The sequence below is a fragment of the Strix aluco genome, chromosome 2, assembly GCF_031877795.1.
Source record: "Strix aluco isolate bStrAlu1 chromosome 2, bStrAlu1.hap1, whole genome shotgun sequence".
Lineage (NCBI taxonomy): Eukaryota > Metazoa > Chordata > Aves > Strigiformes > Strigidae > Strix > Strix aluco.
The window spans coordinates 5,074,230-5,218,408 of record NC_133932.1 but is presented as its reverse complement, the minus strand read 5'-3'; the positions used below and the strand labels follow the sequence as shown (position 1 = coordinate 5,218,408).

At 44.7% G+C, this 144,179-nt stretch overlaps 3 protein-coding genes across 5 annotated transcripts; all 3 read right to left on the bottom strand.

The window, feature by feature from the left end:
• Positions 1–23,447: 23,447 nt before the first annotated feature.
• Positions 23,448–41,904, bottom strand: MAB21L3 (mab-21 like 3). Of its 3 annotated transcripts, none has more exons than XM_074816790.1 (8): positions 41,844–41,904; positions 38,508–38,685; positions 36,498–36,638; positions 34,323–34,394; positions 31,454–31,745; positions 28,423–28,604; positions 27,464–27,658; positions 23,448–24,633 (listed from the first exon to the last, which is right to left on the bottom strand). In XM_074816790.1, the coding sequence occupies exons 2-8, from the start codon at positions 38,553–38,555 to the stop codon at positions 24,400–24,402; spliced, it is 1,164 nt and encodes a 387-aa protein (XP_074672891.1). In that variant the 5' UTR covers positions 38,556–38,685; positions 41,844–41,904; the 3' UTR covers positions 23,448–24,399. The 3 variants fall into 3 exon arrangements, with proteins under 3 accessions (XP_074672891.1, XP_074672892.1, XP_074672890.1); XM_074816791.1 differs by lacking the exon at positions 41,844–41,904 and adding an exon at positions 38,840–38,878; XM_074816789.1 differs by lacking the exon at positions 41,844–41,904 and having other exon boundaries at positions 38,508–38,944.
• Positions 41,905–51,282: 9,378 nt separating this feature from the next.
• SLC22A15 (solute carrier family 22 member 15) lies at positions 51,283–93,665 on the bottom strand. The gene is made up of 12 exons (XM_074808732.1): positions 93,386–93,665; positions 80,050–80,262; positions 76,780–76,912; positions 75,596–75,760; positions 74,475–74,604; positions 72,550–72,765; positions 71,091–71,231; positions 70,232–70,317; positions 68,068–68,188; positions 67,048–67,120; positions 63,568–63,756; positions 51,283–60,487 (listed from the first exon to the last, which is right to left on the bottom strand). The coding sequence occupies exons 1-12, from the start codon at positions 93,470–93,472 to the stop codon at positions 60,401–60,403; spliced, it is 1,641 nt and encodes a 546-aa protein (XP_074664833.1). The 5' UTR covers positions 93,473–93,665; the 3' UTR covers positions 51,283–60,400.
• A 14,518-nt stretch (positions 93,666–108,183) lies between these two features.
• LOC141920006 (endogenous retrovirus group V member 2 Env polyprotein-like) lies at positions 108,184–109,613 on the bottom strand. The gene is given in 3 exon segments (XM_074816693.1): positions 108,184–108,761; positions 108,764–109,327; positions 109,448–109,613. Coding segments are annotated over 3 exon segments (1,308 nt in total).
• Positions 109,614–144,179: the final 34,566 nt, after the last annotated feature.

Genomic DNA, 144,179 nt, shown 5'->3' with positions numbered 1-144,179 from the left:
TTGTAAACTCTTCTCTCTGTATTTATCTAACTTTGCTATTTTTGGATTTGCCATAGCTGTCTGCGCTGATGATGGGTGTGCAGAGGGGAGAGCGTCTGCGCTGCTTGGCTGGTATTTTTGGCCGGTGCATCAGTCGTTACTGGGAGCTTGGGTATTGCAGGACGATGCAGGAGTCCCAATCCCCTCATCCCTCTGCCTCCTCTTCCTCCTTGGAGAGCAGTGCTGCCCTGCACGCGTGCCCGCAGTGGCCCAGCGGTCCCCAGCCAAGATGGCCAGCGCAGATGCTGCCAGGAGTGCCGGGGGCTGGAGGAGAGGGGACAAGGAGGCCGGGATGGATGGCACAGCCGGCTGCAGTGGCACTGTCTGGACATCTCCCCACCCCAGCTCTCTCGTGGCTGCAGGAAGGCTCACTGGCAGCTGAAGGTGGTCTGCACAGTTTTGTCTCCCAGGGGCATGGCAGGACTGCGATGGTCCATAGGAGAAGGCCGTTTCCTCCTCTGCTCTTCCCAAAGCTGCCCCGGTGACTCCCAGCCAGCCAGCTCCAGCGTGGGAAAGAGCAGCACTGGACAAACACATCCACTGTGCACAGAAAGGAAAGGTCTTCATCAACCCACAGCCCTCCACAGGGAGGTGTGGGTGTGCACATACTCTGTGTATACAAGTGCGTGTATGTACCTTAATACCCTACAGCTTACAAGACACTCATAATAATTTTTATTTTCTTGTCTTGCCAGGCCTTTGCAAAACAGCTCCAGCTGTGGTTAACCCAGGCTGCCCTATGCTGTGCCCAGAGGTGGGCTGTGTGGGGGAGAAAGGAGCTGGTGGGAATGTCACCTCCACCCTTCATTTGCAACCAGGATGCCCCAGCAACACACAAACAAATTCCCCTGTATCCCCTAAATAGCATCAGTGCGTGTTTGCAGCTGAGATCAGGGGTGAACCCCAGCACCAGGCAGCGATTCACTCCTGTCCCCTGCAGGCAGCGATGCCACAACAAGGAGCGTCCACCACAGCTCTCCCGTGCTGTCGACAGAGAGGTTTGTCCTACCCCAACCAAAGTCCTGGTCAGAGCCACCGTGCATCTACCAGTCACACTCAAAGCTCTTCCTGATTTCTTGAAGGCTTGTGGGAGCAATTTTTTTCAGATCCAGAGTTTTGATTAGGGCTTGTCTTCCAGTAGCCAGGAGGTCACAGTGTCTGGATAGATCACAACCTGAACATCTGCATCCTATTACACAGCACGGTGATTATTTTTCGACATTCCCCACATCTTCTAGCAGTGACAGTAGTGATTAAAGCCTGGAGTGGATTCCTGAGTAGCATTTCAACTTCCTTTACTTTCACATCCTGACCGTAAACAGGAGAAGAGGGCTTTCCTTGGGCACTAGGTCAGGAAGCCCGTGTGCCTTATGGCGATACCGATGCACTGATGAAAGCCCGGAGATGTCAACTGGTACAAAGCAGCTGAACAAACCTGCCAAAGGGTGCCAACAATAGCAGGATGTCACTGCAGCTTGCAGGGAGGATGTTTCCATTCACTGATTTGGCTCCTGTGCCAAAAGCCGTCCACTGGTCCAAGGAATAAAGCCATTGTCTCCAGGAAGTGACCACAAGCAGACCTTGGTGGCTCAGAGCGAGCAGTGGGGATTTGGTTTCCCATCCACAGTGCCAGAGCAGTAAGAGGAGGAGGAGGTGTGTGAGGTGAGCTCTGAGCAGCCTCATCCGCAGCTCTCACTTGGTCTGGAGCTCCTGTTACAAGGGGGCTCCATAAACCTCCTCGTTGGAGACTGGGGCTTTATTGTTCTTCTTGGGGGGAGGGAGGGGAGATGGGTCAGGGAGATCAAAGAGCCAAGAGGAAAAGGATCAGTCAGGTCAAGGCTATAGCAAGAGGCTGAAGCTGCCAACCAAGTACTCCAGCTGGGAGCCAGCCTCAACATTTCCTGACTGAGTAAGGATTTTACTTTCTCTCCTCATTATGCAAGGAGGCATTAATGAGCCCACATTTCTGGGCTGTCGGGTTTGGGCTTATGCAGGTCAACATTCAACATTCAAAAACCTTCTTTCACCATAATTTTCACTGCAAGGTTTTGTAAGGCAGCCAAGAGCAGGAAACTGTCTATAAATGAGCATGACTGCTCCGGGTGGGCCCCGGCTCTGAAAGCAGCTGCTGTCTACGGTCTGGATCCGGCCAGCGAGGAGGGAGGAGGCCAGGCTCATCTAGCCACTCATCCCTTCCCTTGGGAAAAGGGGCCGTGGCACACGCCCCACACAGCGGCTCCGGCCACTTCCCCCTCGCCACGTGCCTCCCCAACTCTTCCCATCCTTGCCCCTCTTTACCTGCCTGGTATTCCTCTGCTTGGCTATGTCTGCCTGTCTCTTCCTAGGCATTCGCAGATGTCCTGTCCCCATGTGCCTGCCCGCACGTGCACCCACGTTTTCATGTCTCCTTCAGCCCCAGCGCATGTCTCGCTCTCAATTGCTCAGGTTGCCTAGTGGCTACATGCACATCTACGTGCATCTGGATTTTTCTGCTCAGTTCTGCTCCTGTGCCTCTCCCTACAACCACCTGCCAGCACCTGCCTGCATCTCTGCTTGCGCTTGTACATCTCCCTCCACAGGCTCTTTTTGTTGTGGTAAACAGGACAGACACGTGCACCCAAGTCAGCTGGAATCACACAGGCAGAGAGCTGAGAGGGAGGGATGGGGAGGAGGAGGAGGGGGAACGCAAAGGGGAGTGAAAGGGCTGTTGGAAAAGGCCTAAGGGACAACCCACCTTCTTGCTGCCTATGCACTCCTCTCATGGAAATGATCCTGAGATAAGCCTGCTCGTTAAGATAACAACTGGGTGCCCATGGAGCCACAAGCCACCAAGCTGGAGAAGCGCCGCAGCTCTCTTGTTCACCCTCTGAGACAAAAAAGGGCAAGGGTATCCCGAGGCTGTCACCTCTCTGGGGCTAATGGGCGTCGAGGGTGGGGGGCACAGATGTGCACCAGAGGTCAGTCAAAAGGGGAGGGCTGCAGAGGGTTGGAAAAGGTGGACACAGGGGAAAAATACTCCAATTTCAAAAAATTGTGGGGTGAGCAATTAAGGCTGTTTAAAATAGGAGTAATATTACACCCCTTCCTCGCAGAGAAAGGGGGTCTGGGACTGCATGACCTAGCTTGTAAATACCTCCACAGAGCCTTGGTTAAAACTTTGTCCCCCACATGGCAATGCTGGCCATCACGTCATGCTCCAGCTGAATTTCTGCCTGCAGTGGGGGGCTTGCTCCAGCTGAATTTCCACCTGCAGTGGGGGGCTTCCTCGCATTGCCCATGGGCATGGTGGCGTAGGGGGGAGGAGGAGGAGGGAGTTGTGGCATCGAAGGCATGGCAGGACTAAGTACCTGAAAGCACTAGCAAAGGGCAGGGGAGCTGTGGCAGCTGTGGGCAGCTTGGAGAGTGCAGGGGACCCCTCTGGGCGAAATCAGAGGATGGAGAGGCCAGGCGAGAAACCCTGGGGAAGGAGGGACTGGCGATGTTTCTGGAGATGTAGCCGGGAGGAAGGATGGAGTAGGCTGGCTCTTGCATCCTGCGTGGCACATGCCACAGAAGTGGTCAGAGCCACCCTGAGGCTCTGGCAATGCTGGCGGCGTTTGCGTGTGCAGGGAGGCCAGGCAGCGGCTGTGCCGAGGTGAGACGCAGGGCTGGGGAGAGAGGAGGAGGCATAGAGACAGGCACAGCCCTCAAAACAAGATAGAAATGAATCAGCTGTACCAGCTGATGACTAGGGGGGGTCCTGGAAGATGTCAACGTTTCTGTCTCACTTTCTGGAAAATACCCAGCCTCGTACACGTTCCCTGATGGAAAACTACTCCAGCAGAAGCCACGAACGCGGCCGCGCACCGGGCAGGCGGGTGAGCTGGTGAGACTGGCTGCAATGCCCGGCACGGGGGCTGTGCTGCCGGGCGCCGCTCAGACCCAGGGGTGCTGGACTCAGACGCAGTGCACACTGGCCACCCATGGCTTTCCAAGTGTCCCTCGTCCCCCACTCAGCTCACCCAGGAGCAGCCAGCTCATCTGCTTGGGTACCTCAAGATGCACATCCATGTCCTTGTCTGCTACATCCCACCCTCCCTGCCGGGGCGCCCACCTGCAGACCAGCCTGTGAGACCCACCGGTGCAGAGGGCAGCAGGGTTTGGTCTTTTTCCTTCAGCTGGTATGCTAATTTAAGGGGGGTTGTTTTTTTTCTCCCCCTCCTGCAGCACTCCTGATGCTCATGGGGATTCAGTAAAAGCAGCAAAACCCCATGGAGGGCCTGGCGGTGGTGCCTGGCTCCCCTCCCACCAGCGGAGACGAGCCCTGTCCCAGGCTCCTGCTCACACTGAGCACATCAGCTGGTGGGCAGCTTGGATTTTCAGCTTATTCCTCGCCTTTCCTCACATGTGATTAGAAGTTCATTTAAGAGACATTTTTAAAAATCAGTGCAGCCAAAGCTAAAGGTCAAGAGGGGGATGCCTGCAGCTGCGAGCGCTCCTGAGAGGAGCACAGCAGCACGAGGGGGCAACTTCACTGCTCATGGGGGAAAGGCTAAAAAACCCCACTTTACTACTTTTCTTTCCCTCAACCACCCATTTAACTCTCCATGCCTTCTACTTGTTTCTTGCTATCTAATTAAATTTCCTCAGATGGCTGTGTTTCAGGGCAGACGGCTGGTGCGGGGGGTGTGCAGGTCACCCAGTCCTCAGCCTGCCGCACAGAAGGAAGGAGCGTGTGTGTGTGTGTGTGTGTGTGTGTGCACCCCCATGCTCCCCGCATCCAGACTGCAGCCCTGGCTGCTTGGTAAAGTTGGACAGGGACATAGCCAAGGGCATGTTGCAATCTCCACCAGGGGTTAGGAGATAAGCAGCCCTCTCTTAATGAGGACATGATATACCTGGCAAGGCTACACCCCTTGAGGGGAACAACAGGCTCTTTCACTCTGGGTGCTGGTACAGCTGGGAGCAGTCGTGGGACAGAGGGAACCATGGACAATAAATCAGCTCAGCACCACCAGCCGTAGGAAGCTGCCAGGGGTGTGGGGCCACTCCATCAGCCCCACATCGGCTGTTGTTGGGAGACCCCAGGATGCCCCACATTGGATTCCACCAGCAATTGCAGCAGGAGAGCAAATCTGGAGGGCTACCACATTGCTAAAACTGGCTTTTTCAGGGAGGTTCAGGTGGGGATGGCAGCTCTTCAGCGCTGAGGGGAAAGCTGCATTTCTGCCTCCAGTATCTGCTGAGGCAAGCCTATCCCAGAGGGAAAGGGCAGCATTACCACACCAAGAGACCTCTGCTCGGGAGGCAAAGTACCCACTGAAAGGAGCCAAATCTTTACTGTGCTTATCTAAAGGCACTGAATTATTAAGGAGAAGAGATATCTTAAGGCTGCAGGTGGAGCAGAGAGCTTTACAGATGTCTGGTATTAAGTGTAATGGACCGCTGATGGAAAACCACCTGATTGCTGCAGAATGGTTACTCAGCTGTGGAGCAACACAAAGCAGCTGGAGTGAGTGTGGTACAGATCATCATCACCCCAGGGAACTACTGTTTTTAGTAATCCATTGCAGCCTTTGGGAGCATTACAGCGAACATGTGATGGGGTGATACCCCCCTCCCACCCTGTTGTTTGAGAATATCCACAGTCCAGCCTTTCTTTTTGCTGGATGAGCCCAAAACAGCCTTTCCCTGTCTCACCAGAGCAGGGAAACAGGCCTTGCTAGCCTACAAAGAAAAAGCCTCTCTGAGCACTAGGTAACGCCAACCAGTGATCCCTGATGTGGAGGCACGGGGGAAACACCATCACCCTGCGCTGTGCTTGCAAGGCTCGCCCGCAGCAGAGGTCCGGGTGGCTACTGCACACACAGCCTGAGGCTTAGCATCTCTGACCAGCTGGGACAGATGTCTGCAGCATTTATTCTGTAAAACTTGGGCTGTTTGTCAGCAATGAGGAAACCCTCAACTACCCTGGAACCAGACTTCTTCCCACCCTACCGCTTCCACGTGATTAAGGTCATGTAAGAGCTGGCTGTCTTTTCCAAGCCTCCTGAATTTGCCAAAATTAGGCTGGATTTGTGGCAACTGGCTTCCTGAGACCTCGGGCACTTCCTGCCTCGAATAGCAGGCCAAAACCAACACAGCAGTGCTTGCTCTCCCAAATTTTGGTATGACTCCTTTAGTCCCACACAGAGTCACAAGTTACAAGACTCATTGATTTTGAAATCTTGAAGGTCAAATATTTTGGCCTTTTCCAGGCTGCTCAAGCAGAACATTGCTATGACACTGGGTACAGGAAAATTTTGGAAGGCAATACCTCCAAGAAACATCGTCTTCTGGTTGCTAACACTGGCACGAGATGATCCTTTGCTATAAAATGGCACCCTGAGGTCAAAGGCATCTCACCTAACATTAAGCACTTGCGAGAGCTATTGCACTTACTACGGGGATCACTGAGTAATGCTTTTAGGGACTTGAAGGGTAGGAAAGGGTGTTACAGCAGGAACGAGAAAGCATTTGCTCCAAGACTTCATAATCAAATATAAGATGAACAAGAAAAATAAAAAAAACAGGGTGGAGAGGAAGCCAAGGGCTGGAGTAAAGTGTGTTGTGTACCAGACCTGCAGGGACTGAGGCTTTCTATTCCTAATTAGCGGAGTCACTTGTCTTATTTTCTGCTTTAACCACCATATTAACCTTTTAAGTATAGAAGGCTCCTCCCTGGCTATGTACACAGCCAGCCTGGCACCACCATCCATCTCAGCTACATTGCCACAGGTTGTATTTTCAGAACCACTTGATGGGTGAATTAATGGCTGCCTTTTTATTGCTAGCTCCTCAGCTTTCAGGGGGTGAAAAAAAAAAGGTAATAAAAAAAAATCATATGCAAGGCTTTCAAGTGTCACGAAGATGGCTAAAAAAAGCCAAGATTTTTTTTTTTTTTTTTAAAGGAATCTGTAGGGTTTTTATTTGCTGCTTAGTTTGAGAAATGTGAGGCTTGTAGGCTCATTTTTCACACTTTCCCCCACACACACCCCAGGCCTGGAAAGATACTTTATTATTTTTAAAATGAAAATGTGATGTTTTTCATAATTACATGGCTGCGAGCTTTGGAGCTTTACTGGAGTAAGTACTAACTGCGAGTGCTTGTCAGTGCTGCCCAGTGCAGTCACCTGCACAGAAATCTTGAGCTGTCCGTCACATTTAAGATGAAGAGCAAGGTCTCTCATCTTCTCTTTAGGGTTTTGAGAAGTAATATTTAATATGAAAACCACAGAAGTGTTTTACAAATAGTTGTGATACTGGTTTGATGTACAGAACAGTACAAATTGAGAAGGGTTGGGTTTGTGTTTTTTTTTAAATGATCACGATCAAGAGGGAAACTACTCAGATTTAAAAGTTTCCCTGGAGGTAACACAAACAAAACCTCACTGGGATGCAGAAGAAGGTCTGAGTGCAGACTAAGGGCAAGACAGCAAATGGTAAGCACATTGTTAGAGCTGGGAAGGGGGGGAAAAATTAAAAATAGGCACAACTGGCTCTTTACATCACCCCGCAGAACTGCAGCAAAGCAGCACTACAGTCAAAAATCTCCCATCCAAGCTGATATTTCTCATAGTGGAAATCCAACCCCCCCGAAGGACAGGGAGGGATTATTTTAACCTCTCATTCAGAGCCAAGTCTCCAGCCGCGCTGCAACAGGCAGCACACTGATCCGATGCCGTTACCACTGCGGCACGGCTCCAGCCCCGGCTCCCGGTCCCACCCAGCCCACGACCAGACGGATTTGACTACAGCAACGCTCCCGCTGCGGGCAGATCTGAGATGGCCCCTTGCACTTGGCATACACCCGCTCTGGCCAAAATGACTCAGCCTCACCCTGGCTTGCTGACGACGCCTGTTATTCTTCGGAAAACCAGGGTGACATGAGTCATTTGGTCACACCAGCGTGAGGTCAAATGCTTTGGGCTCCCTGCAGCTGGCTCAGCCGCCGGTGCTGCACAGACCGTCTTCACGCCGCTGGCTGCCACGAGGCCATGCTCATCCTCGGCAGCCCCCGTGCCTGCAGCTGGAAGCACCTGGCTGTGCCATGGGGACACATCTGCCTCGTGGGACAGGAGACACGCGTACCAGGGGCTCGCCAGCACGCTCACAAGAGCGCCCATCTCCCCGCCAGCAGCCAGCTGCAGCAGGGGAGCACAATTTTTACAGTGAATCCTTTGAGCAGGGGCACCTGCAGGGGCCAGGTCCCCCCACACCGTATTTCCCGCACCCCATCACCTTGCACACCAGACAGGGCTGGCGGCTGTGCTGCAAGAGCGTGCGGGAGGAGAGGGATCCCTGCTGCGGTCACCCCTTCCCAGGGGCTGCTGTAGGTTTTGGGGCTGATGGCAGGGAGGGGGATTGCTGACGGGACACGCTGCAGCCCAGGCGCCGTCCCCAGGGCTGAGTCCAGGCATGGTGGGCACCCGCAGGGAGTCACACCAACAGCTCTTTGTGCCCTGGTCACCCGTCCCACGGAGCGCTGCCTTCAGAAGGCACCTCACCCAGGGTTGGGCTGACTTACTGACACAGGGCATGCCCTTGCTCAGCAATTAATTTGGATGCAAGTAGCATTTGCATGTTAATTACTCTAAGTAACACCATGTGTGGAGTAAAGAGTGAGTGTGTTTCCCCTACTCTGAAATAACTCCATTTATAGCCAAGCTCTTTGAGGCTCAAAGCAGATATCAAAGTACTGCCTACAGTTTCCCCACAGCATCACCCCAACTTTGTTGGACTGCTGCGTGGGATCAGGGGAGCCCCAAATCAAAGCAGGAGGGCAGAAGCACTGTGCTAAATAACGCAGCCCCCCCCCCCCCCCCCCCGCCATCTACCCTCCCGTGTGGACTTTCCTTCAGGCTGGCACAGCACCACCTGCCTCCCCGAGCTGGTGAGCTGGTATCTGGGCGGGTGGGAAGGAATTTGGACCCAGTGGATCTGATTCCCAGCGCCGCCGTTAAGGAGGCACATGCCGCCATCGCAGCGCTAGCAAGCCAAAAGTCTGGCGTTAGGACTAGCGATCGCATCCAAAGTGCCTGGCTGCATCTGGACCCTGCGCTGGCTGAGGACACCTCGCTCCCGGCGAGGAGGGGCTGCGGTGCCGTGGTCTGGGTCTGGAAAAGCAGCGGGGGGGGGACAATGAGTGCCCCCCCAGCTCATCTGTGGGTTTCATAGCTCTTCTGGAGAGAAGGAACAGGAGGGAGCTGTGTAAAAGGCTGCTGAGAAATATTTAAATATTTCAGTTTCCAGCATAACTTGAGTCATTCGGAATGGAAAGTTTCCATTGCCCAATAAATCTAGCACACTCATTTAAAAGGGAGAGAAAGAAGAAAAAAAAAAAAAGACAAAGGACAACTTTTGGTGTTGGCTTGAGGAACATAACAGAGCAGTGGCGGCGCTGACACGCACCACCCACCAGCAGGTACATGATGTTCTTGGCACAGGCTGGGGCCGAGGAGGGGCACGGGGCAACAGGGCAGGCACGGGGCAATGGGTGCGTTTGCTGGCCAGGGAGAGCCTGCTCGGTCATGCTGCACAGCTAACGCAGAGGAAAATTTAGGCTTGGATCAGAGCAGGTGGGAAAAAAACGTACACCTTTGGATGAAATTAAAATGCATGAGAAGCTTTTCAGGAGGTGGGTTTTTTTTTTTTTGGTGGAGCTGCCCAAGACTGAAGCAACACTCTGCATTACCTGACCATGAGGGCAAATTCAGTCCAGGAGGGCAAATTCAGTCCAGGAGGGCAGGTTTTGTGTAGGCAATTCCCTACTGCCTTGGCAGGGATGGCTCCAGTGCTGGATTACCCTGAATCCAGGAGCCCTCTCCTTAAAGCACAGGTAGTGGGATGGAGGATCAGCTCCACCTGTCCCAGGTCCTTCTGACACTCCTCACAAGCAGAGCTTGTTCCTAACAGTATGATTTCCAGAGGACCACATTTCCACATCAGGTTTTGGGAGGAAAGAAGGAGACTATGGGCACAGAGGAAAAGGAGGTTTATGTGTGCATCAACTGCTGTGTTCAAGCAGCCCTTGGCCACCCTGATGGCTCCCAGATGCAGGACCCGGGAGGACACCTCAGGACCTTGCCGTCCACCGTTGCAGCCCCATGGCGGGTGCCCGGAGCGGGGGGTGACAGGGCTGCAGTGTACCCCAGTAGCCACCACTCTCCTGCAAACTGAGGCCCCCCGGGGGGGCTGCCCCAGAGTAGGGGTATCTCCCTCCGCATCCTTGGAGCATCCTCATAGGCCTCCCAGCTGCGAGAGCCCCCAGCGCCTGCCTGCAGCCAACAGCCTTCCCCGGCGCCTTTCTGTGCGCCACCAACTCCTCTGTCAGAAAAACCTTTTCAGAATTAAAGCCACTTTAGTGCCAGAAAGCTTCTCCCATTACCCGGCTTCCCCTCTGTACCAGCCTCCCTCCAGCAACATGGTGAGGCTCTACAGCCAGAGGAAGAGCTTACACAAGGACTGTGGGCAGGACCCTTGGCAGCACCTTCTTCCCCAACGCCAGAGAGATGTGGGGCATGAGGAAGAACACAGCTGAGGTAACCTGGAGCCCCCCCAGCTCCTTCTCCCCACTACTCATTGCTCTTCCCAGGGAAGAAGCAGGGGGATTGCACTGCGGCACTCTGGAAGCTGTGGGGCATCAGAGGGATGACCCACCTGCCCCCTCTCCAGCTCGCACGCACCACTCTACAAGTTCAGGAGAGGAGGAGAAGAGCAAGGAGGGCTCCTTCTGGAAGGTGGTGGGCAGAGCTGGAGCTGTGGGAGCTGCACACTGGCCATCACCCTGAGGCTGCTGGCAGCAGGGCCAGAGCACTCCCCTGATGGGGGAGAAATAAATACAGGGAGGTCCCCCTCCACCTGGGGATACAGCGGAAGAGCAGAACCTCCCCCCAGATATAGCATTAGGCCTGCTGGTGTTTTTGTGGAGCTGAGATGGAGGCAGGCCATGGCAGGGCTCTCACCTGAGCTGCCCAGAGCAGGTAGCAGAAATGGGGCAGCGGGCAGATAGTGACAGTCGTCGGGATACTCGTATAAGCTTCGTGCCCAGGCTAGAAAAACAATTACAGCAAATACTGCTATTTCTGGCCAGTCTGAGAAATAGCATCTTTCTAGTCACTCCTGCCCTGTTGCAGGACAACCTTTTAAACAGAGACCTGGGCAGCAGGATGTATAATGCTCTCCTCGTGACAATTTGCATTTACAGCCAGAAACTATTGAAGCTGATGAAAGCTATTTACATCCAAGGCACAGGAAGTGTTGCAGACAGAGCACTACAATTTGACAAGAGATGGCTCTATAATCACCAAGAAGGATTTAAACAAACAAACAGAAAGGAAACCATACCATTAACAATATCAAATAACAGAGAGAAAAACAACACAGCATCACTAAGAGCAGCAGCAGCAGCTTTTCTGCATCCAGGAGCAGCCGTACAGTCACAGATGACTTTCTCAGCCCAGCACATGCTAAGGAGTCAGGCCAGAGGGCTGGGAGAGCTGGGTCCAGGTCTGCCTCCAGCCCAATGCTGCATCACCGTGGGCGACTAGTCATCCTTACACCCCATGCACCAATACAAGCAAGGACAGGCCTAGAATATGTCGTGTCTCCCTCCCCCTTCCCAAAACGATGCACAGTACTACCTGTGCCAAATGGCCATGCTTGGAAGGAGAAACTACAGCTCCTCCACCTTAAAAGTCCTGCTAAATCCAGCTTGAGTCTCACCCAGTCCTTGCCAGGCTCCTGGAGGTGGGCTGATGCTCACAGCGAGTTCATGTCTTGCCTGGGCCGAGTAGAGGGTCTGAGGATGCTTTTGGGGATGTTGTGGTGACGAATTGAAGGGAAATGGAAGAAAGAAAAAGAGTGAGTCCAGGTGATTTTAATGGTCATCTTATTTCAAAGCACTGCCATGTGTTTTACACAATTGTTTCAAATGAGACTCCAGCACCTGCATTTCATTTGACCAGGGTTTTGTTATAGGGCTTTCCCAGTTTGTAAGAGCAGACCACTGGAAAAAAAAAAAATCAATAAAAGCTAAGTTTGAATTGCAGCCTCTTTGAGAGTGATGTTTAGATTGAGCTGTTGTCCAGTATATGCAGGTAACCATTATATTGTTCCCACATAACTCTGCTGTCAGCATTACAAGACTCTTTCTGGGCTGACATTAGTGCTTCTGTCTATTAAGCCCTAGACTTTGGCATGTATTACAGTTTTCCTTTATTATTGGTCTCAGACCAGATCAGTCTCTCTGTGAACTGAGAAAGGGATGTGCCTGTTCATACCTCTGAGTTTTGTGGGAGATTTCAGTGTAGGCTTAGCACAGCAAGCTTGTGGGTACCTGACCAGCCTCTCAAAGAGCTATGCCTGCAGTGCCCTGGACACAGGGTAAAACAGAAATGTGTATTAGGGGTCCCCCAGATTGCTTTTGTTGTATTTTAACTACTGAGTCCTTGCTTTCTGAGGTGTCTCCTGTTCAGAAGAACACCCCAGACCCCAGTGCCCTCCTGTTCACTAACCATGTGTTACGCAGAGCTCAAGTGAGCAGACACTGGGTTTGGATGCTAGCACGTTTTTCATAAATTACATATATTTTGGATTTAAACAGTCCCTATTTATTGAAGCATTGTTTTTTGTTTTCTTGTTTTGATTGTAGGCTGAAGGTTCAAAGAGATTCAATTTGAGAACACCAAGAGTGGCCTTTGCTGTGGTTTCCTAAATAAAAGGGGAAAGTTAAATACCATAACACAAACAGGGATGTGGTCCCCCAATCTGCATGGAAAGACTCTACTCTTGTTAAATCCTAGCAAATGAAAGCAACCAGTTGCTACAGCTTCTCTATGCTGCAATCACATTAACAGCTTTGCCCAGACTGCCTGGTGAGGTTGCTGCCACCTCCACGTCCCAACCTCCTTCGCATCCCAACCCCCTTCTCATCTCAGCTGCCCTCACATCCTGACCCCCTTCACATCCCAACCTCTGTCAGTCCACCTCGCCACGTGGCTGTTGCACACGCAGCAGGCAGAGCAGGGATCATCTCAGCTCTTTGCTCTTGTTTTGGAGTCTTTTTAACAACTCTTGAAGTACTTTTATTTGCTGGAAGGTTGGTACCCATATCTTCAGGGGTTGCTATCCCCTTTCATCCCAAGTCCATGTGTGTCATGGGGTTTGACTTCATCAGCTCTGATGTCTCACTGCTGCGCCTCAGATTCTCCTCGCTTAGTGCCTGGTGGAATGTAATTGAAGCCATTTTCAGAAAAGTTCTTACGTTGCAGCAGCTCCAGGAGGCATATTAAAGACCAGGGCCTCTCTGCATGGGGGATTTAGCAGGATCTCTGCCTTTAAGAGCCTTTAATACAAGAACAGACAGCACCTGGGTGCAGGCTACCTTATCTGACAAAGTCACCAGGGCAACGGGAGGACATTTGATGGGGTCAGTCTCCTCCTCTCAGCAGTGCGCTTTGTACCCTGCTCACAGGGGCAGCCGCCTTCGGTTCCAGCTGGGTGCCCAGGCAGAGAGAGCTTGGGCTCTGCCCCGAAGACATGTTGCCTGTGTACCTATAGAGAGGGATGGAGGAAAGTACAGCCTCAGTCAGGCTAGATTGGTACATCCATTATGTAATGTATATCGTACACATATTGCATATGATCATCATCACTTATTAAAACCTTCAGCAAGAAGGTTTTGAGATGCCTTTGCTGAGAGCAGCCTCCTTCATTGTCAGGGATGCTTTCAGGAGCGTGTGGTGCCACAGAGGGGCTGAGCAGAAAAGTCTCCAAGCGTTGCCAAAGGGCTCTGCCTCCAGAGCAGCTTCCTCAGCTCCTGGTGGGGCCAGGAGCTTGCTCAAAGTCAACGTGCTGTGCAGAGGTCCCAGGGGCAGCCCAGGACTCTGGCTGGCCTGGAGGGCACAGCAAGCATCCCCCCACCATCCTGCTGCAAGGTTAAAGAGTGTCACGGCTAGATTTATGCTTTCCCATGGTGCGAGTGCCCTTTCTCAGTTTCTGTCAGGCACCAGGAGGGGAAGACAGTCTGTTGCCATCTTTTTTTGGTGGTTAATATTGGATGCGAGTTCCCCGAAGCCATATACCGAGCATCTGGCACTGCCATCCCCTGCGTGCTGGCACTTCATCATCCCAAACCAGGAGATGTCGTTAGCAATCTGCACGGCTGTAGGACTCACGAGGGGTGGGGTGCGAGTTTCTTGTCCATCTGCTCCCACATCGAGTGCCTCCTCATCACCCCAAAAGTTGTCTTGAAAGGCTCTGGTGGCTTTCCAGCTGTTTAGATCAGGATCTCCTTCGTTACTCTGAGGGTTTGCGAGGGGTTTGTATTGTGTTAAGTTTCAGGAAGCACGACAAAACTGAAGATCTTTCTATGCCAGGCTCCTGCCCTAAAGTACTTAGTCTCTAGGGAATGGAGAACAGACAAAGGAGAAGGAAGAGGGTACAATATCTGAGCAAAAGATCAAGCTGATGAGAGAATATATTATTCATTAAGTGTATCTCCAGGACAAGTAACAAAGGGAGTGTGGGAACAGAGCTTACAATTATCTTAGGTACAGTTTTAAAAAATTGATATTCCCATTTTTATCTCCACTTTTTTTGACAGCTGTTTACTTCATTTGGGATAGGACTCAGCCTAGCCACCATTTCTGAAAGTGGGTATATTTATATGTTCCTACTGGTTTCACTGGTGATGATGGCATGTACACATGATTAGGCAAGTGCACGCACCTCCTCTGAACCTGCAGCTCCCCTGAGCCAAAGCAGTTCTCTCTACAGATTTTGTCCCCTATCTGGCTTTAACTGTCCGCTGCTTACAGGGAAAAAAACAGGACAGAGATTCCTAAGCTGCGTTATAGCAGCCAACATTTAAAAAAAAATCCTTTTGGCAGGGTTTGGGATACCTGCTGCCCGTTGCAATGCCCATGGACAGAGCTGCAGAGGTCCGAGTTTGTTTCTGAAGTTGGTGGTAGCTGGGGTCTCTCCGTGAGACCTGCCTGTTAAATGGGCTCAGGACAGAGACTGCGGCTGCTTTGACCCATGATCACATTTCTCTCCGGCAGTAGAGATGCCAGAAATTCATCTGCATGTTGCTTTCCTAACCTGCCAACTTTTCTCTTATTGCTACTCTTAATATGAGCCAAATTTGCTCAGAGGAGCTCGCAGACAACCTCCTAGCTGGTATATTCACACTGCGGGGCTCCTGTTGACTTTTGGAGGGTGTCTCCTGCCCTCAGACTGCTGAAGGACTCAAACGACACTGTGCTAAATGTACTGGAGTGGGAAGGAGCTGGGGAATAGCAGTTCAGCTCAAGGACCTGGGCCTCCAGCACAGAGATAATGAGAATTAAGTGGCTAGTGCCAAGGGCATCCCCCTCCCAGAAGTACCACGCTTCAGCGCACACGCAGCTTTGGCTTCTGGCATCATTTACACCCCCTGGGTTTTCCTTCCACGTGCAAGCCCTCAGTTCAAGCCCTCATTTGGGAAGCAGAGCAGACTGAACCAACCCGGGGAGGGGCTGGTGGCTGCAGAGCTACCCCATATTTCAAAGCGGGTGCTAGAACCCTCCCGCTCAAAACTGAGCAAGGAGCCTGCGAGAGAAATCCTCCACAGCTTGAGCCTCTGCAATTATTTTCTACCCCCCTCGTCGCCCCAAGTAGAGGCAACTCTGCATTGTCACACAAAATTAAACTTTCTCTTTATTCTCCAGTCTAATCTCTCCCTCCACAATATGATCCTGAGGTTTAATCTGATTATGATCCTTCATATCACACTATAACAAATGGTCCCAGCTGCCAAGCAGTTTAATGAGATACCATGTTGGCTATCAAATGAAAGGCAGAGGAGATACTGCAAACAAAGGCATTGCTTGCTCAGTCCCATCCCTGGGACATGATACACAGGCTGTAAGGAAACTCATACAACTAATGTCATGCCTCTCAGAGTAAAAAACATGCCTTTCTGCAAGAGTTTTGGTGGCAAACCATGCTTTATCAGTCAGGGTAGAAGATGCTGTGCAACCAGCAGCCCTGACATACAAACACGATGTTTGCTGGCCATGGGGGTCTGAATGCAAGGTAGAGAAAATGCAGTTTGTCTTTGTTCAGATGTTATTACATCTGATCTAAACATAACAGCCTGAGACATATCACATGGCAAATCGATATCGTTGTTTGTTAATCCAAATGCATTCAGACACATTTTTTTTTTCTTCCTGCCTAGATAAGACCCACCCTTCCCCCTCAGAACTGCAGCCATAACGTAATTCCCTCTCAGCAGCTAATGGCATTCATAAATTACGCTCAAGACCTATTGTTCATTTAATCCTTTTTGCTGCTATTAGCTCTGGTCACTGATCTGTTGCCTCTCCAGTCTATGGTATTTTAATGACACAGCTAGAAAACAGCCAAACTCTTCAGCTTAGTGGTAAAAAGCCAGATTTGTGTTACAAGGAGGGATGGTGTCTACCACCGATTCGAGGGGAAGAAGTGGGGGAGAAACACAGCCCAGAGCTGGCTGTCGTCTGGGGAAGGCAGAGAGGAACAGGCTGAAACAGACTCATTGATTCTGGCCTGAGCTCGGGTCTCACTGAGATGATGGATCTGTTGGCTCACAGCCTTGGGAATTCGGTTCACTTCCAAGACAAGCGGACCATGGCAAGCCTTTCAACCGGCCTAACCTGGTTTGGCAAAGGAAATAATTGACGATAGTCGCTCCTCCTTTGAAGTTGCAGTTATTTTTTAAGGGAACTTGACCCTTGGGTGTGCTTTCCTCTTCAGCATACGGAATGTGCTGCAAGGATTAGTACTATCTATGTGATGTGCCGTTACAGGAGGCACTGATGAGACCCCATCTGGAACGCTGCAAACCACCCTGGTTAATCATGCTGAGATGAATTACACTTGGAAAAGATGCAGAGCAGGACTGGAACAGAGGTTTTATCAAGAAAAAGAAACCAAAGAGTTTAGTATATCCAGTCATGCTCAGCTAAAGTCAAGGTATCTTATGATTACCCTTGTGATGGTTGCATGGACAGCAAACGCTACAGAGGGAGAACAGCAGCGTGAGTCTGTACTGGCACAAAACTGGACAACGCTGGCTGTGAACACTTTTAGACTGAAAGTTCAAAGAAAACTCCTAATCATCTGTGTGGGTCCAAAACAGCCTGCCTGCCCGAGGAGCCAGGGGCAATGTAACTACCTTTGAAACAGTTCTCTATTCATTCAGGGGAAAGGACCAGAAAGAACAGTGGGTGGATTTGGTGGCTGGTAAAATCCCTCCTAGCCCCGTGTCCTTGCCTTTTAAAAACAGGATCACAGGATTTCATCACTTGATGTTCATTTCCTAAAAAATTCTTTTTGCGAACCATTTTTTTATTTCCCTGAGCTGTGTTTTCTTTTTTCATTCGTTACTAGCTTGGAACTAGACTTTCATAAGCTCTCTTGAATTAATAAAACTCCTTCCCTGGAAAGTGTTACTTAGCCCCCTTGAGTTACTGCACATGCAACCTTGCCCCTCAGGTCCCCCAGCTGCATCAGTGACAATACCAGCACCAGAAGGGGCTATGACCTGGCCTTTGCTGCTGGGATGCAGATGGGTCTAAGGCTGCCAGCAGAAGGCTGTTTGGGTTGCTGGATAACAAATGGCACCCATCTCCTCCAAGGCAGCAGCAGCAAAAAAGCGATGGGCCAGATGCAACTGGGCCGTGGCTTAGGATCAGGCTCTGGACCACCCCACCTGTAAAGCGGTGCCCTGCCAGGCCAACGGAGGTTCGATGCATATTTCTTTGAGCTGTTGGCATGTGTAGCTGTCTGATTCCAAGAGTGGCTTCTCTAAGAAAAGAAACAAGAAGATATTTGGCTTTTTAATCCTGAAAACTTTAAGTTGCACAAGCCACAGTTGTGCAGCTGGTAATTACCACCTCCCAGGGGAGCCTGAGAAGATGCCATTCTTTTTTCTAATTACTACAAAGCCTTTCAATCTGATTAATTCTTTCCTTGATGCATTTCCTTGTAATTTCTATTTTGTGAGGATGCTAAGGGTAAATTAAAGAATCTTTCCTGTGCAAAATACGTTCTGCACTCTCCACAGGCCTGGTCTTGGTAGCGTCTGCGCATTCCTCATCACCCATCCAGGAGATGCTTTCAAAGCCAGGCCCTGATCCTGTCCTTTCTTTCAAAGGTGTTGCTTGGAGCAGAACTAACAAATACCTGTGTCATGAGAAAAGCATCCTCCGTTTCTTTGTGCTTCAACAGCTTGGGTCAGAACAGGCTAAAATACATTTGCTACCTGGAGCTGTTTAATTTTCTTTGAGACTGCGCATCTTCCTCCTGCCAGAGAAGTCAGACCCCAAAGAGGTCAAGGTCACCATACACCTCCTGTGGCAACGGCAAAGGTTGGCCTGATAGGGTGAGCAGGATCTCTTACCAATCTTTTGAGCATTGGTGCTGTGTTACTCTCTCATGTGACATTGCAAGAGTGTCAGATGAGAGTGCTGGATGGGGCAGAAATAATAATAAAAAAGATGTTTATCCTCAAAAGCAGCAATCCTAGCCTTGGTAGGGAGAAAAACATTTAGTGTGAAGGCAGAATTAGCCTGTCCATGTCCCAGTTTTGCACAGAGGGGCTGAGCTGCTCCCACTGGAAACAGTTTGCAAGGTACTCTAACTTCATTACTGGGCATCACTCCAGACTAAAGATGAAGCATAAGGAGGGGATGTAGATGGTCTGTAATGGCTTCTGTGTACACCTGGGTCCTGTGACATTAAGGCAAGACGATGTGCACTCAGAAATGACCATTCCCACCAGAGCCAAATGGGTGGCATGAGAGAACCCATCTAGAGAAAATCTCTCTTGGGGGGGGGCAGAAGGAGAAAAAGAGGGAGGCAGAGGTGGCTGGGAGGTAGGCACACATGGGAGTTATGGTTACGTTGCCTTCTCAGTGGGCCTGTGGCCCAGCCCCTTGGAGAGAGAGGGCAGGACATGTGCTCTGATGGAGCAGGGTGGTGGCTGTTCCCGCAAGTTCCCTCCTTCCCAGAACCCTGCCTTCACTTTGCTTGTCAATACTCTCCCCAAGCCAAGCCTGTTGGGAATTACTGCAAGCCCATCTTTTGCTGCAGAAAGCAATAAATCCATATCCTGGCTCTTGGAGTTGTTCCCGGAGTTTAGAGACTTTTTACCAGAGTCTTGCTATTTATTAGAAAGTTCTCCCATGGTCTCTTTCCTTCTCTCCTTTTTGGCAATAGAATTTATCATTACATAAATCGAGTTCGCTTATCTCAGTTCAATGATAACTAAGAAGATGCTGATTTTTAAGAGCAAGTGAAATCCCCGATCGGTGTGTGTGTGTTGAGAGAGACATTGCCCTCTAGTGACTTAAAGGCACATAATGTAGAAGAACTAAAACATCACGAGTTTTTTAGGGTTTTTATATGGTAACAGAGCAACACGTTTCAAATTGAAGTTTCTGACAGATGGAGCAATGGTGTCTGTTAAGGGCCGGGAATGCCCCGTCGCTGTAAGGAGGACCTGAGCACCCACCACGAGCCATCTCAGCATCTCTCGTCCCAGTTAAGGCTCCAGCACATGGCACGACAGTGAGGATCACACACACCTCTCCCACCCAGCCAGCACCTAGCAACAAGCTACCTTGAGCAAGTTACCTTTCAAGTGCCTTGAAAAACACCCTCAGTTAGCACTAAGCCTGAGTGCCATCGCCTTGCGCAAAGGCCAGTGGCTAAGAACTCGGCCATGAGTCAGCCAAAATTCTCTCAGAACTGCTGTTTCATATCTGCTGAGGAGAGGATTGCTGTAAACACGTGTCTTATCACAAATACGCATTTTAATTTCTCCCTCTTTTGCTTATGTGAATGCTTTGGGAATTTATGTTGTTCTTGAGTGCTGTCCTTCACGTGCCTGCAAGACAGTTCCCTTTTGGCCACTGTTTGCCCCTTCTTGTTTTAAAGATGGTAATTCAGTTAAGGAGAGAAAGCAAAAAGTCATGACCAACCATAAATTATGAAAGTCAAGAATTCTCCTTCCTTCCTTGATAGAGCAAATACTCATGAAAGCAGTTAAAAAGAGAGGGAGAACCATCGTTCCTTCCAGGTGCTCTGAAAAAAGATAGAGCTTTTGATTAAATTTAACATACTTCAAGAAAGTCTGTATTTTTCAAGATGCTCACTTTTTTAAAAGAAAAATTAAAAATATGAAACATAAAACTCGTTCTGTAGCCAAAACACAATGTGATATCCTTTTTTTGAGGAAAACCTTGGGATAAGGGCATGATTTTGCAATCAGGTTGGATGTGTAAGTGAAAACCTATTTGCAGAAAGTTTACTGTGATAAGAAATGCAACAAGTACATTTGGCAAGGTTTTCCATCAGAGACCTCCTGCACAACTCTCCCAGCACCACAAAAAACTGCCTCAGAAGAAACCCCCACACACCCAACCAGACCTGCATGAGATGATGAAGATAGGATGTAGTATACCCCCCACCTATCTCTGAGATGAAATAATTTCTTGTATTCAGCCACTTCAATGAAATGTAAGTTCTTCCTTCAAAGCCTTTTCCCTCACCCTTTGCTAGTGGCCAGCTGTGTCATGTCTGTAGAAAAAGCTGGGGATGGTTCCTGTGCCTTTGGGGTCAGTAGCAACGTACCTTCCAGGGCAGACCTTTAGTTTTATATGGTCACGATGATATTTCCTGTGGCAGCATATGCTAGCTGATGCATTTGCCTGTGTATCAACAAGAAAAGAGAGGAAAAAATGAACAGAGTTGGCTCAAAGCAGGACTCCATCATTCTGTGCTTATTTGCTGGCTTTGCCCTGGCAGGGCAGCAGTACCTTCCACCTCGTGGCTCCGCAGCACACGGTGCATGCCCACGATTTCGTTTCACAGCAGGCTGTGAACTGCAGCAACTGAGGACTCTGATACGCAGCTGCAGCTAAGTTAAGATACCACCACTGAAATGCTTTTCCCCCTGGCTACAAAGGGAGAAAAATTCTTCAACAGCCACAACTAAATCCCAAACAGATCATGCATCAGAGCAGTAAAATATCGAACTTGAGATAAAGAGCCCCGAACATTTTCTACTGTCCTTTCAAACCGCTTTTGCCCTCCTCCAACTTCAGAAGCTAGGCCTTCAACCACAAGACAACCAAAACGAAACAGGAGACAGTACTTCATAGTCACAGCTGCCTGATTCTGCTCGGCAGATTAGCATCTCTTTGCTCTTTACGGAAACAGCTCTGCTCACTGCAAACAGGAAAGCCACACTTTAACTGGAGGTGTGTGTGTGTCATTACGAAACTGCCACTTGGGCCCCATTTAGAAATGAGCCCAGAGAACAAAGGTTTAGCAGGAGAAGTTACCTGTTCAAAACAGTTCCACACAAAGCGGTTACCCCTGTGGAGAGGCTACCTGGAGGGTATTCCCAGGTCCTGAGCAAAGAGGGTGCCAGTTTCATGGTAGGGTCAGGTCTGCACACAGTGAGACCAGTACAAGAACGACCACACAGTTGGGATCCTGCCTGACCCATATCTTCTCTGCTAAAGAATTAACTGTAGAAGAAAGTGTCCTCCTATACTTGGGTGAAGGATGAGGAAGTGAATAGAATAGAATAGAACTATTTCATTTGGAAGGGACCTACAATGATCATCTAGTCCAACTGCCTGACCACTTCAGGGCTGACCAAGTTAAAGCATGTTATTAAGGTCATTGTCCAAATGCCTCAAACACCGACAGGCTTGGGGCATCGACCACCTCTCCAGGAAGCCTGCTCCAGTATCTGACCCTCTTGGTAAAGAAATGCTGCCTAATGTCCAGTCTAAACCTCCTCTGGTGCAGCTTTGAGCCATTCCCACATGTCCTATCGCTGGATCCCAGGCAGGAGAGCTCAGCACCTCCCTCTCCACTTCTCCTCCCCAGGAAGCTGCAGAGAGCAATGAGGTCGCCCCTCAGCCTCCTTCTCTCCCAACTAGACAAGCCCAAAGCCCTCGGCCACTCCTCACTTCCACCAGCTTGGTTGCCCTCCTCCGGACACATTCAAGGACCTTCACATCCTTCTTCAGTTGTGGGGCCCAGAACTGCACCCAGCACTCCAGGGTTGGCCGCACCAACGCTGAGTACAGCAGGACAGTCACCTCTTTTGCCGGCTGGCCGTGCCATGTTTGATGCCCCCCGGGATGCGGTTTGCCCTCTGGGCTGCCAGGGCAGGCTGCTGACCCACACTGAGCCTGCTGCCGACCCGCACCCCCAGACCCCTTTCTGCAGGGCTGCTCTCCAGCCACTCCTCTCCCAGTTTACACTTGTGCCCGGCGTTACTCCTCCCAGGTGCAGAATCCGGCATTTGTTCTTGTTAAATTCATCCCATTAACCATAGCCCAGTGCTCCAATCTATCTAGATCCCTCTGCAAGGCACCTTGTACCTCAAGAGAGTCAACAGCACCTCCCAGTTTGGTATCATCAGCAAACTTGCTAACGGTGCATGCAGCTCCTGCATCCAGATCACTGAACAGAACTGGCCCTAGAACTGAGCCCTGAGGAACACGCCTGGTGACGGGTCTCCAGCCAGATGTGGCCCCATTCACTACAACCCTCTGAGCTCTGCCCTTCTGTCAGTTCTTCACCCAGCGCACCATGAACCTGCTCATCCCACAGCTGGACAACTTGTCCGGAAGGATGTTGTGACGGACAGTATCAAAAGCCTTATTAAAATCCAGAAAAACTTCATCTACTGCCTTTCCGGTGACCTTATTGTAGAAGGATATCAAATTAGTTAAACAGGACTTCCCCTTTGTGAACCCATGTTGACTGCGCCTGATGATTGCATTATTCTTTAAATGCCTTCCAATAGCACCCAGTATAATCCTCTCCACAGTTTTTCCAGGAACTGAGGTTAGACTAGCAGGCCTGTGGTTTCCCAGGTCTTCCCTCACGCCCTTGTTATTCCTATATTATTCCTCCCAGTCCACGGGGACCTCCCCAGACTGCCACGACCTTTGGTAGATGGTCGAGAGGGGTCCTGCCGTAACACCCGCCAGCTCCTTCAGTACTCCGGGTGAATCCCATCTGGTCCCATCGACTTGTGAACATACTCCAGCATACAAAATTAAGCCAGAAAGCAGAGGCTGTGCTGAAGATGCATGGTTAGGCTACAATTTGACACAAGGGGGAGATGCTCTGCCACAGATGGTCATCTTGCAGGCCATCCACTGCAGCAGCTCCCTGGAGTATGGGCTGCAAATCCTCTCTCTGCTACCTCCCTTGGCAAAGGACACATTTATTTACTTTCCTGCACAGGTGTAAGGAGAAAAAAAAAAAAAAAAAAAGCCCACTTTGGTTTATTTTCAGTGATTTAATAACATTAAAACCAACATTCTCTATACTCTTTCTAGAACTCTGTTCTTTCAAAACACTAAAACTGATTTTCTTTTTAAACATCCATAATATTAAAAGCGCTGGGGGTTTTGGAGCTAGCAGCCTTTGAAAAATATTCTCCTTCTGTACACCACCCAAAAATACGTGGGTGCTAACAACTAAGGAAAGACCTGCTCCTCCTCCAGCCTGCTGGATGAAGCCAGGGGTGGGAGTGAAATCTGCTCTGGCAAAGCCCCCTGGTTGTATGGCACTAACACAACTGGCAAAGGCAAACATGAAGAAAACATATTTGAAGCGACTGGAAGAAAAATGGAAGTGAAGGAGAGAAAACCAAGGAGGCAGCAAAAACCACCGTTGCTTCTCTAGCTTGCCTTGAGCTATTCAACACTAGCAGCATGGTTATCTTCGTGCTGGAGCAGGATCCCATTTAATAGGAGATGGAGGCATCAAAGTGCCTCTGAGAAAGCTTCCAGCTTCAGTACACCTCAGAAATGTTCCTCTCCGCAGAGCTGGCCTGCAAGGTAAGCAGGGAATTGAACCTGCTGTCCTTGTGAGAAGCGGGGAGGCAGCAACAATACATGTGCTAGGTTACACAGCCAGTAGGCAGCAGAGCAAGACTTCTTTGCACCATCTTTCTGCTTTGGTGCCACAAGACTAGAGACAGAGAACAAGGCAGTTGCCTGCTCTGACTGACACAGAAAGTTGGGTTTCACTGGCTGTAGCTCCCAGGCAGGCTGTCGCTGTTGAAAGCAAATTAGATCAGCTGGGCATCAAGCGATACCTCCCATCAGTTTTCACCGCCCACTGCTGCCAGCTTGACACTTCTCTTTCACGCTGCATGTGCCAACTGTCTTACAAAGCCAGCTGCAACATCTACTGGAAGGACATGAAGAACAATCCCAGGTTGGGAGAGGAGGTGGAGGATCGGCTCAGGGTTGGGCGAGGAGATCTTTTCCTGCCTTAGTCCAGGCAGAAGACAGGGTTCTCCAAGAAGACTGAGATCTTGCTGGCCACCAGGTCCAGGTCACTGGTGTTGGCATATTTGAGCAGATTGGTATTCTTGACAAAGTAATGCTTGAGGAAGTGCTGGCTTACACACTTGTGCAGTTTCTGTACCAGCCTCAGAAAGGCTTCGGGGAAGCAGCGCCAATCCTTGGTGCGTGGGTATTTTTCACACGTCCAGAATAGCACTGTCTGCAAGAAGCAGATGGGAGAGAAGAGGTGTTAGAGGTTCTGTCGAGGGCTCATACAGCTTACTAAGGCAGTTTTAGTGCTGGTAAATGGCTGACAGTCTTGGAAATCAGAGACATGCACTGCTATCTCCCTGCGTTAACATTCCTGCGACGGAGGGATCACAACTAAAGCCTCCTCTGGGGATCAGGCAGAGCCACTCTGACATGCCTGGTTAGGATCTCTCCCCAGAGGAGCCCCACTCCATTGACTGCAGCAGGAGCCCAAGGAAAATGGTCTTGCTAAAATGATCCTAGCTTATTTGCCATCCTCCAGCGGGAGCCTCTGTAGAAATGCCAGGCATTTTCAGCTGGAGAAAATGGCCTGTTATACAAGTGTAGGAGCCAGTAGGTGCAAGGAGGGAGAGAAGAAGAACCAGATTAACATAATTATTTGTTAGCTTCAGCTGTATTTGTAGTGAAGACGCACACAGATCTGCATCCCAAACAGATTTTCCAAGCAACTCTTGCAGGTGCAGGGCATGCTTTCTGGTCAAGTGCAGCCTGTGTTTTTCTGACACGTGATACTAACAGCATGTACTATGTTCTATTCCCCCAAGTTTATTTTATGTGATTTTACATTTGAGAAATCCCTAGTTAAAATAATGAAACGCATATGATTATTGCTCTTACAGTATTATTTTTATGTTACCCATGTTGCATTTTTACAGAATTTCCTATGACTGAGAAGAATTTTCTGGAGGTACTTACACTTATTGTACCAAAAAGCCATACTGACTGCCTTGGTCAACCTGAAACCAGTTTTAAAAGTACAAAGTCACTCATCTTGGGTTCAATAATTCTGCTAAGTTCCTTAGAATCCCAGTCTTATTTTGCAGATTTGGTAACCCGAAAAGAGACCCACAGATTCTATGAGATGAGGCTGAACTACAACCTTCAGCTCCTCTGTTTCTTCACAGGTAGAATTTCATCAAAATAAGCCACGCTATTCTGGATTGCCTGGTTTGGTTTTTTCCTCCAGTAGACATTGCAGTAGTTGCAATGCTGAGGACTTTCTTCTCAGACAGCTTTTCAAATGCGAATAATTTTTTGTTCATGGCTCAAATAACCAAAGACGTTTTCTTTTATGTTGCCAGGGAACAAAAGACACAGTGAGAAATTAAAGATGTAAGTTTGTGAGGTGTACTCCTTGGAGACTTACCTTTCATCACACTTCAGCGAGATCCATGGGCAGCGGTTGCAATGAAGTTTCTGGAGGCAAGGAAAATAGTGCTGCTCTTCCAGTCAGGTGCCAAACAAGTGATCTATCCCCAGCATTTACTGAAATGTCCCTAACTGCCAGCTGTCTACCGGAGGCAGAGAGTTGGCTTTCAAATTATACCTAGGTCTTTTCGGACTTCCTGATCTTAACCTTCATTCCTATGGAGGTAAGCGTAATGAGGGTGCTTACTCAGTCCTCTAAGTCTTTCACAACTTCTGGGGGAAGGAGTTCCTCTGTCATACAGGGCCTTCTTTATGTGGAGTCTTGTTTAGTCATAATTGTTAGATGCCTCAGACAGTGGAAACCTAGTAAGTGAAAAAACTGAACACTAAGCCTCTGCTCAGCTGCTGCTTTCTCAACTGCTGGTTTCTCTCTCTTTTTTTTTTTTTTTTCCCCCCTTTTTTAATGTAAGTACTGTTGAAGCATTCCTTCCCTCTGGTAAACCAATCCTCTCTTGCAGTAAAAGCCTGAAGTACAGTTACAGTAAAGAACTGAAGAGCTTCTAAAGAGCTTTCTATCTTGATCAAGAGGCCATGCAATAGCTCTTCCTGCACCTCCTCTCCTTGAGCCAGAGAAAGAGATCATTACTAATGGTTAAATGATTTTCCACTTTCTCCTTTCTATGACCATTTTTGCACCAGGTTGTTCTTACAGGCACTGAGAAATTTTGCATTCTGCTAAGCCATAACCAGCCCCATCAACTCTTTTTTGACCCTGTCTTGACTTAGATTAGTCCCATGACTATAATAGCATTTGATGGTCGCAACCTTTTCTTTAGGAGAAGTCTTGGCATTGGTTTTGGACACCAAAAGATCAGTAACTATTGTGGGAGCCTGATGGCTTGAGGCTTCAGAGTGAGAGAACAGCCTCTGCTTGGCAGCTCCAGGAGGATGAAGGCTCAGAAAACAGTACTGCTCTACTGTCTGGTAAATGGTGCTGCCTGTGGTCCATCAGTGTCTGCAGCTGTCAGATGTGGGGACACAGTCATAGCAGAGCCTTCTGTCTCGTCTTCACAAATGTTGTTTGAAGCCACCTTGAACCCTGAAGTACGTCCAGGGAGGATGCTACCATGTCTTTACCTCTTTCTTCCCTTTCCACCCCAGGTGAAACACCACCAGAACTGTCAGTTTGCACCTCATTCATGAAATTATGCTCACCTAAGAGAGCTTTGTTTGGTGCACATCCACAAAGACAAATGCACAGTTTTCCTCCAAACAGATAGATGGATATGGATGTCTGGGGTAGTAAAAAAGCAGGAGGTAACTGTGCAGTTAACGACAGTATTACAATGCTTACGTGAAGTCAAAACAGAGCAGGAGCCTCAACTCTTAACATTATTTATGTTGCTGCAATCATAACGTTTCTACAGGCTTTAGCTTCTTGTTGAAGTTTGGAACATATTTACTGAACTTCTTGCCACTGTAAAGCAAGGAAATGGTACTGCAGTTTTGACAGTTACTTTAGAAGTTACATAGATGCTACAGTGATTTATGCCATGATATTTTGACATTACTGGATGGAAGCACCTGCAACAGATACTGAGACTGTATCTTGGTATCATGGTGATGCCTACCTGAAGGTGATAAGCTGTGATGACAGGCTTATTTCCAGCGCACCAGACATCTTCCTTCATCTGTCTCATGACCCCGAAGCACTTCATGCGACAACCACCATCTTCATCAAGTCCTTCCATGAGCATATGCTCAGCACGGGAGAAGCACAGCTGCCAGTGATAATTGGAACGGGCCAAAAGGTCGAAACCAAGCGACTGTGGACAAAAGGGGAAGTGTGACACCAGATCAGAGGCAAACTTCTCTGAGCAACACAGAAGAGATGTTACAAAAAGGATGTGTGACATCTCTCAAAGTGTATTCTAAAGGGGATTAGCAGAGGCAGCAAACGTGGGTCATGCTCCCATCCTAATTCCTAGTCAAATGACTGTGCAATTTGTTTTGCTTCCTCCTGGGCTGCCATCAATTACTCCCAGGAGATCCAGCTCTAGAGCCACCAGGTGCAGTACCAGCAGTGCTACTAAAGCAGAGGCACAGCTCTGCAGGCATTTTGCCATGGAGCAGCAGGTCATGCACGAGAGGGGAACAGGTCTGGAAGGTGTAAATGGACCTGTAGGAATATAGCAGCTGAGCTGGAGTGCCAGAATCCAGCCACGAGGTTTGTAGGGAAAGATAGGCCAGAGGGAAAACTGCAAGACAGTGGCCCATTTGCAGAAGGCTTACGTGAAACAGAGCAGAACAGCAAGAATGATGCACATCAGCACTGAGCTACCCAGGCAGAGCTGTGTGCCAGAGATTCATGCAATAAAGAGTTGACTCATTTCTTCTTTCATGAGAGGGGAAAAAATCCCAATAAAATCTGACAGAATGCTTTGAAATATCACTTCTCTAGAGAATACACCTTCCAACCATGCCGTTGCCTGCCTTGCAGTCCTTCAGATGGGAAACCATTGTCAGGATTGCCAGCCACCTGTGAGGTAAATTCGGGCACAGAGTTAATAGTGCTTTTTATACTGGTCACCTTGATGCACTGCACTTTTTCCTGGGAAGGCCAACGCTTAAGGCAGCGAGGCCACCGGGCTTTCTCGGGCCAGCAAGTTGGAATCTCCACAGCAGGGACCAGCTCCACCTCGACCTGGAATTCTGACGTCTCCACAGCCACCCGGACCACTGAGCTGAAACTCTCCAGCAACGTCACTTTACCTGTGAAGGAACATCAGGAGATGATAATAAAGAGGAAAAGGTCCTTTCCCACAGGCCAAGCAAAGGGCTGTCTAGGGCCTTGCAGTTCTGTTGTTCTGTCTTAACACTTTCTCTTCAGTGCCATAAGCAGAATACAAGAAAAAAACTTATCATCTTAATATACCCTCGGAAATGAGAACAGGGAGAAGATGAAGGAAAAACTAAGTTCTCAAGTTTACACTGAATTACCTTGCCTTTGTTTTTCTCTGTGGGTCCTCTTAGATCCTAGGACCAGCTTCTTAAAAATACAAATAGACAAGTGGTGCAACCTAACATTTCTAATGGTACAGTACAACAAGGAGATCACTGCAGATTAGAGGGAACCCGATGAACACTTCATATCTAAAGATCTCCTTATTCCTTCAGAGAACCTGTGATCAGACCAAATGATTTACCCTTGCTGGTCATTCAGAATGTTTTGTGGGGTATCCTGAAGTTTTGTTTCTGGAGATGCACTCACACAGAAGACAATGCCAGAATTTATGGCCTGTTGTGCAGAACACTCACAGAAAAAGGGCTAAGGGCTTGCCTCACTGGGACTGCTGAGTGCCAAAAAAAGTTAGTTCTGCGGTGATTTGGAGGAAAGAAGTTTCCTCAGTGAAAGAAGAGTGGCTCATCTCCAGGAACAACATGCTTTAAGAGAGCAGAAAGGAATGAAAGCTGCAACTATTGGACTTGGTGAGAAGTTTCATGTTGGTCCAGCTGTGTTCATGGAAGAACTTTCTGGCCCCAGCTTTCCTGTTATTCTGGCAGGATCTCTTCAACTTTGCCAGTTGAGCCAGTTGCGTGATCATGCTCTAACCCACTGAAGTAAAAGACAGGGCAGATTACCATAAGCTGGTTAAATAGCAGTGTGTTAACTCACCTCATTTTGGCTGGCATGGGCTAAGGAGCAATTCCACAAGGAGCCCACACAACAGACTTGAAGGGACAGTGATGAACATCATCTACCCTCGCAGAGGAAATATCTGCCTACTCCCAATAGTAATTTAGCGTCTCCTCCAGGAAGCGCAGGGGTGAATTACCTTGCAAATAGCGGAGTCCATCCCAACCAGAACTTTATAACCCTCAGTAAAATCTCCATGTTATTTCCCTACTGAGCCAAGCCTGGCACCAAAACAGGAGCTGTACTGCTCCCAAGCCCTCAGCAGCAATCCCTAGCAGCTGAAAAGCATTAGAGCAACCGCTGCATCAGCATGTAAATACATTCACGGCATTTCCAAAAGCATTGCAACTGTGCTACCTATTTTTCTGACAATGAAAAGTGAGACACCTTAAAAACTCTGGTTTTGATGGTACTTGAAGTAAAAAATAGGGAAGCAATGAAATCAGGGAAAATTTTCTGTAACTTTAGTAGTACTGTGGGGTGAAGGAAGTTCATTCTTCAAAGAAATGACAAATATGGTAATTGCTCCTTCTGACTTCATCTTAGCTCATATCCTCTGTGGCAGTCTCCTCCCAGATGGCCTTACAAAAAAGGCATCAGAGTTATGAGCCCAAACATCCCTCCCTGGTTCCCTTGGAAGTACCTCTCCCGGCTCAACAACTTGATGTACTAGCGCTAGACACAATGGCAGGTTTTCACTTCAAGATAATGACTTTCACATAAGTAAACCCTCAGATGCAAGCCCATTCCATCTGGTCTTTTCTGTGAGCCTCAACGGTGAAATTTCATCCCCATCAATCTTTCCATTTCTAGCATAAGAAATATTTCCTGGAAGAATGCAATGATCTAGCTGGGCTTGACTTTAACATGTTTTCTCATGTGACTAAAATTCAGAGTGCAATCAGGTGGGTGGAAATGCCTCCTATTTCTCTGGAATACAGAAGGCCCATATCAGGCTGCTGATGGGTACAGTCATCCTGAAAACATGCTGTGAGAAGAGGCACCACAGTCTGGATTTGATCGTGTCATGGTATCTTAATGTGAAAAGAGTGACACAGACTGTTTAGCTTGGACCAAGCCGAGGGGTCATTAGTTGAAGTCTATAACATGCCTCTAGGATGCTAAGAATTAAGCATGACGATCACTGTTTAGGCAGCATCTTGCTACAGCTGTTGCAGCTATGAAGGCCTGTTGCATGCACCACTGATTGCGTTAGGTCAGTGATCAGCAGTTCCAGTATAAATAGCCACAGGAAATAAACAGGCACTTTGGATTGCTCACAGAGGGATCAGCACCACTGCTGAAAGCAAACTTCCCAAGTCCAGTTCTGCTGAACAGGACTGGAGTAGCCTGGAGGCTGGGGAAAAGAGGACTTGTCCAACAGACTTTGCTTAAGTACAAGTCCTTCTACTTAGTTCCCACCACCCCAGCATGGAAAGCTATGGGCAGCTAAGGTTTCCTCAGAGCATTATCTGCCCTATACACATCTTCAAGCACTTTCTCCTCTGACTTATGCACCTTCCCTATATCCAATTTTCCTGTGCTATCTTCCTTGATAGTCCAGATATATTGCAGGTCCTGTTGTACAAAAAAATTTTCCCAGACAAATTCCTAAATGTTCTGAAAATCTGGGTTGCATCTTGGTTGAACTGTGAGGGTGATGTTGCTGGATACCCTACCCAAATTCCTAAGAAAGAAGCAACATCTTGGTTATGAAGAGCCCAAGGACTATTTAATTCTATCTTCCATGCAGGTCTATGTGCATCACTGTAATGGGCTAAAGGTTCCTTGATTTTGGAGGGGTTTGCAGTTTCTTAACTTCTGATCATGTGAGCCAAACAAACACTTCATGTGTGTGATGGTTTCCCTCTATCAGCTGCAGAAGACAGCCAGTTCCCCTTATACCTGTCCGCACTAAACTCACTGGAGAGGTTACAGGAGATAATCGACTTCTCCACCAGCTCCCGGAAGACGATAAGGACTTTGGCTGGAACCAGATCACCTTCGATGTTCACGTCCGTTTCATGCCACTGCTGAAGGCTTTTTGAGAACTGCTCCACCTCTAGCCATTGATGCAATTCCTCAGGGTCCCGCACGGAGGAGAGGAGCTTGGCTCCCTGCACGGTGTAGTAACGCCAGTGCCGTAGCTGGCATTCCCTGTACCCGGTCAGGCCACGCAGAGGGACTGTGATGAGGAATTGGCTGGGTGCTAAGACCTAGGAGAGTGCAGAGAGATTGAGAGAGGAGACAAGGGCAGATCCATGAGCCTGAATATGAAAAGAGGATTAAGGAAGTAATGGGTAAAACTGGGCTTTGGAGAGAAGGAAAAGCCATGGTATGATGGGAGCAATTGAATACAGCCAGAACCTGTTCCGTGCCTGTCTGAAGGTTACTTTGGAGATACACAGACTAAAGGAAAATTGTCTTAGAAGGACTCTGATGTGACAGCCATGGCCCATGGAAGACAAGAGCGCACTGACTGATTTGCCAACACACCTGCCACGGTTTCCCCCATCCCTTGTTATTTCTAGTCTACAATTGCATGAGATGTGATAACTAGCAGCTTCCAAAGAGCAGGAAAGCATCAGAAAGCATGTTTTGAGATCCAGCAAAGGGAAACAAAATAGTGCAAGTTATTACCTCAGAACAGTTACTAGAGATAAGCCTAGAGCTCAATAGTAGTAATAACTATGGCCAAAAGGGCACTTTTCTGACCTCTTTCAAAGTTCTCTACAGACATTAGTAAAATAAGGCTATGGCTCATTCATTTTACAAGTGTTTCACTCTGCATAACTGTCCTTTAAGAGACAGAGACATGAGGCAAGTGACATGCCTGAGCCTACAGAGGCAGTGGCACTCTCAGAAATAAACCTAGGTCTTGGCCAGCTGTACTGCATGAAACTGCATCTCCTGCTGAGCAGATGCCAGAAACAGTGTAAGGATGGAAACGGTAATGGGTGGATAACAAATCCACCAGCAGGCTGGTTTGCAAGACAATAATTGGCCTCACTTTGGGAATTACTATTTTCCGATGAAACCAATGCTGAACCAGTATTTGCAGAGCGAATAATGTGACACAAATATGTTCTACTGGCCCAGGGCACAGCCAGACATCTCCAAACACTAGTTTGGAAGCATTTGGTGATCGTGGCTCCAGGTATTCAGAGAGGGCATTCAGACTCCTTCAGACTTTTACCATGTTGACACAGAAGCTTTTCAACTCCATTTGCTACCAAGTCTAACTGACATTGGCATTAATAAGGTGAAGGTATTGCACAAGCAGGATGTGAAATGACAGCTGTTGCTGCAAGGTGGTTACCTCGAGGTGAATGAAACGCCCCTGTAATAATCCAAAACATTCTGGTGGCCTTCCTGGTAGCTCAGCCGATTTAAAGTATTACTGCAGAGGTGCCAGAGTCCTGAGGGCACTAACAGGATTTGATGGCCCTGAGCAGCCTTTCTGGGGCTTCTACCCACACCTTCTGCCCCTGAGCCTGGGACCCCCATTTCAGCTCAGTGTCAGGCTATATGGTAGGAGTGCTGGTCTCCAGCTGTGCGACAGCTATGCCTGTGCCTGGCCATAGACCTTGCTGTGCTACCTCCAGACTGCTTTCCCAGCCTGACCTCAGACCTACGTGGCCACTATGGACTTGCCTGGCAAGCAGTAGCCTGCATCTGTCTCTGGTTACCATCACTGGGCCTGATCCTGGCCCCAGTGAGTGCTCCTGGCTTGACCTCAGACCTGCCTTATAAGCACAGGCTTGCCTGATGAGCCAGACTCGGTTGAGCCCAGCTGCCCTCCCTAGATCTGCTTCACTCACTGACCATGGGGCAGGTGCTGCCATCTTGTCATGCTCACCTCCCAGCTCCCTTTCCCACAGGGAGCAGCTGGTCTCCTCTGCTCCCTGACAAGAGATTTGAAATACAAAAAATGGCCAGCAAGAAGCACAGAAATGGCAAAGGAAACTCCAGGAAGCCCTTGTTCTGTCAAATATAAAACCATCTAAAGGCAGGACAATACTGGAAGGATGACATCGCAGACCAAGCTGACCTGCACAAGTTAGGTTTGGTGGGGCTGAGAAATCCTGTGAGCAGCTCAGGAATGAAGTGCCAGGCTCCATAAGGAAAAAATACAATGGCTGTCATGCACTTACTGCTCACCTCCCTGCCTTGGCCACATTTGGAGATAAACAGCCATTCCTTCCCATACCAAGATGCTGACTTGCATGTGCTGGCACCCAACAGATTTTAAAGGGAAGAGCTGCAGGTGTTACACGACTTCAAATACAAGTCACAAGGCTCCTCTACCCAGGGCTTACCAAGAAACACCAGAAATCACAAGGCTGGCAATGGCACTGTAAAGCTGGGCCTCTGGTGGCCTCTTGGCCTAAACAAATCCCAGACCCACACCTATGCTCTGTCACATGATGGTCTTACACGCCATAGGCAGACCATGGGCCCCAGCAAGTCACAGGCTTACAAAAGAGCCTCAAATTTTAGGGTGTGTAACTTATGGACAATTCTGCTGTATTAAAAACCTGCCTGCAGTATGCTGGGAAAATTAAATACGACCTCATTCTTGCTATCCTGGCCAGGATATCCCAGGGAGGCGGAAGCATTAGGTTAGAAATAAAATATTCACGCTTTGAGCAAAAAAGCAAGTCTCTTGCTGAAAGGATGAAATAGTCATGGGAGGATTGGTTAGGTGGGTGAAGTTGTCTGGAGAAGAGGGTGGGCGAGGAGGAAGCAGGCCCAGGGACCAGCAGGCACCCGCTGGCAGGAAGGCTTTGTACCTGGATGGACGGGTGGAACGGGCGCTTCCCCCGAAGCATAGCTGACCACTTGGCCAGTAAAGCTGGCTGGTCCTGAGAGAAGCAGAAAGGAAAACAAGAAGTACACAGAACAGAGAGAAAGCATGTGCCAGGTCATTCATTCACAGAGCAAAGCTGCAAGCTTCCTTCGAGTCTATCTGTGAAAGGAAAATGCCCCCCTGCCTGCCATGATTGCAGAGTTAAACACTTGGCAATGCCGTTGGGCAGCGCTGTACTAGCAATTACCGTGGACGCTAACCTGCTCATTACACCCTCCTGAAGCATCCACAGCTTTTGCATCAGCCCTGCACAGCTGACAGCTGCAAAAAGGGTGGGCCACAACTAAAACAAACACTTAAAAATTTTAAAAAGAAAATATTCCATTTTGTCCATCTGAATTTTACTTCAAATTTTTTATTAAAGATTTTGATTTTTTGTCCCCTGGGTTACAGAAAAGCATCGAATATCTAAAGGCTTTTCTTACATATTCCCCAGCCAGCCCTGCATATTTAGAAGGAGGCTTGTAGCTTCTCAACAAATCTAGACCCCTCACCATGTTAAATTAATTCCTTTTATCCAGAAGCTTAAAGTTTTGAAAAGTCACTGTAAATTTAATCGACAGAAAAAAGATGTTGCAAAATTACACACAGAATAGTCAATACATTGGCTTTCCCTTGACACAACTCTCCTCTAGGTTATGTCAGCAATTATATTAAAGATTCTATTTTTTGGAAGCAGAACAGCCGAAGCCAAAAAAATTTTCTTATTAACCCATTCTTTGCTGCCCCATATCTACAGGACAAAGTTAGCCAGGCCCTCCTGGTGTGAATTCCACAGATTTATAGCACTGGCTTCAGTTAAGTATGAGTAACAAATCTGCCACTTTTAAAGAAAATACATTTTGAGGATTTCTTTTAAGCAGAAGTTGTTCAGATCAGCCTCCCGTAATACTAAATTACTGCTCAGAATAGATCGCCTTCGTTTTGTTCTGCTTTGTTTTCCAGAACAGCAATGTTACCCTGACCCTGGTCCTGTCAGACCTCATTAGCCAAGCAGGTTTGTTCCAGTATAAGAGGTGGATGGCAGACTATGGCACTGAGGAACACGTGGACTGGGATGTGGCACCGTTTTACATCACTGTGGTCATTCCTATCGGCAAGACGCCCTGGGATATGCGGAATTCCAGAAAAGATATAAATCTGAATGTGTTTATCCCCAGAGCAATAGCCACATTTCAGACTGGATGACTACATTCTGCCTCCACCTCCATACCCTTCTAGCAGCTTGATACACACAGAGTTCTTCCCTTTTGATCCTAGACAACTGCAAAAGTTGCCTCATGCTTTTACATATTTGCTGTGTTTTGATCTGTAACTGGCTGCATTTTAGTCTAAGGGTTGACATAGCCAGAGTATGTAAACTAGTTCAGATGAAAAAGATCATTTTCATCTGAAGTTGCCATTGCTATGATTGTTTCTTAGATCCTTACACTAGTTATTCTTGTGTTAAGTAGACACTTAGGAAATAACCAGTGTTCTCCTGTCACAGCTGGGACAGGACATTATTATTTTGGTATTTGATGGTCTAAAATGGGGAGGCATTTAACTTCTCCCACTAATAAGCATACTTCTTCCCAGTAAAAAAGAAGTTCCAATCCATGACCAAGAAAAGACCCATATGTTTCTGAAGGAGCTTTCTAATGTTCATAGAGGAAGAAGGATTTTGGGGTTTTTTTTCTTTTTTTAGTGAGTTGAAAGGTTTTCCACCTGTGAAAAATATGAGTCATAGCTCATGAAGGCATGAGCATTTTTTTTCTTCTTATGTTACTGCTGTACAAGTTTTTCTTTCTGTCTCCCAAAGAGCTTTGGCTTCTGCTTGCAGATTGACAGCTCTGGCAATAGATGCTCTTCGTGAAAGCAGCAGCTGTAAAAAGAGGCTCTGCCTGATTTACCCGGCCCTCTCTGGTGCTCCTCTAGTTGTAAGATGTCTGTGAGCAAGTCCCTATGACCCAGGCAGTCACTAGAACTTCCACAGTCAATGCATCGTCTGTGGTGGTTTGGGTGAGGTACCTGCTCATACAAACACTTACACAATGGAGAAATCACCTACTGATTACCTACAAGCTGCCAGAGAGTATATTAGAGCTCTTGTTCATACCTTAAAATTCTCATTGTGAATGCCAGAGTTGGAGATAGCCTGGAACCGCGTGGCTTTATAGCTGATTTCTGCAGTCAGTTCCTGGATGATAGTCTGCACCTCCTCTACTGCTTTGGAAACCAAATAATTTCGCCGTTCCACCTGTCAGTTCCAAGACAGACACTTCATATTACAGGTAACTGCAGCCTTTGACTCCAGTGGGGAACAGACAATCGGCGTAAAGCATCCTGAAACATTTGTGCCTGTGCTGCACTGGGGACAAAATTCATCATTCCCTGTGTGTTACAACCAACTTACCATGAGACAGAGCTGGTAAACACCAGCTGGTAAACACCGACAGGCCAATACTAAAGACGGTTGAGCATTAATTGGCATTTCCACGCCAATACCATTGGATGGAAGGGAAAGAGTTATAAATTTGCCATCAACCAGCTACAGTCTCATTCTTTATCCATCTGATGCAGAATACCCAGTTATTCCCCTGCATATACCAGCTATTCTCAGAGCCAGGATATATTTCATCCCAAGAGCTGACAAGACTTCCAGAACTACAGATACTCTGTGCATTAGTCAGGTTGCAGGTGTATGTGGCAGCATTTAGATGTTATATGTTAACATTATATGTTAAAAGTATCCATACTGTCTTCATATCTGAAGTACAGATGAGAGTCTACTCCTAGATGGTGAGAAAGTATCTTTTCAAAGCTGGTTCTACTGGTGACTAAGTGTTCGTGTAACTTGGTGGATAGTTCTTCAATTCAAGCAGTAGTAGCATAATTATTTATTGAAAATTATTTCAATGGAAGGTCTGAGTCTTGGAAGGACTGAGGTGAAGGATGGACAACTCAGAAAAATATAAGATGAACCTGAACCTTCACATACAACTAAAAATAAATGGAGCATAAGGGAATGGTCAAAATCCAAACAAGGAAATTCAACTGGAGGAACATGAAGGAACCATGTTAGTAAAGGACATTTAAATATTTCCCAAAGATCCTTAGACATTTACCAAAGTGAGAAGGAGATTTGGGATTCAGCTACTGTTAACAAAGTTCGTGAACATATTCCTCATTACTTATCCAGAACTACAGAGTGCACAACAATGCATGGCTGAAAATGAAAGTTCTCACAGAAATACACCTATATGTCACCAAAACATTTCCATAGAGAAAATAAACCTTTCTTAGGAGCCCCTTCATGGTACTAGAATATTTCAACCTTTACAGAAAAGAAGGCCTTACAGTTTTCCATTTTGAAATTATTTTTCACTTTGGTGTCCTGCATTGTGTTGGGGAAAGCAGACTATAAAATAGGATCGAGCTAAGTACTGTGATGAAACATTTCAGCTTTAAAAAATGTTATGGCTCACAGTTACTTTTATTAAACAGCATTGTTTCATTGATGATTTTATTCTGATTTACTTCATTTCATAGTGGGAAAAAAAAATCAAGTGCTGGAATATCTCATAAAATAGAAAATGTGGTTCCAGCCTGCATGTGCTAATGAGACATGTTATTTTAATCATGGTATATAGAGACGTATCCTTAGCTGAGGTGACAGACCGATGGGTGAATTCTAACAATATCTGTCTCTCTCTCTCTAGTTCCTACATGCATCTTTCTTAGAGACAGCGCCTGGTGTGATTTCAGTCTTGTTTCTGTCAAGCCAAGACCACTGGACAGGGAGAGAGGGAAGGACCTTTCCTTAGATTAAATGCTGGCAATTACAGCTAGTGTCACATCTGGAATTCCAGATCAGGAGCAAAAATTCAGGACATCTGAAGAAGAAGAGGACAAACACCTTGAAAAATTAGGCTACCAGCTGAGATCCCTGACAACATTCTGCAACAGAAACCTAGAAATCTCATTAGAAATACAGTTCTCATGAAACTTCACCCAATCTTGTCTCCGAAACGAAGACAGCAGGCGAGCAACTAACTGTCAAGTTTGGCACCCTTCAGAATCAACACCTAGTGTGGGAGACAGAAAATCTGGACAGATAAAGCCTTACCTTGCTCTGGATGTAGAATTCTACATCTTCATCTGTGAATGGTTTCATGGCAAGATGGTCTTCTCTGCTCTCTAAAGTGTGAATTCACTCTTCACTCGTTCACCTGCCTCTGGAAGTAGACTCAGAGAGAGCTGCTCAAAGTCTTCTTGCCCTTTGAAGCTCAGGTCACCTAATTCCTCTGTGGATGAAGAAGAGGAGAGAGAAGCAAGGAAGTATGCCTATTTTTTTTTTTTTTTTTCTGGTCTGAGTTACAATGGTGACATCCAGCTACTTTGGAAAACTAGCTCCAATTATTATTTTCAAAGTTCAGGCATTATTGTTCATCTTATTACTTTTAAATGGTGGGTCTTGCATGCAGGCACACACAAAAATATCCCAGCTACTGCTCTGTCTCAGGGCAGATGTGGAAGCATTTTTCAGATTGCGCTGCAGATTCAGTATGCTTGTGCACAGCATTATTATCCCGTGTGCCACAAGTACTTCCCTGCCTCACTAGCCCTTCACTAAAGCATTTGTTAAACACTGTCAGTTATCCCTTGTTGACTTCAATCCACCCACTTCCCGTCTGAAACTGCATGGGTACTTTTACACTTAGATCATTCATTTGAGTTGTAGTCTGCAGCCTCTGCTCCCCTCTCCTCCCCGCTCCTTGTATCGCCTCTCTCTCTCCGGCTGTATTGACAGTAAATATCCTGCAGCCTGTCCCCTCCTGTAGTTTGCTTTGCTTTCTTTACAGTAAACAGACAGAAAGCTGTCTCTCGTTTTCTGCCAGCAGCTCAGCTAACAACCCCATATGGATAATTCAGAGGGAAAAACAATTGATCAGGCCTCATTGATCCAGTGAGGCTTGGTAGCTTTTAGAAAAAAGGGTACATCAGCACATGGAGGGAAGTGACAGAGTATAGAGATGAGACCCCATGCTGCTAAGCATCCCTTATTAAGGAAGGCACACTCCACTTTTGAGTAAAATCATTATTTCTCCCTGGAAACTGAACTTTGACATCCCTTGACTGATTTATTACCTCTACAGCAGCTGGCAAAAGGCAGCACTTGGGTAGGCACTGGGTGCTACTTCAGGGCAGCCACTGCTGTTGCTAGTTATCCTGCATGATGTTCCTTATTAACAGTCAAATACTAAGTCCATTCATGGAGTATCAATAGCTGCAGGACATCTGATTCCTCAGAGTCTACAAACCAAACCTTTCTCTGTGCCTCCCAGGCATCTGCTCTCATCTTTTTGCTGAGGGACTTGAGGACTCCTTCACACAGACATGTGGTCATTTACTTCCCAAACCAGCTTCCATGGGAGTTGGGCACTGAAAAAAATGAGCCCCACGATTTTTAGAGAACCATACCTCATCCTTGCTCATGTTAAGACTTACTGGCTCTCTCTCACCTGCGGGGCTAGCAGTGTATGCGAGCTCTGCTAGGGAAGACAGATTAAAAGGCAGTTCTGAAAGAAGGTGAGTGGAACAATAGGTTAGGGAGGACTTGTAGGGGCAGGTTGGATGGGATTAAGTCCAAGCAGAGTGTGCATGGGAGGAGAATGAGCCTTTTAAATGGTCAGATTCCAATAAAAGTGTGTCCCGAAAACATTGACTCCCTTGTGCCCCTTCAGGCTGTAGATACAGAAGACAACACTCCAGATACCTCACTGAGGAAAACAGACATCACAAGGACTCTGGTTTGTTACATGAGGACCAGATAGCACAGAACTCAGGGAAAAAGGAGAGGCGGATGGCCATGTGCGAGGAGGGAATATTAGTGTGGGAAAAACCTGCAACAGAAGGGAAGAATACAGAGAAAGGGGAGTGCAGAGAGAGGAACTACTGCAGACATAAAAGAGGACATAGACCCAAAGTGGGAGGAATCCAGGCTCCTCCAGTGAGATCTGCTGAGCTGATGGTGTTGTTGCAGTGAAACCTTCATCTAACTTCAGCCAATAGTCATGGCTTTTACAGCTCACCCCATTCAAAGCTCGGGATTTCTAGACTGTCTTTTTCTTTTTTTTCCTTTTCTCCAATTAAGCACCAAAAACTACAGAAGCAAACCCATGCTCCAGGTTGGTCCTTCTCAGGGAGCATCTATCTTGACAGTGCTTTTATAGGAAAGTAAGATTACAAATGGAGAAAACCCCGAGACAGACCCAAGCTGCAAAGGCTAATAAACACAATCTCCTGAGCAAACATTTCCTCTGAGCCTACAACAACTTAATGCCCCAGGCACACCAGCAAGAGGGAGTGAAGAAAGGCTATTTCTTGTTCTTCACTCTTTGAGCACAGAAGGAAAACACACCCCTCTTGTCACTTGGACTCTCCTTTCTCCAGGACCAGGTGTATTTTGTTCCTTGAAGGAGAACGTTTGTTAACTGTTACTTTTCAAGCAGCTTACACACTGCTAACACTCCCTGAGCTGGAGAGGCCATGGCCTGTCACAGAAATGTGTCTCCACAGAGTATCAGCCAGGGCCATGTGTTCCCATCCAGCTCTCCCAGCCATGGATGGGAAAAGCTCACAACTGCTTCATGGAGATACAAAGCATCCCTCTGAAGCCAGGCAATGACATGAAGATGTAAGCGGAAAAGGTCTCTTCAGTTCTAGCTAGCTCATATCCATCAGGTATCAGGGATCTGAGGCCTGTAAAGAGCTTTTGAGCTTTGTTAATTTAACAAATTAAATCCCCCAGGTACACTTGTTTCTCATGAGATCCCCATCCATGCTGAGAATGGCTACCTTTCTGACATCTCTGAACCCTTTTCTTTTGATTTTTGAAAGGGACTTAAGCCCCCACTGGGGTCTAGGCATTATTCTGAGAGGGAGGATAACTCTCGGACAGTTCTTGCTGAGGGCACTGCAATGTTCCTTCCCTCTTTGGTGTCCCTCAGGAGGTTATCAGCATCACTTAACATAGCTAGCTTACTACAGACAGTCCCCCAAGTTCTGCTCGATGAACATCCATTGATTTATCCAGCTGTTCTCAAGCATTTTCAAGCCACGCTTCAATATCTTGGTCTTCTCAAGTCATAGTTCCCTGCCTTCTGATCTGCGTAAGTTCATCTGAAATGATTCAGCTGTATTATATCCCCCCATTTGTTTTATTTCAGTGCCCACCTCATAGCACCTTGTAATGGAGTTCAGTTTGTGGCTAATTTCCTTTGTACCTGTATCTTCATTTGCTTATTGCTTATTGGGTATTCTTCTATGAGGATTTAGGGATTTCCTAGTACCTGAAAAAATACTGAATATATATCATCTTCATTCATGTCTTTGGCAATACCCAGAACTGAATGATTGTGGATCTGTGAAACCCACATAAAAGTATTCTGTGAATATATACCTTGAATGGTATTAGATTGGCTCTTCTGTCTTCTGAAGCTGCCAATTACTGATGCTTTCCATGCTTGCCTGGCTTTCCTTTCCTCACTCTTCAGTTTCGTAGATATGACAAATATATTTCAAACCTACAATCAAAAACAATTTGAACTGTGAGCTGTACAACAACAACAAAAAAATCACCAACATCGTGTAAATAAAAGCAGTAGCATTAACTGTATGGGGAAGTCCAATATTGTGCCTTTTTCTGTTTGGCAACTATTTAGAAAAACTACTCATACGGAACAGTAAGCATGTATTAAAAAGCCTCTACTAAATCACACAAATGAGTCAGTCCAATGTACCACTTGTGACTCACAGATGATCTGCAGTGGCAACAAATAAGCCCCGTTGAAGATGCTGCCTTCCAGATGAAATACAACCCTTAATTTGCAGTTGCTAATGACCACCCATCACTTCTTGCTCTAATTACCAGAGGCATTAAGTCTGTTGCATTAGCTGAAGCATGTACTTCGGTCAAGAGAGACTACCAAAACAAATCATCCCAGTAGATTTAATAATCTCTGACAGTTCTCTTGCCTTCTTAAACTGTTGCCCCATTCCTCCCCATTAGTGGATTAAGCGACTGTACAAAATGAGTAATTGTAGCTTGAATCCCCTATCACATTTATGCTGTAACAGTCTTTAGCAGTGATGGTTCAGTACTGTTGAGAGTCTCCATTCAGACGATACTAGCATAACATCATCGGGCTTTTTGGGGGCACAAGTTCTGTGAATTTATTTGGGTTTTTTTCACTTTGTCTTTTAACAAGTAGATACAGGCAAAGGGGATGCTTCAATGACAAAAGCCTGGGATGGACTACAGGGAAAAGAAAGTGCTGCTAATTCACTGTGACAGCATCAGAATCACACATGGATGCCAAATTGAAATGCTTCTCCACTCATTCCCACCCCTCACCGATCAATACTTGGCAGGCTCAAAAATGCTCCAAATGCCTATGCTGCTCGTTCTCACTGCCACACGTTCTCACATTAGCCTTGAGCCTGCGCTTCATATCAAGTAAGTTAAAGATTTATATTCTTTCCAAACTAAGCATTGGATCAGCTCCAGTGGTTTATCAAGCCTGTTACCTTTTTTCTATTCGTAGCCAGACTGGACATATCAGAAAAAGGCAGATGGCTTTTGCTAGAAACAAGTTCTCTTAACCTGGGAAGAGTTTTGAAACCCAAAATTATTTACAACCTGAATCTTTTCAGGCTGCAGTGTAGCATTTCCAAAGAAAGAGATCACTCCAGGATCACTAGCTGAGGATGCAGGACATTCTGAAGAATGCTGAGATTATGATACTGCTACCCACCACTGACCGGCCTCAACTAGCAAATTCACAAGAATCCAGTCAGTTTTGCAGCTGTTAACAAGCAAGCCACTGGGCAGCAAACATAAGTCATATAGTAGGGGTTCTAGTATTGCCAAGATCACTGGCACTCAGTGTGGTGAGCTATTCAGAGTCTGGAAATTTCCAAGTTCATAATGGTCAGCTCAGAGGGTGGCAGGAAGCTGGGAGCCCTGGCTGCATCAGCTCTGAGGCTCCCAGGAGAGTTGACTGAGATGTTGGGCAGGAAAACTGGCATTTTGAGTTCTAAATCCATGTATTGCTTTCTGGAAGTTCACTGAAATAGTACAAGTTCAGTGCATCATGTTTTAAACAGAAAATATTCTACTAGACCATTTTTAAGCATCTGCAAAGGATATTTTTCCTCTATCACTATGTTTTATCCATCACTAAACTACAACCACTGATCTATTGTTTCATCAGGATGTTCCACCGTCTTGAAAAACTACCTGTGGCCAACAGTCATAAAACCGGAGCCTTCCAGCACTTTTATTTATATGCCTAGATAAATGGCCTGAATGCCAAAAAGGAAATACCCAATACCAAGAAGCTCTCACTGATTTAAACACATGGTTAGAACAACGGCATCTGGAGAAAACATGATGTTTGGCAGAGCACAGTGCAACTGAAAAAACATTTAGCACTGGAAGTCTTGGCAGGTGAGAAAAAGCTGCCTCAGTTTTGATCCCAGCATAGGTTTGCTCGGCCCTTGGTAGACTGATTATTTTCAGCTGTCAAGAAAAGGACTTTAAATCTAGAGGCACAGTAACTCTGGAATGGACAGACCACAGCCAAGATTTACAAGAGCCAAAGCAAGAAGCACGCTTGCAATGACGCTCTGTCTATATGAGGGGCTGAATTACACTGGACCACAGCATTTCCAGGAACTGGTATTTTTTCCAAGGCTGCCCTCCAGAGCACAAAAAACATTAGGTTGTATTATTTTCACACTTTGTTGTTGTGTCCAAACTGACCCAATTCAGAACTTATGGCTTGAGCCTATGGCTGTTTGAAGCAAATTGAATAAATCCCCAGTGCTAAATGAGAACAGTCACTCCAACACAAACTCACTTGGGAGAGGGAAGACTCAGACTGGCATCCCTGTTTATGTGCTTCATCCAGTGACTGACTAGTAAAAAATGTACAAGTGTTCACTGGAGCCAGAACTAGAAACCAGGTCTCATATCTCACAGGCCAATGAGAGCTATGTAGCCATAAGATCTATTGCTTTCTTTTGATGAAAATATAATTATTGCAGAACAAATAGGTCAGCTTCAGCAAGTGGTTGAGAAGGGTCTCCAGACACAAAGAGCTTGGTCCTTGGGAGCTACCTTTGAGTGCCGGAGATATATTTGTATGGGAGAGGAGTGAGATCTAAAAAAAACAAAACCAAACCAGAGTGAAGAGGGCTGGATAACCACATTTTGCAAGAGGTTGAACCACATTCAGGCAGCTGTGGTTTTGTATGATCTTGGTTAGTGGTATGGCCAATCTACTCTAAAAGCTGTCTGATCAAACTTCTCGGCTTGTGTCATCTCACACACACAGGTAATAGGCATCAAGCTTACAACTAATCAGTGATCCCTAGGATATGTCAGCTTGGACACTGTGTTGTGTTCCCAGGCTAACGTGGCATTGAGGAGAGGATGGAAAGGAGAAGCTGAAGAAGTAATTGGGATAAAGGAAGATTTTGTCAGTATACCTGTAGAAGTGTCTCAAGAATAGCACGGGGAAAGGACCAGACAACCACATGCTCTGGGTGGGAAGAAAGGAGGGGAGGAGAGAATCATTGAGACTGTAGTGTGAGGGATCTGAGAGAAACAATTGCCAGGAGAGAGAAATTACTATAGAGATGAGAATGAGAGTACCAGCAGAAGTGAGAAAAGAAACGCTCTTTATTAGAAGTATTATATATGTACCACAAAGATCAAGAGATTCAGCAGACAAACTAGTAAGAACCAGTCTTGTCTGAGAGAGAATCTCAGCAGAGGCTTCAGTCAAGTCTCTTCAGAGAATCTCTAGACAGATCAGATCATGACCTGCATTGCTACACACTCCAGCTTCAGTCACTGCAAAATGAGCTAACAGCCTCCAGTCCAAGCTGTGTCTAAATGCGTATGCTGTTCTTTTAGTCGGCAACTTCTAAAAACTTGTCATCATCAAGAGCAGGCAGCAGGAGAAAGGAGGAATGCAATTGCATTCTTCAAGCAAACACTTCCTCCTCTATCTTAGACCATAAAACTATACAGCTTCAAGCTAATCCCCATAATTAGCTGCCCAGCCCTTTCCACTTTATTGGCTGTTTTGTGCAGTCAAAGCCAAATTGCCAAAGGGAAAGGGTCAATCATTTGCTCTGCATCTGCTCCAGGCAGTGATAGGACACAGGGTAGATATTTAGAGTAGAACTAGTTAAATGCAGATTCAGGGCACTGAAAGCAGGAGTGGGGGAGGAGAAGCAATCCCGGAATAAAAGCACTGAGAATATGCAGAACACGTTGCTTGGCCAGGCTAGCCCATGAAGGAGCAGCCACCTCTCTTTGCTCCTTGGGTTTTCATGGAGGGAGGGGAGGGCAGGCAGATGTGTGCGTGTGTGTGTATTTAGGAGGTGAAACAAGGTAATTAAAGCTACCAGTTGTCTACCAGGGACAACAAAGACCTCATCTGAGTGAACATCTACTCCATTCGCTGCTCTCTAACAAACCAAAGGCTAGCAGAGAAAAACACTAAATGGCCACAACTGTAATTCAAAATTTTAGAGAAGATAATGGACCCTCAATTCAAACAACCCAATATCCCTGAGAAAACACCACTGTGCAAGCACGGCTTTCTCCTGCCCTTGTGTATACTGTTTCTGAAAGCCACGCCATCCCAAAAGCTTGCCCTATGTGCCATGCAAGGATCAAAGCATTAAAAATTAATTTCCTAGGAATTTTTGGTTTCTGTATGACATCTTCATGCCATCTTTAACAGAGATGCACCCTGCCCAGCATCACCATTCTAAACACTAATTGAACATAACCCATGATCTGGCAAACTCACACTGGTTTTATAGATGGGAGTTGGGGTGGAGGGTTCAAGAAAGCAACAAACTTTGGCAAGAAAAAGTGACTTACCCAGAGCTGGTGCCAATTTCAGCTGTAGTATTCAAAGGTTCTGTCCTGATAATCACTGCATTGGTAGTGTATGTGTTGACAAGGCTTGCAGAGGCTTGATTCTTCTCCACTTCCTTTAACAAGGTGTTAATCAAACGTTTCAAAGTGAGTATCAAAAAAATGAGAGAGCTTGACCCAAACAGAATACGGCCTGTGCGAGCACAAGACACCCACTGCTATTGAAAAACTGATATACAGCAGGGTGGGTATTGGGCACCTGCTGCAAATGTATCCATGGGTCAGGATATGCAACACAGCAGGTGAAGTGCCTTGATGCAGGTTTAAAATCAGAGGGGAAAAAACAGTATGTTACGTACAAGTAGCCACTTCCACTATTACAAAAAAACAAGGCTGACTACAGAGCAGGAAACCAGCACTGTAGGAAAAAAATGCAGCATTGCAGGCTCAAGCTGGCAAGGAAGACCTTCATGAAGGGCAGTAGAGGTATGCTGAAGGATGGAGCCCTGCTGCCCTCCTGTCACACTGACCTGCATTTGGCTCCTTGATGTAAATGTAGACAGAATACTTCCTGGAACAGCTTCTACTTTTACTTGAGCCTAGAGTTTGGAAGATAGCACCTCATATTTCCCGCTTATTGGATGAGGGAAAGGCTGTGGATGTTGTCTACCTTGACTTTAGTAAGGCCTTTGGCACCATTTCCCACAGCATTCTCCTGGTGAAACTGGCTGCTCGCGGCTTGGATGGGCACACGCTTTGCTGGGTAAAAAACTGGCTGGATGGCCGGGCCCAAAGAGTTGTGGTGAACGGAGTTAAATCCAGTTGGTGGCCGGTCACGAGTGGTGTCCCCCAGGGCTCGGGTTTGGGGCCACTCCTGTTTAACATCTTTATTGATGATCTAGACGAGGGGATCGAGTGCACCCTCAGTAAGTTTGCAGATGACACCAAGTTGGGTGGGAGTGTTGATCTGCTCGAGGGTAGGGAGGCTCTGCAGAGAGACCTGGACAGCTGGAGCGATGGGCTGAGGCCAACTGGAGGAGTTTCAGTAAGGCCAAATGCCGGGTGCTGCACTTGGGCCACAACAACCCCCAGCAGCGCTACAGGCTTGGGGAGGAGTGGCTGGAGAGCTGCCAGTCAGAAAGGAACCTGGGGGTGTTGATTGACAGCCGGCTGAACAGGAGCCAGCAGTGTGCCCAGGTGGCCAAGAAGGCCAATGGCATCCTGGCTTGTATCAGCAATAGCGTGGCCAGCAAGGACAGGGAAGGGATCTTACCCCTGGACTCGGCACTGGTGAGGCCACACCTCGATGACTGGGTTCAGTTTTGGGCCCCTCACTCCAAAAAAGGCCATTGAATGACTCAAGCGTGTCCAGAGAAGGGCAACGAAGCTGGTGCAGGGTCTGGAGCACAGGTCTGATGGGGAGCGGCTGAGGGAACTGGGGGGGTTTAGTCTGGAGAAGAGGAGGCTGAGGGGAGACCTCATGGCCCTCTGCAACTCCCTGAAAGGAGGGTGCAGAGAGGGGGGATGAGTCTCTTGAACCAAGGAACCAGCGCCAGGACAAGAGGGAATGGCCTCAAGCTGCGCCAGGGCAGGGTCAGACTGGCTCTTAGGAAGTATTTCTTTGCAGAAGGGGTTGTTGGGCGTTGGAATGGGCTGCCCAGGGCAGGGGTGGAGTCCCCATCCCTGGAGGGGTTGAAGAGTCGGGTTGACCCAGCGCTGAGGGATCTGGTGGAGTTGAGAACGGTCAGTGTGAGGTTAATGGTTGGTCTTTTCCAACCTTGATGATTCTCTGATATTCAGGGAAGAGGGAGTAACTACCAGTCAATTGCTAGGACCTGTGTAGAGGTAGTCTACACAGGTAGTATTTGGTGGACCCACCATTCAAAATGAGGTAGAAGATTTCTACCAAATCCAAGTGCTACGAAGAGCTTTGGGAGGTGACAAAGGTTTGCAGGAGCTCTTAGAAGATGCAGCAGTTGATCAGGAGAGGAATGACCCTACACTGAACAACTTCCTTTATCAGTAGTTTTCATGTGCACAAAGTGCCTGCATGATGCTTACGCTTGTTCCTCTGCTTATGTTAAGCACACCCAGCAAACAGCTCCATCAGGACGTTAGCAAAGGCATTGCCTTGTCCTGGCACGGCCGGTAAGCAGGGCAGCTAGAAGACAGGTTAGGGATCAGGAGTCTCATACTGCAAGATGCAGCATCTGAGAGCTAACAACAATCCTAAAAATAAATAAAAAGCCCCCAAGTTAGAGAACTCCAGCTTTAGGATCTGGACCATTGCTGAATCAAAATAAAGCTAACTCCATTTTTAATTGTTTCTGAACTTTCAGACTTCCAAGTAATCCCATCTGCATGGATCAGTCAGCCTTCCCTTCAATGAGTCCTCATGACATTCCCCATTGTAGTTTTGACAAGCTACTGCATGGATTATGCAAAGTGCAGAGAAATGAACAAAATTGCCCACTTTTAGCTGCAGAACAGATTGCAGGATTGTCATATCTTAGCTACCTTTCAGTAGCAGAAGTGTGGAAGGGAAAACGAGATCAAAAGGAATGCTACAGTTTTTGTAGTGCATATTACCTCCTCCCTCCCCGAGATGGAGGTATATCTGATCAGTTGCATCTTCGTCATCTTTACTAGAAAAAGAAATGGTGAGAATAAGTCACCCAAGAACCACTTTTTCAAGTATGACATTATATTACCAAGCTTGATCAGTAAATTGAGGTTCCCCCCCTCCTCTCTGCAGCAAGGATTGTTCATTGAGGGTGCTCTTAAAAAGTAATAGATGAGGATTAGAGACCTTCATTCACCAAGATAAGAGAGAATTTGACCCCAAGTATTTGTCTCATCTCTGCGTAACCAGCAAGATGACAATACTGGAAAAGGCAGAGTTGAGTCTCTCTCAGAAGCTTACTGCTTGGAAATAGTCTAGAGTCCAGCAGAAGGTAACTTTAGTTAAATTTGAGCCTGGTGCAGTTGGGAAAAACTGACTAATTTTGCCCGATAGCTGCTTGGCTGTTATTGGCAAAGAACAAGCACATTTCCCAAAACAAACCTGCTTTCAAGGGACGGCACTATAGTTCCACACCTCCCATTTGATGACTTCCAGAGGTCTCCTTCCTCTGTCGGTGTGACAAATTACTGACAGCAGAAGCATCGTAACAAAGCAAAGGTTAAAGCTACACTGACTAAAAAAAATCTCACAGCCACGTGAACCACAGTCCTTCCCATATGTAATTTGTGGCCCCTTTCCCCATTCTTGGTGTCTCACCCTGTTTTGCCTTATCTTGGCCCAACTACAACACAACGGCTTGGTTGTGACACAGGCTCCTGTTACAAGAAGATACAGGCAGTTCCCAAAGCACAGGCAAGCAAAGCTACATTTAAGAGCAGCCCAAGTTAATGCAGTTTCAAAAGAAAGGTGTGCCAGTGTCAATCAGCCCTTGGGAATGGCAGATCATACTGCCATACCCAGGGGCTGCTCACAGCAGTGCTCCTTAAATCCTCATGTAGGTGACAACCAAAGTCTTTCGGGCCGGTAGTTCCCTGCAGCTTGTAGTTGAAACATATTAGAGAGGATGGATCAACAAATCTGAACGGAACTATCCTGAGCACATAACTAGACACATCCGAAAAACTGGGCCTTCAATCATCACCTCCATGGTGAAACAGCAGCACAAGGGAAAATGAAAGTAAAATCCCAAGTATCTCACGTATCAGAAAGAGAGTAAGGCTCACAAGAATCGGAAGTAACAAGAACAAAAGATGGCCTTTGCCTGGTAACTTTAGATCAAGGGATGAACAGTACAAGTGATTTTGGATGCTGGTGTATGCTTCATATTCTAATTACTCTTTCCAGAAAGGCTGATGATGAAAACAGTTGGAATTAAAATGACTTCAGAATACGCTGTTTGAAGCTTCAGGAGATTCTAGAAAGCATATGACAGATGCATCAGAAGAGATACTTAAGATGGTTGCATTTGTCTTTTGCAGTAAGGAATACAAGAGCAAAAGATGACTTTCGCAGGGGTCTGTGCCCAGGAAGCGTGAATATGGAGCATGGCTGAATTATTGTTCTTAGCTCTGTGTTGAGGAAGACTAAAATGCAACGTAACACACGGTCTGGTAATAGTATCTATCATGTAGAGCACCTGTCTTTACTACGTACACTTTAAGATACTCATAGATGAAGTGCTCTGGCATCTGTTCAAGGGACTAGCTATTCAAGGAGAATCTTTAAATTACTTTTTTGGAAGCATATACAGAGGTATGAAAGCTCTGGTACCCAGCCATTTAAAATAGAGCACTGATCCCTATTTTCCAGTCACTTTTTTTCAGATTCAGACAATATTTTCTTTGTCACTAGACAGGAAATGCAGTCAAGCTGTTTATCACCTCATTTCCAGGTAATGAAGACAAATGTTCAAATTCTGCCCTTCCCTGGCAAGGTGTTTAGGCAAAAGTTCTGAGGACAGGGACTATGTTTTTATGAATTGGCACAGCACTTTAAAGAAGGGGTGTTAAGTGCCAACTAGTATTCGTGGGAACTCCCCCGGTACAAATGTTAGTAACACCACCACAGACATTTTGCTATGCTAAACCCCCCAGAGTGTTTCCAGTCTTTCAACATCAATCAGCACAACTGAAGCCAGTAGTAAATTGATTCTCACATTCCACTGGTGCTGGTTTTTGTTAAAAATGATTTGTGATAGATATGGTGGAATATATTGATTAGTACTGACAGTCCCAGTTTCCCAGGCGCTTTGTAGCACTGCCATTCCAAAATGACCTGCTTTCCACCTTGTCAATTTTCTTCTGCAGAGTTCGTTATAAATATCTATTCTATTATGAGAACTTCAGCCCCCTCCAGAAAACAAAACAAAAGGGTCAGGCAAGTAAAAAAATCAGTACAATAAAAAAAGGTTTGCAGTGTTGCAAAAGGGCTTGTTTTTATTGAGAGATTTTGTGTCAGGGGAAGAAAAAGGCACAAAATAAGTTACAAAGACATTGTATGAACTGTATGAGTCAGAGGCAGTATCAGAGCTGTTACAAATCACCTAAAGTTGGCTTACTAACATAGGTTAGCCCCTGCAAAAGTCTTAAAAGAAAAAACACATTTCAAATGATCAAAATCATTCCGAAATTAAGTGTGAATGTAAAGACCACCAATATTAACTTTTGACTAAATTCATCTGGGCTTACCACCATCACCCTCTCTTAGAAGATAGATATCATCAGTGAATATGTAGTATTACAGAATTATTTTTAAATCTCATTTACAGTTTATAAATTAAAAACCTGATATACTTTTCATACCTCCAGAGAAGTACAGTACATACAGGTAAGGCAGTGTGCATAGGAAATACATTAAGAGAACAGAACAGGTAAGTGCAATTAGTCTTTCAACATTTGTTATGGCCCCTCACCTATGGCAAAGAACATCTTAAAAAGATGGATCCAACAGCTGTTCACAGAACATATGAATATACCACCATAAAAGGTCTATTGTTGAAGAGCTTATGCTGTCTTTAGTTGTGACTTCTCAGATCAAGTATTCTAAACAGTTTTCAGCAGTACAATGCTGAGTTAACAAAAGCACACTAACACAGTTAAAGAACAGAAAGTACTTCTGAAACATATCAATCCTTATTTTAATGTGGGAAGGCTCATAACATTCAGAATTCAAGTAATCAAAATTAAATATTTAAAAATACACACACCAACTATATACAACTTGATTTTTGTTTGAAGCAGTGAATCTATACCCCCCGCCCCCTTTTCCCACTTTCCTGTTACCCAACTCTCACCTAGCAAGGACTTTTGATTGTTGGTTCAGATTAAACTGGCACGAGGAAACAATACAACATCTACAGGATCTAGAGCCTATACAAAGATTTGTTTTCATGATGATGAAGGGTTGAGCAGAAAGAAAGTCGTTTACCCCTTTGGCTGCTCCTCTGGTGAAGTGGAGATCTAAATTCTGTCTTCTGAAATCAACAGGGACACAGATGTAACCAGACACAGAACTTTGCTATAAATGTCTGATTATATTCTTAGGAGTTTCATTTACTTGACCTAAGACAACAATAACACAGAAAGGGAATACAGTACCAACTACCCACTCACAAAAACTGTCAGCACAAACTGTAAGGACATGATTTGCAAGAAAACCCTGTACAGTCACGCACTGAGCATAACTGTCAGGGGTTTTGGTAGTGAGGGGGCTGCAGGGTGTCCTGTGTGGGAAGAAGCCAGGGACTGCCCTGTGCTGGCAACAGGCAGCACAGAAACCACAGAATGGGCTGGGGCTGGACGGGATCTCTTGAGATCATCTGGTCCAACCCTCTGCTCAAGCAGGGCCACCTACTAAAGCAGGCTGCCTAGGACCATGTCCAGATGGGTTCTGAATACCTCCACGCATGGAGACTCTACCACCTCTCCAGGCAACCTGTGCCAGTGCTCCGTCACCCTCACAGTAAAAAAGTTCTTCCCTACATTCAGATGGATCCTCCCATGTTTCAGTTAAGTGTCCACTGCCTCTTGGGCACAGTGGGCACTGACCCACGGCACTCCAGCACCGTCAGAGGAGTTTCTGGCACTTCTGCAAAAGCATGTTTAAGAAAGGGCAGTAAATGCCAAGAAAAAAAGATGACAGTGCTATAGCAGTAGGAGGAAAAAAGGATAAGACCATGCCAGCACAAGAGGAGCTGAAAGGAGAGACAGCTGAGCAGGAGAAATGCCAGAGGAAAATCATAGCCTGAGCAGAGGCTGAGAGTAGACTCGCAAGGAGCTACAACTCTAAAGGGACTGCGGCTGGTGGAGAAACCCACATGAGAGCAGCTGAGTAAGAAACAAGGAGCAGTGAAAGAACAGCAAGCCCAGACTGATCCCAACCTCCTGTGCTGCCTGTTGCCTTGCTGAAGGGACTGAACATCACATGCAGCCAAGAAATCGGAGACCACCGTGGGGTGGGGGAAGGCATGGGGGAGAGAGGGAAGAGTGGTGTCTAAAAGAAAGCAGCAGTGTTTTCCTTAAGTGTGTTATTTATTTTTTCTTTCAATACCAAAACCGGTAACTAAAAGATCTTTAATTGGCAATAAATTAAATTAAAACTCCCCAACTCAAAACTTTTCATTGCCCCCAAGAAGTCATGTCCTCAACTGAGGTTAGTATAAAATTAAGTGCTTTTTTGCCCTTCTGAAAGCAAACTATACACACAGAAGAACCCATGTTTTAAGTGTGTAATTATTCAGCTCCTTCAAAAGCTTAAGTCTTTTTAAATTTAAAATTAAAATGCCTTTAAGAGAAACTTTAGAAGAGAAGGAGGACTTGTGGTCTTTAAGTCATGGATTCCCACATAAATAAAAAAAGGAAATATTTTGTAGTTTCCTAAAAATCAATTAAATACAAAATTGGCAAAAAAGCTCAACTTAAAGAGGTAGCTTAAAAAAAATCAAAGTATTATTAGATTCGGGAAGGAAAGGTAGTGCAATAGAAGTATCCATGTGAAAAATATACTTCCAATTTCTACATGACTTACTCAAATTTTAACAAGAACAAAATAAAACTTGGGTTAGACTTTGAGGAGTGACAAGGATCAAATACTTGAAACCAGCCTTTTAGAGGCATACTTGAAATCACAGGAACCACAATGAATTCTTTTATCACAAATCACCCAGCAGTTATCTGCTCTATAACAATTTTCAGTGTCTGCAACATTATTTTTTGTTTTCTACAAACTAACATCAGAAATGCCTATCTCCCAATCAAGTTTCTATCATTCAAAACCACTGTTTGAACACAGATGTGCCAGATACCTCTCATGGAGATCTTTAAGTAAATGTAACTTTCAATATTGGCAAAGGTTTTCTTACTGCCATACTTTTTGCCTGCCTCCTGATAAAATAGGTATAACGTGAGCACCTCAGATGTGTCAGTGGGAAGCAGTAACACGTGTACTAAAGACCTGTTTCCTCTGCAAACCTTTTGTAAATTAGGGTGAGCAAGTACTTATTTAAACATACTCCATTCTATAAGCCTGCTGCATATGAGAGGATCCTGACACCCCATGGTCCTGCTTCATTCCACATGCACACTGGAGAAAGCAGATTTGTTCTTTTATACCATTCTTCTGGGGGCAGCCAGATCTCGCTGCACAAACTTTTAGCCACCTGCCTATTTACTGGCAAACAAGCAGCCATGATAGGGCTGACAATGTGAATTTTAGTTGTAATAGGGATTTAAACTCTAGACGTTATTATCTAGCAATGCCTCAAACAGACTGTGCATTTTCTAGAAATCTGCTAGATCCTACGAAGCTCCAAGCAAGCTGTTATTAGCAATGCTAATTTGTAAGGTTGATGAATGAACTAACAAATTCCAATGTGCAGTTTTTAACCAGGTTTTATCAGTAAGCTTTGACATTTGCAACTCAGAAGCAAACTGACTCTGTAGATTTCTCTATAATGGTCTCATGATATAAATTCTGCATGTTCTACAAAACCTACACTTTATCTTAAGTCCTTCATTTAACTTCTTTGGTTTCTCAGAAACAAAAGCTACTTGAGCGAACTGAGCTATGAAAGACAAGCAAAGGTCTGTCCCTCTTTCTGTCCCCTAAAGCTCTGGAGATGCTTGTAAATACCAGTTTTAGCAGGTTGCATGGAAGAATTCCAAATGAATGCAGCTAGAACTAGTTTTGGACCATTGCTCTCCAGCAAAAACCACCTTTGGCACTTATATAATCCAATTGTATGATGTTACTTTACACACAGTCCCGTATCAAGTTGACTGAGTAAATTAAAGAAGACTTTTATAAAACAGGCACTTAAAATCAGAACAGAAAAATCTGCTCCCCATTAGGCAATACAGGAGCTTTTTTTAGAATGACAGAAACAGCAAGTTGTACCAAAAATAAGATGAGAGAGTTCAGTAAATTCAGACTGTCAGGGTGAAAGTTTTACTCAGCTCTATTAGGCCTAAATAACAGCAGCACCTGGAAAATCTGAAGGCTACCATAGACTGGACAAGGCATTAAAAATACATAGCACGGAAAAATTCTGTTCGCCTTCCAATTTGACACTTTGGACTGTCACAGATGGTTTCTTGTGCAGGTATCTTTCTTCCACTTAATACATTTTGTAGTAAGATACAAGCAGTGAGACTCAAAATATGCCCTAAGTCTCCTGTCTAGTAAAGAGCTGAATATAGACATTTCTGACACAGGCATTAAGTGTGCCAGGACAGACTAACTTCCACCGTCAAATGACAGCATGGCTCTTGGGCTTTTCTGACATATTTACTGCCAGGCTCACAACCTGCATGCACAGATACCTAGATTCAGCTGTGTTAAAGAGCATGATCAGAGAAGCTCTAACAGGGTGGGAAAAGGTATACATAGCACACCATCCTTCAACTAAAACAAAACAATACTAACCAAAACTGCATTCAGTGATTACGCAGAAGACTCAGGAACAAGAGTTTTCACTAAAAGAAAGTTTGTTTCCTCACTTTCCCCTTTTCCTCGGTACAACAAAAACATTCTCTTATGAACTGTTTTTATGTGCTTAGGTGAAACAGGCTGGAAAATGTAGGGGTCAACTGCATTCCCCATGGTTCTGCAAAGGATATTCTGCTAACTTCAGTACATCCATACTGTCTGGAAACCCTGGCGTGGGCTGTTAACTGTGAGCAGAGGAGCCCGTGGCTGCAGTCCTTAAAGCCTTGACTGTAACAAAGATGGCAACTAGCTACAACCTGCTCCACGTTAATTTGGTGTCTCTGGGGAGGTGTGGATGTGTTCTTCACTCAGCACCCTGACCTGAACACCGAGTCATCTGTGGCTCCCCTATAACACCAAGCTTCTAAGTTTCTGATGTGTCAGTGAGTCTCTGAACAGCACTTTCCCAATCCCTAAATGGAGAGCACTAGCTTTGTTCTCCGGGGAAGTAGTTTAAAAGAAGAAACTTGTCAAATCACTTCCCTATTCTATTCAGCCTATCAAAAATAGCCAAGTAGTAAAATCCTTTTAGAGGACTGAAGTATCACTTCACAAGAAGTTGTGTGACAAAATGCATCAAATAAGTCTAATCTTCCTGTCTTTCTAAAGGGAAGCTGGCAAATTAAATGATGAGCATTGATACAGCATTCTCTTTAGTGACATGCCATTTCATAGAAAAACTGAGTCCAAAAGAAAACTGAAGCATGCCACATTTTATATTGATCAAAAGAGCTGTTTCATCACTAAAGTAGTGGTGCTGAACAAAGTTGACATTAAAAAGGAAATGAAACTGGTGTCTCCAGTAGGACGTCCTGGAACCAGTGCTAGCTCTGAAAGGAGAAGCTTCAAGTCAACACAAGCAGCAAGAAGGGTATTTCCACCCAATGGCTACTATCTTGTCTTTTCATTTACCCTTGCCCTATAGTGTTTCTGTTGAATCCTCTATTCTTTCGACTACCTCCAGCTAATTCTCTGCCATGCTGTCTCACGTACCTGTCACTCTCCTTCACTTCAAGATGTATTCAAGTATCACTTGTGAGGTCCCCAGATAGCAGAATCCCAAACAGAAGATCTATGCCCTAAGGCAGTATTAAGATCTGACTAATGAGCAGCATGGGAAAGCCTCTCTCATCTCTAGCATAGGCCCCACTAAGTGAGTGGGCTGAAAAAAAATGACAGCTACAAAAGCAAAGCAATCCAGGGAAGGAATTCCCATCTTCACGGTAGGTATTCTAGCGCCTGTGCAACACAAAGAACAGTTAACAGTGCAGGCTGCTTAGTATACAAACCTACTCTAGCAAAAAATATGGGATGAGGTGGTTGTATTTCACTCAACTGCAGAAAGGATATTGGGTCTCAGACTCTTAGCATTACAGTGTCACAAACAGTGATCTATCTAGTTCTGCATCAGCCTCTGCTCTCCAGTAGCTCCTCAGGGCAAACTTACTGCCCAAACACTGAGATTTATCAGTTGGGCCTACGCAAACTGCTGATATATAACTTCAAAGTCACAGGTTCTCCCTGACCTCCTGACTTGGGCTTTCAAGTAACATGGTTGTGAGACCCATAACAGCATGCACAGTTCAACTTCTGCTTAGCCATAATGCTCCATCTAGACACAGAAAATGCTGACCACATTGGCTACAAAACACTGTGCAGCATCTCTCCCCCATGAACACTACATATAGCACAAGTATCTGAGTATTAAAGCACTACACTCTATAGGTAAGAAAAAAGTGATCGTCAGAAAGCCAGTTCTTCTCTCTGAAAAGAAACTAAATGCACCTACGGATTTGGACTTCAGAACACAAAGGAGGTCAGCAAGTAATTGTAAGAAGACTGATACTGCATTGCTGAGCTTCTCCTGAAGGCATTCACTCCTATAAAACTTCTGATTTAACTGGCCAGGGAAAATAGAGAATTCCTATGGCTGACAGAAAAGATGCTGCCCTTTAAAATTCCAAAGGTGCAAACATGGCACAGATTTGAGGTTAAAAAAAGGGCAGCAGCTTTTATGACAAAAAAATTTGCTGATGTTTTCTTCACTCCTGCTTTTTCAATTTTACAGATGTAGACTTAAGATATAAAAGTGCATTAGTGGAGGGGTAAGTTGAATTATAAGTTGATGACTGTCACAAAAATCCAGCTCAGGTCCCGCAACGAGTGATATCCTTCACCTGAACCATTATAGCATCCTACTGTTCTAATGAAAATTATGTTGAGGTGTTCTGTGGCATGACCAGGGCTGCCAGTGGCAGATACTGATAGTAAAACTACGGAGGGAGGAAAGCTAACCCTTCCTGTCTGCCTCTCAGGTGACTTACTCCACCTACTGTCCAAAGAGGGACTGAGGCAGCAAATACTTAAAAATAACTGTTGGGTTTTGGCAGCATGTTAATACTGCCAGGCTTACCACAGTTTGCTTCTAAGTGAGCAGGTTTTATTTATTTAGAAGCCATCAGCAACAAAAACTCATTTTTCCAGCTGTCCATAATTCAAAATGTGAATGCAAAACTAAAAAAATTCTTTGAGCAAATAGATTCAACCTATCCAAGTATTTCCAAGTACCTTATTTGGAGGAATTTTCTTGCATACAAAAGGGCCAAATAAGGCAGAAAGACTATCCAGCTGGGTTTAGAAGTGCTCTGCCACATCTACAGCAACTATTCAACAGTCTGGGGGGAAAAAAAAAAAGTGAAGGCTGCAGGCTGGAATTCTTCTAGTGAAGCTTGTAACACAGGCAAAAATCACAATACTGACACATTGTCCCTAGGGACTGAAGTTCCCAACTTTGCTCACAGTCAATGCCTGGATCAAGTTCAGGCCAAGTGGGAGTACTGCATGTGTGAATTTGCAGTCTCTGGGCTGCCCTCTGCACCAACCAGGGTACTTGGACTTTGCTCAGCATTACAGTTCCCAGTGAACAAAGTTTAAGCAGCTAGCTGCAAACTTCAGATGCTGCTTACTTTCACTTCCTTTCAGAGTAAAGGAACTTCCCAGTTTAACCAGAAAATATTCAGCAGTCAGCTGATTTTTTTTAAATCCAATTTTTAGTCTAACATCCACAAAAATGGCTAGCAAGCTTGATGATACACTTGCTGCCATTGTGTGGCACTTTTCTAGGAACTCCAAGTATAAAGACTAACTAACATTTTATGGAACTCAATCTTAATAAATAGAAACTCACAGGTTAGAGGATGAAGATGACAATGTAATCAAGAAAACTGAATCATTGTAAGGCCTCATCTTTGTAGCTGGAACATTTCATATGTTCATGTTTCGCGTTTCAAGATTCCACATCCCTCTAATGAAGCACTTACAGAAAGTTCAGTGTAAACAGGACAGTGAAGTTGTCTTCCTCAACAAGGTCAAGTAACCAAGTGTTTGAGCAAGCACCTGGTTAAGAAACAACATCAAGTAACCAGATGCTGTCTCAAAGAGGTTTGCCTTTTTTTTTTTTTTTTCAAATGAGAACTTTATCTATACACAAGATTAAATAAATACTAGCAGCTTCTTGGCAATAACCCCCAAAGTGTAACAGCAACCCATAGTTCCTCTTACCGCTTCAGAGTTAAGTTTCTTCCAGAAATAAAGACACAGATAGGTCTGGAAAAATGAGCTATATATTCTAACACACACCTCACACACACAGTATGTGATAAATACCTCACCTATGTCCCACCCATGAAATTATACCCTTCACAGAACTATTTCACTGCACAGAGAAGTTGCTGAGCTTCAATATTTATAGCAAAGTGAGACAAGGTAAAATAGGCAAAGCTATAAACAGCAGTGCTGAGATGTGGGGAACATGTGGCACACGTATGTGTAAGACAGCCCAAGAAAATGCTTGGCAGATTAAAAGGGGGGGGGGGGGGGGGGGGGAAATCAGTCGTGTCCTTTAAGTCTCCAGGCTTTATGGTTGCTCTTTTCCGCAGTTCTTCCTCCCAGCCTTCCATTATCCCTAAGTTAATGCACAGCTCATGACTAACCCGTTGCACCCTGTGACTCTATACAGGTAAGAGAGAGAAACGTTATGTTCACAGTTGCCTCTCCCCTATTCAATAGGCAGAAGCCATTTTAACATATAGTTTCAGGAATTTGTTCCCATTGGAGTAGCACACAGCACATTCTGTGACCACTTTCACTCCACAGAAAAAAAAAAGTGGATGTCTACCAATTTATGCTGAATCAAAATCAACCACCTTGAAAATAAAATACAAACATGTGCACTGATGATCTGTCCAAATCTGTGTAAGCGTAGGTAATTTCCTAGGCTTCAGAAATGCATCATCCCATTCTTGCTGTCTCACCTGGCTTCAAATGCAGTCCGTTCATGTGAACCACAATTTGAATGGCTGTCTCGTACGGAGAGCATCAGTGGTGTCATTAGTCTGAACAGTACTCAAACCCTTCTCCTAGTCAGGAAAAACACAGGCACTTGCCCAATTACATTCCCTGACAGGCGAGGTCCCCAGTACTCGTCTTACAGCTGGACTGACTGGACAAGTAAGAAAAGGCATAAATAGGCCAGTGTTTCTTCTTTTCATTACTTGATCATATGAGTCTCTTCATCAGCATCATAAAACTCCTCATCTTCACTTCCACTCCCTGCAGAACTGTCTTTGTCTCCAGACTAGAAACAAAAATGAAGTCATCTGTTAGCGCAGAAGCCACTGAATCAATTTCAAAATATATAAACACGAACCACTACACCTCTGTTGGAATGCTGGTAGAGAAAAAAGTAAGAAAAGGCGGGTCAAATCACTGTGTTAACGCTTTGTGAAAGACATTATGTGAATTAAGGTTTGTGTCCTTGGTTCTTCAAAATCTCTTTAAAAAGAGATAGGCTTCTAGTGGATGGACTTTCTTTGCTCCATGAATACACTAGAGAATACATTCAGGAGAGAGACTGGCTAGAATGGTTCTGAAGTGATAATCTACTCAGCTTTCTTAATTTAAGTCTAAGGTCCCTACTCTGTGGTGAGCTACTGGAAACAGAGGCTCAGAAGACACAGATTACTTGATTAGGTAAAAGCTTCCCCATCCTGAATTATTACTTCTCCATGCATGGCGTGGGCATTTTCCTATGCACGTTTAATTAAAAAGATCCCCCCTGCAATACTAACTAAAGGTGTTACAGAAAAGGGAAAAAACATTACCAATTCATATGTTCAGAAAGTAAACTCCCTGTCTTAGTCATACCTACTCCACCCAGAGTCCTTTTAACAACAATTTATATCATATACACAAACTAAAGTCAGCTATTACAGCTAATTGGTTTTTATTTGGACAGTGTAGCATTTTTCCATGGAACTGATAGAAATTATTCCAGTTAAAAAGAGTCTCTTGCTAGTATAAACTCAATCTAGTTTGAATATTTAGGATTTTTTTCCCAGTATGCTTGCATCCACCCTAAGACTTCTGCCTGCCTAGTCATATGTGAAGAAGGGTGAGACAGAGGGTGAAAAATAGAGAAATGGAAATCATGTTTCTGACTGACAGTACCATGCAAGCAAAATCTGTAGCTTTAGATCTGTCTTCAGAGGAGTTTTGCTACAGCAATGTGCTTTAACTGCAAAGGAATTTCAAACAGTTTGAGCACTAAGACCTGTCAGAAGATATAAAGGGAATCATGTTATGCTTTTTTCTGGATTTCTAAAATTATTTGAGGAAAGTCAGGCTATCACTGGATGCTGTCCAACTTGAATATCACATTCATTTATGTTAATAGGGACAAAACCTCCATTCTGGGCAACCAGAACACATTATCTTGAAAGTGGTACAAAGGACAATGGATTCCACAGGGGGAACTCAGCGTATGCCAAATAAATTCTACATCTTTCTTACAGCAGCTTTGTAAGACCTCTCCATGGCCTTGTCGAATAGGGTTAATGTTTAACAGCCTTCCATTTTATCAGCACTTTCTTTGTGAGCTTTAAAATAAACCCCTAATGTGTCACAGTCACTCCAGATACAACCTCACTGAAGTTACAGGTTTACTTCAGGACTGAACCAATGACTTTTTCATTTGGATTCAATAATTTTTATCTGGAGAAAAGTGTTCCTGAAGAGTGGTGTTTTGGGTTTTTTTTCTTTTGTAGATCCTGTTCAGGTTGGGATTTTTAAGAAGCCTCCAGAAGCAAGGAAGATTTAAACCTGAGAAGACTACTTGACATAAGTGAACCAAGTTGTGCAAATACTGATAGACAGACAATACTTGTCACCCCAAAGGGCAATACTGACCTTACTTGGTTAGAAAGGAAAACAAAAATGTGACTTTCCCCCCTCTAAGTTGTAACACCTGCACTGTTTGCTAGAATTGTCTTTTGTTAGTAAGCCATCTGCACAGTTAAGATGTAATAATGATGTAATTACCAAAATAACAGCTGGTGTAAACTTGATGTAAATGTGTATGATGGATTTGCATAGCCAGCAACAGTGTGGTGCCATAACACATTATCCAGTATGGTTAAAAATGTTTATAAAATGTGCATATAAAGTAGCTAAAGTATAAAATTGTTTCAGGGCTGCCTCTTTCAAGCCTTCTTCAAGGATGCTTTTGTCGCTAAACTCTGCTGTCCTGTCAAAAATTATTACAGCTAAAATTGGTAAACAAGGCAACATGTTGAAGCCTTTGAAAGGAAGCAACTGTTCTCATTCTAGAAATAAATGTTACTCTGCCCCCTGGTTTCTGTGAAAGAAAGTTTATGACTACCTGTGAATCTCAGACTGCTTGACCAAAAATGAATCAAAACCAATCAAATGAAAGTAAAAGGTTTTTTAAGGATTCTGTCTCATCTCAGCCAAATGGGACAACTAACATTTTTTGTTATGAGTTGCCCTTCAAGTCTTCTGACCACTTATTCAATTTTTATTAGTCCACTGATACTTAAAATTCTGGGATCAGGATTTAAACATTAAAACCTTACTCAAATTCTAACACCCGCTTCCAGCTCTCTAGTTACTTCTCCCTAATACCACTCCGTTCACAGAGGAGCAGCCACGTAAAAAAACCTCCACGGGACTGGAACATGTTACACACCTCAGGAGATGTCCAGAAGTTTGACAAAATGAAGTATGAAGTGATATGAAAAAACAATATTCAAGGAAACCTCACTGAAAACCATCCTGCTGCCACATTTATTTATGCTTATGCCTGGGAGTTTTGTAGTTCCAACGTTTTCAGCAAATCTCATTTCCTTCCCAGAATCAACAGTGGTGTAGATCTCAGAGGTTAGTCTAGCTTTAATCCATTTAAAGGCTCTTTAAGATAGACCTAACAACTGACATTGCAGAACAGCCAGTGCAGGTCAGGGCAGAAGTACAGCGTGCAAAGAGCCCATCACAAACAGGCTTGTTTTCTTTAGCATCTAAGGCTTCTCAAACTTCAATGGCCAGCTTTGCATGAAGCATGCTGCAGCAATCCGTCTTAAGAGATTAAAGAGGCACAGACACCACCGAGTCCTTTATCCCAAAGGAAAAGATTGTAAGCTTTTGGCCTTGAAGGGATGAATTAACCCAGCTATGTTTCAGCTTGCATTTCCAGACAACATTTCAGATGTGATGGTAAGGCTACTAAACTATCTTCTGTACCTCCTTGGGGCCTATTCTCCACAGGCCAAGAATCGCTATCCCCATCTATTTAGAGTGGCATATTCGAGCTGACAGCTGAAAAACACAACAGAAAAGTACTAAGAAAAAAAATGAATATACCTGTGAGCCATCCAGGGCTTGCAATGACATGGCTTCATCACCCAGCCTCCAGTACGAGCATACCTGCAGATCTGAAATAGTTTCTAGCAAAGGGCTGTTTAAGGTCTCTGGCAACAATAAACTTAAGAGTCCAGACAAAAGACCAGTCGCTCCAAACACAATGTAAGGCAGAGACCACTGTACAGATTTCTGGAAAAAAGGAGAGAGAGTGTTAGGTTGAGATCAGTTCTCTCTAGTTCATACTGCATATTAAAGTACTTAACGCTTGCCAGATGGAATGGTTGTAAAGGTTATGTTCATATTTAGCATAGAAGTTATCAGTCCTACTTTTTTTTTTTAAACCAATATTGTCAATTGTATCTTATCAATACTATTAGATCCACACAGATTTTGGGATGGACTTTAAAAAGAAATGCCTGTTGAATTTATATTCAGTTCTTGTCCGTAACATATGTACTTTTTAACACACGCAACATCTCTTTGTAGCAGGGAAGGTATATTACAGAATCACAGACAGGCTGGTTCGAAAAGATCTCTTGAGGTCATCCAGGCCAAACACCTACTCTAAGCATGACTACAGCCAATAGTAAGCCAGGTCAGTCATAGCTTTGTGTAACCAAGTACTGAAAAAACTCCAAGGATGGTGATTCCCCCTCTGAGTAGACTGTTCCAGGGCTGCATTAAGCCTCTCAAAAGAAGTATTTTCTAAATTTCCTATCTAACCCCCAAGCCAAAATCTGTGGCCACTGACCCCTGTTGAACTGTTCCACACTGCTGGGAAGGTCAAAGGTACAATATTCTCTCAAGCTTTCATCTGAAGCCATGTGCTCTAGGCCCCTGACCATCTTGGTTACCCTCCACTGGACCCTCCCAGACTTTTCAACGTCCCCCTAGAACTGGTAGGGAACACATACTGAATTGGGTCTGATGTAGCTCAGTGTGAAGTTTGCCTGTTTGTGAGGAGAGGACACTACTACCTCCCTTTTAACTTGTCATCCACTGTTGTACCCTGGTCTCTTCCAGCAAGGCTGCTATTCAGCCAGTTGGTTCCCAGCCTCTACTGACCATCTAATTAGTCCACACCAGAAACCGAATTTTATTCTTGTTAGCCTTCATGGGATTTCTGTTGGCTCAAAAGGTCCCACTGGGGTCAAGATCTACCATTTGGTGTGTCAATCATTCCTTATTTTGCACCCCCTAAAAATATGAGGAGGATGTATTCTGTCTTATCTTCTACTTATCACCACCCACCAAATACCAAGCCTGTCGCTATCCCTTTGAGGCTGGTGGTCTATGCAACATATCAATCTAATATTCCTTTCATCCAGGACACACTTCCTCAGCTTCCAAACAAGAATGTTGTGGGACAGTGTCAAAAGCCTTACAAAAGCCCTTCCCGCTCTCCTCCCTTTCCTCATCCGTATTACCTTCTGTGATGAAATGGCTGACTACCAAATCAAACTGGCTGAGAATGAATTGTCCTTAATAAATTCACATTCACTGATCTTAATTACCTTCTTGGCCTTCACATGCTCAGAAACAGACTCTGAGAGGTCATGTCCCATGATCTTCCCAGAGACCGAGGCTGAGCAGCTGAATCCACCTTCTGATCTTAGAGACTCATGTAGCATTAGCTTTTTTTCCCCACAGTTATCAGTAACCTTTCTCTACAACAACAGCTTATCACAGATGACAGACACTTGCCTCACTATCACAGCCAGCTCTTTTACCACCTCTTAGGGAATGGAAATGGAAAGCTTTCTGCTTTCAGTGTTCTTGAACCTACTGCTCCTCCACTGTTTGCTGGCCCTCTGCTTCCTCAACTGTGCTGATATGGGTCCTGGGGTCAGGCTTTGCCTATGAAGACTAAAGCAAAAGTGTTAAGTATTTCAGCTTAATCCATCTCATCCACCAATAGCATGTCCATCCCATTCAACAAGGGGCTAAACATTTTCTCTAAACTTCCTTTAGCTGATGGAATCCCTATTTATGTTCCTTGCTAGTTTTAGCTTCAATTAAGCTTTGGTCTTCCTGTCATCATACCTGACAGCCTAAATAATGTTTATACTCCTCCTTTGGTGCCTGTCCCTGTTTTCACATGGCTTGTTACAAAACTACACTGGGCAAAGGTGTGTGCAAAAGTATGAGTCATCTACAATATAGCTCCAAAATGTGTACATTCACTTTCAGATGTCTGATAAAGCAGGCTCAGCTAAAAAAAGGCAAGAGTTTCACTGTTTGTTTCAAAAAATCACTTCGTATAGTAAAGAGCAGTTCCAAATTGAGAAAACAGGCTGTGATCAAATACAAGAGCAATATTTCATCTCTCATCTCAGCAACTAACTTTTCACATTTCCATCCTTTTTATAAGATCACCAGACGAGATACTGAAAATGCATTAAAACAGCTGAAATTCCAAACCACAAAAATTCTTAATTCTTTCTTCAAATCAATGTTCATTTGTTATGTAAAACAGAGCTATCTTCACTTCCATGGTACCCCTTAAAATGGGATGATCCAAGCTTTAGGTCTCCTGCAGTGCCAAATCTCTGCTAGATACAACATAATGGATGCCCCAACCGCTACATAAAAGCTGTCTCTTAAATTTGCCTGGGAGACCTGCACCAGTCTTGGCTTTGCCTGTTGTACCCTAGAGGTGCTCACACTCTCACCTCCCCAGTGTTTCATTCTGCAGATTACAAGGCTCACTGTGCTCATCTGCCCTTTTGCTAGCCCTCTGCCTGACGTAAGATGGCAAATAGCAGAGGAAAGTTATTCCAGATGAAATCTGTCGCATTAAAGGAATTGTCACTTGACCTCAGCACGCACTTTGTGTGAGAAACTGGCACACTCTTTTACCTGCATAGGCATAAGACTATAGAGCAAAATAACAGTATCATCCCCATGTTTCATTCTTTAGAATTTTTCTTTGCCTTGACAGACTGCTGTGAAGTTTCTGTCCAAAAACCTCGCTGGTATATTAGGTCTACACCTCATCTTCCTTAATTGAAAGATAAAGCACTTTGCTGATAATTATAATCCATGGATATTCAGTGAAGTGCACTGACAGTAAAACCAATTTACTCTCAGAAATATGAGTTATTGAGCCCATATGCTTTATCTTGATGCAGTAGACCTTTTGACTACATGGGGTTTTTGCTATAGCTCGCTTAAGGTTTTAAAATTGAGTACTGCCATCTTGGTATTTTGAAATCACTGTATCGCTGAAGTCCACTAGCTAAGTCCCAAAATTCTTTACAGGGCTAAAACACTTTCTGAACTAAGTAATGTTGAGTTTTTGTCTACTCACACAGATTATATCACAATGCCTTCGACCTACCACAATACTGTTAAGCCACACTATTTACATATCTTAGTTTATACACATAACTTATCCAAAATATTCCGACCTCTTTAAGCCTCTGATACATCAGAGCCACAAAATTAAAATATACATAACAGTGGGAAATTCAGACAAACCAGTGAAGGGACGAAAGGAGCAATGATTCCACCAACACGGGAAAACATGGAGCAGGCACCCATTCCAACGTTCCTAAGAAAACAAAAATCATTAATCAGTGACATGTGCACAGGAGAAATTGTGACTTTTCAAAAATGCCACTGAGAGGAAAAAAATAAATCTCAGTCGTGACCCTGACCACATGAACTGGCAAAGAAAAGTCAAACATAACTGAAAGCTTCCCAAGACAGGAATTAAAACATATGTTTTGTGCTTAAAGAGAAGCAAAAATCCTCTGCATATTCAGAATTCTAACATACATACACATATATAGAGAAAAAAAAGTGCTATTTCAGTTAAAGCATCTTGTCTCTGCCTGAAACTTTGGCTAAGTTCCTTTATCCAAATGCAATTTATCAGCAGGTTTGCTCATTAAAATCCCACAGTATAGTTTCACTGGTGGCTGATGATCGACAATAATACGTGGTTAAAATATCTATTAAAAATTGCACCCATATGAGAGTTGCTTTTGTCTGCTCTGTCAGCACCAGCACGGGGTACTTCTGCCTCTAGTGAGTGAACACTTACTGTTGCTTACATATGGCCTACAAAGCATCAAGTTACTTCTACAAAGCTTATTAGCCAGCCATCTTCAGTGTTGCTGGTTAAGCAAGCATGAATGTTTAATAGAGTTGTCTGGTTTATAAAGCACAGAAAAAGTTACAAATATCACTCATTAAATAAATATCAGCAATACTATTGCTATCCTCATCAGCGAAGAGAGGACTGTGAGCATACCAAGCAGCCAAAGGACTATTTTACTGTTATATAAAGAATATGGTTAGTCTGAAGAGAACACTGCAAATTTGAGGGAAGAGGAAGTGAGAAGAGGATAAGGGAAGAAATTTAGCATACAAAACTACAGATAATCATTTTATGTAACTATGAAAAGGTATACTTAATAGAAAAAAAGTAGAGAAGTAGAAGGTGATCAGGTAAGAGAACCAGAAAACAAAGACCTTAAAATTAACTTGTGTTACCTGATCACTGTGGGATAGAGTTCTGACGTGTAGATGTAGACAATGTTAAATGCAGCACTGATTGTCAGTTTCCCCAGCAAAGACAGAGAGCGACTATTCACCACTGCAAACACTCCAGTATCTGACAGAGAAAATGTGACCCTTGTAAGGCACTTAAATACATCTCCGTCATAATTTCAATCACGCAACAGTATGGAGTGAAAAGGAATCTGCTGAAGAACTTGCTATGACAGCCAAGCATTCTTCTATTAAAGGACAGGATTTGTCAGAGGTGATCTGTACCTTCAGAACTCTAAAAACTCAGGAGAATCCAAGAAGCCTTCTTTTAGGTGGCAATAGCAGGAACCATCCAACATAATTTATATTCTGTGTCTACAGATTTATTACCTTTACCTGTGCAATCAAATTTGTACAAAGAGGAAAACTCTCTACTGTGAAAAAATAACTGAAAAAAATTGATTTTAAATTCACATCAGACTTGCTACTAGGCCAAAATTGTGTCCATTCTATTAAATATAATCCAATAGAAAAACTGTGTTCCAGAGACCACGGAATGGAACTATTGCTCAGTACCAGCAAAAAGAGGAACTGAGTTTTCCTTTCCTTGTCCTCAGTGTTACAATAATCATCATCTTCAAAGCACTAAAATTCCGCATTAAGGCTCTACTAAAGCATCAAATTTTAGAAGTGTAAGATAAAAATCCTATAAACATAGTAAACGCTGAAACTAAAACTCAACATTTTCTGAGTCTACCACTAACACAATACTAAACTAGTTCTCTCGATAAGTTGAAGAAAAGAATAACGGACACGTTTTTCAAAAGCGAGCAAGTTTTTTTAGTAACAAGAGCCCTATTCAGTGTCATTTCCATAGTGTAACACGTTTCTAACATTATTACTCTGGAAGAAAAACCAAAGACAGAAAAACACTGTAAAGGAACATACCAAATATCCCATCCAGCTCAGTTTTGTCAGAACAACCAGTGCTTATTCACTTATACTGGGCATCAGAACACGCATTAAACACCTCCCAAGGAAGGAAGGCTACAGCGTAAGCCGTTACTGCTTTGAACAAATCATGCTCAGTAGAGACAGGTGCTTGCTTCTGGCCAGTTAACCATTTCACTTCCTAAGGCACCTTACTCCTGGCTGACTTTGGCAGCTCAGCACACAGCTGATTTCCTGCAGTCTTGCAGTTCTGTCCTCTGAAAATCTTTCTTTTCACATGTTATACTTGGACTGATATGCAAAAACTGCTTGATGACTGCTACCAGCCTAACCAGAGTGTCTAGGCTCAAGCATCTGGAATACTTCTGGAAACTTGAGTTGCACCCCTTTAAAAAAGTTTTACCTATTAGATTCATCTAGAGCAACTTATGCACTCTCTCATCATAAATGTTTAATCTTTTTGAATCACGCTTCGAATGTTCGAAGCATTTTCTCTCCTCATGACAGGTGTTATACATGCACAGATCTTACAAGCCAAGATGAATTTATATATCTCGTTTTAAAATGAAAAATTGCTCACTGTGCAATTTTGCTTCCATTATTTTGAAAACCATTCGAAAATGAAGGAACATTAGTGTGTCTTTACAAAAAAGACAATTCATTTCACATTTCTTAAACACCCCTTGCTTCAGAAGATTTTCAGAATGCTCCCTGAACTGTAAGTTATGTGCCACATTACTAATACTACAATCACACCAGTCTTGAACATTACAGAGCAGTGAGGAAAAGATAGAAACTTGCCCCAAAATTCAATTCTTAGGATCTTTTGACATTGGTCTTTCACTTGGAGAGATACATACAAGTTGCCTGGGTACTACTTACACTGACATATCATTTAGCTAATGGAGATAATCACAAAGAATGACGTTTCATGGGGTAAGTCACAAACACTGGAAAGAAGTGATTGGCGTGATCAGAAGTAAAAGGCAGAATCCAAAGACAAAAGTTCAATTCCAAACCTTTCTAACAAGCTTTCCTTAAGGTCTTGGGAAGGTTGCTGCTTATACTTTTTGTGACTTAGCTTCTCTGGCTTCAAAAATTGACACTCACATGTAATATGAGCCTAATCTACTGGCAACCATCACATTCTTAGGCTGTAGGATGCTGTGTTTACCAATTCTTATCGCATACTTCAGAAATAAGAGGAAATATTTACCTTTCTTTTTAGGAAGAAACATGACAATAAGACAAGCCAATCCTCCCAGGAACAGAAACGCACTCAGTGTTCGCTTCCGACCAAACCTGATGTGCAAGGATAACAAAGCTTTATTCTGCATTAGATCTGTAGCTTCCAGAGCAATGAGTCCTCTAAATTCACGTTGTCTCTATTTGCAGTTGGAAATTCTGAACGCCATCTCCCACAAACACTTCCTCTCACGCTGCTTTTAAACAAGCTTCTACTGCACTCTTAAAACGAGCACCAAGAAGTCTTTATGCAGCAGCTGACAATTTCTAGGATTTTGATTTGCTTCCCACTGTGTGTGCACGTTTGTAAAGCTCCTCAGGAGACATGTAGAGAAGAGATTGGGAGGTGAATTCTACAAAAAGTGAAAGACATTGTCCAGAGTATCACGGCTCAGGAAAAGGCTAAATATCTGAATCAACAGCTCTGCTCACATGCTAGTGCACACAGCAGCTATTACACAAAACCACGCGACAGCTTCAGTTGAGTTTAGTTGCAACAGCTTTGAGGTAACAGCGAGAATGGGGATTAGGAGACAGAGGTGGGAAGAACGCCATCTCGTGTTAGCATGGAGTCAGCACAGCGAGGTTCGACTGATCTAAGAGATCAGCCTCATCTCCGAGCCAAATTTAGATGGCTCATCAGTGAGTGAGCTACTGAGAACAAGCTAAACTGTTATTTGAAATAAAGATGTATCACTGGCACTTTCAAACTGAAGCAGGAAGCCCCACACAACGGATATAAACTAGGAGAATGCAATATACAGGAAACCTATCTGAGAAAAATTGTAACAACACAAAACCCTGAATGGGTTAATAAATTTCATACTTACCATTTTTGGTTAATCAAGTAAATACAGATTGGGTACGCTGGGATTTCTATCAACCCTGAAAGGGCTAAATTGGCATAAATACTTCCACCTAAGTCACCCACATTAAGGGTAAGACCGTAGTAAACCAAGCTGCACACAAACCTGCAAAAGACAGAAAAAGAACAAAAATCAGAGTTGCTGCTTTGCCTGCAAAATCAAAGCATTGGTCTGACACAATACACTGCAAACTATATTTAGCGTTTCAGAAGATGAGTCTAATGTTTCTCTACAAATGTACGATGCTGTCTAGGTAAAGAAACTATTTTTGTCTCTGCACAGACCCAAATCCTCAGTTAAACTTAAGACTACACATAAGAACGTGCATAAACCAGAATAAAGTTAAAATATGATCATGATTGTGTTCGACTTGAGAAATTATGTCATTGCCCTTTTTGTTTTTATGAGGTTTCACTTGCATCCATACTTTTCCAATTGTGTGTAAACACCTTCTCGAACAGTTCAGATGATACTTCACCTTCTTTTAATTTCTACATCCTGGTGCAGTTTTATCCATTTTCCAACTCTGATTTTTTTATTTTTCTTTTGTAACCCTGACTGGCTGTCATCTTTACAGAGAGGAAAGGAACATGTCACTAATTCATTCTGCAGGAAATCAGCAATTCTCATTTAAGGAACAGAAAAATCAACTATTCTGTAGCAAGCTTTTGGAAAAGCAACAGGAAAACAGCTCTGTGTTATCTGCTGACAAAAATAATGCCATTTGTTTTTTTTCTTAATCAATACATCTTCTCCAAATATATGCATTATAAAAACAACTGTATGAACAGTAATGCCAGAAGACTCACTTACCACATCACACATAAGGTTTATTTCAAAGAAGCAGCAAAAGAGCTCAGGGTTAGCAGAGCTCTCTGAAAAAAAACAGGCACTTTTGGAGTTAAACGTCTACTTATGACTAGAGGCAGCATCATGGGTTCCTGCTCCTTCCTACAGCAACTGCTAGCACTGGCAGCACTTTCTCTTAAGAAAATAAACACATTCAACAGACAAGGTAGGCCACCCACCTGCTAACAGGCTCCTTACACACAAAACAAAGACTAATTCTTGTGACTGAAAGTACTGACAGAGCACTAGGCCAAAGAGGAGGACAGCATGACTAATCTCACCAGCCTTTCAGGGTCAGAAAGGGAGAGGTAGTTCTCAACTATTTTGAGACTCAAGAAGCATGACAGAAACACAAAGATAAAACACCTCAGAACTAGACCGTAGAAATGGCTTCATGTTAGAAATGCATTAAGGAAATACTATAATACAAGGATCCTTTTTAGGTACAGTGTCCCTAATAATACAGGCTAAGACTAAGTACAATCTGCAGGTTGAGCCAATTCTCAGCAACATGCTCTCTCAAAGACTTAGAGACAACAGGAGCACAGCAGGGCCTACAAAATATTTCAAGTACCAGGTAAACATCATGATCAAGGTGCGTCCCAAGAGAATCTTGTATCGGAACAGATCCAAGAAGCTGCCAGCCTCTCTGGAGCTCCTCTCTGCTGGGAGTTTTAATGAAAAAGTGCACTTCTGCTTGCGGTTCCGCTTCGCAATGAGGTAGAGGGCATCTTCTGCTTCATTCAGCCGGCCTTGTGAGTAAAGCCAGCGGGGGGACTCTGGAATGAATCTGAAACACACACACACATACACAGACAGCTTTAGGGTTTTTCTCTTCTATGAGACTGGACTTGTCTACAGAAATAAGGCTGAAATACATTTTCGTATAAAAAAAGAATTTTTCAAACAACCCTTCAGGTATAAAATTCACTTACTGAAACAGAGACAAAGCATGATGAAAGGAAAGGGAACGTAAGTCATATGTAATTTAGATACCAAGAAATTACACTGAGTATATACACACACCATAATACAAGTTACAGTATCATTAGGACCCTGTCTTCAGAGAATTCAGAGGCGCCACATTACTACAAGTAACACAGGATGTTTTTGTAACACCAACTAGTTGTCTTCCATTTTCCAACTTTTTCCCAAATTCTTTCCTGTAGCCAAGAAAGCAGAGGCTGTGCAAAGACTGTGCTCTTGCTCCCTATGTGCACTGTTCACTTGATAGGTCTATAACTCCAACACAGCCTACAAAACAAATCTATTATTTTCAGATTCCCAGAGCTAATTTAAACTTCAGTCTTTTGCCAGAAGGTTAAGATTTTTGCCTCTGACCTGGGATAACATTTTTCCTTTAAATTTAAAGGAAAGTGATTCTGTGCTTTTATAAAAGAAAAGAGCTTAGAAAGGAACATGTTTTCTTCCCCATGATAAAAAAAAATAAATATCTGGTAGTATTTTCTGCACAGAGTAATTTTTAAGCAATGTGACAGGGAGACAATGTGAAATCTGGAATAAAAAAAAATCCTTTCTTACAGTAAGATAGGCCTCTGAACACAGCTCTGAAGTCCCAAGAGTAAAGCACTTCAAAAAATTGTACATATCACTCTGAAAGTTAAAAATTTTTTTCCAAAGGCCCCAAACACCACTAAATTTTGAAACTTCAAGTGCCATCTCTGCCCTTCACCTCATGAACAGCCTCTAAGACCTTTCCCTGAGTTCTGATGCTTCCTTTGAAAGGGTGTGTTGATTCTTCAGCAGAGAGCTTTATTCAAAGAGTTAGTTACTGAAGTTAAATAGTTGTTGGAAGGAAAAAAGCCTTAATTTAAACAGCAGCTAAAGTTATTTTCTTCTTTCAGTTACTGAGGTTTTGCTATCAGGAAGTATATAAGAAAAGAAGTGCATACTGCATCATATAGCTTTCAGTGCTGAAGTCCACAGACATAAAACCCCTACTATCTTAACAAAGAAGCCATCCTCCTATCCACATATGAAAAATAAAAGGAAGGTGCCCATTTTTTCCTTTTGCATGTCACCTTTAAGACTATATGTGCAAGCAATGTTGATGGTGTTCCTTCTGTGTAATTATAAGAGAAACATCATGTTATCACACAACTGCAAAAACATTTTTGTGTCTTTTAACATGTATATACAGTGTCTTGTAGCATACCAGACAACACTTTAGATCATCTACATGTACCAGTTAAAGAATAGGATGGGCTTCTACACCACTCTAGAGACTTTCCCATCTAGAGTAATAATCCAGACACAATACAACGTACACTTACATTTTCAAATACTGCAGCACCGCTATTTAAAGAAAGCACAGAACTTGGGGTGGTAGAGGTTGAAATACCTTAGTTACACCATTTCATGCCATCCTATAAAGGCACCTTGACTTAGTAGTTTGGTTTGTTCTTTTATTTGTTTGTTTGTTCTTTTTCTTATTTTTGACATTTTTCTTGATGAAACTTGGTTTGAAAAATAACTTACACAGAGAGAAGAAAGACGACTGTTCCTTCCAGGTTAACCACAACAGCCAGAGTCCTCCAGGACCGAATGAAGTACCCTAATAAAGCATACTGGGCAATTCCCACAGCAAAGAACAAGCCACCAATAGATCCTAACATACAATTAAAAACAAAAAACATTATCACTCCCTTAAGGAACATTATGAACTCTCAACACATGGGATCAGACAGAAACTAACACTTCATTAAGAAAAATTCACTCAACAATACAGGCAAAATCACAGCTATTTGACCAAATATTTCGTCCTTCACCCATACAGGGCAGAAGTATGACATCTAACTGCAAAGATCAATACAAGTCCCAAAAGCACTCTTCTATATCCTCCTCACCCAAAGCCCCATAAACAAGTAAGTCTTGTAATTCCAAATATAAGTATGTTTTAGATTTCTCTGTGTAAAAAGAAATACTACAAACCATTAGAAAAGCAGTATTTTTAGAAATACATAGTATTCATTTGTAGCTCTCATCATTTGTAAGATATCCTGTTTTGAAACAGTCTCAGCATGTTTGTCACTTGTCACAGACTAAGCCAGGCCCTGGAGCTGTGATGGTACAATTTATACTCATATCTGAAGGACAGCTTCAGCACTAGCAACTAAGACAGTTAAAGGTGTCTGTATCTTTTGTTTTAAATTCTAAGGTTGATTACCACATGGGACTTTTTTTTTTTAAAACACATAAACAACAGTTGTCTCATCATCCCATTATATAAAACCACTTTTGGATTCTTTTTGAGAAGTGCCAGGAATTAAAGAATTGTATCTAGCATACAAACACTAAGCTGTTTAGCAGAGCCCAAAATTCTGATGCATAGAGCTCAGCCGTCACAAACCTTGGAAGAGTATTCAATTGTATAACGTTCACAGGGGATGTTTCAACTGGACCTTTGTCAAGTTGAGCAATTCAGAAATCTGAATGGGCCCAAGTCACCTACTGTGCTTGTCTGAGGTTCATATAAAACAAAGCAGGGCTCAAAGACTGTGGTCACATGGTTCAATTCACAACTGCTATGGTGTTAGTTTTGGTGTGTGAGACTGAAATCTATAAATTCTGATAATAAGATAGTGGCACTCAAACTTTACCTGCTAATGCCCAATAGGCAGTACCCACACACTCATTCAGTAGAACAAAGGCCACCAGTGACATCCCACCATTCATCATCCCTACCAAGAAGCGAGAGATGGCAAAGAATTCATATGAGGGTGAGAATCCATTTGCAATGGCAAACAAGATGTCAAGAGCAAAACCTGGAAAACAAGGCAAAAGGCTTCATTTCAGAAGAGTACCTAAAGAAAAACAGAAGCATTTATCAGTATCTTTACTTGATGTTCAGTGACATCTGTCCTAAGTAATCACAGTCAACAACTACAACACAGGTTTGGGCAGAAATTTAAGTACCTGAAGTCAGTATCATAAAAGGAGGGACACAAAAGTATGGTTTCTGATCTGTAACTTGCAGTACTAAACCTTCAAATTCAGTTCACAGCAGAAAATTTGTTCATATACTCGGAACTACTGTCTGGCTTCAGTTAAGATGGCTTGATATTTATCTCCATACAGAAGCCGCAGATTAAATATGATCAAGTATCTCCCCTTATTCTTAGAAAGTAGCCTGTACAAACTAGAGAAGAGAAACATTACCGAGGGACAGTACATGGGGAGTTTGCACTGCATAGCAGGCCCACCTTTATCTGCTTTGAATGAGGTTGTTCCTTTGAAAAAAATAATCCATTTTTTTATTCTACATGCTCATCCATTGACACACAACTTTATAAATACATTCATAAACCATGAAGTTCCAACTGTTGTTTGATCTGGGGACAGTAAAAAAAGCTTATGAGCTTCAAAACATGAGGAGGATCACAAATACATAAAAATTAAATCATGCAGATAGAAGATAAAAAGGTGCAACAAATTCCTATCAGGTTACACATGTAAGAACATTGCTAACAAGTTACTAAAAATATTAACTGCAACCTGTGGAGATCCTATGAGCATGACATGCATGAGTGCAAGCCCTTACAGTATGATTCCTAAATCCAGAACACCTCCCAGTGTGATTGGTGATTGAATAGTTAAATACTAATTTCTCATCCCTACTTATATTCCTGAAGTATACCGGAAGTACAAAACAACAAAAAAATCAAGATCACAGCACATGATTCACTGCTGCGTATCAAGCTCTCAGCAGAAACTGGGCTCTTGCACTGATCTTCAGAGACACAACACATCCACTTCATTCATTTTGTTAGGTGGCAGTAGTTACCTGTGAGATAGACTTTCTTCCTTCCGAAGCGGTCCGAGAGCTGGCCAAAGGAGATTGCTCCAACAAACACACCACTGAAGTAGAAAGAACTGGCAGCACTGACTTTGTACGATGTGTTGCCAATTAAAAACCACTGGATGGAGGTAGAAAAAAAAAAAAAAAAAGGTGAATTACCCAGAATCCAAGCAGTTCAGCAGTTCACCAACAGCTAACAGTTGGAGGGGGATGATACAGATTTTAAGGAAGATCAAACTTTGCCTAAATCTCCAAAGCATCACATTCAGTCAGTCATCAGACAGTCACCAAAACACAACTGCTGCCTCCCAGACTCAGCAGGTGGTACTAACCAATTGCACAGTTCCCCCAAAATGCAGTCTTTGATTCTGAAATCAAGGACAGATCCCTCAGAATACTGTATTTTTTGCAGCCTTCTCCCACTCTCCTTTTTATTCTCTTTTCTCACACAAATCTATTAGCTTAAACAGACTGAGTCCTACCTCCTGACATATGTCACTGCGGTGTGTAGGCACACTATGCAAAAATAAAAACTGTAGTTTATGTCCAAAGATAATCCTGCATATGCTCCTTCTCATGAACTGTCTTGTCACTGAGAAACACTTTGGTAGCATCAGACAGGTTTTCTGGTATTGCAAATACTCATCTTTTTTACAGTGTACTTTGTGTCATTTCCCGTTCTTCTCAATTCCAAATACAAACCTGATGTTTGTACACTGGATTCTTACAGACTTAATGTCTCAGGTTGAACCTGACAGGAAATTCTTTCCCCCACAAAACCGTGGAATGAAAATATGCTGCACTTTCAGTGTTCAAAAGTTATTTCCTTTTGTATTCTAAAACCTTCACATCTTATGTTCTTTTCTTTTTCTACTCCTCTTGCATCTTGAGATAATGTTTCCTTTTAGTGACACCCAACTTTTCTTCCTGTGCTGGTAAGCTGGTGATTATGTCATTATCCCTGCAATAACACTCTAATCTTCTCCTCATAATCTTCTCTTCCTCTACCAAAATCCCATTAGATATCCTTTCTAGCAAAGCTTATATTATTTCAAAGCTCAGTTATAAACTACCTCACCATGAGAACAGAGCCATGCAATTAAACCTCACCAAGATTAGGGAACTAACAAAACAAAATCATTCAGAAGCTCCAAGAAAATAACTTGCTTACTCTCTGTATATGCTTCATTTTGAATTGCCACTTTAATGGTGAGGTGTTTACTGATACGGTAGGTAATGTGCCCATAAAGCATCAAGACTGACAAAATTCAATTCTAAAACTAACCATGTGACCACAAATCAGCTTTTGAAGCTTCTCTAGATTTTAAAAACAATTCCCAGAAAAATACAGTTGTATAATAATAGCATATGAGATTAATTTTACCTTGAAATAACATGGTCAGTTTGTTTTGTAAGAGCTACAAGAATAACGCCCTAACTTTTGGTATAAAAATTTAAAAAAGCTGCCAACACTGAAACTCAGTGACATCAGATGCTTTCTGAGTCATTCAGGGATTAAGGAATAATTTAGTTGTGAAGCAAAATTTGTTCTGCAAATTAATCTCAACAGCTAAGAAGCCCTTTAAAGGGCTGAAGGCTTTGCTCCTCTACCTAAGGCACGTTACATATTATGCTTGATATTCATAAATGAAGCTTTTTACATCAGAATATTTTTCAGTGTAGATCTGCAACGGTCATGTTATTACAAAGTGACGCCACAATATAAGCGTTAAAAACATCCTCCTCAAATGTAGAAAAAGCTTCTTTACAAATCAGTAATGAAATTAGATAGTGATGAGCTATCCCCCAAATAAGTGTGATCTTCACTAAAATCTTTGTATTTAGCACATAACTCAACTTCCAAATATACCACACATTCAACTAACAAAATCTGAAAAAAACCTGTATATCAACAGTGGGAAACAGGAAAGGTAACAAGATTCTATACACATGGGCCTTTACTGAGAAGTATGTTAAAGAACTACAAAGCAGAATCTATACAAGTTGCCTTGGGATTTTTTTTTTAGTTTTGTATTTTTCAAGTAAACTTCATTCTTTACCTGCATTTCTTATTTATGTCACTAAAATGCATAAGAATCTTTATACAATTTATGCCCTAAAACACTGCTAGGCTCCACAAACATGTCTGACTTGTCAAGTTTAAGAGAGTAAAAGATTCTTGGATAAATTAAAAAGCAAAAAAGAAAAAGCCCAGAGAACGTTTGAAAACCTGACTGAGCTTTAAATAATGCTTAAAAAAAATCCACAGTCCATTAGGATTTTAATTTTAATAGTGGCATAAGTACTCATATCCTCTTTATTACCATAATAAGAAGCAATGCCTGTTGTGCACAACCACTTGGTACTATTCCAAAGCTGGCAGTTTTTATTAATATGCTCACAACCAATAAAGTTAAGTGCTTTACAGGACTAATTCAGATAGCATTAATGCCTCTGGACAATAGCCATGAATTATCAAGTGGTACTACACTCGACTTGACTGTACAGCTCTAAATTCAGGTCTTGTAACAGATGCACTCAGATAGGGCTTTTGCACAGGACAATTCGACATTAACAGATCCTGAAGGCCCCAGGAAGGGCAGGTGTTTCACACATTAGAGCAGAGTCTGGAATCGTTTCTGCAGGGACTGTGGCTAGACCATGAAAGATGACGCTTACAAAACAGAGGCCACACCAATAAAGCTAAAACTTGGTTTGGGATAGGAATGGGGGGAGGTGTTTGTCCACCTGATTCCCCACTGCCCATGTCTTCCTTCACATCTGGAGCTGCGAAAACTGCAGAAGCCACTTCCCTCCTCTATAGTTCCTCCACTGCTTGCTAACTGTGGGACAGATGCACTACATGCATTTGACCTTGGCAAGGGAATCAAGAGGTGGCCAGAAAGAGCTCAGGGTCCATAAAGGACTTTGAGCATGTTAATACAATGAATGACATGATTCCAGCTCAATTGCAGAACCAGGCTACAGGATCCAATACGTCACTTCCACATGGAAAAGGTAGGAAGTTTTGGGGCAGAACTTTGGTCAAGAGCTGCGTAACAAAATAAAGCTAGTTTTTGTTGCCAGTAAAGATAGGAGTAGATTACCTGTTCTCTATCTGGAGGTAGCACCTGTTTCATTTGCCAAAACATGCATTAGTACTGAAGAAAGAAGCAGTGCAACCAGCCCCCCACCAACTGACCCAGTAAGATTTAATACTCACACGTGAGGCAGCAAAACCCATTTCAGACTTACCTCAGAGACTATTGATGTGAAGCTGCTGCTGAAGTGCACATGCTTATGCACCTCGCTGCCATTGGCGGTCAGAAGCCATTCCCCAAAAGCTCTCTGCTCACTCGCTGACTGGTTGCTATGGCTCTGATTAGCCGAGAGCTCTTGGAGATCCCAGTGGTAGGGAGGAGTTGCGCCCACCAAAGCGATGAGGATGGCTTCAGTGGCCACGTAGAGCTGGCATGAAAGACAAAACACATCAAAGATGCTAAACGTACATCCAAGCAATATTTCCTCTGCAGCTGGATCAAATCGGTGTTAAAAAATATTCTTATTTTGTATTTGCCTTCTAACACTACAAGATGTCATGCATAGCCCCCGTCTACCAAATATCACACGCTAAAGAACTACAACTTCAACATGATGATTCTTGCACTTTTTATCTGTTGATTATTTAGGAGAAAAGAAGTTCCCCTCCTGACACCATTCCCTCAGAGGCCCCCCAACTCCCACACATAGCGAGTACCCCTCCTGAAGGCATGAATAGTTGTTAGTAGTATTAAGGAGACAAAATAAAACTATTCTTTAATGCAAGAACATTACTCTATCATATCCTTTCATTCCATCTGTATTGTTCATTCCTCTAATTTGATATTTGTAACAGATGTTCTTCTCACTGTTTCATATCTAATCTTCCCCAGTTTTACCAAAAATCTTTCCTATTTTTTAATCTTCTGTGAATCTGTTTTACTCTTTAAGAGACAGAGGCACACATGTGAATGTACATATGTGGTTTTTATATATCTACACATTTATACAGACACACAAGGTCTAAATACAGTGATTAACAGCTGGCTTTGTTTAGGAAAGAATAAAACTGCTGGAAACCCAGACATTTCAAGCCTGGTCCAGAGCTGGGTGCTGCTGCCTGCTCAGAAGAACATTCAGAGGCCACTGCTTTAACAGGCTACATTAAAACCCAGTGGTTCTATGTCTGAACATAGAAGTGCCACGGGTTCTGCAACAGAAGACAGATGATAAAGTCTTCTGAGACACAAAAGGAGTTGCTGGTAACAACACAAAGATCCCTCACTCTTCAAATAAAACTGCCTCTTGTCTCAAGCCCTCACTGAGGAACAGTAACTCAGCAGAGTAGCTCACGGCAAGAAAAAAAAAGGAAGAATGTACCCACAAGAAATGTGTTCTCTCAGAAGACTGCTACACCCATAATTCTCAACACTGGGAAGACCATAGATAGGCACAAGTGTGAGGACCTCTGAATTCTGATGCAAGCAACACCAGGTAATCCTGTTCTGTACAACAGCTGAGCAGTCAAAGAGTTACGCCCAGATCTAAATGAGAATTACTAATAAATTAATACAGAGACCCCCAAGTTACTGCCTGAAAGCATTTTCTTTCCATCAGCTCCTTATTGCATTCTACATGATAAACTTCTACTCTAGTGGCAGGAAGTAAATATTTTTTTTAAATCATTCTTTTTCTATTTTTAAATATAAAATTATTTAATATCAAAGGAATTTGAAAGAAAAACTACAATCTGTTAACTATGTTACTGTTTAAGCTAAAGAACAACTTGTAGATAGACAACAATGAAAAGAACTCATCTGGGAAAGAAGGCAATGACTAAGGCTACTTGGGGAAAGACGTGTTAAAAAGCTGAGTGGCCATGTTGCTAGGGATGTGTAGATACAGTACTCTCAAGAACAGTTTGAAACTACTGAGAAATGAGAATTACAAGTCATGATCTGTGGAGCATCCCTGTATTCTGACTTGCTCAGACAATTCCGTGTCAGGACTAAGTGATAACATCCTTGCTTTTGTCTTGTGAAATAATAAGCATATTTTTGAAGTAGTTCAGGAAATGAAATCCTCAAGGCATTTGGTTTAGAGAAAGAAAGCATAACACTTCTCATTCTTGCTCTAGGTGAAACCCACCCCAGCTACAGAAAACTAAATCAAAAAATAAGTGATTGCAAGCACACAAAGAAACACTACAGATATTTTTTCAATAAAAAATTCAGCTTTAAGCATCCTATTGGCTGCAGCAAGCACGGCTATAACAAAGACAGAAACACATTCAACTATCTATTGAATCAGAAAAATGTATGGAGACATGATGTTATCAAATAGTATAGCTCTATATTCAAGTTCACTGGAGTCACTGCTGACAAGACTTTTTTCAATTGATCATCTGCCTTGTACTTTGGGTAACAGGTGTGGTAAACCTCTTTGTTTCATGCAAAACCCAAACAAAAACTAAACCCACAGAACACTCCCAAAACTCATTTACAATTCTGAAGACAGAAAACATTTTCTAGAAGTGGTCTTAAAAACACAAGGAAGCAAACTCTAAACTTAAATTCAAAACACAGTTTTTATCATTCAAGTAAGTGGCAGGAGTTTGTGTTAACGAACCTGGAGATTCACCCTCAAGAATTCTAAATGCTTGCCCTTAGCAGTAACATAGTCGTGCAGACTGGTGATCGATATAAAACGCTAGCAAATCAAATAGAAATACTATGCAACAACTGTATAAGGTATAAAATGGCTACATTATATGCACTGTGGCAAACAAAGCCCTTCATTTTTCATTTGTTCTATAACCCAAGTCAAATTTATGTCATTTAATGTATACCTTCTATTCATAAAACATTTTAATTGGCTTTATGTGGATGTTAACAGTTCCCTACCGAATTCCCTGTACTGATCTGTATTAATCAAGATGAATACCAAGCACAGGGGGAGGAGGCAGCAGCTCATAGCCACTGATGATAAAATGCTGAGAGTTTTGTTCATTTGGTTTATGCTTCTCCTATTTGTTTATATTTTCTGTAGGTTAAAATTTTATAGTCTGTCTAGATTAGAAATCTATGGTGTAAGGAGATTTATTAAAAGGCAACACCTTAACCTGTAAACTTTCATTTTCTCTGCAAAGTAGAAGGGATTTTAGTTACCCATTTATATCTATTTCATTAACATGTTTTGAAATTAACTTAACATTTTGAAATTAATATTAGTAGAAATGCCTGGAATGTCTTGACCAGCTTTCTTGGTGCTATTTTTCATAATAAATTACTTCCAAGAAAAACATTAAATCTCTAATAAGACTAGCAAGGGAAAGAACTGAAATAGTTTCATTTCTGTATAATAAAACACAGACACAAAAATAATTTAAGAAACTCTTTTAGACCTCATAATTTACCCAATATGAAGCACAAATGAAAAACAAAAGCAAGACTGAAACTCTACTAGGAAGTGCTTTTAGCCTTTTTAATCAGCTCAGCAATTCACAACCAGCCTGGTCATTCTAGACAAGTATCAGCTGAAGCATTCACTGGAGAACAAAATAATGAGTAAGCCACTAACTTCTGACCTTTCAAAGACAGAAACATTAAAACTCCACTTCGGGGACAGACAGAAATTAAGGAAGAACAACAAATGACCTTGCTCTGGTAGAAGCCTACGATGAAGAGATGGTTACACTTTAGGATTAGTGTCATTTCTCCCAAACCCATGACAAGCAGCTGAAAAGCTGGAGGGCCACCTCATTTTTGAAAGTCTGATGAGCTCATCTGCTCCGAGTTATTTCAAAAGGGTGATTTGCAAATAGCTTCATTGTACATGTTTTCTGAGAAGACTGTCCAAGTGGCAGCTAACCCCTGCATACACGCATTTGCCTGACGGGGCCACGGGAACACTGCGCACACCCTGTACCTGTACTCCTGCCTACCTAATGATGACAAAACCTGCGACAGCATTGGCGAGAGGACTGCTGGACACATACCTAAGCTCTCAACTCTTCAGCTCAAGTTGCTTGAATAATTGCCTTGTAGTCTATCACAAGAAAATGAATCTACCCTTTTTCCACCAACATGCAGAAGCGATCTTTACCAGCAAAATTCAGTGAAGTACTTTCAGCTCTGCACTTCTGTCACTAGTGCCATTCTAGAGATCCAGTATTTCTAGGTAAATCGATCCCATTTGAGATTTCTCAGTTATTGTCAATAAATCCAAGACAGAAGGCATGTCAGAGTCTGCTTATAACTGGAGAGCAAAACAGAGGGTGGAATGCAGATGGTGACAAAGCCAAGTCAAAACAAAGCTTCACAAAGGGTTCTCCAAGAATAAAACAATATTCTTCACACAACAAAATCATGAGTGAATTTAACTCTGGATATGCATTAATTTGTGCCAATAACATGAGATTCTTTACCTCTTCCACTGCTCCATTCTCCCAAACACCAAAATACACAAATAAGAAAACTTATCATCAAGAGACAGGTTGCTACTACTTCCTGCAAGCTAGATTTCTCCACAGTGCTATAGATACAGATAATGAGTTTGCTGTTAAGAAGTCAGCTGTCAGTCTTGTACTGAAGCAAAATCTTGCAAGACAATTATCTATATAGTTTGCTCCGGGACAGATGAAACAACTTACAGGATGGAAAAGAGCTTGACAGGATTCCTCTACTGTGGTATACCAGTGTCTTTAATAAATTAGCACCTAGTGTGCTACCTACCACAGAAACATTAAAAATGACAATACATTTTTTTCTTCAAAATAACGTAAGAGGTACAGGCAATGTACATGATACTAGGGAGACCTGCAATTTGCTAGAGAGGTAGAATGGAGAAGAAGCAGGTGCTACAATGCTTCTGGCATGTTACAAAGTACACCACCCTGAAAAAAGCTCACAGCCTTGCCCTACAAAACATAAAGTTCAGTGACAGAAAACCACAGAAATTTTACTATATGTTTAAACAGTTAGCACAACAGCTGACTGCACGCTGGCAGACTGAAAACATGAGTCCAGAACTGTTTCAGACAGTATAGCCTAAAGCATTTGCATTTTTGTAGTATGCTGGACTACGTGCAATGCTGCTTAAGAAAGGCAAACACACTTCTCTAGCATGGACTCAGACTGCATCTCAAGGGGCTGGGACAAGACTTGCCACTGCTACGACTCGATCACCCTGAGCAAGGGAAACAAAGTCACCCTCACATCACTGGTTGACAGGCCTCTGAATGTAAGAAGTTGGAAGTATTATTTTTCTGCCTTTAAAAACAAAAGACAGAAAGAAAGCTTAGGTGCCTTATTTAAATATCTACAAATAAACTTCCAGTTCCTCTCTGACAAAAATGCTCACACACTGGTAAGTTAGAGAACCAAGCCAATAAACAAGAACCAAAATTACACTATAAATAATACTGCTGCTTGAACAGGAATATTCAAGAAAGTTAAATTACATTAATGTGCAATCAAGCACTAAGACTCCTCAGCTGAACACCAGCTATAGCGTTTCAACAACACCACATCAGAAGCACCACTCTGCTCTTCTTATACTTCTAGGAGAACAAAGCAAAAGAGTGCCAGAAGTTCCTATTCCAGTTTATGAATGTACTACAAACCAGCCCAGGTCTGAACCATCTCAGTGGCATCATAGGGTAACACAAAGAAAAAGTCAGCAACTGCTGGTAAAAGAAAGCAGGAATTGTGGGCTGACAAGTATCAGGCAGAGTTTAGTCCTTCCACAAGCATGATTATTGTTTTGTCTGCATTTCATCTCTGTCCCTCCTTCTCTCTGTATCTTCCAGGCTGTTTTGGCTATCAACATATCTGGGTCACAGCCAGAATCATAAGAGACCAAAGTCCTCGCCTTAGCACGCTGGTTTGGGACACTGCCAAAGAATATTGGGTGAGCATCTTAGTCTCACAGAGGAACTTCAGCTAAGACTATGAGAAGATCACGTTCTCAGCTGTGCTTGGACTTCCTCCCTACCAAATGACTAAAGCACTTAGCCTGGTAAAAAGATGCAGTAAAAGCATACACTGATTAGCTCAGAAGCTTCTGCTATTTAAGTATCCAGGCTAAAAGGCATCGCTGACATTTGTATAAGCTGCTTTCATTCCTTTATTCATTTTAAGGACTTGCCTGAGGATAAGCAATTTGATCTACTTGTGTTTTGTTACTTGTTGGAGTTTTTTTTTTTAAATTAAGAAAAGTCTTGGGTTTACTGCTATTTCAGAGCAATATGGTGCTCCAGAACTGAAAGAACATTTTTTTCCAATTTTGTAATGGAACTTGCTAAGCCAGTGATTTTCAACTTACAGCCTACAGGCCTCAGAAGTCCATGAATTACTTCTTATAGTTCTGGGAAAAATAATTAAACACAAAGCTGTCAGCAGTCTTAAATTCACTGTACAAGGATTTAACATCTTCAGTGGGAAGTCTGTAGGGGGTCTGCAAATTGAAAGCGATTGAAGAGCTCTGGTCAGCCTTTATATATTTTTAAGACACCAATAACTGAACAGCATATCACAAACAGAAAGCTGGAATAAGATATACATAGAACTCTCTTCAGCTTACCTGAAGATCTCAAAAGCTTCATTGTGCCTTCCAAGGCAAACTCTTAACACCTTTTCTCCCCAAACCCACCAGAATTAGGAAAATGACCAGGTGAACACAAATACAATGTTTAACCAGGTTAAGTTCCCAGCTTAGTCAGAGATCATATTGTAAACAGGCAAGACCTAGAAAACAAATGTCACTGCTCCAGAGGGACTCCAGTCCCACTAGGCTGGTGCTTGCAAAAAGCAAGCAGAGGTTTTACCTAATGCTGCATGTGAAGTACATTACCTATAAACAGCAGTTACATTAACTACTCCAGTTAAAAAAAAAAAAGGCATTTGAACACGCAAAACTATTTGGGTCAGAAAAAGTAACAAGTTGGAAACAATTATTCTGAGTTCAATTACACATCTATCAGTTTATCGCCTGAGAGAAAAGGAAATTAGAGTCTCTAAAATGGAGGAAGTGACAGTGAAGAAAGCCTTGATGATGTGGCTTGCTAGTGGAAAAATACAGGTAACTTACTGCCTACAAAACATGGGAAGTTAGAGACTGTGTACACATGGGCAGGGAAGAAGGAAAGGGAGATAATGTGTCATAATGCAAATATTTTTAATCCACACTCTCTGCTATCCAGTAGAATTAGGCCTGTTAACTCCCAGGCTCATCTTCTGAGAGGGCTCAGAGGACAGACTGGCTTGATGGATTGTTTCAACAGTTGCCAGGCTGAAAGCCACCTTGATCAACAGCTGAAGATGGGATTGCTTCAGCTCCCACTGAATCCAAATACCATCCCATTGCACAAGATATTCTACGTAACAGTAACTTTATTGTTAATAATCTGAAAACATCTCCCCATATGTTTTACCCACACTCCATATAAAGATGTTGTTAACACTGTGCCTCCCAGGCACCTTCTACTACCGGCTGTTACAGAGCCACTGCAAAAGCGAGGCATTCAGCCACAGCTAGAGCAAGAGCCTCAGAGCAAGTTGCTTCTGACAACTTCACTCTACATAGCATGTAGTCTTCACTTTTTTAAAAGTTTCATTTGTTTTTTTTAAATAGACAGGACAATCTGCTTCCTTCCCTCTGTTGCTAGGCCTTCAGAGAGTGTACTTCTCTGTGCATCTCCCAAAACTCAGGCTTCTTGCTATGCCCATCAGCAATAATTCCGTTAAGGTCTTTACAACAGCACACGAACAGGCATCTTCTAGGACTGAACTGCACAGAAACTGAAGTCAGCCTTGTAAGTTAAATTGCAAAAGCGGACGAGGTGTGTTTATATGGATGCATACAAAGAGTGAAGGTAGCAATCACTAGAAGAGCAACACAACCTGGCAATTGTGAATGACACTTAGAACCACCTAAATGTGAGTTCAATTACATGTGCTGTGCAGTTCAGACACAGCTAAAGAGGGGAAGGTCTCAAAGCTACAGCTCATGCTTCTTCTGTACTTCCAGCTTGCTCTGACCATACTTTTCCCCTGCATACAAGCAAAAATTTACCGCTTAACTGTATGTATGTATGCATGCACACACTGGTTTGGATTAAGACACAACATAATTTTGAAGGAAGATAGAGATGTATGCTGCTGATAAGGTATTCATGACTCCACTCAGGATTATTTTTGAAAGATGATTGCAAGCTAGCTATTTATATTAATCAGTAAGGAAACAGTTATTGGAATTTAGACTTCTGTGTTATATCAGAGTTAAGGACCCCACTTCTACTGAAGCATGTCACAACTCAGCATTGTTATTTCAGGTTTTCTGCAGAATACAGCACAACATCTGCATCAGCTGCATTCAAGTTTTTAACATTATAACTATAATACCAGAAGAGATAAGTGATTGTTTCTTTTAAAGAACAGTTAAGGATCTGAAAGTAATTACAGAAAGACAGTCCACACTGAGTCTTAACTATATTTCCAATTCTTCCGGCAGCTAGGTTTTATTTACAAAAGGCCACTAAAAGATCAGGGAGTCATCTGAATCATGAAATTAAATGCAATGTGACCAAAGAATTACCTTTTTTTTTTTTTCCTTAAAAGATTCACCCCCATTGATCAAATGGTAGGATTTGTCTTCACTTAAAAGTTCCACCACCTTTCGGATAGAAATATTCTTAGCTAAATGAGTAGCAGCATATCTTTCTGTGTGATTAGTTTACATACTTAGGCCCACCTAGTTTATTTTTCTTCCCAAGCAGAAATAAGCTATATCAGAACAAGAAATTATATTCAATGATGCAACTACTCTAAAAGCCTTCATCACTTCTACAAAGAAAGCAACACCACCCTTCAGCATAAACATGTTCTGAATAAGATACAATACACAAAAAGATGTGGGAATAAGTTTACCTCAAGAAATAAAAATTTGGGCCCCTAATTTTTATGTTTGTATTCACGCCACATTTGAAACCACCCATCCACATAAGTGGCTGCACATGTTTGACACACATTCTGCAACAGCTTTCTTGAGAATCACAGCGACTTAAAGGTTTTACTTCTCCCATAGACATAAAAAGCCAAACAGTGAGGAAATCAAAGTGAAGAAAGGTTACCTGGGAATTCTGTAAATCCTTTTTACACCTGCCACCTTGCTTACATACTTTACAGATACTTATAGTTGAACTCTAAGTTACAGTGCAAATAACTCTGGGTAAACAGCATACCTGTCATGAAGGCCCTGGAACACCTTCAGCACCCTATACAAGCAATTGAAATACAATTTATGTAATACCCATCTCTTCCCTTCATTTTAAATTGTTCATTACATTTCAGATTTGTTTTGCACTTTCTACTCAGATAAAGTCCTAACAGTGTAACTCATCAAGGACTGGGAGTAAGCTCTCCAATTTATGACCAATTCTGGCTAGTGCAAAGAACAGTTTAATAGACTCAAGCAGACGTAAGTATTAAAAGAAGATTCACTGACAAAGTATTTCATTACTGTCATTACAACTACAGAGTGTTGTCTCATGCCATTAAAGAGGTAGAATGTGAATGGGCGTAGATAAGAAATGTCAAGAAACAGAGTTGAACAATGCTATGTATGAGATCACATCTGTATCCTATCTGAAGACAGACACTACTTCCTTTGAATTATTCCTAAAGATTTGGGATAAGCCTGCCTTAAACCACATGTCCCAGAACCTGCTTTCCCTGAAAACGTTTGTGCAGATGAGCTGATCAAAGAGCAGCTTTCTGCACTGGGATATTCTCTAATGGTGGAAGTCAAAAGGCAAAGAGATGTTAGTCAGAAGGCAGAGATGTTAGCAGCACCACTCATTACGGCTGCTCTGCATCAAGAATGCCTTTGCCTTAAACTATTATTCAAGGAACTCGATGTTACTATCTTAACTGGTTTTCCATCTTTACTATAGTTAGCAATAAGTCCCTAAGATGGAGAGAAACAACACCCTTGGTTGCTGTGCAGTGCACATTACCCAACTTAAGACAAAGCCTTTCTCAGCTGCGCAAACAAGACAGCCCTTTTAAGGGAGGTCTGACATGTTTTAAGAACCCTTTTAACAGATATATAGTTGGAACACACTTCCATTCTCAGACTTCTGCAAGTTGAGTTTGGACTTAGGCAATCGTGTAGATCAGGTTCACTGGCAAAGGCAAACCTCTTTCAACTGCGTATGCTGGGTCACAAGAGACCAAGAAACTTTTTTTGATATGCTTGTATGCTCTCAAGCATCTGACCAAGATGTGAGATTTTGACTAATGTTGCTACACACCCTAAACAAGCACCAAAAGACACCATTCTTTAATAATGCTTCAATATAATTTCTTCAAAAGGTAGTGAGCACCCTTCTAGTAATCAATACGTGTCAAGCAATTACTTTTAGTTCAAAGTAAAGTCTTAAGTATTTTAAGAGTTACCAGCTCCCTTTTATTCCTCCCTCACTCCCTTAAAGATACAATGGAAATGCAAGATTAATCCAGCCACAAATTCACATCATTAGTCTATCGCCACATTCTTCAGGTAAATCTTGGCTTTGGGCAATTCCATAAATTTTTGGAACAAAATGTTTCTCTACATTAGCTGTCATCACTCCATTATAAAGTTAGCAATCACTGCTACAGAAGATTCCTAAAAATCTTCCAAAGTACTATTAAGTTGGTAGTGAATAAGCCAAGCATACCTTAATACAGTAAGAACTCAACAAGTTAATGAATAACAGCAGCAGGTAGCAGAAGAATAATATGATCAGTGAAGAAGTGAAATCAAGTACCCTGCAAAGATGAAAGAAGCAGCCCCTGAGACTTAAACTTAATCTAGTTTTACACTGATGACTTACAAATACATTTTTCCAACTACAAGCAGCCTGGAGGTTTTTTTCCAGTGTCAGTAAACTCATTCCACAGATCAAGTACTAGTTCACTCAAGCCCATACTGACATACGTACAATTTGCCTCAAAGGAGTTCTGTGAGCTGAACTATGTTTATAATTAGAATTCAGAGGCCAGATATGTTGGTATATCAGTAAAGCTACATGGTAGAAGTAGTTTACTGTAGAAATTTATATGAGAAGAAAAACACTAATATGAAGGAAAATACCTATGAAGTATGAAACTCAAGAGATTAGAACATGAAGACATGAAAAAGCACAAAAGCCTACAAGGAAAGCCAGAACATCTGCTGGGAATCTTAGGGGGCAGGGAAAGCTCAGTGTATCGGCATCAGAGATGAAGGGACTTGACACAGCAAAGAAAAATACTTTTTACCCATGTGGTATTCTTAAGAACGTAGAAGTATTTTTATACCAATAGGCCAACGGGAAAATACAAGCCAGCTGAGGGAACATGTGGGAAGGGACAGGGAAACAAGCAATAAAATGGAATAACCAGGCCATGGCAGAGCCAGTGACACAGACTAACACGCGTTCTCATTCTGCAGCCAGATGCAGCATCTAATCCACTGAAGGAGCCCAGGATTACCTAAATCTATGTCACACACACCAGATACAGTACTTACCTTTGGGTCCCTCCTCCAAGGATGGGTGATAAACCAGACAAAAGACTTAACACCGGTCGTGGAACCTGCCTTCGCAGTCTTGCTTCTGCACATCCCAAGTGACACACGAAGTAACTTGGCACCAATAGCGGAACACAGAAAGCAATCAACCACCCAAGCAGGAACTAGTGGTGTAAATCCAAATCTATTCACGGACTGAAAGACAACAAGCTTCAAATCTACATCTCTTACAAACTCCTGCATCTGCATGATCTGAAGCAAAGAAAAGCTATCCGTTGGGATGATCCTCACTGGTAAAGTTCAAGAATTAAAGATAACACAAGAAGAAAAAAAACAGACCTGCAAACCTGCTACCTTTCTTTCTTTAGTTATTTTGAGTTAGTTCTGGGATTTATGAAGATCTTTGTTTACTTCTCCCATGAGAAATGGAACTTAATCCGTTAAAATGAAAACAAACAAACGCATTACAGAACAGCTGACCCATACTATTAAATACTCTGGGAATACCGAGCACTTGTCATGGTTGCAGTTCCTTCCAGAACATGACTAGCACTGGAAGAAAAAATATTGCTTCCTTAATCCCTAGTCTTCATAAAGTATACAAATTTTCTAGCCAGTCAGCCAGGAGAACAAGCTCTAACCAATGTCTGATTTTAAAGGATTAATCAGCTAAATCAGTAAAAAAAAAAGAGGGAGAAACGGTACAAGGAAACAGAAACATACAAAGCGTTTGCTGTTCATCATCATAGTTTTGCAACCAAACACAGAGTTCCCAACTGACAGGACTGGCCATCTGAATTTTCTTTGATCATCTCATAAAGCTTCTTAACACTTCTGCCAGTCCCCTGGCTGACAGGAGAAGATCTTCAGTCTCACTGCTCATGACTGGAAGTTCTCGATTACTATAAAATAGTGGTCTGCAGAGGTGTGAGGACATTTAAGTTCCCCCTCTTCCTTCCTGCAGCAGGTAAATTTCCACAGGGGCAGTAACCTGTCATCTGTCAGCCTCACTGTATTCACTACCATTAAGTTTTTGAAGAGTTAACATGGAGTAAACCAAACTTCTGTCAGATTCAAACTATACGCTTAGGCCTGACTGTGAAGGTGCACATATCCTCATCTCCCCTCCCCACCTCATAGGAATAGGCACAAAGATGAAGCAAAGCTGGAAGTAAAGATGACAAACCTGGTTGCAGAGCACATCACTTGGTCATGCAGTCTCTGAATGATATTATAGTACTTTACTGTCACTTTGGAGTCCACTTTTATCAGGAAACTTGAGAGCTCCAGTTTTGTATCTCACAGAATACAAACCTGACTACCCAAGATGTAAAGCCTTGTCCACGTACCTAATGCAGGGACACTGTTCCTACATTCTAAGAGTTAAAACAAGGCAAATCAAAGTACCATAAGCAGTCATAGCCTTTCAGCTGGTTAGATGAGAGCTTCTGCACACCGAGGTATCAGCGACCACCTGTAGCTTTTCAAACATTTCCACCACAAACAAACCACACGCAACCTAGAAATCGCTTGCCTGGGTCATTAACTCCAGGTTGTGTAGGATTCCCAGCAGTCTCTGAGAGAAGTCACTGTCAGACAGTTTAGCTCATGGAAATCTCAGTTTAATTTCACTTCAGCCGGCCCTTCACCTGACAAACTGCATACTCCCAATCTGCTGGCCGAGTGAGGCGTAACTCCTCCTGCAGCGCGGCACTGATTTGCCCCAAATTCACTCCGCAGAAGTTCACTCTGCCTTTGGACAGAGGTCACCTTTGCCCCAGGAGCGCAGCAAAACCGCCGCAGGCTAAACCCAGCGCCGAAGCGCAGCTACCGCCACCAGCAGCAGACCTCCGACACCAACCTTCGCACCAGGCAGCGCTCGCCGCCGGCACACCCACCCAACGCCCTGAGAGGACCCTCACATCCCCCTCCCGGCACTGCCTCCCCCACCGGCGGGAAACGGGCGGGAGGGAGCGGGGGGGGGCGTGCGGCCTCTCACCTGGAGGAGCACGGCCAGCAGGACGCACAGATACACCTGGTAGGGCCCCATCTGCCCCACCAGCGGGAACGCCTCCTCCACCTCCATCCCGCTCCCCGACCCGCCGCGCAGCTCCTACCAGCGGCCGCCGAGCAGCGCATCCCCCGGCCCGGGGCAGGGCGGGGCGCGGAGCAACGGCCGGGCCCTCACAGAGGAGGAGGAGGAGGAGGAGGAAAGGGCGGGAGGTGCGAGGCGGCGCCCAGGCGCAGGCGCCGGCAGAGCGGCTGGAGGCGCGCACCGCCCGCCCCGCGACACGCGCGCGCGCAGCCTCCCGCCTTCCCGGGCACCCGCCGGGGAAGCGGAAACGCAAGGGCCGTTCCGAGCGCTGGCGCACGCGCAGCTTCCGATTCAAATAGTGGGAGGGGGAAAGGGAGGGAGGGAGAGAGGGGTCTGTGAGGAGCGTGTGAGGGGGGTTGTGAGAGGACTGCGAGGGGTCCCTGTGGGGTGCGTGAGGTGGGGTGTGAGAGGACTGCGGGGGGTCCCTGAGGGGTGTATAAGGTGGGGTGTGAGAGGACTGTGAGGGGTCTCTGAGGGGTGCGTGAGGGGGGTTGTGAGAGGACTGTGAGGGATCCCTGAGGGGTGTGTGAGGTGGGGTGTGAGGGGGTCTGTGAGGGGTGCATGAGGTGGGGTATGAGAGGACTGTGAGGGGTCCCTGAGGGGTGCATAAGGTGGGGTGTGAGAGGTCTGCGAGGGGTGCGTGAGGGGGTTTGTGAGAGGACTGTGAGGGGGTGCGTGAGGTGGGGTGGGGGGGTGTCTGTGAGAGGACTTGAGGAGCTTTGCGAGGGTGTGTGAGGGGTGTCAGGGAGGCAGTGCGGAGATGCCCTGGGCAGCTGGGTTGCTTACAGTGAGTAGGCACAGGACTGAGGAGGTGGGTGCTGGGCAGGGGGGTGCTGTTCCTCATGAGGTGCAGCAGCTGTGATCGTAGTTGTTTGGAAGCGGAGGGGGAAAGAGGCATTGCCTCTGGACCCTTGGTTAGACCAAGGTAGCATGCTGGCCCTGGGTCCATGCTAGCGAGGTGGTTCTGGGTTTTATGGCATTCACCATGCAGCAGCTGAGCTCTGATCTAGTTTCATCATAAGAGCACAGGTAGGTTAGAGTCTGTGCTCAGTGGGTTTGCACCTTCATTGAGCAGTGTTAGCCCTGTGTCTGGGAAGCCCTGCCCACATAGTGCATGCTGCTTAAGTTCTGTAAATTCATGCAGGACCCCTAAATACTGATATACCTCAACTGTGGAATATTCTGTAATTATACTTCATAGCATACTTGCTGGTAGTTGTAAAAAAACAAACATGGCATGAGACTATTATGTAGGTGCCACTAGAGTTGAGTTCTGGACTTGGACAAATCTTGCTGTTCTTGATTTAATGCCTAGTGAGGACGTGCCTCTCTGTTACAGCAGTCATCATAAAACTGTAGTTGTAATGTGTTTTATGAAAGTAGTCATTTATTTGGAGAGCCTTCATTGTGAACGTGTGGTAAAAGTTCTCAGAATTAACGAGGCTGGTTTGTGAAGGAACATGAACTCCACTGAGTAGGAAGGGAAGGGAGATAAATGCATGTGTGAGATAATAGTAGTGATGCAAAGTGGCGATGAGCTTCTCATGGTCCATTTTCATTCTACCTTCACAATAAAGCTCCAAAAACATGAAACAACTTAGATTGTTGAGACTTTTCTACCTAGTGGTACCAAAAAGCAGCAGCAACGTCTTTATGCTTATGGCTTTTATTGTATGAACAACAGCTGGAGAGAAAGGAAGAGTTGTGCAGTGAGGTGTGACCTTTAGGACCATGCCAGGAGCCTGGGAAATAACACCACTTCCTTGCTGTAAAAGTCTTGGCAAACTGACAAGCATCAAAGCAATTTACTCTTCATATGAAATTCACCTTTGCCCTAAGCACTTCTTTTCACATTTTGAGGCTTAGTACAGATTGATTAAAGGCAAAACAGCGAAGGATTTCTGAAATGTCAGGACCTTTCTGGTGTTCACCCAACCACACTCGTCTCGTTTTATTACTCAGCTGAGATGCAGAGGAGGTGTCCTGGTGCTCAGGACACCCTGCGTTCCTCTCCCCCGCACCCCTTCCACGCTCCCAGGCAGTTGGGCCGCGCTCTCTGGCAACCACGGCTTTATTCCAGTTTGCCTGGTGCCGGGGAGGGCCACAGCCTTCGCCATCACCTCTCAGCCCCTCTGTGGCTCTGGAGTTGGGGTGAGCAGGGTTAGAGGAAGGGTTAGGGGAATCACTGTGCTCCCTTCAGCCCCCCAGCACTTCCCACCTGGGGAGTTTTTCCCGCCTGTGTTCCCTGTTTCTTTACAGCACCCTGCTGCATGAACCTCCATGCAGTGCTGCCTTCCATGATGCTCCAGCTCCGCTCCTGCCACAGCTCTGCTGAGATAATGCCTCGGAGTCCCACAGCCTCCAGTCCGGACCCTACTGAGGTTACCCTGGCTTGGCTCTAGGCATGTCCGTACAGCACAGCCTGCGGAAAACAGCTGCCAGGGAGCCGTCTCCTCCTGTGCAGGTGCTTCCCAAACAGAGGACCGTGAAAACGACGAAGAGACTGGAGCATCTGTCATGCAAGGAGGGGCTGAAAGAGCCGGGACCATTCAGCCTGCAGCAGAGAAGGCTCCGGGAAGAACTTCCTGATGCGCTTATGTGCTGGGTTTGTGTGTGTGGCAGGGTTTTTGGTAGCAGGGGAAGGGGGCTACAGCGGTGACCCTCGTGAGAAGCTTCTTGAAAGGTCCTGTGGCTCCAAGTCGGACCCACCACTGGCCAAGGCCGAGCCAATTAGACTGGCTCTTAGGAAGTATTTCTTTCCAGAAGGGGTTGTTGAGCGTTGGAATGGGCTGCCCAGGGCAGGGGTGGAGTCCCCATCCCTGGAGGGGTTGAAGAGTCGGGTTGACCCAGCGCTGAGGGATCTGGTGGAGTTGGGAACGGTCAGTGTGAGGTTAATGGCTGGACTGGATGATCTTCAAGTTCTTTTCCAACCTTGATGATTCTGTGATTCTGATTCTGTAATTGGCAACGGTGGCTGCGCTTCAGTGATAATGTATTTAAAAAGGGGAATCTGGGAGGAAGAATTGGAGTTGTGAGGAGGAGTTACGAAAAGGACACCTCTGCAAACATTGAGGTCAGGGGAAGGAAGGAGGAGGAAGGGGGGGAGATGCGCCAGAGCATGGAGCCCCCCTCTATCCCGTGGTGAGACGTCAGGGCTCCCCCTGCCACCCATGGAAGAAGAAGGGGAGGGGTGGGGGGATGTGTTTTAAGATTTGGTAACGCTTCTCACTGTCCCATTCTGTCTGTTAAGTGTCATCGTTGTTAGTGTTTTGAATGAAGGTGATGTCTGTGTTCCCCTAAGGAGCCTGTCTTTTGCCTGTGACCATAAGGGGTGAGCCACCCCTTTCTGTCCTTATCTCCATTCCTAGGCCTTTTTGATGCATTTTTCTCCTTCCCAGCACTGAGGGGAAGGAGTGCGTGAATAGCTCCATGGTGCTCAGTTGCCCTCTGGGCCTAAACCGGGACAGCACAAATACCTGACGGGAGGGAATAAAGAGAAGGAGCCCAGGCTCTTCTCAGCAGTGCCTACCAACAAGGCAAGAGGCAATGGGCACAAATTAAACCATGAAACTCAATCTGAATACAATAAATTTATTACTGTGAGAGTGGTCAAACACTGGAACATGTTGCATGGACAGCTTACGGTGTGTCCACCTGTGGAGGTAGATACTCAACACCCAACTGGGCACAGCCCTGGACAACCTGCTCTAGCTGACCCTACTTGAGCAGAGGGGGTGGACTAGATGGTCTCCAGAGGTCACTTCCAACCTCAACCATTTTATGATTCTGTAGTTTGCATGTCCCAGCTATGAGTGAGCCTCTCATATTCCCACTTTATTCTAAACCTTACAAATTTTGGTCACGCCCCCAAAAAAGTCTGATTTTAGTAGGGATTTGGCTTTTCGATGTTTGCAGGGAAACCCGAGTGTTGGCAGAAAGGGGGCTGTTTCGGGGTCAGCCTGAAGGATGGGACTTGGCAGGAGTGTATCTATGGGATGCTGACCAGGGGTATGGAGCAAGGAACCCACGTGGAGTGTAGCAGGAGGAGAGGAAGAACTGCCTGGCTGAAGTAAAATACCCATTAACCATCACCCTGAACGCCAAACGTGCAGGTCACCTCATATCACATTCTGCAAGGACCATAGGGTGAATTTAGAGGAAAACAGGTGTTTTCATCTTCCTGATTTTCACTGACAATGAAATGTGTCTGCCCCATGAGGCCGGTGGTTTTGGAAAGGATTGGATGCAACGTTCAGAGGTTTCAGCAATTTGTCACCATGATGCTAGGGCTGCACTCCAGTTGGCCAGTGATGTCTCCTCACTGGAGCACTCACATCTTCACAGAGTATTACTGTCTGTGAAGATCATTAATGTGCAATTTACTCCCTCCTCCTCCTCATTAATAACCATGTCAAATAAGAATAGTCTTAACAATCCTGTCTGTGGGGAATTTTTCTTTTAATGAGAGTGATTCAGTCGTCTTACTCAGATGTAAATATGGTATCCCCTAGGTTTTCCCACATTGCTTCCCCACCCCCCCCAGTTACTCCTGCTTCATGGGTTTGTTGCTCTTTAGAGGCTTACACATCAAATTCACATGGGCACCTCAAGACTGAGACAGCTGCATGGCTTCTTTTCCAGCCTTTCTGAAATAATCACTCCAGATGTGTTCTATATGTTATGGAACATATATTATGTTCCATAATAGTTCCCTTTCTGTCTGTCTGTAAGGATGACCCAGAGTATTCAAAACACTAGATATATGTAAGTGCAAAGGGATAACCCTTAGCTAAGTTCCTCTTAAATAAAAAAAAAAAAAAAAATCATCAAATATCTTAGGTTCATTGGCATTGTGTTTCCGGATTTGTTGTATTCATTTGTAGTTGATTCTGACACAGCTGTTAATTTTGCCTTGGAAACACAACCAATAATAGTTTGAAAAAAGACCTTAAAAGAACTATTGATGTTCCCATCTCCTAGGTCGGGATTTCTCACCCATTCAAAGGGTGCCCACGCAAATTGTTCATTCAGCACTTGGCACAGCTGAGATCTAAAGAAGATCTATTCCTGGTGGAGGAGGTTTCAGCTCGTCCATCAGTGGACCTTGTGAGTAAGCCATGAAGCTCCTTAGCCCAGGCTGCTGTGGATGCCAGAAGATCAGGCAGGTTCAAGTGAAGGCTCGACAAGTACAGAGGAGGAAAGTCCACTGAGGTTTAGCTAATGCAGAGAGGAAACACCTCCAGCTCCGGAAGGTCCCTGAGAGACAAATTGTTCAAAGCTGGTATCTGGAGGAAATACCCTCTCCTCTTACACTCCTGCCTAGGCACCTTTTGGCCACAGCAGGAGATGGGATTTGGGGCAAAAAGGACATTTGCTCTCATGCTGCACAGCCGCTTTTGTGATCTCGCAGTTCGTCAGGTTCCCATCCCCTTAATTTAGAGGAGGTTTCCACCACATCAGCTGAGCTGAATGCTGGACGGGGAACGACTGAGCTCTGACTGGGGCAACAAGAATGGCAGCTGTGGGAAGAGGCGGTGGAAACCTCTTCCATAAGAACAGAAAAGGGTTTTGGTTCATAAAACCAGTTATTATTAAAGAAGCCTAGGGCTAAAGGAGGGTCCCTCCTTCAGGACAAAAATAAAGCAGAGGTTCTCTTGCTCCCTTAGCTTCATCTGATCCACAGCAAGAGGAGAGGAGCAGTCAGAGGGGTTGATGGTACCTGCCAGAATGCCTGCCTTTGCTGGCCTCCTGTTACGGAAAATGAAGATTTTTCCAACCAGACTAATCAGCTGCACGTTGCAGCTGGCTTACCCCATAATACTATGCAAAGCTAGCATATGGCTCATTACAATATACCCTGACTAAGTGTTCAGCCAAACAATCCACCAAGGCATTTTTTCTTCTCTGATGTGCTGTTTGCACTTTTTGCAAACAAAGCAACAAACAATGCCTTTGGAGGCACTTTTCAATTTTAGATGAGGCTTGGGGATGCTGAATTTCTGGCTATACTGTGAATGATGTTACAAGCTCATTCCCTCTCCCTTGCTAGATGGACAGTTGTCTGTTGCAAACCAGCTGCAGTTCAGGTTCCAGAAGGATCTGAGCTTCCTCACACATCCTGTATCGCTGACAGTGGATAGTTGGTCATGTCGCAAGGTGCACATCTGTGTCCAACATGCTTCTTGGCCTGTAACTGCCGTCCTGATCCTGCTCAGTTTCTCCCCACTTAGACATGACCTGCAGTGCGTGCCCTGGGGTGGGAGCTCTGGTTTCACCACAAACACCTTCAGGGGTTTCAGACTGACTTGATTATGAACCACCCTTTTGTGCTTAAACATACTAAAAACTTAGTCATAAAAAAAAACAAAAACAATGTAGTTGTAAGAGGCAGGATTGGCCGTTGTGGTCTCCCAGCAGTGGCTGAGACAGAGATAACAATGTTGAACATAAAGGTGAGTGCTTGTATCTCAAAATGGTTTTCTCAAATGGTGTCACGCTGCCTTTGAGAGAACCCCCGTGTTCTTCGTAAGCTCTTTTCTTTCCAAGCGGCCATCATCTGGCTGGAGCAGTGCTCATAATCTTGACATTTATACCCTTCGTTCTCTGCCTTATCACCAGCATACAGAAGACTTGTGTGGACTGAGTCTCTACTGACCCCACAGAAGTACACGGAAGCACTTACAGGTGGTTTGTCTGGCAGAAGCGACAGCGCTCTGGATTTGGAGGCAGAGAGAGCAGTTGGCAGGTGGTATCTTCCTCACAATGCCCTCAAAATGCAAAAATCCCTTAGCAAGGACAACTACATGGATTTCAGCAGCTATTCCCACCCGACGTGTGCCATGTAGTGCACTAGTGATATTCTGCTCAGTATGTCTGGCCACCATTAAATTTCTTGATCACTGCTACTGCAGGTTATCACAGCAGTAACTTATTCTTCAACAGCAGCTCCAAATTGCAAAATAAGGCTTTTGGTCCTGTCCTGCCCTTGCAAAAGAAGTGTGATAACTTGGGAGAACCCTTCAGAAATGAAGGTGTAAAGACAGCCAGACATCAGACAGGTGCTGCTGAGTGTCAGGTAGATGCTCACAGTCAAAATTAGCAGAAGTTTGGAGACTTAAGAGCACTGTGGCAGTGACATGGAAAGTCTCACGAGGCCCTACTTGTCTGACCCGATGGGTTGGCACAGACTGTGCTATATGGGCTGGCAGGAGCTCAGGGCTGTCTGAATTATGATCTACCGAACTGTGTAGACATACCTTAAGCTTCTGCACAGAAAGAGAAAGCATCCATGGGTGATGGGATTCTGCATTTCTAGCTCTAGACATGGGAGGCAGGGGATACTCATTATGGCAATAATCAGGATGCCACACAGGCATTTTCTATAGATAGTAGTAGGGGATTTCTCCAACAAACAGGTTTGCACCTTGGGGGAGTTCCCAAGACACAAATGTCTTGTGGACTTTGTTTCTCCAAAGAGGTGTAGTTCTCAAAGTGATCTTGGGATCCTGTAGGAGCATCTACAAAAGATGTCTGCAAGGGAAAACCCTCACTCAGTAATAGCAGGAAGGGACAGTGTACAGAACCAGGGTTTCACAGCAAAGAACGCTTCTGAAGCTTGTGCAGCTAGGAGAATTTCAGGTCCTTCCCGTTACCCAAGGAAACAGGAGGTTTCAAGTCATCCTTGTGTTCAGACATTACAGTTGATATGTGGGGAAAAGAAAGACTCGAAACCCCTTACCCAGCAGAGCATTGCAGAGAAAGAGCTGGCTTTGCCCTGCAGCTTCTGGACACCTACAGTCAGAAGGATCTCTCAGCCATCCACAGTACCAGTTTTTATTTCCTCGACTTGATTGTTGCTTCAGAAATTTACAGTCTGGTGCGAGACGTGAGTCAATGAGAGCAGTGAGGGACAGTGAGACAGGGAGGCAGGAATGTGAATGCAAATGAATACACAAGTTAGCTGGATGCAGAAAACACGGAGACGATGGGTTTTGCTACTGAGGTAAATGGTACACTACAAATGAGATAAATATGCTGGCACTGAACTGCCCGTTACAGCTAATACGTACTGGCAGATTTCCACAGGCACTCAGGTGGAGAGAGGTCCTGAGGAAGGCTTTCAAATGGAGTGGATTTGGACTATGTGGTGTTTTCTCCAGCAGAGGCGATGGCTGGGGCTGTTACATAGCTGAAAGGAGGGTGCAGAGAGTTGGGGATGAGTCTCTTTAACGAAGTAACAAGCGGTAAGACAAGAGGGAATGGCCTAAAGCTGTGCCAGGGCAGGGTCAGACTGGCTCTTAGGAAGTATTTCTTTGCAGAAGGGGTTGTTGGGCGTTGGAATGGGCTGCCCAGGGCAGGGGGGGAGTCCCCATCCCTGGAGAGGTTCAAGAGTAGGGTCGACATAGCGCTGAGGGATCTGGTGGAGTTGAGAACGGTCAGTGTGAGGTTACTGGTTGGACTGGAGGATCTTCAAGGTCTTTTCCAACCTAGATAATTCTGTGACTCTGTGTGATTCTGTATCCTGGATGAGAAAGCGCAGACTGTGTGATAGCTGATGTTACAGTGCCCTGACAGCAGGAAAGATGCTTCACTCCCTATGTGCTAAGGACCTCAGGAAGCCTGGAGGTCTCAGCTGTCCCTTGGTTCAGGACAACCTGCAACCCACTGCAACAGGATGGACATCCAGCTGGGGTCAAAACGTTCAGCTGGTTGTGTAATAAAACATATATGGTATTTGTTATTCAAATCTCAAGGGGAAAAAGAAGTTGTGGTCAGGACATCTTGTTAAGTAAACTAAGCATAAAGAGAGACTCTGTTAATACCAGATTGTGTTGTAACTAAACTATGTTGTGGCCAAACAGTTTTGTAATTCTCTTATGTATAGAATTTCTAAATGTTTTTGCACTTTCTATGCGACCTCAGGTTTAAAAAGAAATAATAAGATGTATGTACATAGTTTCTATTGTTAAAATCAGTTGTTAGAGGGGAGCTAAAATGGCCCCCACCTTCAAGGCAGACAGTGTTATGTCCAGACAATGTTATGACTAGACTATGGTGTAGCCAGACTGTTATGACTGCAAAAACACCTGTGCTGAATCATCCCCCATAAATGGAAGAACCCAAGAAAAGCCCGGGAAAACTTGTTTACAACTTTGCAGACCCCTCAGGGTACGCCCATCATGAATATGGATGATGACTACACTATAAAGGGACTCGGTTCTGTCGTCTAAGGTGTCTGTCCTGTAGAGCAGAGACTCCTGGCGCACTCAGCGCTGTTTTGCTCACTCGCAGCTTGCTAATAAAAATTTTATTGATCACTAAAAATTGAGAAGTGGTTATTTCCCATTAAATTACAATTAATCTATAACAGTTGTACAAAGAATATGGCTACATCTGAATTTTGGAGAAGGTCAGATCTGTACCAAGGCTGACTGTCCCACCGCTCACAGTCTGAACGTTAGTAGTGGTTTGGCGAGTCTGGGAAGGAACTTCTGGATTCAAAACACTTCAGTCTCACCTCTCTCTTATTACGCAGTTAAAACCAGCTTTAATGTAAGCTTAAATCACGGAGATGCCAAAGTTGAACATAACCATTGAAGTAATTCCTAAGACCGGCCCAAGAACAGGGTTTTGCAACTCAGCTGGGCAGGATTTGTGTCCTTTTTTTGTACAGGGCACAGATTCTCATGCTCCTGCTCAGCACCCTCAGCCATTCGCACTTCTGGAAAAAGAACTGGGTGGGAGGAAAGCAAAGCCTGCCCCAGAGCTGAGGTGGGGGCGAGGCTCCCTCCAAGCCCCAGGGCTTGCCCGACGCAGATGGAACAAACGCGGGAGGGCACAGGCCTTCCACCAGCACAAGCGGCGCGCAGAGGCACGAGGAAGATGCCTAAAATCACCTTTCAGGACGGGGAAAAAAACAAACATAAATAAATCAATAGCAGTGTGTGGTTCCCTCCGCCCTGGGAACAAAGAGTGCCTGCGGCGCCGGCCGGGACCAGCAGGGAGCGGCCGAGCGCCGCCGGGGCCTGGGCCGGGGCCTGGGCCGGGGCCTGGGCCGGGGCCTGGGCCGGGTGCTCCCCGCTGGCAGCAGGGCCAGGGCCGCTGCCGACCTCGGCCTTGTGGCGGTCGGGAGGGTGGTTGCAGGTGTAAATCTCCCCGTAGCGCTGGGGTCGGTTTTCTCCCTCACCCAGCACCTTTTCTGCACGTGCGAGAATTTGGCCCTGAATTTAGGGAAACGCGGTGGGGAGAGAGAAGGAATGCCGGTTCACCGGGCGTTTTAGTTAATGGCTGCAAACTAGTTGTGTGGCCATATGAGTGCCAGTTCCAAACCACTCACACAGTCAAGCATCAGTCTTCTTGATGTGTCTCCTGAAGCAGGAGTCACATAGGGCATTGCAAAAACTTGCACATTTTGCTCCTTAAATATGCTATTTTAATACGTCCGCGCAGGCGTGTCTGAAATCTGGGCTTGAATTCTGTAGCCTGGATTAATCTTTGTCAAAATATGCAGGCAGTCTCATCAGATGTTTCTGGCAAAAGATACACAAATTTGTTGTTCAGACTTGTAAAGATCTAGTTCTTAATTGCTATTACTATCAGTTGCTGTGCCCATCACTGTACCACACTGTACAGGCATGGAGTTATAATACACAACAAAAGCCAAAGAACATATTTCTACCAGAGGTGAGAGAAGCAGCAGCTCTATAAAGGATCAACTTACTCGACATGGCAATGCTACGTACCAAGCTTACCAGCATATTATTGGTCACTTGGCCATGATGGTCACGTTTTCCAGACTGCTGGGGAGTATTAAATTGCCGTAACAGGTACAAAATACCTGCAAAATTTGTTTATGATGACAGAACCTGGGCAAGGGGCAGAATGTGGCTATTCCAAATCTAAATGACATAGTTGAATTCCTGGTGGTAAATGCACGTGATGTTTTTATACCTATTTAAGCCTCTGGACTATAGCACAGAAGCAAATTTGTTTTGAGTTAACTTAGTCTGAATGGGAGAAATCCTTCCAGAAAACTGAAATGGTAGAATCCAAGTCTTGTGCGTCAAATTCAGAGACTTTTTAGAAAATCCGGACAATGCTGAAGTCTGAGAATCACCGTTGTTATCCAAAAGGAGAAGGGTGTGTCTGCATTAAAAATACATGCTTTTCTGGTAAAATGCATTCTAGAGGAATTCAAAGTATGGTTAGCAAGAAGCAACCAAATTTCTGATCTTTCTGGATTTGTATGATAGAGGAGAGGGAGATCTTAATTCCACTAATATTTTTATCCTGGGAAATTTGTGGGTGATTCCCTGAACAAACTTGGTGACTGCTGCACACATTCCAGGCCAGATTCTGTTCTCTATAGGTCTGTTGAAAGTGTGGATGGTCTCTCCGAAACTTACCATTGCTGTTCTGGGTGGATTTCTGTAAAAATTCTTACATAACTCCATGCGAGCGGGTTTGGATGTGCCCCTCAATCCAGAGCCATGAATGCCTGCACTTCTGTTCCCATGAATGCCTTATGGTCACAGGGAAGGCATACTCTACCCGACTTGAAATGAGCTCATTCTAGGACCTGCCTACTCCCGTTAACCCTTACCAGTATCATTAGTATGCACTTCATATAAAAGTGGCTTACTGGGTGTGACCAAAAATCAGTGCTGTCTGCACCACTGACCAGTTGCCAATATCAAGGGAAGAGGGAAAGCATACCCCAAGACTTCCCAGCCCCCTTTCCCAGTCTTCTTGCAATGTGTGGCTGGTTCAGCTGCAGCTGATGCCTTTATGCTTAGTAGGTCTGGACAAGTTTTCTTCCATTGCCCAGTCCCCTTCAGAAGTCCTGCCAAGTCTTCTGTTCACTGTGTCCTGTGGCAAGGATTTCACTGTACAACTGCATGTTCTGTGAAAGAGGGATCTCCTCTTGTTATCCCAGGACCTGCCACCTGCCAATGCCATGTTCTTCATTTGGGGAAGTGGAGGACAGTTTACATCCTCCATGCCACTTGTAGTTTTATAACGTTTGACAGGCACTGTTAGATCTCCCACTATTCTTCTGGGACAGTGCACAGAGGGAAAACTTCCTGGGGAAAGCTCCTGAGCTGGAAATGCAGGGAGAAAGTGCATAAAAGGTTCTCAGACGTGTGATTTTCTGTGACCAGCTCCCAAATCACTTTGCTCAGACCAGAGCTGGCCGTTTGGAGCAATCTGATTTAGGACTGTTGCTATAAATGAAATGAAATGAAGCTGGAGAGGACTTTCGTGCCAAAGGTGGTGGTGATGGTGCTGGATTCAAGCTACACATAGCCTTCATATCGACAGGCTTTCTCAGTGAAGATAGCATGCAGTGCTCCTGCTCCATTTCCTCCTTCTAGGAGTACTAGATTGTGAGAATAGTCCATCCAACCGAGTTCAGTGTCACAGTCCTTCTGATAGCAGCAAGCAGGTGGGCAGAGAAGGTAGGATACACATTCCTCTCCCCAAAAGTCTGGAAATCCACATGCTGTACTTGTCAGCTGGCCCCAGACCCTGCAGTTCTTCCTGGAATTGCTCTGCCCATCCACCCCCAGAACTGTCTCCAGGAGACCTGTGTGGAGCCAAGGGAAGATGTTTCCCGAGCAGGAGACAGTTCACACAAGCGGCTCTATTGGATTCTGGTGACAAGCAACATTAGTAGGAACAGCCATCAGTGCCAAGCCCCAGTAGGCAGCAGCAATAGAAAACTTCCCTTCTGCTGTTTCCACTACTGCCACTCAGGGCCTGAGGCCTCCTCTTGGAGACCAGGTTCATTCTTCATCACTTAGCTCCTCAATGACTCAAACTGCCAAAGAGGACATCTGGTAGCAAAGGGAGCTGGTGCTTTTTCTGAGGCAGAAAGACAGTATCTTTATTAGCAGCTGCGTTTAGACTTCTAACTAATTTCATCTAGGCCACTGAACAGTTGGAGGATGACAGCAACTCCACTGAGTTTTGAGGGTACAAGTGCACCTAAAGGCTTCAGCTGTATTAACATGTTTGGCTACTGTGTGACAGATCTGCCGTCGGGTATGAATTCAGGGATGGTATTCTAAGAGGAACTGGCATTTTTGATCGGTTCATTGGTCATGGCACCTGAGGCAGGAGTTTGCATAAGTCTCAGACCCTATTTCCAACGCCTTTAATGATCACAGCCACTGAAGTGAGTTGTGTCGAGAGGGCAGAGGCTCTATTAGGAGGGATAAAGGAAGCACAAGTGTGAACAGCTGTGTTACTCTTCACTGGGACTGGGATATCCATCCTAACCCCAGTGTGAGCAAGAGAAAGGGCTCCAAGCTTCTCAGGAGAGAATAACTTCCTCACTGCCTCACAGTTTATTTTTAAAATCCTCGTATGTGGATACTGTGAACTGAATTCCACCCTAGATTACCAGATCTCCCAAGAGGTAGAGTGGAGCAAGAATTCAGAAATCGGTGTAGGAAGCTTAGGGAAATGGCAGCCATGAGCTAAACTGGTTTCATAAGATTTATGAGATGCACAGGGAGTCAGCAACAGTACTGGAAGATGGTTTTTTCCACATGTAGCCATGAAGTGGACTGCTACTATCCCTGGTCTTGTTGCAAAGTGAGAGAGAGCAGTGAACAGAGAAACAGATACAATATTTGATGACAAAGGACCAGAGCATAGCATGCTCTGGGCTGGCAACCTTCCTGCAGGGAGGGGGCCAGTGGTAGAAAACTCCCAATGAGGGTGGACACAGTAGGACAGCAGTGATCTAGGAGAATGAAATAAAGTTTCTACAGGGATATGGATTTTAAAAAATTGTTGAGATGTACAGGAAGCCAGAAGGATTTTAAACGGGGATTGTAGGGGTTGCTCAAGCAAAGAGAATCCTGATCCGGTTGATGCCTCAAATGCATGCCACAGTTTTTACACTGAGGGGAGAAAGAAACCGACTTCTTGGACTTGACTTGCTTTGCTTGCTGTGTAATGTGTTTCTAAGGACCAGTTTGTGGAGCTGAAAGAGATCCATCGGACAGGAACGGAGCATAGTGCAGTGATGCTAACACTGACGTGCAGAAACAAACTCTACAACTCGGAGAGAGTTATAAAGCAGGTATGTTTATTCCAGCCGGGGTGCAATGGGATTTCTCCACAAAGCTTGCACACCGTCTCTGGCAAGTAGCCAAATATTTATTACACCAAAGCATACATATTCATTAGGAAAGGCCGGGTTATTACAATTAGTTCAGGGGATAGGCGTGATTATTATAATCATTTCTTTGATGGTCAAGGGGAGAAGTATATGGTCCTCCTCACAGTGTCCGCTTTTTCCAGGGCATGTGCTGTGAAGCAAAGTCCAGGTGTCTTCTTCCTAAATCGGCGAGGTCATCCTCCCTAGATAGCATCTCTGAGTCCTTTTGTTTAAGTTTGCCTAAGTGCCCATTGAGAGCTTTGAGTGAGTGCCCATTGAGGGCTTTGAGTCTGCTATCAGTGAGTTGTGTTTTTAATTCATACCCCAGGGCTACCTGCTACTTTTTATGATAGCCAGTCCCCAGACTATCTGGGTAAGCTACACTGAATCCACAAAACAGTCTGGGCAAGCAGGATTCTTAGGCAACGTTCAGAAATCATCATATGTTGTTATAAGTAAATAATTTGCAAGGAAAGTGGACATTTCTGTGTATCTATTCCCCCCTTTTCTTTCACCTCTGCAAATTCTTTTGCTATATCATGCCATTCCCTTTAAGGGTTTTGGCAAAGTATGCACCACTCTCCACCTTTTTGTGTAGCTGATGTCTTTTCCAATCCTCATAATGGTTGCTAGCATACTTGCATATCCACATAAAACACTGTAGCATGCAACATATCAATATTCCTAGAATAATTATTAAGACACAGTCTATAAAGAGCTGTTTTAACCATGTTAGGTCTGGTAGCCAAGATGTGAGTTTCTCCCATAGGTTTATAAATCCTGATGATGTATTGTCCTGAGTTATTTGGTGTAGTATTTTTGACTGCTGCCATATTTGGGTCATATCTGTTTCAATTCTTTTACCTTGGTTGATGTATGAGCAGCAACTTTGATTTATTATCAAACATACTCCTCCCTCTTTAGCTGTTATTAAATCTAAAACCATACGATTTTGTAAGACTACTTTACTAAGTGAGGAAATTTGTACTTGTAGCCCCTGGATGGCATCCACAGTGGAATTTACTATTTTTTCCATTGTGGCCGAAATATTTACTATGGCCTTTTCTAATTCACTGACTTCTAATTGAGGAAAGAACCATCTTACAAAATATGATAAGCTGTCGGTCTTTTTATAAGAGGGTTTTCTAGAACCCTACACACCTTCCACCAAGGGGTCCGTATAAATCCAGGTGGGGGATGTGAGTGGTTATATATTTTGTCCTGGGGAATGACATATCCCAGAGTGCAATCCCCATCCCAATATTTAGGCAGAGATTTCCTTGCCCTTCCATCCCCACACAACCACCAGTGACCATCAGGGATACAGTCATAAGAATAATTGAACCATGGTCCTTTCAGTATAGCTGGTGGACAAGTGCTGTTAAGGGTGGCATGGAGGGTTTCTCTTATTTCACATTTGGTTATATTTTCTAAAGGAAATCTTCCAAACTTCAGGGCAGTCTTATTATTTCGTCTGATGATGGTTGGTTTTTCCAATATTTGCAAATCAAATTTAAGTGGATAGCCATTTTTGTTCCCACAAGAATGATTGGGGACTGATTCCTCAGGAGGCAGTGGGCTCTGGGAACCCCAACACATGGTTTCCCCTGAGGGTAATTGCCTCTCCTGTTGGTCAGGGCCACAACTAGTACCCAAGTTCCAGATTATGTTATCCCCTGTGGGCAAAGTGGAATTATTTAAGCTATCATGGGGCCAACTCCATTTGTTATAAGACACTGGAATTCCAAGGAGTGGAGTCTCTAAATTTCCTCTGGGGAGAGCAGTGCATACCCAACAATCAGAGAGGTTAAAACTTTCGGCGATTGTTTGAGTCATTTTCAGATAAGAGTTTTGATCCCATGCACTTACGGTCTCTACCCATAGTTCAATCATGTTGATAATCAGTGTCCATCCTTCCGTTGGATTTGGAGTCTTAGGGGTCCAGTCAATTTTGATTCCCATTGCTGTTTTGGGGCTCCTTTGACTTGAGTGTGATGTATCCACGATGATCGTTCTTTAATCTTGATTGCTGTATGGGACATTAACAACACCTGGAATGGACCCTCCCACTTTGGTTCCAGAGGTGAATCTGAAAAAGATCTGATATATATCTAATCACCAGGTTTAATGTTGTGTACAGGCCCATCCAGACCTCGATCTCTGGTCCCTAGGACCACTTTCTCTATTTCCCGCAGCTGCTTTTGTAGGTTTATAACATAATCAGTTAATATTTCATTCCCAATCTGAGTTGATGTCCCCGCCTGTATCATATATGCTCTCCCGTATACTATTTCAAAAGGACTTAATCCCTCCTTAGTTCTGAGTTTGGTTCTGATTCTCAGAAGTGCTAAAGACAATGATTGGGGCGAAGGCAATCCAGCCTCCTGACCTAGTTTTACTATTTGTAATTTAATTAAATGATTCATCTTCTCTACTTGACCACTTGCTTGTGGACTATATGGAGTATGTAATTGCCAGTCTATTCCTAGAAGTTTACTAACCCGCTGGACAATTTTTGCCACAAAATGTGATCCCTGATCTGATGACATTGTTGCTGGAACCCCAAACCTTGGTATTATTTCTTGTAACAATGCTTTAGTTATTTCCCTAGCTTTATTGGTTTGGCAAGGGAATGCTTCTGGCCACCCAGAAAAGGTATCTGTTAGGACCAGAAGGTACCAAAACCCCCCTTTTCTTGGGAGTTCCGAAAAATCAATCTGCCATTGTTGTCCTGGGTAATTTCCTTTCCCTATCCGCCCGGGTTGAGTCTTCAGTCCTGTTTTAGGATTATTTTGTAAACAGATTTCGCATTGCTGTGTCACCTGCTTGATGGTAGTATACAGATTTCGGGCAACTATACGTTGATTTAGATACTTATATAAGGCCTCTACACCCGAATGGGATTTTCTGTGTTCAGCCATAACTATGGCCCATAATAATGCAAATGGTACTATTATTTTACCTTGAGGAGTCTTTGCCCACCTGCCCTTTTCTCTCATCCCACCTAAATCTTCAATAAGTTTTTGATCCTCCCTAGAATATTGAGGTTCACCATCAATTTGTATTTTACCATCTGGGACCAAAGACTGCACTTCTACCTCACCTTCTTCAGCCACTCTTTTAGCCTCACGATCTGCCATAGCGTTGCTGAGTTCATGGGTGGAGTTTCCTTTTTGGTGAGCCTTACAATGCATTATGGCCACCTTTTCAGGTAGTTGCACCGCTTCCAGGAGTTTGAGGATTTGCTTAGCGTGCTTTATATGTTTTCCTTGTGCAGACAAGAGTCCTCTCTCTTTCCATACTGCCCCATGGGCATGGACCACTCCGAAAGCATATTTAGAGTCTGTCCATATATTTATTTTCATGCCCTTGGCCATTTCCAGTGCCCGAGTTAGAGCTATTATTTCTGCCTTTTGGGCTGAGGTATTTGGAGGAAGGGCTTTAGATTCTATTACCTGATCTTCGGTGGTTATCGCATATCCTGCCTTGCGGATACCTTGTCGGACGAAACTGCTCCCATCTGTATACCAGGATTCATCAGCTTCCTCTAATGGCTCCTCTTTGAGGTCTGGCCGGCTGGAATAGACTGCTTCAATCGTTTCCAGGCAGTTGTGTGTCACTGGTTCTCCTGTGGTCCCGCTGAGGAAAGAAGGTGGGTTGACAATATTAGTAACCCCTATTTTTATATCATCCTGTTCCACTAGGAGAGCTTGGTATTTCAGGTACCTTTGGGGTGAAAGCCAGTGTTCTCCTTTCATGTCTAGTACTGCAGACACCATGTGGGATACTAGTACTGTGATTTTCTGGCCTAGTGTGAATTTCCGTGCTTCCTGGATATTTAAAACTACTGCTGCTACTGCTCTTAGGCAACTAGGCCATCCTTTGCTTACTTCATCAAGTTGTTTAGAGAAGTATGCTACTGGTCTTCTATCTGGTCCCAAATTTTGGGCTAGGACTAGGGCTATTCCCTGTTTCTCGTGAGAGAATAACCAGAAAGGCTTCGTCATGTCTGATAAACCCAAAGCAGGGGCATCCATCAGCTTCCTTTTAAGCTGATGGAATGCTCTGTCTGCCTCTCCATTCCAAGTGAGGGTTTTCGGATTTGATTTTAATAGTTCATAAAGGGGTTTTACTATGCGTCTGTAGTTATATATCCACAGGCGACACCATCCAGTCATTCCTAGGAACGTGCGGAGCCCTTTAGCTGTCTGTGGTCAAGGGGTCTGACAAATGGCCTCCTTCCTTGCAGTCCCTAGGGCTTGTTGACCAGCCATGACCTCATATCCAAGGTAAGTTACTTGCTGCTGAGAGACCTGGGCTTTCTGTGGAGAGACTCGATAGCCATTAAGTCCTAAAAAAATTCAGCAAACTAATCGTCCATATTATGCACAGTTCTTTAGTCTCTGTGGCTATTAATAAGTCATCCACATACTGCAGGACTTCTCCCTTTCCATGTGGTCGTTTCCACTGTTCCAGGTCTTTGGCCAGCTGGTTTCCAAAGAGAGTAGGGCTGTTTTTAAATCCCTGGGGTAATACAGTCCATGTTAATTGTGTCTTTCTTCCGGATTCTGGGTTTTCCCATTCAAATGCAAACAATAATTGACTTTCTGAGCTCAGAGGCAAGCAAAAGAAGGCGTCTTTTAGGTCTAGCACGGTAAACCAGGCCAATTCAGGTACTAGTTTGGTCAATAGTGTATATGGGTTTGCTACAACAGGATGCAGATCCTCAACAAATTTGTTGATAGCCCTGAGATCTTGTACTATTTGATAATTACTGTCTGACTTTTTGACTGGTAAAATAGTGTTATATTCTGATTCACACTCCTTCAGTAATCCAGATTTAATAAACCGGTCAATTATTGGTTGAATTCCCTTTCTGTCCTCTATTTTAAGAGGATATTGCTTAATTCTCACGGGCTTTGTTCCCTGCCTTGGTTTGATTACTATAGGGGAGGCGGTTTTTGCCTTTCCGGTATCTCTGAGGCCCATACCATCGGATGTACTTGGTCCCGTACTTCCTCAGGAATCTCCTTTCTAATTGGAGTGTTTATGAGGGCTAAGCTCAGAATTTCAACCAACTGTTTATCCCCAACTCTAATTTCCATTTTTCCTTTTTCGAATTTGATTTCTGCCTTTAATTGCTCTAATAAGTCTCACCCCAATAAAGGTTTCGGCGAATTTGGCATGTATAAAAATTTGTGTACTCCTAATTGTTTTCCTAATTCAAATTTTAGAGGCTTCAGAAAATACGCCTTTTCACTTTGGCCAGTAGCTCCCCTTACCGTTACAAAGTCATCATCTAAAGGTGTTAAGGCTTCATTTAAAACCGAAAATGTTGCTCCAGTATCAACTAAAAACTCCATATTGTGCTGTTGTTTCCCTAACTTTATTACAACCAGTGGATCCACTAGGGTAGACTCCCCAGGTTCCCATCAATCATCCTCGACATGGGCTTGTACCCTCCCTTTTCCTTTCCGCTTCTCACGACACTCATTTTGCCAATGTCCCCTCTGCTTACACCATGCACACTGGTCCCTTCCTAAAGGCCGCTTGGGTCCCACATTCTTAAATCCTCTATTTTCCTGTAGTGCTGCTACTAAAGCCCGCTTTTCTTTCCTTCAGTCCTCCTCGTCCCTATTACTATATACTCTCTGTGCTTCATCTAACAAAGTCTCCAAATTCCTATTCTCTGGTGCTCTCAGCTTCTGCAGCTTCTTTCGAATGTCACCTGCTGATTGTCCTATAAATAATGACACTAGCTGTTGCATTCCCACTTCCGATCCTGGATCTAAGGGTATGTGCAGCCTCATAGTATCCTGCAGTTTATCCAGGAATTCTGATGGAGTATCTTTGGGTCCCTGCCGAACAGCATATAGAGTCGACCAATTAATTGCTTTCGGTATAGCCCGCTCCATGCCCCTTACAATCCAATCCCTATATGCTTTTAGCAATTCAATGTGGGCTCCCTTGTTAGGGTCCCAGTGTGGGTCCTGTAAGGGGAAGTGATCTTTTATATCTCCTCCTGTACTTTTGAGGTGATCAGTAGCCAGATCCTGGGCTGTTTTTAATATTAATTGTTTTTCAGTTTCTGTCATGTGAGCCAATAATGTATATCACTCCAATCAGGATCATGTTGTTTTATTAGAAACTGAAAATGCTTGGTCACCCCGACAGGGTCATTTCGATACCCCTTTGCTACACTTTTCCAAGTTTCAAGATCAAAGGAAGTGAATGGGACTGTTACTCTGACAGGGCCCCCATCTGGCCCCACAGCCTCTCTCAAAGGAGCCTGCAAGACCATTCGTTTCTCCTGTCTCCGAGTGTGAGAGGATATGGGGCTGTGAGGTGGGGAGCCTGGCTCTGGCTCCTCCGAACTTTCACTCTCCTCTTGCCGGCTTCTTACCGGTGGTTTATAGTACTCTGGTAAATCCTTTATTTCAAACCCTTTCTCTTTCCCCAGTTTTGTGCATCTCTGTCCTATACTGCATGATGAACTTTTCAACTTCCCTTTCCCTTCCTTCTTATTTTCCTTCTCCAGTGCCAGCACTAGTGAATCTTGTGGGGGTGCCAGGCCACAGTCTATCTGATATTCAGGATGGTTTTGGAGGGTGAAAAACATGTCTGCATAGGAGACTCATCCCACTTCCCTTCCCTCCTTAAAAACAACATAAGTTGTAGCAGGGTGTTGTAATTCAAAGTTCCGTTTAGGGCCCATTTCTCCCCTTCATCCAATTTATATAGGGGCCACCACTGGTTGCAATATTTTATCAGGGTCTTTTTGTTCATGCTTCCACTTGGAGGTCCCCCTATCTTTTTCCATTGTGTTAGAGTACAGCCTAGGGGACTCTTTCTAACTATTCCCCCACTCTGGCCACTTCCCATCTCGTCTATCTTACCAAAGAAACACTTAAAGTAATATCTCACTCGGGCAAATGGTACAAAGGTACACTCTTACCACAGCATATGCACCCTAACTCTAAACAACAATTAACATAGAATTACTGCCTCCTCGTTAAAGGAGATACCGAGCAAACAAACAAGCAAGCATGACACAGGGGGCATGCACTAGGACGTGCTCTGTACTAAGGAATGTTAACTTGTCCTGTCCATACAGTCTCAGACCTCCATTAAAGAATTCTTTTGCTGATTCTTTACACTATCTAAATTTCCACAAATTACTTGTATGAGCTCTCCCAAGCGCTCTATTCTGTCCCAATCTGACCACTTCTTACAATTTTCACAATAAAATCGTTCCCAAACCCAACCCAAATGTAATTGTCACAAGTAAAACACTCAATAACAAAGATTGGGTTACATGAAAAAATCCCGACACCCATGTATAGGAGAACAGTAGTTGACAATAGGTTCAGTTAACACCATTACAGACTCTGCCATGCGCTTTGTTCGTCTCTGACCGCTTCCCTCACGGGATAACGGAACTGTGGATCAGAACTCTGCACTCGCTTTGCAGCTGGGCTGCGTCTCACACATGCAAAACAATCACACAATCACACGAAGAGGCCTCTTACACATATTACTCACACAACATAAAATAACAAATACTACAAGCATCAAAACACTAATTATAACAATTGCCAAGGTCGCGTTTCCCAGCATAAATCGTAAACCATGAGCCATTTTGCCATTTATCATTCACCACAGATCCACACCTAATCGATATCGACTAAATTATTATAAATGGTACCAGATTTTATATTTGATGGCAACACGGCAATGCCACACCACTCCCGTAACCCCGTACTGGGAGTACCCAAGTCGACCTAGGATACCAATGTGGTCAGAGGGTCAAAACCACCCTGCCACCCACGGGCCCACCACCACTTGGGGATGCGAGCACCAAGGCTCTTTACCTCGCGTAGGATGTCTCCTCACGACTTCCAGATCCCCCCCTTTTTCAACATACCTGGTCCGCTGACGGATGGTCCTTGTCTGCCTCTGCCGAGATCGAGAGAGCGAGGGAGGTTCTCCGAGAAAGGAACCTCGGGGTGCACCTAGAATGTCCACCTCTCAACCGCTCGCAGCCGGGCAGAGAGGGTCCCACCTGGGTCGCCAAAATTGACACGCAGAAACAAACTCTACAACTCGGAGAGAGTTATAAAGCAGGTATGTTTATTCCGGCCGGGGTGCAACGGGATTTCTCCACAAAGCTTGCACACCGTCTCTGGCCAGTAGCCAAATATTTATTACACCAAAGCATACATATTCATTAGGAAAGGCTGGGTTATTACAATTAGTTCAGGGGATAGGCGTGATTATTATAATTATTTCTTTGATGGTCAAGGGGAGAAGTATGTGGTCCTCCTCACGGTGTGCCCTCTTTCCAGGGCATGTGCTGTGAAGCAAAGTCCAGGTGTCTTCTTCCTAAATCCACGAGATCATCCTCCCTAGATAGCATCTCTGAGTCCTTTTGTTCAAGTTTAAGTTTGCCTAAGTGCCCATTGAGGGCTTTGAGTCTGCTATCAGTGAGTTGTCTTTTTAATTCATACCCCAGGGCTACCTGCTACTTTTTATGATAGCCAGTCCTCAAACTATCTGGGTAAGCTACACTGAATCCACCAAACAGTCTGGGCAAGCAGGATTCTTAGGCAGCGTTCAGAAATCATCATATGTTGTTATAAGTAAATAATTTGCAAGGAAAGTGAACATTTCTCTGTATCAACACACAGTAACATTTCCAGTACCCTGAATCAAGTATCTCTGCACGGCACAGTGTGGATCTACCAGCTCATTCAAAACCAACTTACAACTCTCAACTTTGACATCCACTTGTGTAACAGACTCAGCCATTCTGGGCTTGCCAAGAGGGACTTTGTTATTTCTTCACTGGACATTTTTTCCTAGTCAAAAACTCGACGTCAGTTCAGCCTTATTCAGTTTAAGTTATAGTGGTGGGAGAGGGAAAGCTACCAATGTTTGCTTTCTCTACCAAGAACAATAATGTTGGAAGCACTAATGATGAGTAGGAAGGGTGTTTTCATAGAAAACATGTTGCCTACGTTTCATCTGAGAATGCGAAAAAGACTGTGGTTGCCAACTCTAAACTTGACAGGTTGCTGCCAAAACAGAAGCATTGCCAATAAAAGCAAGGAAAGATTTGCTAAGAATACAGGCAGAGCTGCCTTTGCTCCTCGTGAGTGGAGAATATTTGGGAAGTGATTAGTCCACAGTGCCACTCAGAACAACTTTATTGTATGTGCCATATGGACTGCAACCCATACATCTCTATAGTTTATTATTTGATAATAAAGAAAGAAGCAGAAAGAATTTAAGTGAAAAAATGCATATATATCTATGTAGACTGAAAGGGAAAAAGTCAAAATGGAAATGGAGAGTCTTTTTTTGACAGGGATGTGCTGCTATACTTAGAAGCAAACAGTCAAGAAGTGGTAGCCCCCAGATTTGACCATGGGGAGGTAAGAAGAACTAGCCATCAGCCATCATGGATGATAGAGGTCCTGGGAGAGGGAATGCAACACTTGAGGTACAACTGAACAGCCCCTTCTTCAAAACCTGCTGTGATTTTAGTAGTCTGAGCAGAGTCCTGTGTTCCACTCTGTCATGTTCTGGCCCATCTCGACCACTAGTTAAGTTACATCCGTAATACAAAAAGAGGAACACCACTCCAAAATTCAGATGGGGATCTGGTTCTTCCGTTATTTGAAAGTCACAGAATCACAGAATCACAGAATTGTCTAGGTTGGAAAAGACCTTGAAGATCATCTAGTCCAACCATTGACCTAACACTGACAGTTCCCAACTACACCATATCCCTCAGCGCTAAGTCAACTTTACTCTTAAACACCTTCAGGGATGGGGACTCCACCACCTCCCTGGGCAGCCCATTCCAATGCCTAACCACCCGTTCTGTAAAGAAATGCTTCCTAATATCCAGTCTAAACCTTCCCTGGCATAATTTGAGGCCATTACCTCTTGTCCTATCACTTGTTCCTTGGTTAAAGAGACTCATCCCCAGCTCTCTGCAACCTCCTTTCAGGGAGTTGTAGAGGGCAATGAGGTCTCCTCTCAGCCTCCTCTTCTCCAGACTAAACAACCCCAGTTCCCTCAGCCGCTCCTCGTATGACATATGCTCCTATAAGTCAATAGAGACTTGTTGATTGAGTTAACTGAGAGCTGTGATCAGAGCTAGGTCAGGTCTATGCAGAAACCACAACACCTGAGAAAGTTAGTTCCTAGGCTTTAGGTTGGGAGATCAAGCTTTTCCCTATGCCAGAAAAAGCTGGGGCCAGATTTGGATAGTCTAAGGTATTTTCACCCCATGTGCCAGAATGTACCTGCTGCCACCCCATCCATCCATCCATCCATCCATCCATCCATCCATCCATCCATCCTTACTGCCTCTAAGTGAGACTGTTTTAAATATATACTCATTAATTGCTGATTTCTGTGGAGTTCCAGTTGGGCTCATTGAATGAGTTCCATTCCATTCCCAATTATCTGTAAATAAAACATAACAGCTACACAGACACCAAAGGAGGGGGAAGGTAGAAATGGAAGAGAGAATAGTCAAGGGAGCTTTGTGGATGCAGTTAAAAGAGGTTTGTCCTTAATTCATGCTATACCAAATCAGTATGAGGCTCTGGGATTGTTTTAGATTGAAAAGTTTCTTGAAGTGATTTGAACCTGCACTTTGAAGTTTAGTCCATTTCACATCAACTGGACATCCTCTACCCCGTGGTCGGTACTTCCAAAACCATATGTAATTTTCTAGTGTCAATCTCAGATTATCCAAGCAACACCAGACAAGCCATTTCACCTCTGTGCCTCCATTCCCCACCGCCCCCCCCACCAAAAGGAAACAGATTGTTCTCCTTGCCTACATGCCAGGATTTTCCAGAACCTACATATTTCCTTGTTTTGGCACTGATCCAAAAGCTACTTAAGGTCAACGCAAAGTTTTCAACTGATTTCCCTGGGCTTTACCTTAGTTAATAAATATACTCTGAAGTCTTTGGACGAATAGCACTGTAGAAATGCACTGTTAGTACTAGTGCATCTTACACTGTCTTCAGTCAGTTCTTTGGCTGGCAATAATCCCACAGAAGACAGGCTGAGTGAAAGCCAAGTGTCAAGCTCCAGATTTCACCCATTGTCTTCTAAAACAACTGACTTGTAATGCAAATTGTTCTGCTTTGTTAGGGATGAAGTGTAGCAACTCACCAGAAGTGTTTATTCCCAGGGATAGGCAAGATGCATTGCACCCAGGCGGGGAGATCTAGCTTTTTGTTACATCCTAGGCAGCGCAAACCCAAAGAGAGCTTCCCTAGTGAGCAGAACAATTCTTATTTCCTAAGTAGGGAAGAAGAGGCAATGACAGTTTAAAACCAAGCTCCTGGCAGACAACAGGAAACCTCCCATTAGCCCCAGAAGTGCCCAGATTTATCTAGTGAATCGGTAGCACAGGCAGGGAAGTGACCCAAACCTCACATGAGCAACAGCAGCTCTGCAGATTGGTCCCATGACTCTGCTCCTTTTAGCATTGTCTAAACTCCTTGCATTCATTTAGTCGTGTTGATGAATGGTTGCAACTTTGGCCATCCGTCAGTGTTGATGCTGGGAAACGCTATGGAGGCACTTCTGGCCTTTTAAGTCCCATTTGGTTTAACACTGCTCTGCTGAGGTCTCTGTTTAGTGCTTAAGACCTTACAGGCGTCTTTCTGTAATACTGGAAAAGAATCCTGCCAGACAGCGAAATCCTGCAACATTTCCTCAGTGTCTCCCAGGCTATAAGGCTTTACCTCTTAACAAGATTGCCGAGATGAACAGATGCGCCCTGACCTGAAAATTCTCAGCATTTTAATCAGTGTATTAACACACAACACTTGAATTGTCAAAATTATTTACACCTCCAAACCACATTCCTTTTGCCAGGCAGTTGGAAGAAGTGTGATGAATGTCTAAACAAAGGCACTGACCTGTATGTGAGACTCAGCTAGCTCTTTGAATTGTACACCCTGCAACGTTGCTTGTCAAAGCAGGACAGAGGTAGCAGTCCCTGAGTCTGAACTGCCACTCTGGAGTCACACCAGCCACCACAAACATTTCTTTCTGGCCTAGAAGAGGTGCTACATACAGAGAATCCCCTGTAAGCTTTCAGTGGTGCCACTCATGCAAGTGCGCCGTGTCAGGTGGGTAAGCAGGGAAAGTCAATAGTGCTGCTTCTCACAAGCTGCTTCCCAGGGCTGGGCAAGAGGGGCAGCATTTATGGTCAGATAAAAGTCAGGAATTGGTAGGTTTCAGGGCACATTTCTATGATCTGTTAATAAGCAGGTTCATCCTGAGATCCTGTTACAAAAATGTGCTGCAGCATTCATCCTCAGGGGTTGTCTTTGAGGGGCAGAGGTTGAAGATTTCAGTTTCTGTAGCCTAGGATGTCTTTGAGAAGCTGCCAACATCTTATTGCTGTCTGTCAAGTAATACACCAAAGCCATCGTTTCATCTCAGAGAGGACCCAGGGAGAAGGGAAGAAGTGGGTAACGATAATTCATTATTAGACCTGGTCTGTTGACTCCTTTCACCAGTGGATAGTTTGGACATCAGGGATGAAAGACATTGCTTCCAGCAGGAGGGACTTGCACACACATCTGCTTGGCACTAACAAAGTAACTACTAAACAAAGTGGAGACTCCAGCCTTTGAGCTTTGTTTGGGGCCCGAGGCTCACAGTGCCTTATTTGCAGTGATTTTGAGGATCCAACAAAAGACATCTGTTCTGATGTAGCAGTTTGTGTCAAAGTGGGAAGAAAATAAAGGGCGAACTGGTAAATCAGTGTACACGTGTGTATTTTAATGCTGGCTGCCATATCATTGTAAAAAGACATCTTCATCCCTAAGGACACTACTTCTCTTTTATAGATGGAGCCCTTTCTGGTTCTTACCCAGTGATCATGTGGCAATATGGAAGAGGATGACTGCCTGCAGTCCTGTGAGATCCACAGCAAGAATGAAACTACATGGAAAGAAAGTAACTTGCAGAAATGGTGCAGGGATACTCTATTTCCAGTCTCAAAATGATGTACCCAAGTGCTAACACCGTTGGTCAAGGGACACATGGACACAAAAGTTCCCTTTCACATCTCACTGGAGGAAAAGGATAAGTAGTGAGGGGAGACACACTTGTGGGTAAACACTCCCACACCCACATGATATAGGAAAGCCTGCATTGTGATTGGCGAGTACAGTGGCCCCAGGGCAATTAAAAGTTTAGAGAGCTGCTTTTGGGGAACTCACAGTGTATTGGTGCTTGTACAAATGTAACACAGAAGAAATGTACACTTATAGCAAGAACAACAATAAAACTGGCATTGACGCTCATTAAAGATCCCTGCAGGTGATCCCTCCTCTGAACTGAGAGAACTCCAGTTTGTCCAGAGACATAGACCCAGGCTTAGGGAAAGAGTATCAAGGGCTGCTGAACCGAACCGAAAACAGCATCAGAACAATGGCTGCTACAGTAGAACAAGTGTATTTGCCACAACTAACAGTTTTCATGAAGCAGGAAAGCCAACTAATCAATCATAATCCAGTGCATACCCCACGGAAACAATTCAAGAGACAAGGAGGATAACATACAGGTCGTGAACAGGTGTGGAAGATGTTGGAGAAATAGCACCATTTCACCTCCCAGTGGGGTACCTTCTGTGGAAGGAAGGCACAGCTGTGTAATGGATGGTAAACTACATAACACAGACTTCCAGCAAAGAGGCTTTCCGTAGTGTGATAACAGAGCCAGGGAGATTCACACATGCTAGGCACATCTCTGAAGACTGACATTCAGCTACCATTGTAGTAACTCTGCTCTAAGATCAATGGCCAATTTGATTTCTGCTGGACTGCACACCCAGCTGCTGTGTAATACTAACAAAAATGATAAGCAGGAAAATGAGCTGGGAGAAATACATCCATGTGCTGATGGTATGCATTGATCAGTGCAGGGCAAATGCAATTCATTGTAGGAAATGCATTATTCTGTACAAGAAGCGGCAACCTATTATGTGCTTGAAGCAGTAAAACACATCCCGCTCTCAGGAAGGATTCAAAGTATGCCACAACCACGCCTCAGAAAAGTCAGGAGCAAAACCACAACAGCAGGAAGAATTTCAGTATTGATGTGTGCAGCGTACTAAAGCAAACTTGTCTGGGTGCCAGCATCTCCCTGAAAGTTATAGGCATGATGACTTCTTTGTGGTAGACCCAGAGAAGCAACAACATTGGGCCACTTCTCCTGACAACAACCAGAAAGTTGACTGTTTTTTATTGCCATGGAGTTGACCAGACAGGACATGCCTGACAGTACCAACAGGAGCAGCATGATAAGGGCTACTCCACAAGGGAGGGCAGGCAGGGAGCTGAGGGTGACCCCAACACAGGCAGAGCAGCACCTTCACCAACACGGTCTCACAGGAGCGGTGATAGCCCACTGGCAGTCCCAGACAAGGTGAAGTGATATATTAGGTCAGGGAGCCCGGTCAGGAGCAGTAGGAGATGGGGTCAGAGCCAGGACTTGGAACAAAGCTGCTTACAACATAGGTCTGACATCCAACCTTAAAAACCAGCCAGTAAAGCAGGATGAGGCAGAGGTACACCAAGGACACAGCCCAGCCTAGATCTAGGTACCTGTGCCCTGAGCTTATATAGAGTCCTTGGGCCTATGGGCAGAGGGTGTTTGGGCAGAGAGCCTGATAAAGGCTGGGCAGGGCAATTAAAGGCAATTGGTGCCCTCAGGTCCTAATAGCACCCAGAAACACCCCTTTCAAGTACTGAGTATTTCAAATTTTCGGTTTGAAAACCTCAGGAAACAAGCCATGCTATTGCTTAGACTATGATACAGGATCATGGTGGAATGCCAGAACATCCTCATCACGTGTAAGGATGAAAAGGTTATTGTAAATCTTACCCCGCACTGTAGCAAAATATTTCAAGAAGCCCTGTGAGGCTAAGATGAAGTTAGATATTGACTTCTTTGTGCCACCTGTGAGACTACTGAAGTATTGCATTCTGCTGGCCTTGACCATCAAGCCAGCAAACAACAGCTCCACATCTATAGCCATTTATAGACTTTTAATGACAACGTGAAGAGGAAGAGCCAGTGGCAAGGCAAGCCCTGGTTGTATAGTGAAAATTAAGTGTGCGGTCTGCTACACTCACACACAGCATTAAAATGATAACTTCTGCAAATGACTGGACCCTTAGAAACTGAGATACATTAAGGATGTGATGGGAATCTAGGAATTTATGAGAAGAGACAAATATATTCTGCCTGCACCACTGAGAAGTGTACAAGCCCTTGAATCGGGCCGCACACCGTGGGCACATCTACTGTATTTCAAGTGCAAATCTAGACATACACTTAAAACCAAACTTGCCTCATGTCATCAGCACACACGTAAGCAGCATCTGCCTTCAGTGTGGGCAATGGGAGACACGCTGTTTCCAGCCTGAGGCTGCCACCACGATTCATGTGTCCCATCACAGTGATACCACAGTGTTGGGCAGATAAGAACTCTGTTCAGTCCTTACGGTGCCACACACCGCAAGGGTCCTTGGGAATCGTAGGTGGCCCAAGGTTGGAACATCCTTATAGCAGCATGATCAGAGGAGTCACAGGCTGGTGTTGGACATACATGGAGTGTGGTGAGGGGAATCCACCACAGTTTTTGCTCATTTCCTGAAAGTGCATAAACATAACCAGTGAAGCAGCGTGAGAACAACCAGGGAGTTGCAAAAAGACTTCTGAAAGGAAATCACATGGAAGGAATCAAACTTGAAATGCTACAATTTCTGGGACTTTTATTTAAGAGATCCCTAAACTAGTGACACTGGAAAAGGTCCCTCTCTGTTTATCTTATTTTTTACATTCTTCCCTAGTCTGCTGCTGCTGGCCACTGCTGGAGGCGGGACACTGGGCTTGAAGTACATTTCATCTGATCCAGCATGGCTATGCTTGCAGGATGTGTGAAGTGAGTGAAGAGTGTAGCAACTAGTAACAGAATCTACACAGACGTAAAAAAGGCAACCCATCTCTAGAAAGGGCCAGAGGGGCTGTTCATTGTTCGGTGACAGGATCATGAAAAGTTACTCAAGCAAGGACTGTGATCAGGAAGTTGACGGTGAGTTTTGCAAGGGCTGACATACAAGACCCACCTTACTCATACAGTGGATCAGAGGCCACTGCAAGACGTGACTAATTAGCACTAATTTGGAACCTCTGTTCCAGATGCTGCCCCTTTAGAACACAGCAATCTTTGGGAAGATAGAGTCAGTAGTGGAGGCAGCCAAGCAACAGATGACAAAAACAGAGGGAGTAGAAAGGGACGCATGCCAAGCCAGGCCATCACAGGACAACCTCCCTGCGTAACAGAATCGCCCAGTGTAAAGACTTGGCCAGAAGAGCAACACTTCTTCACCTGAGAAGTAGTCTCCTGCAACCCGTGGCAGGTATGATGTGTGGGATGCAGAAAGGGCTATCAAGATAGGCAGGCCACCATTACAGCGAAAGAGTCTGAGACTGTGCTCAGGAGTAGGTCTACTTCAGCTATCAGGTAGTTACACAAAGGGTGACTTTTACGATTTGAGCTACAGTGAGATGTAAGTGCTGAGGTAGCTCAGGACAGAGGGGCAAACACCACCAAAGGCAATGGAAGAGAAGCAGCAGAGGGCACACCCAAAGAAATGAGAGCCATGTCCAGAAATGGGAACACTTACAAGTAGCCTCTGCCATCAGCTTGCTTGACATAGGAGAGTTGGGTAGAAAAAGCTGTGAGAGCAGCAAGAAGGGTCAGCAAAATGAAGGAAATCATGGTCCTGAGAACAGCAACAGTGCAAACAGTGGGTAAGAGAGGGATTCAAAGTCTGGCAAACTTGAGAGGCAGTAACAAATGTTCATTCTAGATGGGGCTGTGTGCTGGTAACTGCAGGGTATGGCAAATCAGCAAACATTCAAACAAAACAGAGCAACAAAAGCAGGTAAATAGAAGGCAGTAGCAAGCTGCGTGGGCCAGGGAGCAGTGAGTGCAGGCTTGGAGGAGGCTAGAGTTTGGAGGATGCCCTAGGAAGTCAGTCCAGCCACATGCAGGTACCACGCCTGCTGTAGCTGAAATGCCTCTAAAATAGCTGTTGCCAGTGAAGCAGAGATTTAGTCTTAGACCAAACTGTTCCTTGCTGTGTGTCCTACTAAGCAGTGCATGAAATCATCTCAAAAGCTGTACTCCAGGTTAAATTCACTGCCAGTGGCCCCAGAGAGATTGAAGGCTCTCTTCCTGCCTCGAACTGCATCAGCCCCAGGACAGGGCAGATTTCTAGAAGAACCTCAGGTCCAAAACATACCAAACCATACCAGGACCCCTTGATTTTCCAACTGAATTGGCTTTTGGGCTGCTGAGGGGGAGCAAAGCCTTGCAATAAGACACATTGAAACAGCCGACCCGAAGCCCCAGTCTCTAATTCTTTCAAAACAAATAGCATGCAAAAAAAGGAGCAGGTTTTAACCAGCCTTGGTTTGCAGCCAACATGGGCACATGGTTAGCTTTAGCAGGACTGGACAGCATATGGCACAGCGACCTGGCTTGTTGTGAATAATGGAGTATAATAAAACCTGTCAAACTGCTATTGGCAGCTAGGGTGAGGAAAAACTCTCTGTGCACAGACAGTTTGAGAAAGCATACTTGTCACTGCCATGCAAAATATTTCATGGCAGTAAATATACGTTCTAAAGCGCCTCTCAGGCTAGGGTGTTTTATCCTCAGTTCCTGAATTTCTACAGGAATCCTGCGCTACTGTGGGGATGGCAAAGTGGGGAATGCTAACAGCTGGAAGGAACAAAAGACAGGTGCACGGGGAGGGGAAGGAGAAGGACAAGAGCCAAGAAGCAGGTCCAGAAGCAAGAACAGCAGGAGGAGCTAGAAGGGGTGGTAAGAGGACAGAGGAGAGTCATGGCCACCAGCAGGTGTGTTGGCTGAGAAGCACATGAGGGGGCTGCCTGGTGACAGGGATGGAAGATGGGATAACGGTGTGTCCTCAGCCTGGCAAAGGGAGGAGGAGGAGGCAGGGTCCTGCTCAGTGGGCAGCACTGTCTGGCTCGGTGATTGAGGAGGATCCTGTGAGTGATGGGAGGGCTGCATTTTGAGTGCTAAAGCTTGAAGGCAAGGAATCAACAGAGGAGTTTCTTTGTAATCCATCCACCCAGCCAGTACCAGAAGGGGAATGTGGGATGGGGGAACTGCAGCTCTTTACCTGTGAAAGTTCAGCCAGTGCCTGGCCTCTGCGACATCTCTGCAGAGCACGTGGGGCCATAAAGTGGCCTTGCAAGTGCAACTCCGGCTGACGGGCAGGGGACTCCAAGTTCCACCCCCAGCCTGAGAAGGCTGAACAGAGCTCTGCCAGAGCAACACAGGTCAGAATTAACCTTGAATTTTCATGTCTTGAGTCATCAGCCTGAGCTTTGATTTTTAGGCTGCATCTCTGGACAAAAGCAAGTACCGCAAGGTTAAGGGCAGCTTGTTTGTGCCCTGCAATGTTCTTCTCCCTTTGGCCTTGGACTTGGCTGGTTTCTGCAGTTGTCCTGCTCCCTGACAGCATAACAGGGAATCAGGAGCACTGCTTAGTCATTACATCCCGCCGTTTCAAACATCAGTCTTGGTTTTTTGAAGAGAATGCTGAAAGTGCCTCCCTATAGCCTCAAATGACTTAAAATGTTGCTACCGCTGCTTGGGGCAGCTGGTTTGTAATATCAATGGCCTGCCTTAGCTGTGCTAAATGCACTTACAGGGGAGCAATAGCAACAACCTGGAATTCAGAAAGTCTACAAACAGGCAGCCCCATTTTAATTAGTTGAGTACAGAGACTAATTAATATGCAAATGAGGAGCTTACCAATATTAATCATCTGTTTTACTAGGCTGCTTTACTAAAGAGTATCTAACGAATTTGCAGGTGAAGTTTCCATGACATTAAAAATCAGCTAAACACCTATCTGAGAAATACTCTCCACTTAATATACGGGAAAGAGAGAAAGGGAGAGCGAGGCTTTGTTTTTTTGGAAGGAAAACAGCAGTGACTAAAACTAATTTTGTCTTTGGCAAGTGTCGCATCGGCTGACTGAGTCAAGCTTTTCCAAACCCTAATTGAAAGCATTTCAGCAAGCTGGACACCAAAAAGCACTTGGACCAGTAGCCACGCACGCGCGCGCGCGTGTGTGTGTGTGTGTGTGCACGCGCATATCTGCCTGTGAAGCAAGATGATTGACTAAAAAATTACTATCTACCTTTGACATTTCTCAGTAGCTGTCAACGCTGTGGAACGTAACCCCCAAGTAAAATCACACTGGGGTGTATCTTCTGTGACTTTCCTAGCTCTATTCCTGTTACAGATGCCTTAAAACACGGTAACTGAAATCCTGCCCCTGAGCTACGCCACTCTTTACTCTGCTAGGTTTACATTTTGCACTTCGCTGAGCTTCTAGGTGAGTTTGGTAGAGCTTCTTGTCAAATTCACTCTCTGATTCTCATGCATTACTTCAATACAATTCCATATGGGTTCCCCTCACTGCCCCAGGGAACGCAGAAATCAAATAAAGAATGTTTTCATTTCTAACAAATCTGCCAAAGCATTTCTGTACCTCCTGGTTTTCTTTTCATATCCCTTTACCCCCATGTTCCCTCTATTAAAAGTGTAGCCTAAATTCTTGGTGTGATGTGTCCCTTTAAATGACTGAAAAAGTGAGAGTGAGATTTGCAAATCTCGAGTCACAGGTGGGACTAAAAATCCGCCAGCAAGATACTTCAAAAAATTGAAGACAGCCTTAAAAATGAATCCAAAAACACTGGCTGATCTTCAGTGCCAGTGAATGGAGCTTGGCGGGTGGTTTGGATTAAAGAGGTCCCTGAGGTTGCAGAGCTGGAAAATGGAAATAGCTCGGCAGCACCTGCCATCACTCCTGAGATAGGCTTCTCCCTCCCAGCTGACCATGTGGAAGATACACATTTCATTTATTCCGAAACAAGACCTGGGTTGAGGCTGCCCTTGCTCTTCATTCACCTGCACTTAAGTGACAGCCAAGGCATGTTTCCTTCCTGCGCTGGGGATACTGAGATGAGGATAGCTGAGCCCCGTGCTCGTTCCCAACATCATCTGAAAAATCCTACTGCTGCTAACTGGTAACCAGTTTTCCTATAGCTGTCTGCAACATGGAAAACTGCTTTAATTTTAGTTTTTGCATTTAATGCAGGAGCATTGCTCGTTGTTCCTCCCGGCACTGTCTCTTCTCATTACTCCTTCTATGATGCTTTTAGCTCCTGGGCTCAGGAGCTCTTGGGGCAGTGCTGTAGTGCCAGGGGAGCACCAGGCACGGGGGTCACACTGAGGTGCTTGCAGGACGTTGTTGGGAACAGAGGAGTTGCAAAGGACAGGCAGTGGGTGCATGTCTCGAAGGCCTTGGTGTGCCTGGGAGTAAAGAAGGGAAGCAAAGGTGGGGAAGTGAGGACTGGGAGATGTCATGTTAGTGTGGGAGGCTCTACAGGCTTTGAATCCACCTGGAGAGGAGGCTTTACTGCTGACTGCCCCGCTGTTGTGAGTGTGTGAGCTCTGATACTCCTCATTGTCCTAGCTAACTCAAATCCAGTTTTTGCAGGAAGAGGTGAGGTGTGCTTTTGAACCAAGGACACTTCCCTGGGTGTTTCAGCTCTTTCCGAGGGATTGGGGTATTAGGCAGGTGCGTAGTCTCTCCCTCTATACTCTATGCAGTACAAAAGACATTGATTTCTTCTCTTTCTTCTTTCATAATGTTTCTGGGTAAGGCTTCCCTTGTTTGCTCATGTCTCACCATCACTTGGAGAAGGCCCTCTTCCTGATGGCAGGAGTGTGCTGGAGGGACTGCGCACCCCTCGCCCCTCAGCCTACCCTGTCCCACCTTACACAGCCCCCCCACCCCCACCTCGGGCCAGGCTTTCCCCAGCCTCCTGTCACAACCCCCACCCTGGACCCCATCTCCATGCTCCCACACACCTCTCACTCATGAAGATCTTGAGCCTCATCCCTTTGGGTGCTTGTGGCACATCCCATCTTGCCGACTTGTGCTCCCTACCTCTCCCTACCTTCCGCCTGCGGAGCCAGAAACACCGATCCTGGCACCCACCGAGTCCTCAACTGCAGCTTGGGGATGGAGCAAGCCAGGGGATGGGAGGCTGACAGCCTCCTCATGTAGATTAAGGATCCTCTTCTCCCTGAGGGATGCCTTCCTGCCACCTCTCGGTCTCATCCCCCTGGTCACCGAGGTGATAGAAATATCTCCTACAGAACTGCTGAATGGCTTGGGCTCATCTTTCCCAGATAAATCCCCCTTGGAGTGGTCACGAGGAACTGGCAGGTTGCAGTCTCCAGAATGAACATTTTAGAAAGTTATGAGTGACTGAAAATTGGCGAACGGAAGAAAAATGTTTAGCTGGCTTTAGCTGTAGCTGTCACTAGCACGACACCCACATCAGCAGGCAGAAAGAAGGCGAGCGCAAGAGGCAGGGAGGTGCAATAAATACAGCCAAGTAGTCTAAAAAGCAAAGACCTATAATTTTGCTGATATGAGCAAGGTAAAGTAGCCTCAAAATTTAGGGTCTGTGAAACAAGCTCTTTCTAAGCTTAAGACTAATAATAATATTCTCATGGGGGAAAAAAGACCCTGTTGATTGGAGAGATTTTTAACAGGGAAATGTTTTCTCTCAGTATTAGCAAATAACAACTTGGTGCTAAATTTGATAATGGAAGGATGAAATCGTGTAGAAACCAACTGAGGAAAAACCAAAAAAGCATGGATTTTTTTTCCTTTTCCCATGGAAAGGTAAGCAGAACTGAATGAGAGAAAAAAAAAATGAGGCAAGATGTTTCAGGCTATTTTATACAGGAAATTTCCATTGTGTCATTAGCCAAACTTCTGGGGTCATTTTGGTTTGGGCTTTTTTTAAGGAAAATCTACAATTTTTGATATGGCTGCATTATTTTTACCACATGTTAAAAGTTTCAGGGGAAAATGAGGAGCATTGAAAGAAGTACAAGGATAGGAGAAAAGGCAGAAAGAAAAGAGCAAGTCTGGATAAACAGAATCAGTGAAGTGTCTCATCTCTCATACAGAATCCAATAAAAAATACATTGAGATGGTCTTTCCAAGCCCTGATGACCTGTGTCTGTATAATCCCTTCAAAATAGTGTAAACCTCAGTGATTATTAATATATTTTTGGTGGTTTAGATGAATCTTGAGGGGGAAAGGAAGCTTCTGCCATTTTAATTCCTTTGTTAATGTCTTTATGAATGCAATTAGCACTTCATTCACGCTTCTTTGTTTCTGGATCCCATTACGATATGGCTTATGCCAACTTCTCTCTCCCAGGAGAGGTGAGGCATCATGCAGCACTCCACTCAGCTGTGTGGCTGAGCACTGACAAACTCAATTTACTGGAGGAGACCGTGAGATGACACCGTGCAGTCGCCGTTGCTGTGATATGGACAAACGGCCTCTTTTGTTCCAAACAAGACATCACCTGTCCACCTGTCCTGGGGAAACTTGTCTGTACATAGGTAAGTGAATGAAAAACAAGGTTGATTTACCTGACAAGAAAGTAACCTACTGCAGCTGGTCTTAAAACTGAAATATCTAATTATTCAGTCCCTTTTTCACTGTTGTACCTCGCCTGCTTACAAGATACCCATTCAGTTGCTTTTTATTTCTAAACATGACACTAAAGTCTTCCCTCTTACATCAGTCTCTACAGTCCTAAACCAGGGATTGGTTTGGCTCCTCAATTTTTTTTCTGTCTGCTCCAAATGACTTTGATGTAAGCTGAATGCCACAAGCTCCAGCTTCTGAAGCTGCACAGCTGGAAGCTGGACTTTTACATTACCGGGGGCTTGGGCTCAGTGGGGTCTGATCCTGACCTCGCGGTCCATCGGTGTAAGTCAGGAGGAAGCCCAGTGAAATGAGTGAGCTTGCAGTGGTGTAAAACCGAAGTCAGAAGGACCTCAAGCCTATTAGTCTGTGAGGGCAGCTGTTCAACACTACATGGACATTACAGATGCAGAGACTATGAGCATCAGGTACTTGAGTGCTGCAGCACCCATGGGCAGTGAGGAGCCTAGGTGTTTCTAAATACCCCACCAGGTACCAATTCACACCTAAATACTTTCAGACATACAGTTCTGAACTTCTCTGAGGCAAGGAGCCCAACAGCAGCTCTGATTCAGGAGTGTGCTAACTGTGCACAGCCGGGAAAATCCAGAGAGATTTGAGCCTGTTGGAGCCCAGCAATGCTCCCAGCTGCTGGGTGACAAGATTTTTGCCACCTCCATCAAAGCAGAGGGTGGAGGTGGATGCAGTTCACCCACAGGATCGATTCTTTAAAATGACTACAAATATTCCGTGAAGGGTGAAGACTTTTCTCCCCAGACAGCAGGATGAAGGCAATGAACGCCTGCCAAAAACTTCTGGAGAGGGGGACTGGGGGAAGCTGGTTTACAGTGTTGTGGACCCTTTCTCCATCTTTTTGTGCTGGTCCCAGGTACTCTTTGCCTTCCCCAGTGCATCCTGGCACACAAAGCACATCAACAGACACTGAAGTCCAGACACTCCCTGTGGGCTCCAGATCCCCTCCTCCACCGCCCCCACATCCCCAAGGAGCCCGCAGCCAGGTAAAGGGGATCGTTGTTTCCATCACAAAACAGAAGAGAGAGAAAAACTGTGGGCTAAAAGCCCAAGGAATAGAGACAGGAATTCTTTATCGCTTATTAAATGTGCAATTCAAAACCTGGTGAATAGGGAGATGAAAAGCTCCTGCTGAGAAATGGAGAGAGAAATTGCATTTTGGCCTCAGGGAAACCTGTGCCTATAATATTAAAGATGTGCAAATAAATAAATAAAGGCAATAGCTAGATTTACGTGTCTAATATCCTTGCATGCCGTGATCAATGTCGATATTTTACTTTTTTATGAGGTTCTCCAAAAATCTATGGCCCTTTCCTTTATTAATTGTAGATCCTCATTGCAAAGGTCTTTCGCATGTCTCTAGCAACTAGGTCTTAGCTGTCAACTCCATTAAATTCTATTATAATATGGCATGATTGAATGCTCCAGTGGGATTGGCCAGCCACTGTGTATTAATATATTATGGAGCACGCAGAGGCAGGCACCAGCACCTTGCTGCATTCACAAAGATGCTGTTGTGTTTACATTTTTTTTTCCCTCTCCTTGCGCACGTCTGCTGTTTTAGTGGAAACCGGCTTTACCGTAAATTATCCCTTGCAAAAAGAACAATGTAAACTGTGAGGGAGCTTTCCCTGGGACATAGAAGCCAGCGGTCTTCCCTGAAGTGAACAGATTCTTATTCTCTGCCTGGGATGTATTTGTACAACTTTAATTAGTTTGTGTTTGTACAGTATAAAAATCTAGGAGGCCCATGGTATTTAACATTAAGGAATATTGAAGAGCAGAGGATTTTCCACCTTGCTGGTTAGAAACAGGGATGTTATGCTGCTGGGAGGAAGCAGAATCAGAATTCAAATAGACAGGATCACAGATTTTTTTTTTAAAGTAGGGTACACTGAGACATCACCCGTGGCTGCCTACAAATGAGTAAATATTTCTAATCAAGGCAGCTTTTACTGGGGTGGTGGGAGGTTGCGTGACATATTTTTCAAAGACTGGGGAGAGGACTTTTGTGTCACAAACACCACTTCCTTCCACACCAAAAGCTCTGTTTGCTGTCTCCGTGGGAGGAGGAACTACCTGATATGGCTACAAAGCCCATCTCCCAAATCCCTTGCTTCTTTCAGAGCCTAAGCAGCCAGCTAGTGCAGAGTTCTGAGCTGGTGTGAGCTGAAACAGCCTCCTGCAAGCTGCTCCCCTCTACAAAGGTGAGGAGAGTCCCTGACATGCCACCGTGCCTCTTCCTACCCCATCACGTTTCATCATCTGACACCCAGCCTCACCCTTCCTTGCGTGTGTGGATGTGGCCGAATCCTTGCACCTCTTGGATATTTGCACCAATTCACGTTGACATTTTGCTCCAAGAGTCAAACTGGGGCTCAGCCACATACATGGGTAGTGGTCTTTTAAACCCCTATAGCATACAAAGGAGTTTGGCAGATCATAGTTGAAGACCTGTGCCTTTTTGGGGCAGTGCATGTAGGCTGGATAGAATGTCACCTGCAATGTCACCATTTAGACGATTTAATCCCACCCTCACTGTTTATTTTCAGCCTGAACTGAGCCACCCAACTTGGGCACCTTCTGCTTCTACTAGGAAGGCAAAAAAGCAAAGCAAGACCACAGGCTCCAACTGAAAATCAGCTTGATTCAGAACTGGGGAAGAGAAAAGAAACATAAAGGCGTATCCAGCTCTCAAACCATGTGTATCTCTGTGATGGGATGCTCTGATCTGATACATTTCCTAGTTAGCGGCAGTAAGTCGGCACTTCTAGGTCTCTGGAGAGCTCTGCTGGGTCACCAGCCTCTCGGGCCAGCTCAGCCGTGTGCATTGGTGCTATTAGCTCCCTTTGCCTGGGTTTGCACATGACATTTCCAAAGCCCTGCGTGCCACCACGAGCAGGAACGCGGCCAGAGCGGCACCAGCCACCGCACGACAAGGGATGAGCTTTGATGAGCATTAACACTGTGGCTGCAGCCAGAAGACAGAAGACGTAGCCTGATTGCCTTTTGGGGGCCATGCTGAGGTCAAATCAAAGACTAATTCATGTCTGCCCAGGCAGAATACGGCTGTCAGGGAACCAGGCAGGGCTCTGTGTACCTGGGTGATGCACTCTAGGCAAACTTTGTGAAATTTCTGGATTACTGGGGGGCAGCTGCCACAGTGATATTGCCTGAAATGCATCCTCCTCCTCCTCCTCCCCCGATTCATGCAGGATCATATACTGCACTGAGCGGTTGCAGTTCCTGTGCTCCTGACGCACTAATTGCCATGGTCAGAGATGTTGCTGTGCCCAAGTCAATCTGCTTTTAAAGACAAAAAACTCACCTAATTCCATAATTCATCCTTAGCATCACACTCCAGTTGCTCTCAAACAGGAATCATAGACAGATTGATTGATCTGTCACAACAAGGGCTAAAGATGGTCTAGTGTTAGGGGCTGAGGCCAGGGAGAAAAAGATGCTGCTCATACTAATAGATTGCAATTCTTTTCCCGGAGGATACCACTGCCTTTAGCCAATTCAAGAGACTAACCATCCAATTTAGAGGAATAAAAATAATCATTATGGTTACAACAGTGCCAGGGGAAAAAAAATAAAAAGTGAAAAATCAAACCTTTCTGAGAAGCAAAAGGGGAAAGGGTAGCTTCTCCTGCTTTCCCAAAGATGTGCTTCACCTTTATGCCTGCGCCGCGCAGAGAGGAAAACGAGTCTGCTTTGTTCCTCCTGGAGCCAAGTCAAGGGGTAACATTGTACAACAGAAACACGGGCTATGTTTTCCTAGATCCGAGGAAGATGTAAATGCGTAAAATGTGATGGAAGAGGTTTGATTTTTTTTCTTTCTTTCTTTCTTTTTTTTTTATTATTTCTCTCAGGAATGGTCTGACAGCCCCAGGCTGGAGTATGTGTCTCTCCCAACTACTCTGTCACCCGGGTAACCATGGAGACCATGACGATCGATTAGATGCCATCTGATCTCAACCTCATAAAAAAACCCCCACGTGCACCCGCGCGCGCGCATACGTGCACGCACTCACAAAAAAAAACCCCAGGCAGCAGATGGCAACCAGGCCACTAGACCTGTCTCCAGAGAGAGCGAGCCGGGGAGAGGGACTGAGAGATGCAGGCGGAGGGAGATCATGAGGGAAAGGAGAAAAAAAGACAAAGACAGAAAAGGTGGGGAGGGGAGAGACAAAGAAGCGAAGAGATCAGGAGAGAGAAAAGAAAGAGGGAGAGATGGGAGCGGGTCCACAGCTGGTGGGATTTCTAGGGGACCTGTTTGGGTGGAGCAGTGATTATTTACACTGCCTGCAAGTCTGTCTTGCTCTGACGGTGGAGAGTGAGGCTGAGAGAGATCGGAGAAGAGGAGAAAAGTATAAAAATACCAGGTCAAATCCAAGGGAAAGACTGTGGAAGTGCAGTAAATGCGCCTTTGCGCACTTCTGCCCCTGCAACATCTAACACCCCCCCCGCAACTGGTCCGTGCCACCAAGAGGGCTGTTTCTAATGTTCTGGTCATCGTACTGGGGATCTGTGAGGGACAGAGCCAGAGGAGCCACCTCACCTCTGAGGACCTATGGTTGCCTGGCCAGACCCACTCTCACTAGCCTGGAGGTGACTGGCAGGAGTAAAACTGCCTGAAATCCCTCACAGCAAAAACTCCTGTGTCTGTACAACACCTACAACGACTGGGTCCCTCCACCTGCTGTAGCCTCCTGTGGAAATGCCAAATAACCAAATAAATCATAAAGGGATCTTGGAATTGTAGGGCAAGTGATTGGACTGAGGTCCCAATAGTATCTGGGAAAAATACCCTGGGCTTGGTCTCTGTAGGGAGATACCAAAATGAGAGGTTAGAGCCTCTCTGAAATCCCACAGCAAGGGTCCCGGGGTCCATTTTTCTGCTGCTGTCGCTGGAGAAGAAATGGAAATGCCTTTTTAATATGAACTGATTTGAAAATGATCAGGCCCAGAGTGGAGAAGCGAGGGTGCAAGGAGAAGATCAGGTGAGGAGAAGGCCAGGCCTATGTATGTGACTGCACAAGGCCTCTTCTGGAAGCCAGGGCTGGGTTTTATGAGATCAATGCTGAGTGTCTCCATCCGCAGTCATCAGTCTGGGCTCCCTTTAATGGGGAGAAAAAGGTCCTCCTGGTGGGTACGTCACCTCACTCGATCACTGATGTCTAAAATAGGCTAGATGGGTCGCACCATCATAGTGTCTCCTTTTCTCCAGTGAGTGTAAAGGGAGCCAGGAGGATCTATCTCAGATGAAGTGGGGACATAAGAAGTTAACTGAGACAAATCCCACTCCAGGTGTGTCAGCGGCACCAAGACTCCTGCTGAATGACTCATCTTTCTCCTTACTATTGTCCTTTTACAGACACGTATGCAATCACATCTCAGCAGACAGGAGCTAGTCCCTAGGGTACTACAGAGCTTTTCCAAGTCTTATTTAACCAACAAGGCAAGAAAAATATTCTTACTTGAACCCCACACTCTCAAACTCAAAGGCCTCAGCTCACAAAGCAGGACAAGGACAGATTCAATTTAAAGATCTCCAAAATGCCCTCTTTGCCTAGTGAACTCATCGTAAATACCCGATTTCCACAGAGACAAGACAAACTATAAGGGAGAAACTGAAGAGCAATAGCAATACCCCTAGACTGGGGCAAGATGGTTTTATTTTGGGGAAAGAGTATGCGTGGGAAGAGTACCTAGCTTGGCTAGGCAGCAAGCAAGGGAGAGCACAGTCTGTGATTACTCATGAGTACAAGGAAAGTATCGTGGGGGTGCAGTGAGGTACAAAACAAGAAAGCATACACGGCATAACAGTAAGAAAATCTGAACTGGACTCTTAAAGATAGAGTGGCCAGTGAGTGGGTGCCCAGGCACACAGGCCTGAATCACCATGCGTGAAAGAGTGGTGGGCACAGCCTGATGTCAGTAGAGGACCCTGGTGGCCCACATAGCATGACCTTACTATGAGAGGTGTAAGACTCCATTAGCTTCCTGGGAAACCACTCCTGCTAGCACTCCCTGAGACAAAATAGTCACTGAAATTGAACGGAACAGTACTGAAATGCTTCCGAGTGTCTGAGTGATGCCCCGGCCTTTTATCGGGATGATAGTGTTCAAGCAGTAGCAAACTGGACAAGCTTTTGAGCATATATGTGCTCTCTTCAGCTCTGACACGGGGTGGGGTGCTGGAGAAGGTCTCATGAGGCACCTGTCTGCAGTTCTGGGTTCTGAGGGTGTGAGGAGCACTGGTTGATGGAAAAGACTCCCATGGAAGTCCTACTGGCTAGAATATTTAAAACGTGGCAAAACACTAGTAAAGGTACTTAGTTCATAAGCATGTGCTGGGAGAAAAAGGGAACAGATGGGACCTCATAAATCTTTTCCATCTCTAGTTTTCATGAGCCCCTTTTCTATTTTGTATTGCCCCGTGCCTGCATGCTATATATGTAAGGGAGTCAACAGAAGGGTGACCCTACCGATGTTTGAAAAATGTCACTTATACCTACGTCTGGTTAAAGAACTAATGACACCGGTAATAGTGTGAACTGGGGGCTCTGAGGAGACCCAAGCTCTGGGCCAGAAGCAGCAGGGCTTGGGAAACCCATTATGAGCAAGAGTCTTCATCCCGGGCTGTCCTTCTGAAAGGGGGAGGACAACAAACCCTGGAGCCCAAGTTTTGCTTCTGGGTCTGGGTGGTTTTGTGTCTTTGCTAATGAAGCTAGAGTTTTGCCAGGTCTCTGTACTTACTCAGCCATCCTGTTTTCATGACAGAGGGCCTTAGGCTAAAGAGCAAGAGTGCTGCTTACTCCCAGCTGCTCAGGCTGGGCCAGTTCACTAATTCCAAGCCCTTCTAAGGTTCATTTGCCTGTTGGCTGGCCACAATCATTGAGACCAGCCATGAAACTCATCTTTAGATCCTTACTTTTCAGTACAAGTCCCAAGCTCTGTTTCCATCTCAAGTCAAATATCATGCAGAATTCCTAAGTGTGAATAATTTACATTAGGGGATGGTGTGACAGCCAGTTAGATTAACACACTCAGATAAGTTCCCCCCCTGTCAAGGATGCTCAAAGCTCAACACAACCTGATCTTACTGCTAGGAACTCTTTTTTCTTTTTTCCTTTTTTTTACCTTCTCCTTCATCTTTTCCTACTCCTTACTCTACCTTTTCCTACCTTTTCCCTCCTTTCCTCCTTGCAGTACACTGTCACCTCTCCCTGCCCTTAGGACAAAGCCCTTTTTTATCTCAACAGAGCAGGATTCAGACAAGATGACCCATAGTGGGTGCTCACGGCTTCCAGGCCTCTTTCAGACAGAGCTTAGGCCAAAAACTCTCTTCCTCATGCAGCTTTTTGTCAAGGCTTGCTCTGGATTTGATTCCCCCCAGCCTTCAGGACTGCATCCCGCCAGTTTGATATAGTGCAATGCCAATTATTTCAGCTGTGACATGTGAGAATAAAGTTGTGGGGGAGGAGGCTGAATCAGTCCCTGAGAAATCACACCGGCCAGATCTTCAGAAGCACTGACGAAACTAATTCCCTTCAAAATCAATACCGCAATGCCGTTGAGAAATCAAAGCAATGTACTTGAGCGAGAGCAGAGCTGAATATACCTGTGAACAAGTGTCCTGATCGCGTACACCACAGTGCCTGATCCTCTCTCCCTTGCAATACTACAAGTCACGAGGAAATTAATTGCAGTCCACAGAGCAGTGCAATCATAAAGCATGGGTAAATGAGTGGAGACTCAGGGCCAATAAAAATACACTCACGGTGATCGAAACACTCTTTGCCAGCCCAATTTTTTCCTCTTCTATTTTTTGTCTTCTCCTCTTCATGCTTAACTTCACTTCTCAGGCTTCCTAGCACTATGATTATTATTATTGCTATTATTATTATCATTGTTGCTTTGTGGGCTGAGAGTTACAGATCTCAAGAATAAAGCAGATGTCAGCAGCTCCAAAGGATCCTATTCTATTACACAGCAGAACAAATGAGTATGTCAAGGAAGGGCTCGCCAATCTAACAAGAAAACAGCACAAACAGACACAAAATAAATAAATAAATAAACCCTGCGGGGACAGGCAGGCTAGTTCTGATTAGATATTATGCTAACATGATGCCTACTTTCTACGCTAACAGTGTTTTAATACATTTAAATGATACTGGGGAAATAAGTCATGAAATAGGAGAAGAAGCCTTCATGTCAGAAACGATTAAGATTATCCAAGGGGGCCTCTCTCATGGAAACGCAGTTCATGGTGTGGGATTACGAATGTAGCCCAAACGGTATTTACATAGCGCACCCGATGCCATCTCATTACCTTTGCCAATAATTGCTTTTCCCAGCTGCTAGAAGAGCAGCCCAACTGGTGAGGAGGAGGCCAGCACCAGTGTCTGCACCACAGCAAAGTCTCAGCCTCTACTGAGGCTTCAGGATGCCCCTGGGTTTTGCAGGACGATGCCACGGGGAAGACGCCCGAGTAGGCGTCAGTGGGGCTGGAGCCAGTTGCCATGTTGGTGCCCACACTTGACTCTTGCAGAGGCTGCATGCCTGCCTCCCGCTTTCATGCAGAGGGGCCACGAGCAAACTTTCCGAGAGGGGAGAAAACCAAGTCTTGCCTGACTCAACCTGTAGCCTTTCATCTTCTTCTTCTCCCCAGCTACCTCCTCATGCTCCCCTATCCCACAGACAGGGAGATGTCTTTTCTCTTGAAGGCCTTGCATGAAAATGCTGAATACACTTGTCAAGCTCCGTGCAGCGCTGTTAATTCTGCTTGTGAAACTGCAGCCTTGGGAGATCCTCCATCTCTTGAGTCTACGTAGCCCTGGTAAGTGGCCATTTATTAGCTGCAGCTCATAATTTGCTTCCTCCTGTGACCCATCCTGTAATTTTCCTTGAGATGACAAGCTCTCAGTGAGAAGCGTACTCGTTTTCCAGCAATAGCATATAAAGTATGGATATGGGCATGAAATCTTGAATCCATCAAGAGAGCAGAGACTTTTCCTTTTAGGACCTAAGGCTCTAAGGACCCAGGGCAGGGCTGAAGCCTCCATACCCTGCGAGCTGGAGTCTGCTCAGGCTCAGAGCAATGCTACTGATCCCAATTAGCAGTAACTTGATTCACTCAAGTGCTCTGACAGATGAGCTTGGCTGAGCCCCGCAGCAGTAGTTTAAGAACTTCCTGGTGACCCTCCTGCCATTACTCCCTTTGCGGATTCGGCAGATGGGAACGTGTGTCCTCCCATGGCTCTGCCATGGCAGAGTCTGGTGCATTAGCTTAAAAGCACTGAGACACCACATGATGAACTGGAGCTGCTGAGACTTTCTGTCACAGGGGCAATAACTTGTGGCTGATGGACGAGGCAGACAGCTGGATATGAAAGTAGCCTAAACTGCCACAAAAAGACTTGCCAGCTCATCTGTCAACCCTAAGTGAGCGGTGAATCAAACCGCATTAGCTTCTGCTCAATACCGCAGAGCAGCAGTTGTCAGGAAGATCATACCCAGTACGCACAGGGGGGCAACTCACAACAACTCAGCCCTCATTTTAAGAGACGATGGAGAAAGTGAGCAGAAGAGAGACCATAAAACAAGAAGAGGATCTCAAGATGGCCTAACATACAATTTTATTTCTTTAAACCTAGACCGTGAATACAAACAAACTACGGCCAATACCAAGCTAGAGTCTAAAACTAGCTCAGAGGTTTGATTTTGTGGAGCTGAGGACTTGGGGATGCTGTGCTTCATAAATGCCCCTATGGCGACTACGGCTACCACCAGTATGTGGATGAATTCCCTTGGGAATGTTCCTCAAACATCAGGGCCAGTGAATGACAGCATCAGCAGACCTGGGAGTATGATCTCATTTGGTTTAGCAGAGCACCAATAGTTACTGCTCTATCCTAAGCCACGGAGGTAGGCAGGGGCCTGTTCTCCTCCTGGATATAAACTCCTGAGTCTCGGTGGAGAGCGGATTGGATCATGTTCCCATCTGTCCTTTACCAGGTTTCTTCTGTGCCTGTAACTCACCCATCCTCCCTTGCCCATAGAGCAAAACCAGTGAAGCTATTCACCTTTTAAAAACACTTTGAGATCAATGGATAGAAATCTTCTCTCTGAACAGGTGGTATTATACTAAAGTCCTTCAGCAAAAGTTTCTTGAGGCAATGGGTACAGCCCTGTCAGGGATAAGAAAGGCAACTGAAGTCGAGCTACATGGAGCTGAACATTTAACTACAATCTGAAGAAATGAAAACATCTTCTCCCCTACAGCCTTCAGCATCGGGCAGTCTACACCACCTGGAAATGCATACACTGGCTAAGCCGTATGGGCTTTTAAGTGCTTCACAGGGTCCTACTATGACCTCTAGCTTTATTAAAAGTTTTATGAGTAACGGTGCACAGTGAAATTAGACCCTATCAAAATGTTGCAAGATACTTCATATCTCATAGAGTAAAATATGACCTCAGGACACTGCATACGCATTCAGACTTCCCTGCAGCGAACACTCTCCAGGCATATTTTCAAATTCATCTGAAAACCAGGAGGGCTAGAAGCACTTTTTTAAGAGGATGCTGTAATTTTACATAATCATGATTCCAGAAGAAATCCAGACTCCCTAACCAGATATAAGGCTTATCCTAAGACTGCAGAGATGAACACACAGGCCACAGAAGAAGGAGTAAGTGAGAATGTGAATTATAGCATGCAATTTCATAGACATGCAATTTTTCTGCTTTTTTTTTGTTTCATTCTTTAAATGTAGCCCTGAAGTGGAGTTTTCTTGAGAAGACAAGCAGAAAATCTGGAGCCTGAGAGGAATCTAAAGAAGCAGCCTTACAAGTGTGCCTATCTGAATACATATGTATACGTGTGTATATATATATAAAGAGTTATTGCCCTAGGAGGCTTTGGTAGATTTCCTATAAACATCAGGCATTGTCCTAGATACAACTAGGAATGGTCTGGGTTCACGAGGAAATCCTGAAAAGATAATAGAGGTTATTTTATCCTTCAGGGAGCCTGTTTTCTTGGCTTGGACTGAGCCCTGACCAGCCAGTCTTCTTGGTAAGTCTTCTTCCCTTCAAAGGACCACCCAGCTGAGCGGTTTGAGAATGATTCATGATGAACAGTAACAAATAACAGCACGGGGAGACAAAGGAGAAAATAGGGGGTGCAGGCAGGAAAGATAATTGTGGGCAACTGACAGATTTCATATTGAAAAAGATGTGAGGAAACATGTTCAAGGAGAGGAAGCAAAAACAACTCTAGAGCCTATGGCAGGAGACAGAGGTCTGGAGGTTGAAGGAGGAGCAGCTGCTGGAGTACAGAGGAGCTTAAAGCCTGCACAGAGATGGAGCCTAGGATATGGTGTGAACCTCTGTGGGAAGGGAATGGCTTTTTAGACACGTGATTGTATTTCCTGGAAATATTTTATTAGGAAAAACAATTTGTTAGGCCTGAGTGACTTCTTGGAGTAAAACAATTTGCCTTCTGTGCCAGGAAGGACCATACAGCCCACAGGAGCCAGTGTAAAGCCAGTTACAGCTGGTCCAAGCTATACAATTGGAAATAAATTGGTTGGTCTGCACCCCTGAATGTTCTGCACACTAGCGATACCCTTGCTGCTCGTTCCAGGCATTAGAGCTGTTTGAATTTTCATTATGCTTTTTCATTATTAATCAGTTAGTTTTAGTCCCTGTTTACAAGGGAGTGAGAACACAGGAAACACAACAAGCCAGGGAGGGATGCGAGGAAGAGTGTTACAACTTTCATTGTGTCAACATAATTGGGACTGACCTTAATTAACACTGGCCTTCCCTTTCCTGGCAGCATTCATCTGGGGATCTCAGACACACTCACCTTGCTTCACACTGTTTCTTCTGCATTAGGTTAGGAAACTCCCCCTTTCCTGGGGACAGAGCTGAGGCACAGAGAGGTGAAACTGTTTATTTGAGATCACTTTCTGTCTCAGTTGTGGGTCTGGGCTTAGACCCAGGAAGTCCTGGCTTCCTCTTCACCCAGTACCACCCCCAGACACCTCTGGACTGCTCATCCAGACATAAAACTACTGGGAAGGAAGGCGGAACAAGGAGTCACTTGCCTGTGCCAAGCATGGAAAGAAAGGGGATACATGACATAACCAAAAGCACCGTTATGTCACCGTATGAATCTATGATGCGTCCACATCTTGAAGAGTACATTCTGGTGTTATCCCCACCCCAAATGACATAGCAAAACTTGTCACAGGAAAGGAAGGGCAACAAAGATGGATGAAGGTATGCAGCTGCTTCTATGCAAGTTACTACATAGATAAAGTAACTACATAGACTTGGGAATTTTGTGGCTGGAAAAGAGACCACAGGGGGGAGAGATGCGATAAAGGTGTACAAAAGCAGGAGGAGTGGAAAAGCTAGTGCAGGGGAAAAGAAGAGAAGAGAATGGTTGTTCATTGTTCCTAGAATCACAGAATCACAGAATGGTCTAGGTTGGAAAAGACCTTGAAGATCATCCAGTCCAACCATTGACCTAACATTGACAGTTCTCAACTATACCAGATCCCTCAGCGCTGGGTCAACCCAACTCTTAAACACCTCCGGGGATGGGGACTCCCCCCCTGCCCTGGGCAGCCCATTCCAACGCCCAACAACCCCTTCTGCAAAGAAATCCTTCCTAAGAGCCAGTCTGACCCTGCCCTGGCGCAGCTTGAGGCCATTCCCTCTTGTCCTATCACTCATTACTTGGTTGAAAAGACTCATCCCCCCTCTCTGCACCCTCCTTTCAGGCAGTTGTAGAGGGCCATGAGGTCTCCCCTCAGCCTCCTCTTCTCCAGACTAAACCCCCCCAGTTCCCTCAGCCGCTCCCCATCAGACCTGTGCTCCAGACCCTGCACCAGCTCCGTTGCCCTTCTCTGGACACGCTCGAGTCATTCAATGGCCTTTTTGGAGTGAGGGGCCCAAAACTGAACCCAGTCATCGAGGTGCGGCCTCACCAGTGCCGAGTGCAGGGGCAAGATCCCTTCCCTGTCCCTGCTGGCCACGCTATTGCTGATACAAGCCAGGATGCCACAGAAATCAAGAAGTAGGACGCAAATTAAATACAGCATGTTTAGAACAAGCAAAAGGAAGGAGGGGGTTGTGCATGTATGATTTAAAAAAATGAAAAAATGAACAAATTCATGGAAAACAAATCCTTCAATGTTTTTTAAACCCCCCAAACCACTTCTGAGCCCAGGAAATAACCGAGTCACAGTTTGCTGGAAGACAGGAGACCATGCCTGGTGATGTTACTCACCTGTTCTCACCCTCCTCCTCTAAGCCTCTGTTACAAACCAGTGTCAATATGGGGCAAGACAGCCCTTTGACACAGCACAACAGAGCCACTCCGGTGTCTTTAGGCTAGTGAATAGCTGCTCTTCCACCTGCCTGTCTGATTAAACTGCTCCTGAAGAGCGCTTACCTGGTTGCCATAGGCCACTTGCACGATGAGGTGAACCTTAAAATGACATTTATGACTGCCTGGTTGCTAGGTGCCCATTCTGTCACTCCTACAGTCGTGCTCTTAACCTTTGCACTCTGTTTGGCATGGGCACATCCTATTTTCAGGTTGCAACACTAGACATTTGCATCAGCATCTTCCAGAGGGCTCAGTGCACACGTCTGTGAGATGCCCGGTACTGGCTGTGACTGGGGAAAGGACGCTGATCCGGGCAGAGCACCTGGATCCTCTGGTGAGGCAGTCCTTACACTGCACGTATTGCATGGCAGGGTTTTTATTCCCTGGTCAGC

Excerpts from the sequence above, each read along its gene's own strand:
- MAB21L3 (XM_074816790.1), bottom strand. The coding sequence starts at position 38,555 with ATGAAACCATTCACAGATGAAGATGTAGAATTCTACATCCAGAGCAAG. Across the intron at positions 28,605-31,453 it reads TATCTCCTGTAACCTCTCCA|GTAAAGTGACGTTGCTGGAG; the intron begins GTGAGTTTAGTG and ends GTTCCTTCACAG. Across the intron at positions 27,659-28,422 it reads AAAAAGTGCAGTGCATCAAG|TCGCTTGGTTTCGACCTTTT; the intron begins GTGACCAGTATA and ends TTTTGTCCACAG.
- SLC22A15 (XM_074808732.1), bottom strand. The coding sequence starts at position 93,472 with ATGGAGGTGGAGGAGGCGTTCCCGCTGGTGGGGCAGATGGGGCCCTAC. Across the intron at positions 71,232-72,549 it reads TTGATCATGATGTTTACCTG|GTTTGTGTGCAGCTTGGTTT; the intron begins GTACTTGAAATA and ends TGTCTTTTGCAG. Across the intron at positions 60,488-63,567 it reads AAGCCCTGGATGGCTCACAG|TCTGGAGACAAAGACAGTTC; the intron begins GTATATTCATTT and ends TTTTGTTTCTAG.